This window comes from Melitaea cinxia, chromosome 1 (genome assembly GCF_905220565.1).
Source record: "Melitaea cinxia chromosome 1, ilMelCinx1.1, whole genome shotgun sequence".
Taxonomy (NCBI): domain Eukaryota; kingdom Metazoa; phylum Arthropoda; class Insecta; order Lepidoptera; family Nymphalidae; genus Melitaea; species Melitaea cinxia.
The window spans coordinates 11,567,021-11,711,199 of NC_059394.1; the positions used below are offsets into that span (position 1 = coordinate 11,567,021).

Genomic DNA, 144,179 nt, shown 5'->3' on the forward strand with positions numbered 1-144,179 from the left:
TATATATATATATATATATATATATATATATATATATATATATATATGTATATTAGTAATAAAATAATCCACTTTTGGTCAAGAACCACGTGTTCTCTTAACAAACTTGACTCACATATCAGCGAGAGCTTTAAATGATTGAACGTATTTTATACAAGACGCCCTTAGCTCGTGTGGCTTTGATTCGAAACCAAAGCGACAAGACGAGTTTCCTAAGAATTTTGTAAAACTGAGCTGAGTGGAGATCCGTTCGGATTTAGTTCATAAGTCGTTATTTCTTTCTCAAAATACTTTATTCAAAGACTAGATTAGGCATATATTAGGCACATTAAAAATTTAATATATTTACAATCTTATCTCATATATTAATTTGCACATTTCTTTTTTTTTTATTATAAAATGACAAAAGACTATTATTATAAAAAAATCTTCAATAATATTCTGTTATCATACATTCAACTCTTGATTAATCAATTTTCTAAACCGTTCATAATATTTGTAGTAAAAAGTTATCTTAATGTTCGGATTATTTTGTTTTTTTAATATAATAGTAGATATAAGTAAGTAAGTAGTAATACTATAAGTAAGTAAGTAGTAGTAGCAACGAAACACCGTATAATGGGCGCACTCAATGCCTTTTTCTTTTCAATATGTTACAAAAACACTATCAATATTTTATAGTGTTTCGCCGCTACGGTCATTTTGCATTTAAGTGCGGGCAATATATTTCGATATAATGATAGATAAAAACAGTTTTGTCGTATTAGGAAATTATCGCTTAAGGAAATTATGCAACAGTTTTTTTTTAATATATAATATGATGCTGAAAATTTAATTGTGCGTTCACAGTCACTTATTGTCAATATGTAGTAATTGCATTAAGGGACCGATTTGCCATCTCATTTGTATATGCAATTACTACATATTTAAAGTTTGAATCTGATAAGTAATGACAATTGAAGTGTTCGAATTACTAGGTCAAATAAACGATCTTAAGTACTGGCAATTTGAACAAATCATCAGAACTAGGCCACATTATTACATGATGACCGTGTCAGATGCTCTCAGTCACCTACATTTAAGATTTATAAGCCGTTAGACAAATTACATCACAACGATTATGTCAGGTAAACGGTATTCTGCGCTTTGATTGAAATAGATTGTAATTACCTTGCACTAGTTATCTATTGAATAATCATATGAAATTTACTTGTAATAGGTAATATCCTATATTATTTTTGACATATAAAATAAAAACATCATAATACAAACAGATCATTTTAAGTTTAATTTTAAATAAATGTAAATTAGTTTAGTGAGCACATACATACGTCGCACGTAAAATATTTCGTAGTAAGAAATGTCCGATCAGTGTATTATTCATTTTCATTTGACGCGTTTCATTAGCTTCTTGGAAATCTTCAGTGACTACAAAGGCCCTCGTAATGACCCAAGTATTAAGTATGTACGGCAGCAAACTTTAACAATGAACAGTTTTCCTCGCAATATAGACAGCTGTTATAAAATGCATGAGCCACCTCAAATCCATAGAGAATTCACATGCAATTCGTCGAACGCAGATTGTTCGTGTTAGCTATATGAATATTAATTAGCAATAATATGGATACTATGTCGCACATTCTAAATGCGTTGTTCTATGTCTTTTGTTTTGTGTCCTTCACAGCCTTACATGAACTCGATAACTACTTCCTGTGTTTAAATTAATAACAGTAAGACGATTATGTGTGTAACACAAAAATAGTACGACAAAAATAAAAATTCGTATGCGATACTGGTGGTTAGGGTCGCTCGGCGACTTGAATATTTAAATCAAGTGACCTATATTTTTATAGCTACACAAGTAAAAGTTTCGTTATTTCTTGCGTTTTCTTTAATAATACACGTGTAGCAATTAAAAGTTACAGTTTTTTAAGCTGATTACTAATTTCTGACTTTTCTGACTTTATAAAAAAATAGTTATAATAGTCGGCTGTTAACTATAACTTACCATAGGAACAGACGACCGTGTGTGTATGTTTTAAGACATACACACACTATATTTAGTACCTGGGTGACTGAGCTTAGCTCGGTATTTTTAGTAAATTGTGTTTTTAGGAAATCATATTTAAATACGAATTACATTTTTTTCATTGCCTCAAAACAGGGATAAAACGACATTTTCTGAAAATGAATCCTAGCTAGATTTATTTATCTCCCCCGAAATACCTGCATACTAAATCTCATGAAAATCGTTGGAGCCGTTTCCGAGATTCAGATTATACATATATACAAGAATTGCTCGTTTAATAGTATAAGATTTATTTATTCTGACTAAAGAAATAATGTAATAAGAAAATATCGTGAATCAATGTCTAATTTAGAATCTTATTAGTTCTAACTTCGTGTAATATTGTAAAGTTAATCTTTATACTTTTTACGTTCGTTTCCGATAATCGCTGAAACTACTGAAATAATTCAAATACTTTTTCATAGAACAAAGGTTATTAAAGACAAAGAGAACCTAACTCTCAGTACCACATAAGAGTCTAAGTTGAAAGCGTTGAATATACATACATTTTTAAAAGCCTGGTTAAAGATTTAAGTTTAACAAAACTTATGTACAGATTTAAAGTTTCCCGAGGATTTGGATTTAGCTTTGATTTTAACTTCAGATGAGTTGGAGGTTCTTCGCAGTCTCTTCGTCGTCTCTTCTGTTAGTATTCCTAACTTTATTCGGCACTTCTTTAAGCACTATATCAATTTCTAAAAACATCATTTTTAATTTGTAAATCTTTCAAAAAAAAAAAAACTTTTTAAAATTCACCTATCATGTACAAATTCTATAAATTATTTTATATTTGGTATATTTCTCTTTTATTGAATATATTTCATATTTCACTTACACTTATGTATTAACATGATTAAGTGCCGATCTAACTTCTGATGAGACAGCTTTAGTAGAAAAAAGTCCATCAGCACACTAGCAACGGTAATTCGTTAAGAAATAATTAACTAACAGTAAAATCAGTTACAGGAAATCTAAATGTTTTCGTTTTCAATGTTTTGTATTGTAAATCAATTTATTGAGTGTTTGCGTGTTGATAGACCATTTCATTCTAAATGACATTAAAAATCAAAGTTGTTACATTTTCACAAAAATATTCGCATAAAAAAAGGAGTTCATCAAACGCTTTACTGCATGCAGTCTGCAGGTTATTTGTCTGCGCCCTCGTAACACGCTAAAAAGACATCTAATGTAACCTTAACATGAATTTAGTCCAATAACTTACTAAAATAAAACCTTACAAAAAATAATTAATTAACAAAGTAAAGAAGTTCTAAATATTAAGGACTCGTTTATTATTAATCTAAAACATTATTAAAAAAATATATTACAGTTTTAACGAAGACGACAACGAGATTTCATAATACTATATTATTATGCCTTGTGATGTCGGCCGAGTAGAATAGCACTTCCCCCTTTCTTCCCGTGGGAGCCGTAAAAGGCGACCGAGGGATAAACCTGGCTCAAAATCATTAGAGTCCAGGAGAAGGAAAACTTTATTTGAAACCCGGAATGGGGTCTCCGTCAAGCATTCGTGGCTCTAAAATGCGAAAGACTCCTGCAGCCGAACTGGCTGCACACGTATCGACTCGTCGTTCCTGTGGGCTAAGCCAGTGAGGTCGAGAGGGTGGCGCAGAGCTTAGGCAACTCTGCGTTTTCCTGAAGAGTGTCCTAGGCAACACAGTGTCTGTCAGACACTGTCTAAATCGTCTGCAATAGACGGACTAAGGCCAATGATGATGATGATATTATTAAAAAAAAAGAATCCATACTGAAAAACTTGCGTGTATTTTTTTAATACGTTTATTTCGTATATAGCTCAGGGGGTGCAAAACTCAAAAGACACCGCCAGGTGGTTATTTATGTTTTTAAACTCATACATATTGATTTTAATTGTAGTTTAAAATTTAACCCTATCAAACGACAATAATTTTTAAACAACCTGATTATTTTTTTTTTACGAAATTATGCTTCAAAATTACGTTGTTAAACTGCGTTTTATTATTAGACAGTCTCTTTACCGATTTGAGACGGAATATTCACTAAATTATCTGTATTAATTCGCCATACAGTAATCGTTATTTACTTTTATTTCAATCTAATTTTAATATAATACCCTTAGATTAGACATAGATAGAGATATTTTAAAGTTGTATTTTATGTTGTAGTTATGTAGGTCCATAATTAATCTTTAGGTAACTGTCAGGTAACTGCCGAAAACTACTGAGTTATCTCCTAATAAATGTGTTTGCTGGCAAACGAAAAAAAAACCGACTACATCAACAAAAACAACATTTACATCGACAAGTAATACAACGTAGGTAGACGAAAAAATAGTCAAGTAAATACGCATTATCAAAGATTACTCCAAAAGTTGTAATCAGATCTCGATGAAAGCTAAATGTTAGCACATGACATCGGTTTTCGATTAAATTAAAAGTCATCAAAAGCGGTGCACCCAGTAAAAAGTTATGCGGATTTTCCATGGTTTCCCTCGATTTCTCTGGGATGCCATCATCAGATCCTGGTTTCCTTATTATGGTACGACATCTAAGATATCTCCTTTCCAACAAAAAAAGAATTATCAAAATCGATCATAACACCTCAGCCTGTAATATCCCACTACTGGGCATAGGCCTCTTTCCCCATGTAGGAGAAGGATCAGAGCTTAATCAACCACGTTGCTCCACTGCGGGTTGGCGGATATATTCCCTACTATGAGTAACGATCGCTATCAGGTGTACATGATAACAACCGGGACCGACGGCTTAACGTGCTCTCCGAGGCTTGGTGGGGGGACCCAAAAGGACTGCACAAACACCCAGACCACAGCAAACACCTGTATGGCCAATACAAATATTTGTCATGTGCGGGGATCGAACCCGCAACCGCCAGCGCAACAGGTACAATATTTGGCCATGGGGCTGTGACCGTTGCGCCAACGCGGCGTCGCTTCATAAACGACGAAGTTATCCCCGAACATACATAAAAAATATATATACGGTCCTCCTCCTTTTTTGAAGTCGGTTAAAAAACTGAATAACAACTAAGTTTAAAACTGGATGTCGTCTATAAATAACTTTTCATGTTTTTAATAAACATTTTGCTATCATAAATAAAAATATATTTATATTTGGTTTTTATTATTATGAATGAACGTACTAATATTACATTTTATACAATATTGCTGGTCAAAGCGGGAGGAAAACAAATTTATAGGACGTTCCGGTCGAACACTAGTCTTATTAGGTGCGTAAATTATAATTCGCTTCTAATAAATATATTGCACGTATGACTTGATAGAAACGAACGTTGGGTCAACTAACCTCCAAGTCATCGATATAATTATAGAGCCTCTGTGTTATTTTGGTACATATTAGTCAACATTCAATAAAATATGTGGGACATGGAGTAGGTACCTACTTCAATTAATCAAACTAAATAGTTTGATGGAACTTTAAGATATCTATATTTACTCACTATATTTACCTCTTAACCTATCGAAGATCACGGCTAAAAAATACTGTGTTGTGTGTTGATAATACTGCTACAAGTTTTGTTATGTACCTGTGATGAGTAACTTATCAGCCAGTCGGTGGTAAGATTGCCCAAAAAGTTTATAATTTTTATCAGTAATACATTAATAATATACATATAATTTGTACGCGGCTATAGCATGCCTACAAATTAGAGTGTTTAAATTTAAGATAACACATTTTTTAAACGAAACTCCGTAATATATGTTTGTAACGAATATATAATAAGTACATGTATGTAATAATGATGATATTAGCAACTATTTTCGGTTTTATGAAATACTAGCTGGCCCGACAGACGTTGTCCTGTCTTGAAACTATGAATTGTGAATTCGAATTGGTATAATTAATAAAATTAAGATTTATAAAAAAGTGTTATAACCAGTCTTCTGTCAATTCTATGTCAAACGTCATAAGGTTACATCAAAAAGTTTATAAGTACGTGGTTAAGTATTTATTATTCTTTAATTTATTTTATAATTTCATAAGAACCTTCTCCTGACAATTTATAGCAAACAGAACAAAAAAGAATTAGCGAAATCGGACCAGTCTTTCACGCGTAATGGCGTGTCCATGTGAAATAGGGATTCATTTTTAATTTTATATAGGTAGATTACTTTTGCACTTGAAACATCTCAAATTAACAAAATTTTCATCACTATATTCTTCTAGTATTTTCACAAGATAAGATAATATATATTATGATAATATATACATATGATATGATAACTTAAGGCTGTATTTTACTCTTTCAAATGACTCTCTTCGATCAGAAAAAGTTACAATTGGTCTGTCCCTTCCAACACCATTTTGAAGACGTCGTAAATTCGTAAGTTCATCGTAAAACCTTCAATATGTGATCACAAATTACGATAGAATATGTCATATTGAAGTTACGTGAATAGAATATTCTATTCATCAATTTAAGGTCAAATTATGCGGAATACATCGTAACTTATAATGTTACGTATGGGCTTAGATATAATTGATTTAATTGTACAGAGAGGTTGTTCTAAGAAGAGTCTTCTTGAGAATGAAAAAAAAAAGATGAACACAAAGCTAATAACATATAATTGATTATTGTAATGTTTAAAATATGAATACATATTGTATATTTTTGCTTAAGAAATAAAAAATGCTCGTCTCAAAGACAATCTTTTGGTGTTTTCATTTCAAAACAAAACTAAAAAGTTTAAATTTTAATTTTCAAAAAATTATTTTGTCCAATATAGTTCTGGTTGGGGTTTTGTAGGTAAAATTCAATTAATTTTTCGAAGTAAAACTTCGTTACGCACGCTCGACTTAGGCAGTAAGCTGTTGAATGCGTAACGAGAGCGTTACAAAAGTGTGATCGGGTGAGGCGAACGAAAGAGAGAGAGCTACGTTTTGCACACACGTTTTTTTATTTAATAAAAATAAAGAAGGTTATATAAATAAAACTAATTTCTTTATTTTCTTTATTTAAAAAAAATTAAAATTAACCACGTTTTATTGCTATTATTGCGATTCTATCTATATCGTTTTTTTGTGGTCGACATTTTGTCGAAAGCAACGCTTCAAATTGCGATGCCTTTTACGAACATCTATGTCAGTTGCTACTGTAAACTACTTATCAAACACGGTTAACGAGCCGTGTGACCTCATACTGGTGTGACTTTGCTAAGATATTGTTGCATTGACAAGGTAATCAGACTCTCACCTGTTAATGTACAGGTACTTTTTACCTAGGCTCATCAAAAAAGTCCAAGTACGATGTATTACGATAATACTTTTTCAATTAAAACGATACGTTTTTCCGCTCATTAGTCTCTAGTATTTTGTCAAAAGTAAAACATTCCTATCTTTATTTTTCTTATGACAATTTTGATGTGTGACGCAAAATTAGGGTGGCCTTTATCCATATAGTCCAACCAGTTCCGCCGCCCCGCATTGGAACAGTGTGGTATATTAAGCTATGACTTTCTGCTACATGGGGAAAGAGGCCTATGCCTAGCAGTGGAATATTACAGGCTGAAGCGTAATCCAGTAGTGGATTTCGATGTTCGATGACGAAAAACGAAAATATTATTCTTTATCAAACGACAAAATAAATATCAGCTAAGTAAAATAAAAGTATTTACTATTGAATACTCTCGTCTAACTAAAATTTTTATGTTAGAGAAAAACTAGTAAACGAACCATATAGTGGTAAGTTAAATTGTGTGTAATCGTTAGCATAACTTTTGTGTGGTTAAAACCTTTGCAATAATCTTGCCGCAAATAAATACAGAAGGGTTAAGTGCAGTGGGCTGTAATGTTGAACAAAGGGGTAGAAGTGAACGGGCAGGCGCCCACGCAGACAATGCACTGTGCAGCGCGGTCAAGTTCGGTAATTCAAAGGCAGCGGGCCGCGACTGCCTGTAACGACCGGTGTTTGACCTACCCGACCCGGCGATTTCAACCTCGGAGAAGCGTAATTAAAATTAACAATTCAAATAATTAACAATAAAATTTATTTTTCATTGTTATAAAAGTGCACACGATACAGATTAGCCTTGGTATTTAAATTTTCTCAAGATTCACGTTCATTGATATAATGACTGAATTTTTAGGCAACAATTTATGCTAATTTAAAATATTATTTCATATACAAATTTCTATTATAAAATATTATTAGCCTTTAATTAATATAACTAGATGCATCTTTTTGTTTTGATTGAATTGAATTTGATGTTGTGACCTGTGACCTGTGATCTGTGACTATAAACACAAGTAAAGTAAGTATGTACGTGTACGAAACCTTGTAACTAACATTGTTGAGCAATTTCAAAGATCATTACTTATGTAAAATGAATGGCAGTAATAGTTATTCAATTTAATGTTTAATAAATTATTACAATAATATCGAACTGGCGATTCACTAGCGAAAGGTTTACGATTTTATATTTATAGTTTTCATGTAAACTTTCGAGATATCATTTGAAAATATTCTATACATTGGCAATAACAAGAAATAAGCACACATCGCACTCTTCGATCGCTATAAAGTCATTTTCCAATGCGGATGGAACAAATTTTTACATTCATAAAAATAAGTGACTTATATAGCCTGGCAAACTCGTCGCTAGTTGGAACTAACGCTCGTTATTCCTGTTTAGACCATATCTAATTCACGACGTGCGACGGGAGCCAGATTTTCGCGATGTGCCAAGGAGAAAATGTGAAAAGTTCGCGAGTTACCCGATATCTGCCCGCACATCTGCTTAGAGAACGTGCCAGAGAGACTATTGTATATGTGATGAGATGACACTTAAAAGTCTGGTCTGGTCTACTCGCCCTGTTGCGACACTTGACATTGTTTTCAAATGATACGTTTTCTTATATACTAAGCTACGTATAGGCACATAACTCTTTTGTTTCTAAACAAAAAGTACAATTCACTCTATGATTAAGATTTTGTTTTATTTACGCAAATAACCTCAATGACATTTTTTTTAAATATAAATTATTTAACATATGTAGTAACAAGAAAAATATTTTTTCCAAATGATACCATAATTTTATCTGACATTATTCAGTTAAAAAGCTGAATAAATTTCTAATGATAAAGAAATATTTAGTATGAGAAATATATAGTTTAGTTTACAGATCTTTTGACACGAATTACACATACATACTGTGAAAAAAATATTGAATCGATTTTAATAAAATATTTGCTATTAAGGTACAAACGTTGGATCACAAAACCAAAATAGCTGTTATTATCGCATAATAAATAATAAATCGCCTGTGGTATTATAATGCATGATGTTCATCAAAAAGCATGGGCATATCACGAGTAGATAGATGCCCGTGGATGTTAATTTTAAATTTAAAAAATGTATATTATAGAGACTATAAAGTCTGTAAATATCATGTCATTTTGACGTGACAACGTCTAATAAATCGATGAACTCCGGCTGCATGCACGAAAAAGGATGACTAATTGTAGCGTTTCGCTCATTGTGGCGTCACTCTCATTGTCCCGTTACGCTCATTGTGCGCTTGCGCCCCATCTATTTCTCTGCCACTCGATTAGTTTATGTGTTCGAGGAGATATTTTGTTATGACGTTGTCACGTTAAACTATCGTCCGTAAACTAACTTTATAGACAACCTATTTTATTAAGTTTTACTTTCATTTCCCCCAAAAAAATAAAGCTTAAATTAATTAAGCTGTTGTGATATACTAAAAGTATTCTACAAGAAATAACTACATTTACATAAAAGTTTTCTAAAATAAAAATATTTTTAGACAAAATGTCGAAAAAATTACATTTAAAATTAAAAATGTGAATTACCAAATACACAAAATAAATGAAGGTAAGCTGGCATTTACTTCACAATAGTCTTCGCAAACAACAGAACATAATACTATTTGCTGACGCGACTAAAGGCTAACGACGCCAGTCTCATTAATTTTGTCAAATACGCTTATATACCAAAATGACATCCAAAACCTTTTGAACATTTAAAAATAGAATATAGCTGTCCTTTACTACTTTATAGCAGTCTATACAATATTAATTGACCATGGTGTTACAGCAGAACTCCTTAGGCATTTCACCAGTATAGACCATATATGTCCTGCGGCAGATTGTACAAATGTTGTGCATGTTCTATAATATTTAAAAGCTCATGCAAGGTTATCGTAAGAAAGTTTATGGGAGATTAAGCTGCGTGGCAGTAAATTCAGATATAAAAATTACCGGTACATCACAGTAGTGTGACTTTATGGACGATAGGAAATATTTTGCTCAAAATCTTCAACAGCTCGACTGGGAAAGTATCTCAACCTTATACAAGATCGAAGTCAAAAAATTCTGCTTTTAAGTTGTGTTATGGTAATGCGTCAATAAAGTCCAAAACTCCAGTAGATGCGCCGGTTGTTCTGTTATAATATCGGAGATAAGGTAGTCCATTTACTACGGTATCAGCTGACCATTTGGACCGTAAGCTTATTTGTGATCATAGTTGTATAAAATAATCTAATCGTAGCATCTTATGTATCATTTCAAGGAGAGAAGCATCCGCGAAGGCTCGTACGAGTATCATTATTAGTAGACGTTTTTATGCTTGTGATTTGGATCAGAGTTTATATTTATATTAAAGGTGAACCAACAGTGTTGTAATATTAGTAGAGAATTTTGTGAATCTCAAGACAATGTTTAATAAACTCCTATTGAGTCCTGGTCAGCTAAAAGTGTTGCACATTTATTTTCAGAACGTGTACAATTTGCTTTAGTATTTAAACGACAAATATGAGAATCGCGTTCTATTGGAATTTCACTTCGAGCTTAAAAAATATTTAATATTTAATACTCTACAGTAGTTCGAAGCCCCTTTTTTGCATGTCCAAAGCATTTAAGCTTTTTTCTTTATATAAGATCTTGTTTGACAAGCTTAAATACTCGTTAAGCAAAAACAGTCGCGTAGTTCAAATTAGTACACACACAAATTACACGTGACAAATTCCTTTACTAAATAAACGGCACCAGACTTTTATCGATTGAGCTTAGTGTAACTGAAGTTGTTTAATTGAATGATGCCTTTTAATTAAGGGTCCGTGACTTAAAGAAGCATACAGAACCGTACTACTAATATTTCATTTCTTTTTTTTTCTATCACAGATCTCTCTTTTAACTAAAAACTGTTTAGCTAAATACACTCAAACTTTCTCAAAACGTGTCAAATTATGGCTTTACCATCGATAAAAGACAAATAAGTGACCTATTTTATATAGTTTTTAGATTGATTTTAAGAAATAATAGTATGTCTTGGTATGCGAGATTTTTTGCGATACGATAGACTAAATGAGCCTGAGGCTTCAATTCTGCGATCTATGATTAATTTAATAAAACCAATCTTCGGCAATCTTCGTACTGTCATATTGTTTTTTCGTGAATATACGAGCAAATCTGTAAATTGCATTTTATATAAACCTTGTCCTGACAAAATTAACACAAAAAAAGAATTAATCAATTTAGTGCAGTAGTACGAAAGTTAGGCGCTTTCATACATTTTGACTAATCATTTTTATTTATATAGTTTTATACACGGGAAATAATGGTGAAAATTATCAAGATTATCAATGCAATAAGCATTTAACGCATAGCAATCTCGAGCGGTGTGGTAAATTATAGTTCAGTTTAATATAATTGATTGTAGGAATTAAGTGGGAATATAATTCAGAACTGAGTGAACTGGTCTCAGTTCCTGAGTCAGCTCCAATTTGTCCACCCACCGTAATATACATTTTGCAATTGAGTAGATTGTTCGCTTATGTTGGTTTCCTTTTTAGAGACAAAGAACTCGTCTAAACTAGTAGCTCTGATCGCAAGAGTACAATCTAGGACATGCATTAAACTGGAGATAATTATTATGGTGAAATCATTAGACATCACTATAGCTATAATTATAATGGTTTCACCATTTGTAAACTATGTATTCGTCTTAATATTATTAAATTGTAGATATATACTATGCTAATAAACTTGACGGGATTTGTTTTAGTCGATAAACACATTGTTAATATTGATTGTTTATATTGTTACATACCCATAATAAAATCTTATCAAATAAATTGTAAACAAATATCTCTAACAATATATTTAATTCATGGTGTCGAACTAAATTGTTATGAAACTTTTGCATTTTTCTTAGCGCCTTCTTTCGCTTATCTACAGTACTTAAACCTACCAAATTAAAATATCTGCAACTTGGTTTTATACAAGTAGTATCTTTCTATCCATACAAATAAATATATTTTTTCTTTTATACTATTCATACAAATAGAAGTTATTCGCTTTGTATTTGGTATATAATGCCATTTTTAGGGTTCCGTACCCAAAGGGTAAAAACGGAAATTTTCACAAATTACTTATTTCTGTTGCCGCGATAACAACAAATACTAAAATTAAAATTAAATAAATATTTATGGGGGCTCCTATACAAAAAACGCCATTTTTACCTTTTTTTGCTCGATATTAATAAATGATAACAGTTAGACACTTGAAATATTCACAGATTAAACGTATATTTATATTAATAATAAATAATAAAATTAAAATTAAAATATATCTAGACAAAAAATTTTTGTCTAAATATTTTACCTAGTCAATGGTACGGAACCCTTCGTGCGCGAGTCCGACTCGTACTTGGACGGTTTTTTGTTACTGATCTTAGTTTAGTTTATTTTATTTTCGTTTTATTCGTAAGATCACATTTACAACATAAATGTAAAACTTTCACAAATACAACAATTCTCTAACAATATGTGTCTAATATACATGCCATTAACAACTGTGCATAGAAAGGAAATATTAGTATTTTTATAATTAAGTAGGGATTTTTAATAGAAAATTTCGATAGGTTTCCACGGAATTCCACCATTAACTCTTATCATTAGTAATTCGTGTGCGTTTGTACGTTTTCCTATATTTATAAAGATAACAACTAGTATATTTGCAATATACATGTGCTACTGACGTGTTATTTTTTTAGTTCAAGTTTTAGAACATTTAAATGAATTTGTATATGTGGTATGTACTTTTTTGTTTATAAACTAGCTGCCCGGACAAACTTCGTTCTGTCAAAAGTTAATATATTTTTATTTTTATGGATTTTTTATTTTTTATTTTTTTAGTATTAAAACTTTCAAAAAATAAATTAGCAGAATTGGTCGAGCTATTTGGGAGTTACGCGCTTAGCAATATTAATTTTTATTTATATAGATAAAGGTTTTTAGTTACATATACTTCATGGTAATGTGTATTATAAATTCAGTGGTATAAAAGGTCGATTTTTTCTAATTTATGAATTTACTAAGCACATACTTAGATCCTGTCATTATTTTGTAAGCGCTGACTTGTACGTTGGACATTATTATACATTCAGGAAGTTTTTTCTATATAGAGAGAGAGTTCTTAGTTGATATATAGTTACATGTACTTATCTATATTGTATAAAAAATCTTCAGAATGTAGACAATTGACTAAAAGTAGACTTTGATTTTTAATTACAATCACAATTTCACAAATATAGGAACGATACACAACTTAACGTTTTTCATATTATTAAGATAAAATAATTTTGGTTGGTACAACCTGTTTTTTAATAAGCTGATAGTTAAAACATTTGAGTGAAATAACATTTTTGTATTGTTAATTAACCATAGCTTTTATCATTTTTTTTTTATTTTAACCTTAGCATTTGACCAATGCTTTAAAAGTTTAAAGTTTTTTTTCTTTTTTTAAGTTTTTTTTTCATTTCACTTCATTTTCATTCACATTCTTCTAAAAAGCGCTTCTAATTCGTAACCACTGTAACAATATAGTAGTATTACAGAAGACAGGCATGCGCAACCTATAGTTTACGTTTAAAACATCGATAAATTTTATTTTAGGTATAACATTTTTTTTCTATTCCTCAATAATATGTGATTACATTAATTTAAAAGGTAAAATGTTAGATGTTAGAAAAAAAATGTTAGAGATTTATTAGAATTAAGATACCGCTTTCATATTTTTTAAACAATGTTATATTTATTTAAAATTGATAATATTTATAGCAAATTGAAAATAACACAGAAATGGTTTTCAAGCAAATCATCCTTTAAAATACGACTTGTAGGTATGAATAAAACTCGCTCGACCTTATAAATAACTATTGGTACATTTACATTTTTATGGTGTCCAATATCCATTTGCCGTCTGAATTTGACTGTTTATAGTTATAGAAATTTGGCTTTCGTGATAAAGTAGTTAAGCAGATCTCAATACTCAACAGTCACGGGGGTCGTTTATTGAGAAATCGACGTTCGTCACGATTTACTATGTCGCAACTGTCAACTTAAGAAACGGGTTTTGCCTTCTTGTTTTTTTTTTATTTACGTTAAAATCGTAAAAAGATATGTGAATTCACAAATTGCTGCTGATTGGATCTAGACGATGATTTCTCCATAGAAGATTTTATTCGCAACACACAATGAATTAGGTTACACAATATTTAGGCCAACGCATCCAGATATTTCCAATTTTTGTACTGAACCTGGTTACTAATAAACAATTTTTCAGCTCTATTACAATAGTATTAAAACAATGTAACGTTTACCTTGACAAAACATTCGTTATTGTTATTGTTCAAGTATTAAGGTTCTTACACTGGTAACCTTTATATTACGACAAACTTAACATTATTTTTTTAGAAAGACGAAATAAATTCAAACTTTGTACGCAACCAATTATTTCTTAAATTATATCCAAGTGTACGTCTGTAACAGACTATCAGGTGGCGCAATGGTAATTTAGCGCAACCCCCGACAGCGGGAGCACATGTGCTTAGAAAACAGCTCTCGATGGCTTCAGAAATCTGCAGTTGAAAGCCCTAGTACTTTACGGCCGTGGTCAAAGCACCGTGATTTCTTTTTCGCTAACGTTTGGGGATGTTCCCGACGTACAGTTCAATTGAATTAATTTACCACCGCTACCAAAGGAGAGAGTATAAACATCTGTATTTTCGTATTTTAAAATAAAATATTTTTACATATATTTAAAAGTGCATGGTAGGTATTAACAATAATTAAGTTTGTAAAAAATATCTCAATGGGAACTATTAAAGCAAATAGGTTATAGTTCGAGTGGATCCACAAATTTATTTTTGCTTAGCCACCCGCAGTTTTCACTTTGTCTAATTCAGCATTCATAGTAGGGATAGTGCGGATAGAATCATAAAATACTCTATAAAACTGCTCGTACGTCTATTCTTAAACGACCTACTTTATGAGCTCTTTTTCAGAATTGCCGCGATAGCCTTATTTGAAATGAAGTAAGTAGTATCTTAAAATGGATACCAAACTATGAGTATATTATGTAAAATGATCAAGGGAAGTTTACAATAATTTACAAAACAACTTGTACAATTCGTTTTAAATTAAAAATTTGGCCGTGAGCGCTCTTGAAGACACCCAGATTCACGACGCGGAGCTCGAACGCTCCAGGGAGAGACGAGAGTTAACCTCGTTACTTGCGGGCATGATGCGCCGACTAGATTTTGCAAGCAAGCAATGGCTCGGTAATTCATTACCGCAACCGACGCCGGGCGACTGATCATTTGTGCGCACTGCGCCCGCCGCACCACGTGATTACGAGCACGCTCACTGGGAATAAGCAGATGGCAATCTGCGCACCACTATCTCAATGAACGTCGCTTTCCGTGCACATTACGACATTTAAATACAGTATTTAAAAATACAGATCAGATATAGATCAAATGATTGCTTTATCATTTTCTCGAATGAAATTTAAAAAAAGGTATGAATAATATTTATTATTAGGTATCTATTTATTTATAATTATTTTGCATGGATTTTTACGAATCTGTATTTTTCTTTAATTACTGTAAATTATTTTTAAATTTAAGAATAAAAGATTTTACCACAGCATGCAAATGACACTGTATCGATTTGCGGTGCAGTTTGCAATCAGTCGCATTGACACAGGCGCCTCGCACCGCGTCGCCTCCACTGTCGCGACTACATTTTTCATCCCCCTGACATCCGCTCTGTTAGCGTCAGCGCACTCGTAATTTATGCCAATGTAACTCATGCGATGGATAGAAATAGTGCTTTATGTTATTTCTGATAAAATACTTTATCACCTATAGACTACATTTTTAAAAATATAATTTATATCGGACTTAGAATTAATTTGATGATTATTATCTTTTCACTTATTTTTTGTATATAGTTGCAGTTAAAGAAAATAAAATGTAAGTAATTAAGTTTAAAACTATAAAAAACTTTGACACAGGCATACAAATGTTTAAAAAAAACTGTTGAAAACAGATGAGGTCTATTTTATTTGTAGACTTTTTTATACTTACACGTTATTTTCCTACGGTATATTATGCCCTAAGTTAAACTGCATTCCATTCCTATACCTAATAATTTTGGTACGACATACAAACATAACCCATACTTTTACAATAACAATAAATCATGTTTCAATTTTATTAGCCAATCAATATTTTATTATATAATTTTAAACAAAATACTATATACGTTCCAAAAGTCAAGGTAAGGTAACCTTGAAATCATTGTATTTTATTAAAGTACCTATTTACGTTACGCATATGTCTAATAAGCAGTACTACTCCGACCCATCACGACAATTACGTCACCCTCTTAATAAGTACCTATCTACAATATTTGGTACACGCACGTACGATCGTACCTCAGATATTGGATATTAATTTAATAACAACACAATCAAATCCCTCCAAGCGTGACAGGCATGTATGGAGGACTATTTACTGACATTACTATGGACAACGGTATGTATAACTTACATCATATGAAACTGCAGATTACACACACAAGCATGAAACTTAATTTTTTTTTCTTGTTCAAAAGTAAATCTTCCATTCTTTTTTAACATTTACTCTTAATCTTTTTAAGGATAGAAAATTTAACCTGTATTTTCTTAAGGACGAAGTTTTAGAAACTGATAATTCATTCTTCATATTTGAAGTTCTGATGCAAACAAAGCCGCAGGCAATAGCTAGTCATCATATATAATTCAATTTCAAAGTTATAATAATTTATAATAATGATGACAAAGATCTTATATGATTGTACTTGTATACTTTATGGCATGAATTTCGATGATTTGACTGTGATTAATTACTTGTACCGTTCTGACATTATACTAAGTTCAGCGAAATAAGCGGAGTCACGTTACAGGGGATGCAGAGAGAGGGTGAGTTTGATGGAGAAGGCGAATAATGGCTCGTGATAGTTTTCATAGCACTTAATACAAGTTGAGGCCAACGCTATATATACATATAAATAGAGCTAATCTGAGCAAGTAATTTGCTTATGCCGAGTTTTATCGTGTATTATTGCGCTTTATTTGGAGTATTCTAATAACACTTGATATTTTTATTTATATAAACTGTTACATATGACAAATTTCAATTATTATCACAAATACTATGAGATTTGTGTTCGTGTAGCATTAAATATAATGTAAGTAAAAATGAATTGCCGAAACCTAACCTAAACACCTCAACAACGGCATTAGATTAGATGATTCTTCTTTTTAACCGACTTCCAAAAAAGGAGGAGGTTCTCAATTCGACTGTATTTTTTTATGTGTGTTACTTCAGAACTTTTGACTAGGTGGACCGATTTCGACAAAAAAAATTTTTAATCGAAAGGTGGTGTGTGTCTTTAATTTATTTGAGATCTAACAACTACTTTTCGAGCTATATCTAATAATGACGATGCGTTAGCGCAACGGTTACAGCCATGGATTGTACCTGTTGCGCTGGCGGTTGCGGGTTCGATCCCCACACATGACAAACATTTGTATTGGCCATACAGGTGTTTGCCGTGGTCTGGGTGTTTGTGCAGTCCTTGTGGGTCTCCCTACCGTGCCTCGGAGAGCACGTTAAGCCATCGGTCCCGGTTGTTATCGTGTACACCTGATATCGATCGTTACTCATAGTAGGGAATAATCCGCCAACCCGCATTGGAGCAGTGTGGTGGATTAAGCTCTGATCCTTCTCTACATGGGGAAAGAGACCTATGCCCTGTAGTGGGATATTACAGGCTGAAGCGTAAGCGTATCTAATAATGCGTTTTTACTTGACTATTTTCTCGTCAACCTACGTTGTATTAGTACCGCATAACTTTTACTGGGTGTACCGATTTTGATGTTTTTAATTTTTGTTGTTGTTATTATTATTTTGTTATTTAAATTTCATTGAGATCTGATAACAACTTTTTGAGTAATCTTTGATAACGCGTATTTACTTGACTATTTTTTCGTTTACCTACGTTGTATTACTTGTCGATGTAATTGAAGTCGGTTTTTTGTCGTTTGCGAGCAAATACAATTATATAATGATGTTTATCATTGCTAGAACAGGTTTTTTTTATAAAATAAAAGTTAACGAAAATTTTATATAGTAACGAAAACAATTTGGGGTAAAAAAAGTTCAACAGGTTAGCTAGTTTAAATAAAAAATATATTTTTTTTGCATTTTATTTAGGTATGGTTCTTTTTTACGCAATTTCAAATATTCAATAAAGGTTAAATAAACAAATAAAAAAGGTTTAAAGCGAAATCCAAAAAGGAACAAACAATTGTAAAAAATACCTTATACTAAGTCATTGCCACCCCTCGGAGATTATCTGATTTGCTATGAAAGCTTCAATGTAGGTAGTTTTAGTAGTAGAAATGACAACCGCTAATTTCATTACAATTTTCATTTAATTTTCATTTAAATTATAAGTTTGAACACTAAGCAAAAGAGTATACATACATGCGTGTGTGTGTCAAATACATGGTAGTGTGTAATTTTTTTTTTATTGATTTAATGTATTTTTATTCATAAAAAATTTTTAGCATTCTGCACTTTTTCTCTATATAAACTATAAATGTGCGGAATTTCATACTCATCTGTCTGCGCAATTGTGAAAAAAGGGGTAAAAAGTTTTTGCTTCACGTATTTATATATAGATAGATAAGTGGTTACATACATACATAGTTCGGTTCAGTGTATATAATATTTTGTACTTTAAATGGTTTTTATTTTTTAATTCTTAGTTTAAATTACATACTTAATGTCTTTTATTTTAAACATATATAGTAGTCGTTGAAATATTGTAAACAAAAATCTGTCATCATATTCATACTTTTCCAATCGAAACTAATAATTGTCACTGGAATTGTTTATTCACTATCGCCTTTATTCTTTGATTTATTCTCTGTTTTACTGCACAATTACTTCGAATGGTCTACTTATTCTTATTATTTTTTGTAACTTTATTACCAGTTTACCATCCGTTAACTCTATTTAAACATTTCACTATTCACCGTAACGCCGGGAGTAGCGGGATCGGATATTTAGATATTTGTTACAGACTTGTGTGTACTTTCTTATTGCTCTCCCTACAGGGCTTCAAAGAACACATAAGCCGTCAGTCCTAGTTGTTATCAGACACCTAATAACGATCGCTATCATTGTAAGAAATAGGAAATTATCCGTCGATCCAATATGGAGCTGCGTGATGAATCTTCTTCTATAGGGATACAAGGCATATGGCAAGCAGTGAGATGCTTAAAGGCTGGTTAAAATTACAATTACAAACAAGGCTGGTTCAATTACAATTTTTAGGTCAGGGCTATTTGTTGTTTATCATATGGAAGCAGACACAGATACATAAGTACGAATACACAAATAGAAATATTAAAATTATTAAAAACCCTTGTTTGTTGTAGTGGGTAAAAAGCAGCGCGGAACTTACGATATTACGTACGATATTCCTTATATGTGTCGTAAAAATTTATAAAATGTTTATATATTCAACGAGTTGCAGTAGAATAGCTCCATATATCATCTCGCATGCTCTAAAGTAGGTCATTTACGACTATATTTAACTTGTCTTTATTTTGAGTGCTGTAAGAAAAGAAGATTTATTATTAAGTTGCTTCAAACTCATGTAAAAGAACTGTTCCAATTTCTTCATAAAAAGCCATATATTTGGGGATTTGAGCTTGTACAGTTATGTTGCATTTACAAGTTCTGACCGGAATCGTTATGGAGCCGGAAGGCTTAATTTGGAAAGCAGTAAAATTCAAAGTGACCACCGTTGGCTAATCGCTAGCAGGGGGGCAAATAGACGACGACCAGCCATCTAAGAAAGAAATGCCAACTAGTGGAAAATGGAATGGCTTGCGACGTGTCATTTGGATTACGCTCAGAGTGGTATTTGTGACAATTCTTTTCTTCCTTACGAAAACAAATGTAACTGTCTCGAATGCAGCGTCAAGACATTTGAGAAAAGGCCTCCATTTGCCTTTCATAATTAATGAATTAAAGTAAAAAACTTTTGTAAAAAACAAGCTTTTATTTTCGATGCACTAAAAAGAATCAGAAAACTTTTCCTTCATAACGTTTACTATCAAAATATAACGGCATCACACAATTTATATGATATAAAAGCTTTATTATTGACTCGTATTTACTTAGTTTGAAAATTTTAGAAATTAAAATCGATTAGATCAAATTATTTAATTTATTTGCTTATCTACGCTGTGTGTATGTTGCTCTGTGGTTACGGCAGTAAAGAATATTGCCACCCCCTCTCTTCCCGTGGGTGTCGTAAGAGGCGAGTAAGGGATAACACTGTAATTAAGATAATGCGCAATATAATTAAAAAAACAATATTTAAAAAAAACTACGGGGCCTATGTCCAGCTGTGAACTGTGATAGGCTGAGGTGAGTGAAGTGTTTATCTATGTAGATAAATTTCGTACTACACAATATTATTATAAACCTCTGTCGAACATTTTAGTCCGCGTGTACGATTAATTTCCTCTGATGCGTGTGCAGTGCAACGTCACACTATGTACACGATTACCAATACAAAATTGTCTATCGAGATCTAAAGATATAGCGACCTTGAACAGAAAGCCGATCGACAAAACAAATTACACAGCGGCAATATTTTCTAATTGAAATAATATCAACCATGTTAAAGCTACTTATCAAAATAATTAACCAAATAAAGGCTTTCTATATCACACGGATTGTTTACATTAAGAATTTCAACGAGATCTCCTCCGTTATCGCAAGGACTCGTTGGAAATAATTTACTCCTAATAGTTCAACGACTCTTTAACAGAATAAATTGTTCAAATTAACTCGTTTTACGTGATGGTTAGGCTACATTTGTTTAGAATTGATTTATTTCGAATTAAAATGTTTTAGAGAGAAAATAAGGAAATACATTATTTCTTTCGAGGTTTCTGTGTTAATTAAAACCACGTCTGATTAATTGATAGCTCAAATTTGCATTTATAGTCTTCCATGCATGTTAAAGCTCAAGCAAACAAAGATAGCGATTATAAAACCGTTCCTATTACAAAGCTTTGCATATTTAATTGTTCTTTTCTCATAAACTTTATTGTAGTATAAAACTAACAATTCTATTTCTATTTTTTTGAAGCAAAACCCAACAAAATTGTAAAGCAATTATTTTTAAATACTGTGGTTCTTACTCGCAAATTACGATCAATTAAATATTTTATAACTATACATTGTAAAAAAGATAATTATATGAATATTATAGTAAAATTGTAGTCTTATTTAGAAGTGATGACAGTATACATAATAATTGCCTCAGAAAAAAAATTATTTATCCAAAAGTATGTTTCATAATCCTATACCTTATATATCTCTATGTAAATTGATTGCGTCTAAACCATGAACTGCCTATAACTTGAATCTTTTACTCGAATATCGTAAAAAATATTATAGACCGAGTCAAATGTAAGGTCGTTAACTTTTTAACAAGCTTACTTAAATGGGGTTGTGGGATATGTTCGTCAATAAATTTTTATAATTCAAACACATTTTATCCTCACATGAGATCTGAGCGACCAGTATTATTTATTGTTTAAGTAATAATTATTATTGTTTAAGTTGTAATATAAATGCATCCATACGTCAAATTGTTTCTTTGTTGGATTGAATCATTTTCTAGACTTTTACATTACAACAATAAACATGACTCTGACTTACAGATTAAAAATTAAGGAATGGAAAATAACTAAAGTAACAATTTTTTTTTCAAAATTTTTAGAATATTTTTTTTTTAATACTATTTTATGTGACACTTGACTCTTCTATCCTGTCATACAGATAACGAAGCAGACTTATTAAGAACTCTTTTACAACGACAAACTAATACGAACGTACACAAACAAGTCTATGTAAATTATAAAGTTCCGTTCGAAGCGGTTAAGTTCAAGTCATAACGGTTTGTCAAAATTATGTTATGTATAATGTGTAAGAAAAGATTATTTGTATGTTGTATTAAGTTCACGAAGTTAAGGAAGTCTCGTTTTCAAGTTTTTGAAGTGAAACTTTTTAGGCGCATGAGGGAAAAAATTTTACGGATGAAACGGCAACGTTTTGATGAAACGGCGACGTTTTGATGAAACGGCAACGTTTTGATGAAACGGCAACGTTTTTGTCGATGGCGCTTAAACGAAAATCTAAAGCTTTAGATTTGTATAAATATAAACGAGACTTAAAGATTAGTTTGCCAAAGAAGTTTCACTTCTTACATGTGTACTTTGTATGATTTAATTTATTTGATATGCTAAAAATTAAAAAAATTGCTACATTCATTTTGTATTTTAACAAAACATTTATAGCGTTAATGTAACATGAGTTCGGTTTTACATAATTCACATTATACAGTTGTGTGACTGATATTACGTCACTGCCGTTATATATTTTTCTTACGGTTTTAGCCTCACATTTTTCTCAGTTCGGTCGCCCAGTCAAATGTCAAGCCTGCCGTAAGGAACTTCGTTCCAAAAATATTTTTATCTGTTTAAGTAATAGAACAAAAAACGATTGGGTAGGTAGTCATTCGAAAGTTCTGTTTACACCGACGGTCATCGAATCCCGTCCTGCTTGAAGAGGAGAAGTGTCTTTGTCTTCTTAGATTCATATTTAATTATGATTTTAATATTTGGTTTTATGGGTCTTCACAATATCCATTAAAGATCACGTAAAGCCGTCGGTGCTGGTTCTTATTACAAACACCTACTTATCACTATCAGTCACTTGATAGGAAAATTATACGCAAACTTGCAATGGATTGATATGACAAAATAAGCTTCAAACGGTTTCAGTGGTCAGTTAAATATTATATCAACATTGCAATCAATTCAATTATGTAATAAATGAGTAAATAACAAAATAGTAGTCATTTTATATCACGAACGGTTAGTAAAAAAAAATCGTAAAATCATCACCAGTTCAATAAAAAGTTTTACATGCCTAGTGTAGAATTATATAAAGCAAAACTTACTTTTTTGAATAATTGTGCATGTTAGTTTAGCTTAATTTGAAACAATATGTTAAAATTTACTGGAATAATAGCAAGTTATAACAATATTATGGAAAATCCTTTGTGGGGAAATATAATAGGCCTTGTTAATTATCACAGACCCTTGTAATGCTTGTAATTTGTACCATCGCCCTTAACTGAGTAGCTGTGGTAACACACTAGACAAATTAGCAAATGATTCCCTTAATGAAGTTGCTTTCATCTTCTGTAATCTACATAATTTATAATTTTTTACAAAAATATTTCTCGAAATATTTACGGTATTAATTCTGGAAGTACGAAAATTAACACAATAAAATTAGTAAAATACCTATTTGCAACATGTCTTTGGAAACTTTAAATAAATGAAAACTTTGTCCATTGCTTAAATAGAAACTCATACTGTAAATATACTTATTTCTATAATAAAAAACTATATTAACTTTTAAATTGGAAAAAGTATATATACAAACAACTGACTATGACGTTGGCGCAGTTTGTAGGACCCTACTTTCTGCTCCGAGGGTTGTAAGTACGATTCCCACCCCGAGTCTGAGTGTAATATATATATTTATTAATATATGTATTATTTATAATTATATTTAGCGAAAAAATGTAACTATACCAGTCGGCTGTTACCTATAACACAATCATTGAGTTGCTTACCTTAGGAATAATAGACGACCGTGTGGGTATTGTGTAGATATTTATTTATTTATTATTTCTGTATTAATATATATTACTTAGAAAAAAAAATGTTTCTTTTAATTGTAAAATATTTTCAAAATTCGAATTAGTATCTTGTATAACCATAGTCGATCTAGCTAATAGACTACATGCGATATACTTAATTGACTTTAATTTGTCTTTCTGCTTAATAATAGGTTGAATGTCGTTGTTGGCATTCTTATCGTTGCTCAGTGAAGGTTGACGCTTGTTAAACATTCAATAACGCTAACATTGACAACCTCACAGGTACTCTAAGGTAATTCAAGTTATTTACATTACAGATACTCACTCTACATTGCTCTACATTTACTGACGAGATTATTTTGTTAATTATTCTATTCAAGGATGCCTTTCCCATTATTACATTTAGCTAATATAAACTTATCTCTACTGACAGAAAATTATTGGTTGTTCCTTTTTAGTTACTGTTAAAATTAATTTATCTAGGTACTAATAATGTAAAAAAAGTTATTTCTCAGTTGTACTTTTGACTTACCAAAATATAAATGTAGATAAAATTTTAATGGACAAAGTTACTAAAAACAAGATCTTATATCAAATTCAATTATTAGGTATATCATGAGTTAGAAGTGTACAATTATATATATACAAACAGTCTCCACAAGCAAGCAACTTGTGGTTGCAGGAGCGGGCATTGAATCTAGTTTTTCTAGCATAATGGAATGCAGTTCAAAGCACCTGCTGTATTGACTAGCAAATAACGTTAAAGCAATTCATTAACCTAAGGGCATAAATTAAAATATATAAAGAATAATATTGACACAAATCATAAAAAATGAATATTGCTCTGTATTTTACTATATCTTTATAATACTTTAAAATTGTCTATTTATTCTACTTTCAACTTTGGAACTGCGGGCGTGCAAAAACTTTAGTTGAAAAATCGTCAACTTTTAATTGTTATTGTTTAAAAATTTTAACAGTATTTGCCAATTCTACAATAATTTAAAATTTTAATAATTTTGAATCGAAGTAAATTAAATCTGCCAACGCCCCACTGGTGTACCAAGGATGTGTCCTCTTCGTTTAAAAGTAAGGTTGGTAGGAGCTTTAGGTCACGGGCAATTTGTCTACAATTGTTAACACCTAATAAAGATAATACCTGATCCCTTGACTTGATCCAATGGCTTTACGTGGGTTTTTTCTGAACACGATAGAGAGACAGCCCAAATAGATAATCCAGACAGCAAAGAAACATTTGTTAAATACAAATATCTGCTAAAAACCACTCATTTTATTTATTTATTAATTTATTTTATATATTATAAAGTAAATTAATTTCCTTAAGTTAAAGACACGCTAATTCAGAATGTTAAAAAGTATAATTCTATTCTCCTATCTTTATGTGATAATATTTGCATACAGGAATTAATTTCAAATGCTAAACTATTTTAATGTCTATGCAAATATTCTAATGAATTACGCATTGGTCTGTTTTATAACGACAGTCGTTTTTTATTTAAATCATCAGCTAATACAAACGATATATGGACCTTCGTTCAGATAAACAATAGGACTTTTCTCAATGTTTTTTATATTTCGTTTGAACGACCAAGCTTTCGATAAAACAAACGTTCAACCAACAAAATATTTGACCGTTTCAAAGGATTAATGGGACAAAAATATACAACCACGACAAAACAAATTGAACAATGAATTACTGGGCAAACTTTTTTGTAATCTCTCTCTCTCTCTTTCGTTACGCTCTTGTCAGAGCGGTTGTGGTCATCACTTCCCAGTCACACGCTCAACGATCCGTCTCCATTCTTCCCTGACAGCTGCTTTTCGGGAGCACACGCGCAATGGAGCGCCTACTGCAGCCTTTACTTGGTCCGCTCATCTCATAGGCGATCTGCCGCGAGTTCTGGTTTCTTCTACCTTTCCTTGGACGACTAGGCGTTTGATGGAGACATTGTCACGTCTAATCACGTGACCAAATAAAGTGAGAATTCGAGCCTGTACGATGGAAGATAGACGCTGCTTGATGCCTAGTTCTTCCAGAATGAACTTGTTGGTCCGTAATTAATTCCAGGACACTCTCAAAATTTTTCTCCAGCACCATAACTCGAGAACGTCTATTTTCTTCTTCTCATTTTCTCGCAGGGTCCACGTCTCCGAAGCATAAAGGAATATGGAGAATACTAGCGCTCTAACTAGCCGAGTCTTAGTGGTCTTTGTGCTATTACGATTCCTCCATATTTTTTCAGCTTATCCATAGCTGATCTGGATATCGCCATGCGTCGTTTGATTTCGTCTATACAGCCTACGTTGTTCGAGATCAACGCTCCTAAATCAACATAGGATTGCACCACGTCACAGTTCGCTATTTGTGTCACTTCTGGCGAGTTGTTGTTAATTCGGTTTTTGTAATGGGTAAAAGTAATAAATATTTTTTATTAGGCAATGGATTTTTTCTATCTATAATATAAAAATGAGTCGCTGAATGTGTTGCTAAGCGCAAAACTCGAGAACGGTTGGACCGATTTCGCTAATTCTTTTTTTAAAATATTCCTTGAAGTACGAGGATGGTTCTTACGGAGAGAAAAATTCTAAAAAAAAAATTAATTTTCCTGAAAAAGTCTAAAAACAACACTTTTCTATACTCCCATACAAAAGATTTGTGATAATACTTAAAAGTCAATTTGAACTTTAATACCATTCGATAAAGTTTATGTTAGGCGATACGAAGTTCGCCGGGTCAGCTAGTTGTAATATAACTAACAAAAAATTTAATAAAGTTACATATATATCTGCATAGACTTGTTGCCTGCGTTGCTGATAATCAAAATTTCATATTCCTTGTATTTTTTATTTTTATAAAAAAAGAAAACATACGTCTATTTAATTACTTAACTAAAATTTTAAGTTGCTATATCTTTAAATTATGATTAAAATCCATATTTGACTAGCCCGTTGGCGCAGTTTGTAGTGACCCTGCTTTCTGCTCCGGGGGTTGTGGGTTGGATTCCCACCCCGAATCTCGTTGTAATATATATATACATATATATGCGTGTGTGTGTGTAAATGTAAAAATATATAGCTACAACAGTCAGCTGTTACCTAAAACACAAGCATTAAGTTGTTTACCTTAGGAACAGACGATAAAACTCTTTTCTAAGTATATAGTACTTGAAATTTAATTATTATATATCGTTTATTGCTTGATGACTCTTTTATCGTTTCTGTCCCAAACTTTTTTTTTACCAAATAGCTTTTAGTAGCAATTGTAATCAAAAACGATCAAACAGATCATTACAATCATCACTGATTGGTAAATAATTATAAAATTTGTTATGGACCTCAATCGTCATCTAAGAAAAGTATTTTTCGAATTTGAATCCATTATGTAAATTCAACAGAATATTTTATTGGTTCCCTCTCCATCGATTTTATGATAGCCATTACGATATCGATCCTCTACGTTCGCGAAAATAAAACGACCCCCGCATTCATTACATTACAAGCGCATGGTTGGTGGGTGGTACACAGACAAAAATATAAAAATAGTGAAACTTATTTAATATTTACCATGTCTTATTTATAGATCGCCTGTTATTCAGTAAAAAAGAACTTATTAGACGAAGGAATTAGAAAATTATAGCATGTAACGTCAGTAAAGAAGATTTACATATTTTAAATGTTTATTATAAGAAAAACAATACTTAGTTAAGAATAGTTTTTATAGCCAATGCATCATTATATATCTATATAATACCTTCTTTTACTTCTCATTGTTCAATATTTGTGATAATAACAAACTGTTACGAATCAAACTTATACTGCGATTATTATGCACTATAAGATTTTAAGCCTTTATTACGAAGGATGTGAATGCAGGCGCAGATAATGCAGGAAACAACCTGACAGCTTTTTAACTTGAAATGGTAAATTTTGTATATAAGTCTATACTTCTATTCCCAAAACTACTTCATGATTCCTGAGTGAAATAATCGTTAAATAAGTATACATAATATATGTTCTAGGTACTTTAACATTATAGGTACTTGATGTCTCCTAGCTATACAAATTTCATTGCAATTTATAAATTAAATAACAAAAGTAAGTCATTAGAACAGTAATGTTGTCATTACCTTGAAGTATCTTCATATTCCTAGCTATAGAAACTTTGTTTCTAAATTTTATTTGCATTAGGCATAGATACCAATAATAAAACAGTTACCTACCTTGTCACGTACTAGGGTCCTCGTTTAAAGTTGTAATCCTGTATCCAACATCACCTAGTCAATAACCACGTGCTAAGGTTTAGTATATAGATATGTTTAATAAAAAAAGCTTGATCGGATAACGTCTGTACACATAAGATTTTTTTTAATTTATTTGACTCTTTATTATATTAAGAGAAATTACACAATTCTGACTTATATGTTATTTAGGAAAGACGGTCAAATACTCGTAAATCGTACGTATATGTACTATACGTAACTCTACGTACATACGTACAACGTATAACAACTATAGAGATTAGAAGCTAGATTTAGAACTTAGATTACAACTTAGGATTACAAATTACAGAGACAAAGACGCGAAAGTGAAAATAGAAGAAGAATAAATTTTTCCTCGATAATATCGAAATAAGAAAAATTGAGCATAAAAATTAAAGACTGTCGGGAACATTCAGATATAAGGTAATGAAGAAAGAAAGAGAGAGTAGCTTACAATCTCAACAACACTGATCATTCTCCTTCGTGTCTTTTCTATCCCACGTGACATTGGCGAAATCGTCAGTGCCCCCTGACACAACTGAAAGCCATTAAACCAAAAAATAATAATTAATAAGAAAGAGAGAAAGTTACGTTTCGTAAGTTTTACTTCAGTCACGTGGTCTAAAGCACACTAGTATTTAATTTAAATTCTTTCATCTCAATTTAGCCTGATTTGACAACATTTTAATAAAATATTTCAAAAATTTACTTCAATTACCTATTTTGTGCCATCTAGTGGAATATTTTTGTATTACTAAAGCATAAAGTAAAAAAAATTCTTTGTAGTCTCTGTTTCGTAGAACATACTTTTAGACGAAGTGCGCAGTATTTTTGTTAGATGTCGCTAGTTTTAGTCTAGTACATTTTAACTGACATTATAATTTTAACTCTATTATATTTTATATAACTGACCCGGCAAACGTTGTCTTGCCGCTAAGCGCTATTAAAAATAGGGGTTGGCGGTAGAAGGACGAAAATTTAGGGTTGGTGTATTTTTAATGCCAAATCATAATAAAAAAAATATATATATAAAATTTTGTCAAAAGAATAAAAAAGAAATATTTAGTGGTAAGTCACCCTTATCATTTAGGCGTATAAAAACTAGATGTTGGCCGATTCTCAGACCTACCCGATATGCACACAATTTTTTTTTTTTGAATCGTTCAACTGTTTCGGAGAAGAATGGTAACAACTAACAATGTGAGACGAAAATTTTATATATAAGATGTGTCAGTTTTATTCAAATTTAAAAACATAACTAACTAGTGCCTTACCAATACAACTAAATGAATATAAGATTGGATAGAACTTTCTAATCATAAATTTTGTAACGTATACATACTATTTTGGTCAAAAGAGATTATCATAACCATTTTTACCTGTTTATTTTTAGGTTTTATGATGATGATGATATCAGAGGTTTTATATTTTCTGTTATAGTGTACCACAACCAACAATAACAACAAATATTCACACTATGAATGGTAGTAGCGGAATAGTGATCGTGAATGTCATCCAGTATCCTTGAACTCTACTATAATGGTCAAAACATCGTACACAATTAAATAATTCTTTAATTTTGATATATCGTGTATATTATCATACATATAAATAACACGGCGCGTGGATTGGGTCATGATCGCATGATCGCATCTAGCCATTAAGTCTTGTGCAGTTTAGCTTGGCAGCGCGGATAGATGATCTACATATAATACTAGCTGACCCGTTGCCAAGTGCACTCAACAATTTTTTTTTCTTTGAGCCCATTACAGAAATACATTTTATATATTAATATTTAAAACCTTCTTTCTTCTTTTCCTGGCTCTTTCTCATTTTATTTGGGGTCGGCCCTCCGTATCATGCACCTCCAGACAACACGGGCCTGGGTCGTCTCTTTGTTAACTTGGGCTTCTTTGAGGTTCTTATTTACTATTGACATCCATTTGATTCAGGGCCTTCCTCATCCTCGGGGCTTATTTTCGATAGAATATTTAAAATAAATGTGTAAAACGATCACTACAATCGAGTACTTACAGACATCCAAGAATAGCAAAATTATATTTTAAATTAGAGAAAAAGCAATTTTTGCATAAAATACTTCTAGTAAGGAGAATGTTATTATATAACGTATATAGTACACATATATATAAATCTAGGTTATAGTATATAATTGACTTATATGTAGCATAGGATAAAACTATGCGTTTTGCCGTGCCTCGATAACGATCGTAACTCATGGATAACGTATGGAATATATCTGCCAACTGGAACGTGCATCTGCCAACGTGGTGGATTAAGCTCTGATCCTTCTCCTACATAGCAAAAGAGTCTTATGCCCAGCAGTGGGATATTACAGGCTGAAGCGTATGCGTTTTGTGTAAGATAGTATTATATGTTTTTAAACTTTAAAGGTCACTATGAACCCTTGATTCTAAGGGACTTACCGCGGTTTTCAACACTCATGACATAGCGTATACAATGTCGCCGAAATATCGAGAATTTCAAAATGACAATAGCGGTATGTCCCATATAATCAAAAGTGTAAAATAATATTGTTTAGTAAGTACGACAGATTGGGATCGCCTAATATAACGCGTAGTACATTCTAATTACACGGTCATGACATTGAAACCCTTTACTTTTTATCTTCATTACACATAGAGGTCTCGAGAAGTTAGGTTAATTATCTTTGAGTTCATCGAATAATTATACTTTCAGTTCAGTGGCAGACCACGTTATCGTTAATGTTCATATTTTCATATCTCTTAAACTATGTCCAAATAACACACCATTTAATGCAGAGCTTTATATTCCTTATAGTGGTTTCGATAGTGAAGTAATTAACCTTTATATATTACCCATTAATCACTCTCCGGCAAAAGCTTCATATTCAGATAATTTATTCTTCGTACAGTGACGACTCAAAAATTCTTAGAAAGCCTAGTCAACTAGACCAAACAAAATAAATTTTGGTTTTAACTGATTTTTCGATCTTAAAATATTAGCGATATTATCTTGGTTGGTTCACGATAACATTGAATCGATACACAATTTATAAGAATTTGCTTGTTTAGTTACAAGAGAATGTTGTGTGGTTTACCAGGTGTAGGTACTTAACCGCAACTATGAAGGTCTTCTGTGTTAAAAAGATCAATGTTTTGGCCGTTTATGTTATTATTAAGTAAATTAAAATAATTAATAGAATATAAAAGAAACAGAATTAAGTGAAAATGTAAGTAAAGGTACGTCGTTAATATTATCAAGAGAGAGAGAACGTTTATAAGAAGTGCTTAGTATATACATTTTACTACTTAATGTATAAACTTTTTTTTTTTCTGTAATAGATTTATAACGTCAATTATTAAATTCAAATGTTTCACTAGTTGTAGTAAAGGGAATTTTCAAGAATTAATTAGAAGCCTTTCAGCCAACAATAAACATTTTATACCATATCATAAATTATTCACCGACTTCCAAAAAAGGAGGAGGTTCTCAACTCGACTGTATTTTTAACCGACTTCAAAAAAGAGGGAGGTTACTCAATTCGACAGTATATAATTTTTTTATGTGTTCGGGGATAACTTTGTCGTTTATGAACCGATTTTTGATAATTCTTCTTTTTTTGGAAAGAAAATATCTTAGGTGTAGTATCATGATAAGGAAACCACGATCTGATGATGGAATCCCAAAGAAATCGAGAGAAACCCTCGAAAATCCGCATAACTTTTTACTGGGTGAACCGATTTTGATGATTTTTCATTTAATCGAAAGCCGATGTTTATCATGTGGTTAAATTTAGATTTCATCGAGATCTGATTATAACTTTTGGAGTAATCTTTAATAATACGTATTTACTTGACTATTTTTTCGTCTACCTACGTTGTATTACTTGTCGATGTTATTGAAGTCGGTTTTTTTTTCGTTCGCCAGCAAACACAATTATTTATGCATGTTCAGAACTTTTTATCTCTTAGACCGATTTCGATGATTTTTTTTAATCGAATAATGTTGCGTGTCATGTAGTTTCATTTAAGTTTAATTGAGATTTAACAACTACTTTTACTTAGTACTTTTCGAGTCATATCTAATAATGCGCATTTGCTCGACAATTTTTTCGTCGACCTACGTTGTATTTATAATACCGCATAACTTTAAATAAAGATTCTTAGCTCCAAAGTTATTATTTTTTCCGCCATTTGCAAATAAAACGTTTTCATTGGTCAGCACAATTGCTAGAATTAAACTGTAATGAAAAAATGTGGTTTGTTTTAGATTGAAATGTTGGTAAGGGCGAAATTACAATAAAGACAACCTTTTTTAGCTTTGCGAAAGACTTGAAACAACATACTACTACAAAAGATTACTCCACAATACCGTAAAAGTATGCTACGGCGTTTATAGAATGTAGTTGAGTTAAAAGGTCGTCAAAGGCCTCCCCAAGTTCGTGTCAAAAACTGGCGTGAACTCGTGCGTTTTGCCCATAGTCATCACGCTTGGCAGGCGGGTTGGTGACCGCAGGGCTGGTTTGGTCGCACCGAAAACGATACTGCCTGTCTTCAGCATGTGTATTTCAAAGCCAGCAGTTGGATGTTTATCCCGCCATCGGTCGGGTTTCTAAGTTCAAAGGAGGTTCAAAGTTGAACTGTGTTATCCCTTAGTCGCCTCTCACGACACCCACGGAAAGACAGGAGGTGGCTTTATTCTTTACTGCCGTAACCACACAGCAGTAATGCATTGCCTATTTTATTTTATTCGATACTGTAATTTTGCACTTCTAATAAAAATACAACCAAAACTTGCACTAATAATGTGTTATGTCAAGCAAACTAAAGTTATTTGCAAATATACAGTTAAAAGAAAAATAAAACAAGTTTTTGTTTACAATTTCAAACAGAATCAGATTCCGTCAAGACATATTAACAAAGCTATTATTGATCTGGTATTGAATAAAATGCTGCTTGTAATTTTAAATAAATTAAAACAATGCTTTTTTCGAGTTCTGTCCTGCAAAATATACTTACTGTAAACAAAAAAAAATATGTGATGTCATGGGACACCAGATAGGAACGAAGTTCCTTCGGATAGTATAGAAGCAACACAATTTGAAAAAAGTGTTGAATTTTATATATATTTTCTAGTTCTTGATTATTTTTAAATTTTATTGATTGGTTTTTAATTAAGTACATAAAAGTATTAAGGAAATTTAGTATTTTAGAAAATAACAAATACCGTAAAATAAAATAAATCAGAGAAAATAATAATAATAATTCAAAATATTAAGTGAAATAAAAAAACATGTCTTTATTTATTTTTGTCGACAGTATAAAATTACATAAATAATTTAAAAAAAGTTTATTAGTAATATTTTAGTTTAACAAACGTCATATTATACAGTCGCTTGTCTGATATTACGTCACTTCCGTTATATATTTTTCTTACGGTTTTAGTATCACATTTTTTTCAGTTCGGTTGCTCAGCCAAATGTCAAGCCTGCCGTAAAGAACTTCGTTCCAATATTTTCAGGTCACACAGGTTCACATTCAGGGCCCCAAAAAGGACGGGGGCCCTAGGCATAGGTCCCGCGTGCCGTGATGGTAGAAATAGAATATGGCAATCGCTTCAGCCTGTAATATCATTATAATCCACCACGCTGCTCCAATGCGGGTTGGTGGATAATATGAGTAACGATCGCTATCAGGTGTACATGATAACAACTGGGACCGACGGCTTAACGTGTTCTCCGAGGCACGGTGGGGAGACCCACTAGGACTGCACAAACACCCAGACCACAGTAAACACCTGTATGGGCAATACAATGGTTTGTCATGTGCGGGGATCGAACCCGCAACCGCCAGCGCAACAGGTACAATCCATGGCTGTGACCGCTGTGCTAACGCGGCAATAGCGGCAGAATATGGTAAGCATAATAATAATAAGGAATACGTGTTGATTACGGTAAAATTACATATTGTTAATTTAATAAATTAATTAATATTAATGTGAGGTGAGGGACATCAGGAAATATTTGCATAAAGACATAATCTTCTCATTCAACTAAACTGACCAACTAAAACTTTACAGATTCGACCAATCTTACCGGACGAACCCAATACAGCTCAAAGATACACGTCATAAATTAACATGTCTTCTTGAGGTAGGAAGTCAATTACGTAATTGTTGTAGGTACATTTACGGTCTATTGCTCTCATCCCGACGACGTAAGTTGGCGACTAATAGTTTCTGATATTATTTAAAAAAAAAAAACAAGTTTCGCAAGCTACCAGACTGATTACCTTAAATTTTTATAGTACTAGGCAGAATTAAGATTATTATCTAATGCCTTAAAATGTCATCTCATCATTAGATAAGATTATCTTTATTAATCAATGAATTAAAATTAAAGCAATAATTATGTCGGAATTTCTAACAAAATGATGTATCCTGTCCTTATATTAAAATTCCTTCCATTTATCATCATTTAACCAATTCACTTTAATTTTACAGTAGTACAGTAGTAACTAAAAAGTATTTTACAGTAGTTATCAAAAAAAGCTTAAAAAGTCGCTGTCGGGCCATCAAAATGATATGAATGGGGTCATAAGAATCATTAAAATCGGTTCACCCAATGAAAAATTATAAATTAACACATAAAAAGTACAGTGGAATTGAGAACCTACTCCTTTATTCAAATAAATCCATAATTTGAAGTCGATTAAAAAAATTTATGTTGTTTATATTGATTGTTCCCTTAAGTTCCATTCCACAATGTATAATATCACGTAAACGTCAGTCAATCTCTTCTTCGTGTCTTCTCCATCCAACTGATCCAATGACTAGCATAATAACATATTATGTCAAATTGTCACATCTTAACTCAATATGTACCTATACCAAATAATTCAATTATTTGTGTACTTAATTTTTTTATAGTTACATATTTCACACATTCGGATAAATACATAGATTAAACTTACTATGTTATATACATATGTGGATATAGATGCTGGAATCTGTTGATTTACATTTTTCATTGATTTATATTTATAAATAGGATAATTCTATAATCAAGATAATACTAGGCTTTCGCCAGGGGCGGTCTACTGGAGATCTTCTGGTATATGTCACATACTGCTGGGGCGAAGCTATTGAGAAACGTGGTGAGGTGCTCGCTGTATCACTCGATATCTCAAAGGCCTTTGACAGGGTTTGGCACGCAAGTCTCCTTAACAAGCTTCCTGCTTATGGCATCCCTTCTGGCTTTTGTAGCTGGATCTCAGACTTTTTAAGTGAACGGTCGATTAGAATAGTCGTCGACGGCTGCTCCTCTGACCTGATGGATATAAACGCTGCTGTACCTCAAGGTTCTATTCTCTCTGCAACTCTTTTCCTGCTCCGTATTAACGAAATGCTACATCCAGGCATTGTTGGATACGCAGATAACGGAGTTCCAGACGTACGGCGGGCTTTCATCCCTACCTGATTGATATACCCTTCATACGTACAAAGCGCTTTGAATCATCTTTTTTAATGCGCACTGCCAAGGAGTGGAATTCCCTGCCGGCGTCTGTATTTCCAAGTTCATACAACCCGAACATGTGTAAAGCGACAGTGAACAAGCTTCTTCTGGGCGAGCTCGCTCCATCTTCGACTTCGTCTCTGCTCTAGAGCTAGACTGGGGTCAAGAGTAAGCTCATTATCTATAATATAAAAATGAGTCGCTGAATGTGTTGCTAAGCGCAAAACTCAAGAACGGTTGGACCGATTTCGCTAATTCTTTTTTTAAAATATTCCTTGAAGTACGAGGATGGTTCTTACGGAGAGAAAAATTCTAAAAAAAAATTAATAAAATTAAAGAATCGACTGTTAGGCGATACGAAGTTCGCCGGGTCAGCTAGTATAATAATAAAAGAATATATGTTTTTAAGTTATAAGAATAAAAAAACATATAACCAATAGTTCCGAAATCACAGATACAGAGAACCAATATATTTACAAGATAAATGTACAAAAGCGGCCTTATTGTTAAAGAAGCAATCTCTTCCAGGCACCTCAGGTAGAGAAAATTATCAAAACGGTAGTGACAAAACCTCCTATTTTTAAAGAATAAAAAAACGGTAGGGATGTTTGCAATACGCAAATATAATACACACACGTACACATCAAAATATATAATTATGAGTAAATATAAAATGTTTACTCATATATACATATACGCACAAACATATACATACACCTAAACGTATCTTGAAATAAAGCTATCGAGTAAGCTAAGATAATATTTTCAGACTCGTCGTTCCTGTAGGCCTAGCCAGTGAGGTCGAGAGGGTGGCGCAGAGCTTAGGCAACTCTGCGTTTTCCTGCAGAGTGTGCTAGGCGACATAGTGTCTGTCTGACACTGTCTAAATCGTCTGCAATAGACGGACTAAGGCCAATGATGTAAAATTACTTAGTGCAATAAAGAATATAATATATATACATATGGCACTGGCTACTGTGTTAGTATACAGTGTATACACATACACACAATTATACAGTATACAGACACAGTAGCTAGTTCCAAACATAGTTACTTAATTGGACAGTAAATAATAGATTTAAAGTGTTTGTGATATTTTTAAATAATATGTGTAAATAATAATAATAAACAGATCCATCTAAAACTTTATAAACTAATAAAAAAGACCAGTTTGAAAAAAATAAACTAGGAACGCGTGCTCAACCGATTTTTTGTGGCCTCTTGAATTTTGATAAAAATTGCCTAATTTACATGATCTTATAACTAAAGTATTTTTACATATTTACATATATAATAACAAAGATAGAAAACAAGAAATAAAATGCAAGCACATAAAACCATACAATATTCGTGTCCATATGTATTCTTATGTAAAAAGCTAGTATGAATAAAAAACGATAATGTGAAAGTCCGTAAAATTATGTTTGTTTAACTTTTAAAGATTAATGATAAAAGTAAACATTGATGACATGTTTTTAATACGGAACAACCGGTTGTTTCTGTTTTATATTAAATCTTGTAGGTATCTTCTTCTTGTATGTTTTATATCTTCTTTTCTAAAATACTATTGACTCGCCTGGATTAGCAAAATTTCGGTATTTTTTCGCAATATTACCTCTTTAAGGATTGTCGACAGATGATACACAATAATTACAAAATAATATAGACAAAATTTTCATTCACTGTGCTCACCTAATTACATATAAACAACCACAAGTTGTACGAAATGTAACTAATACTTTTATCTGACATGTATATTTCTGACACCTATAGATTTTTTGTTATTTTATTAGTTTTTTGTTATAAATCAGTTCTACTTTGTAGATCTCATGTGAAACATGTCAGGATGTTAGTGGTTAATAGTAATGCGTTAGCATAATTCGAAAAGCAATCGATAAATAGATTTTTTTTTTTTAAATACAATTATTTCGTAATTTCCACAGTTTCGTGTAAATTTTACATTGTGAATACCAGTAAAGTGTACATGAAGCTGAATCGAACGAAGCATACGTGATCAGATTTAATTATTTTTAAAATTTAAATATTATCAAATTTATTTTTAATACCTCTTTCGAATCAGGATGACCTCGATACAGCGATAGATATGTGGTAATTTTTAATTTGTAAAAAAATCCAAATTATTCCTAAATTGTGTTGTTCCTAATTGTAATTGTCCTAGTCTACAGTATAATAAGTTAATGTCCTTATATATAATAAAAAATACATACATTTTGATAAAAACCGTTTGACCTTCAAATTAGAAACATATTTTAATTGTCAACCTTATATCTTTGTTATAAGCTTTAAGTGATAGGAATTATTCACAGGACATTAGATCATTATTTCTAATTTAATGAACCTAAAAGTATAGTGAATTAAAATACTTATAGACGTATTAACGTATATAACGTATATTAACGTATTTAGATACATAGGTAATACGCGTAACTCATATAATAATACAAGCACTGGCATTGGCTTTGTTAATCAGTCTATAGAAATATTTCATGATGACGAGGACTTTTCCAACGAATGAAATGTGTTTAGTGACTTACACAATATTTTTTTTAATGAAATAATATCTACCTACATTAAATTAAACAATATCAAAAAAGAATGAAAATATGTTATTTTATAGTACCAAAAAAATTATAACTAAGCAAATAAAATTTACCGTACCTTTTTTATTAGCAGTAATGGTTTTCCTAAATACATTTCTGAGCTTAGTCAATAGATTTCAATCGCCTTTAATTTATTAAGAGACAATCTAACAAGAGATCAATTAAGGAGATTAATAGTTGCAACTGTAATACAGTCATCTTTAGTTTAAAATCATTATATTATTACATTGTATTTCAAAATTAAAATATGTTTCAAATAAACAAAAATTTCAAACGTTGAACAAATAAGCCTACTAGTAGTTTGTCACATGTTCGTAGGAATCCTTTCAAGCCACACGCGTCGGCTTACCAGTGAAGTGATATTTGATACGCCCAGTGTCCCCAATTAAAATTGAACTGAAAATGTTGAAGGTTTTGAACACATCGGTGTAAATAATTAGATTTAAGTGGTTTCGTGTAAACAAAATAGCAAACATGAACAGTACGTACGGAGCGACAGCAAATAATAGTTTTATGAAAAATGATGCTCCAGATAATATTAATCAAGAAATTGAATTAAGGTAATTTCTTCAGACATTACTTTTAAAACTCTCTTCGAATACATTTAGCAATTTAACCAATGTGTAACGCGCTCTGTCTAAGTAGGATATGAAACGACCATTAGGTCTCATTACAAAAGATCAGATCATCCTGCTCTTACAGTTTCAACAAAATAGTGATACATAAAAAACTCATAGTTTTGTGAATAGAAATCAATCCAATATAATCCAAATACATATCAACATATTTCTATTAACATCTTGTATAGTATTTTCATGTAAACTAAGGGCACGTGCTAAATGTTAAAATATTTAAATTATTCACTAAATTAAATAACTACTGTCTACACATATTTTAAAATTAATTTCCGGTTCATTACGATCTTGACAAAAACGGCTTCTACTAAAAGTCTTTTTATTCTTTTTATTTATATTAATTGTATTTTAATCTATACCAATATTAAAATCCAATATTAAAGCTGAAGTTTGTTTGTTTGTTTAAACGCGCTAATCTCAGCAACTAGTGGATAGAATGGAAAAAATATTTTATGTTGGTCCATTTACCGAGAAGGCTAAGCTATATACTATTTTAATAAGTTTTTTCCTCAAAATTAACGTGGATAAAACCGCGGGGCACAAATAGTATCTTATAAATGTTCTACTGCTAGGCCTTCGTTGTAAAGTAAACGGGTTAGAACTTTGTTCACCAAGCTACTTCAGAGCGAATTGGCGTGTTTATACCTAAATAGTAATGTATTCATTTCCACAAGGGATACATATTAAATCTTTAGTATTTCACAAATCATATTTCGAGTATTGGATTTCTTATTGAAAAAAAATACTCTCCTAATTGTGATACCAAAGAAGACTATATTATCACTTGTTGATGGAATGTCAGACACAAGTATTAAAAATTTAAAACTTTGTTTTGGTCAATGTAAAGTGTGTGGGGCGGTGCAAAGTATTGTATCGAATCCCTTATCAGAATCTGCTAGAATGATTTTTGATTTTTATAAATTAGCCCTTATTGATTTATTTAATTAGATTTCAGTAATTGAGATTTTTTTTTTGTTTAAGTTATTTTGTACGTGTTGCGATTATTTTGTTAAAGTTACAGTAGGACTGGCGTATCCGCGTAAAAGTTTCTAATTTTAATAAAATAATAAAAAATATATTTCGCGCGGTAATAAGTCGGTTAAGAAGTAACAACTTGGTATAAAAATACACATTTTTTAAATATTTTTGTTCTCTATTCTAGCATCCCTTTCAAACGAAAAAGATGGTGGCGAATAAATCAGAAACTTCTATACGGGTTAGGTCATATGTACAATGACCTATGTGCGGCGATGTGGTTTTCATATATGATGCTGTTCTTTCAAGCGGTACTAGAAATGAGGGCCGTCGTCGCCGGTGCCATGCTACTACTAGGTAGTATACATTACACATATCATTTTTCTGTTTCAAAGTTAAGCGTGACATTCTAAATTGTAAGTCTAAGGTTACCTAAAAATTTAATCCAGACGAGGTTTAGTTTCCTTATTAATTTTCGGTAATGAATCTAGTTAACAAATAGGTATAAAATTTAATAGTAGACAGATGTTTTTAAACTTCGAAACGAAAAAAATATATAGACAATTATGGCTAATTAGCCATAAGTCCGCCCATTGTACTTCACTGTCTGTAACTATCTTTATGCTTTGTTTGTTTTTATTTGTGGTGTACAATAAAGTATAAAATAAATCCGTTCTTAGCGGATGCCATTAACTGTAAACTTCATAGAAAGTAGAAAATACATAATTATATTCACTGATCATTATTTTATAACTTTTTGTTTAGGCGATGACTACTTAATATTGTTTCAAAGAACTCATAAACTACCTACTGCCGATTCTATAAAATATTAACACTTTTGAGTTACCTGTTTAACAAGCCTACTATGTTCAATTAGGTCTGTACCTGTGTGTTTAATATACTTATATATTTTTTAGAGCAAAAGTAAAAAAGTATTTGATCCTGCATTTTTTAAAGTATTTCGGCATTCTATACATGCCTACGACTAGATGAGCTCGACAATAAATACCTGATTACCCTGATTGTTTCAGCCTGTAACTTCCCACTGTTCGGCATAGGCCTGTTTCTTCATGTAGCAGAAATAAGAGTTTAATCCATTACGCTGCTCCAATGCGGGTTGTCGTTTATATTCCCTACTATAAGTAACGATTGCTATCAGGTGTCTTTGATAGTACGGCCGGTAGTTGAACCGGCAATTACTATCAAAGACAACTGTATAGCCTCACCTCAAAGTTTCCAAGACACGGAGGTGAGACCCACAAGGAGAGACACCCAGACCGGAAAAAAATATATGTAAAAATACAAATATTCCCTCCTATAAATTATCTCATATATGTGTACTCTCTTTCAATAAAAACCTTAATAGGTACTTTTGCTTACCGTACTGTACTTACATTTACTCACTTCCTGATTCAAAGATTGCCAAAATTTTTTTACACCATTTTAGTTCTTCACAAGTTCAAGTCCATATCTCTACATCTACAAAGTAAATATACTATTCATTTAAATTTTTTTAAACATTCTTTTTATAAAGTTTTTTTTTAAGTTTAGATATTATAAAAACCAACTGTCCTCATTCATTCTATTATAAAACCTATACTTATTATATAATCTATATAAGTACTTAATCTTTTGATACATTTTTTTATTCGGTAGAGTTCGGTAGAGTGAACAAATGAGCTTATCCATTTAATGTTAGTTTTGCACGTCGATGTTTATATAATTTAATTGTAGGTACCTAGTACGGTCAAATCGATGCAATCCAAATGCAGAAAATGTATTACCAGATTTCAAAAATGGAGGAGGTTCTCAATTCGATTCGATTATATGTAAATCATAACTTTTTGCTGTTGATGTTGATGATTCTTTATATAATAGATATCTAGTGCTTGTCGTGTAGTACGATTTAATTTTGATCTAGATTTAATAGTATTTTGGTATAATCCGTATTAATGTGTAGTGTATTTAATTGACTATATTTTCGACTACCTACTTTGTATTACTTAACAACGTAAATTCAAGTAGTTTTTTCATTTGTAAGCAAACACAATAATTTTAATTTAATATATGATAAAAAACGTAGAACTAAATATTCAATATCTGTACTTTTTTTTGACGCCGCGTTGGCGCAACGGTTACAGCCATGGATTGTACCTGTTGCGCTTGGCGGTTGCGGGTTCGATCTCCACATATTACAAACATTTTTATTGGCCATACCGGTGTTTGCCGTGGTCTGGGTGTTTGTGTAGTCTTTGTGGGTCTCCCCACCGTGCCTCGGAGAGCACGTTAAGCCGTCGGTCCCGGTTGTTATCATGTACACCTGATAGCGATCATTACTCATATTAGGGAATATATCCCCCAACCCGCATTGGAGCAGCGTGGTGAATTAAGCTCTGATCCTTCTCCTACATGGGGAAAGAGGCCTATGCCCAGTAGTGGGATATTACAGGCTGAAACGTACTTTTTTGTTTCAGGACAAGTAGTGGATGCGCTCGCGACTCCAATAGTCGGCGTATTAGCTGATAAATATAGTACAAAAAAGTTTTGGCATTTAATGGGTAAGATATTGAATACACACTATTCATTTTACAGACATATATATGTTGGTACTGCAACGTAGTTACTGTACTTTTAACTATAGTAAAAAAAATCACGACAACTTCGTATCTACAAATACATATGTATAGATTATATCATTTTATAAACTGCAGTTATAATTTAATTTTTTCTAATTCGTTTTTTCTCTTAGCAGTCAACAGCAAACCATAACCGTAGTATTTGGCAATGTTTTTTTCCTTTTGCAAACAAGCATGTGTATTCCTTACAAGAAACTTTTAGAACGATTTCAAATATTTTCTTGCTATTAATGACATTTTTTAAAGTACCCAAATATTATAACAAAATAATCGATAATGCAAATATTTGTATAGTACTTCTACGTTTGTTTTTGTAATAAAAACACACTACATCACTACAGTCATATGGTAGACTTTTATATAAATCTTATATTTTGAATATTCTTTGAAAACACAACATTTTTTTAATGCGTGATGCATATCAATTTATTTTACCTTTATATTTTTAAATAAATACATAAAAGCCTCATCCCCTACGGCGCCCACAAAGATTTACTTGGAGGTCCAAAAACACACAATACATCAGCACCTTACTTGTAAATCTATCATTTTTATAATTTATCTGCTAATTTGCTTGGCTGGTTTTTAAAAAAAGAAGTTTAAACATATTTCTTAATGTACTACAGTACCTACAATAAAACTTTCCGATTTTAATTTAGGTACTAATAAGTTTGTATGTGTTATAAGTTTGTATGTTGTATGTGTATATGTATATTACTAACAACACACCTAATATTACAGGATGTATTTTGGTGTCGATTACATTTCCGCTGTTATTTATAAGATGTTGGAATTGCTGGCCAAAAGAAAACTTCGAATATCTGATGTGGTGGATGCCTGTTTACTACGCTGTATTAATAACGTTTTTCCAAATAGGCTGGGCCATAGTTCAGATATCACATCTCGCAATAATACCATCAATTACCGACAACTTGGAAATACGATCAGAGTTGACATCTATTAGGTACGTCATAAATTCTTAGATAAAACTGACTAAGCTTTTGCCATAAGTTTTAAAGTTCTTTACTTTCAGATTTGACATAAAAAAAAAGTTATAAAAAAAGAAAAATAGAATATTAACATAAATGTATATTTCCTTTTAGGTATATGGCTTCAGTTATTTCAAGTCTGGCTGTCTATTTTATAACTTGGATCGTTTTAAGAGCAACAAACTACAGTACGTTCATTAGACCAACGGATGATTATAAATTTCGGGTAATGTATATTTCTCGAATATTCATTTACCAGCACAAGCTGTGTGGCTACGGCAGTAAAGAATATAGCCATCCTCTCTCTTCCCGTGGCTGTCGTAAGAGACGAATAAGGGATAACACAGTTTCACTACATCCTTGGAACTTAAAAAGCCGACCGATGGCGGGATAAACATCCAACTCTGGCTTTGAAATACACGTCGAAGACGGGCAGCAGCGTCTTCGGTGTGACAAAACCAGCTCTGCAGACACCATCTCGCCTGCCCAGCGTGGTGATTATGGGCAGCACACATGAGTTCACGCCAATTTTGGCGCGAACTTGTGGCGGCCTATGTCTAGCAGTGGACTGCGATAGGCTGAAGTGATGATATATGTACCTACAAGTTCATCAGTTTTAAAGTAGCGTGGAGGTTTTTTAATAAAAAATATCTCAAAGAGAAGTTGAATTTCCTTCCTATTTTCATTTAGTTGATTCCTAACAATATTCTATCTTATCTTTCTTATTAGATCATCTATAAAAGGTATTTATGTTACAATGTTTTTTTTTTTTTTTAGGATGTATCACTTATTATTACCAGTATTGGAATAATGTCGTTCGTAACCTTCCATATTTTCTTCAAATCGAAACCACACAAAATACCTAGAGAAAACGGACATATAGGGGAAAGCGCTGAAATTGAACCTCTTCAGTTTTCAACAAAGTCAAAAATCATTCATTTCTTACAAATGCCATTGTTATATCAAACAAGTTGTTTGTAAGTATTTAATTTTCATACGCAAAAAAAATCACTAATTTACAATTGACAACAAGTGGTCCAAGACCAGGCCCGTCAGACCTTACTTATTTTTTTTTGGACAAAATATATAACTAGTCTGGCCATAAATACTGTTACATAAAAACTTTTCTTTTTTTTCAACTTTTTATTATTTTGAAATTGGAACAGGTATATTATTTTAAAAACATAATTCGATTTTGCGCCATTTCACATATTTTTTCGTGTTCATTATCAAATTACAATATGGAATCGGGTGTTAAAGAAAATAGGATTGCAGTGATCGCCTTACACAAAGTGGGTATGGAACCGTAGATCATATTCCAGACACTTCAAAAGCTTGGTATTAGCCGTATGTTCGTATATCGTACTATCAACAGATACAACAACACTTCGTCTGTCGAAGACCAGAAAAGATCGGGGCGGCCGCGTGTTGTCAGAACTACAAAGGCTGTTAATGCTGTTAAAGCCAGAATTCGTCGAAACCCCATTAGGAAGCAAAAAATCTTATCGCGAGAATCTGTCGCGTATTATAAAACAAGACCTGAAGCTCGGAGTTTATCGGCGATATACAGGACATGCCCTAAATCAGTCTTTACAATTAAAGAGATAGATAGAGATATAGAAATATCCTCTTTACCGATGAAAAAAATTTCACGATTGATGAACACTACAATAAGCAAAATGATAAAGTGTACGCTCACAGTTCTAAAGAAGCTGCTCAAGTTGTCGGAAAGGTACAACGTGGTCATCATCCTGCGTCAGTGATGGTTTGGTTGGGCCTGTCTTATCAAAGAGTCACGAAACTACATTTTTGTAAAAAAAGAGTGAAAACTTCAGCCAAAGTGTATCAAGATACAGTCTTGGATCATGTTGTGCAACCTCTCAGCAATACACTTTTTAAAAATATACCGTGGACTTTCCAACAGGACTCTGCGCCTGGTCACAAGGCACGAACTACCCAAGCCTGGCTTGAAACCAACTTTCCGGACTTTATAAGAGTTGAAGACTGGCCCTCATCTAGCCCAGACCTCAACCCTTTAGACTTCAATTTATGGTCAATTTATGGTTTTAGAGGACATGGCCTGCTCTAAACGACACGGCGACATTGAGTCTCTTAAAAAATCTTTGGAGCAAGCAGTGTGAAATTTCCCTTGGAAACAGTGCGTAAATCCATAGATTCGTGGCCAAACAAATTAAAGGCCTGTATAAAAGCTAAAGGGGGCGATTTCAAATAGAATATTTTTTTATTTTTTGCTCAGACGTTAATAAATATGTAGGTATAAATTTTATTAATATTACATTACTTACTTCATTTAAAAAAAAAGCATTTTCATTTGTAACAGAACTTATGGCTGGACTAGGTGTAATAGAGAACCAAGTATTAGGTAGTGTGTAAATCGACAACGATTTAGGAGCTTGATATTTATAATTAAGTTAAAATAAATTCATAAACTACAGCACCTATCATACTAAAGGTTCTGTGTATTGTGTCGTGACACTGTATTTCATGCAAGATATTTCTAATGTATACAAATAAATAAAATTGGAGTATCTGTTTGTAATATTAAAATAACCGCTTTTTACTAAATGCATATGGATCTACACACGGTTCATATACCAAAATAACATTTTTTCCATATTTTATTTGTCTATCTATTTATTTCGGCTAATCTATGAAACGGCTGGTCCGATTTTGACGGTGTTTTCACTGGCAGATAGTTGATGTAGAGTATGAGTATGAGTAAGGGGTAACTTAAGCTATTTTTACTTTATAAATTTATTTATTTTATAATTCTACTAACTGAACAATAACTTTTTTTGCTAAATTCCACGCGCACGAAATCGAGGGCACAGCTAGTTTTATACTAAAAGACAGTTTATATATTATTTTTAAAAGAGTAACTGCGGAGTTTCTTGATGATTATTTTCTGCAGAATCTACATTCCGAATCGGTGATAGTTTTACTCTTAAAAATAATAATTACTTTTAACATTATAACATTTTAATTTGTAAATCAAAATCAAAAACAGCTTTATTCAAATAGGCTCCAAGAGCAATTTTGAATCGTCATTTTACAAATTAAAACTTTAAATATATATATATATATATATATATATATATATATATTACACAATTACTTGCTGACCCCGCCAAACGTTGTTTTACCATATATGTTATTAACCCCCTTAATCTCCCCTTATAAATTTGGGGTATAAAAAATAGACGTTGGCCGATTATCCGATCTATCTGATAAGCACACAAAATTTCATAAAAATCGGTCCAGCCTTTTCGGAGGAGTAGGGAGTAAGAGTTGTAACTAATATTGTGACACGAGAATTATATATACATAAGATATAACAATAATTAATAAAATAAAAAATAAATTTTCAGGTATGTATTTTCACGACTTTATTGGGCACTCAGCCTTGTGTACGTGCCCTTATTCTTGGAAGAACGTTTATCAGTTAATCCATCAGAAGGTTCAGAATTGGTAGCCAGTGTACCTCTTGTTCTTTATTTATCATCCCTTTTCTTTTCATTTTTATTGAAGAGCAATATTAAAAGAATAGGAAAACAGGTAATGTAGTTTATTTCATTAATGTTGGCTCTAAATATTATAAATGATCACTTTGATGAATCACAATCAATCATCTTTTGAAAAAACCATCTTATAATGAAAGTTTGTAGTTAAAAATAATGATTTCATTATACCAAATTCATACTATCCGGAATAGAAAGAAAAGTATTTGTTTGCGAAAATAGACTCATCCTAAGGTCTATCTTTTATCTCCACACCAAGCTGTGCAGATTATCAGCTATGCTTATTTTTTACAATATTAGAGAAAGTACCTTAGGCCTGTAATCAGAAATCGATATTTAATTTATTTTCCTTACTTTACTATGTTACTTTAACAGGTGGCGTATTTTATTGGAAGCTTCCTTAGTCTTATAAGTTGCTTGTGGATAGCACTAGCTATCAGCCCCGAAGCAGATGTGGCACAAATATATTTAGTGGCGACACTTATAGGTAAACAAGCATTGTGTTAATTACGAAAAAATGAATTTCCTATACCGGAAACAAATTATCAGATGTGACTGCAAGCAAACGCTGACTTGTGCTTTTGTGCTTACAGTCACTTTGTGCAATCTGTTTGTGCTGTACTTGCCATTGATTATTTTTAATTAAACCTACAATATTATTGATTTTATAATGCAATCAAAGAAATAATCATTAATAATGTGGTTTAAAACTAGATGTCTCAGCGAACTTCGAAACACAATATTTTTTTAATAATTAATTTATCGATTAATATATCGATTTTTCTTTCATTTTCACTTATACAAACTTTGTTCTGACATTAAAAACACAAAAAGAGATTGTCCAAATTGTGTTCAGAAGTTATGTGAGTAACGAATGTATATTTCGGCGTTTCTTATTTATATACCTACCGAAATTTAGTATTTTGTTAGACTCTGGTATTTTTTTTTTTATTGTTATATTAATTTTTTAGTAGATCGATCTATACTAAACGAACGTAAAAAGGAGATAAGTTTCTTATTATATTATATGGTTATTAATCCATTTAATGAAACGTCTGAACTTTCAAAGACGCTTTCAAGACTTGCTTTGTTCATTATTACCTAATGTTCATTAATTATTCAAGTCATTAGCCACCTCTGATAGTTTATTTAGATAACAAAAGTTTTATAATCTGTCATATACTTCACTATTGGTTCATCTACTTACATTTTATATTTACTATATACTGAACGATGTAAGTCGAGGTTTTTTTTCGTTTGAGAGCAAACATAATTTAATTTTATTAAATTTTCATCATCATCATCATCATTTCAGCTTAATGCAGTCCACAGCTGGACATAGACCTCCACAAGTTCGCGATAAAAATGGCGCGAACTCATGTGTGTTGCCCGCTGGGCAGGCGGGTTGATGACCGCAGGGCTGGCTTTGTAGGAATCTAACATCTTATATTTCATATCTCCAATTACTAATCCTGACAAATTATATTTTCTAATGAAGTCTAAATTAGTTACTTTTTTATACTTCAAAGGTAAACAAGCGCACGGTCAGCCTGATGGTAAGTTGATACCGTAGCCTATGGATGCTTGCGACACCAGGAGCACTGCAAGTCCGTTGCAGACCCTAATCCCTTACCCTCCCCCGGAGCTCTGTCTACCTTACTCACCACAGGAACACGACAATACTTGACAGCAGTATTATTTAGCTATAATCTTCTGTAATATTGAACTGCTCCAAATTATGAGCACGATATTTCCTGCTATGACCTAAAAACTTCTTACAGTTTGATTTGCTTGTTTCCGATATTATATATTGTAAAATAATATTGTTTCTTAGGTGCTGGTAGCTCGATAACCCTTGTGTCGAGTCTATGTGTTACTGCAGACTTAATAGGACCTCATTCACATCAGGGTGCTATGATATATTCCATTGTTACATTTGCTGATAAATTAGTGACTGGAATAGCCGTTGTTGCAATTGAGAACTAGTAAGTGCAATCTATCTAATCTAAGTTTATAAGTCCATTTTGCTTTTAACACATCAATCCATACAAATAAATAAAATTTGAGTGTCTGTTTGTAATATTAAAATAACCGCATTTTACTAAATGCATATGGATGTATACACGGTACATATACCAAAATAACATTTTTTACAATTTTTGTCCGTCTTTCTGTCTGTCTATTTGTTCCGGCTAATCTCTGAAATGGCTGTACCGATTTTGACGGGACTTTTACTCGCGGATAGCTGATGTAGTAACCCGAGTAGAAATTTTTTCGACTTCCTGAGAAGGACCGGACCAGGCATGCCTGATCAGGATTAGATAAGGCATGTAACGCAGATGATTGGTCTGGACCCGATCAGGAAATCTCATCTCATCCTGATCAGCCGGTTCGGTCCGGTCCTTTTAAAAAACACGAATGTATATTCTTGAAAAAATTGTTTAACAAAAAAAAAACGACGATATTATAAATGTTACTTAACATAATTATTATGATATTTATTTCCGTTTATTTTTTCCAATGTATTATTTATTTATGTTTTTACTTTAGATATTAATTATTTATATTTATTTTTATGTTATTAATTAATTATTATTAATTAAATTTTATTTCTTAACTTCTAATATTTAACTACTAATTAACTATTTCCTATTACTTACGACTGCTCCACTGTGTAGAAATGGACTCCTTGCTAGACTATCCTAATAACTGTATATATACTAAGTGCGCTTAAAAACTTTAATAGCGCGATTCAGGCTCAGTTCGCGTAATTTCTTTCAGGCTATCCTGATCTGGACCGGACCTGGTCCTGATGAAGTATGCCTTACCATACTTGGTTATATTTTACATCAGGCTATCTTTGTCTGGACCGGACCTGGTCCTGATCCAGTATGCCTTACCATACTTGATTATATTTTACATCGGGCTATCCTTGTCTGGACCGGACCTGGTCCTGATCCAGTATGCCTTACCATACTTGATTATATTTTACATCAGGCTATCTTTGTCTGGACCGGACCTGGTCCTGATAGAGCTTGCCGGATCAGGCGTACCTTATCCTATCCTGATCCGGTCCAGATACATGATCTGGTTGAGCCTGACCTTTTTTCTACTCGGGAAGGAGTAACTTAGGCTACTTTTATTTTAGAAATTTTATTTATTTTATAACTCTGAGAACTGAACAAAAACTTTTTGTTAAATTTCACGCGGACGAAGTCGCAGGCACAGCTAGTACAATATATAATTAGTTTCTGAAAAATATTTTTCAAATTTTTTGTCCTGTGATATAGTAAATGTTGATTCGTAAATAAAAAGGAAAAAAAGGAACACTAATATAACGCTCTGGTGTAATAGTGTGCGTGCCGTGTCGGCGGCGTCTAAACACCGACGGTCGCGGGTTCGATTCCCGCTCGGAGTGGATATTTGTGTTTACACATCTATTTATTTCCGCTTTCGTCGTTAGTCCTTTCGGGTTTCCTCACCGTGCTTCGGAAAGCACGTTAAGCTGTCGACCCCGGTTGTTATCATGCACACTTAATAGCGATTACTACTCACAGTAGGGAATATATTCGCCAACCCGCATTGCGATCAACGTGGTGGATTATGCTCTGATCCTTCTCCTACATGGGGAAAGAGGCCTATGCCCAACAGTAGGATATTACAGGCTGAAGAAAATATAATTAATACACATAGAAATGGCACGTCTTTTCTACTGACCGGGCTGACGGAATACATTATTTTACTTTATTTATTTATTAATTTGCGAGCATATCAATCACTACGTAGTATAAAACAAAGTCGCTTCCCGCTGTCTGTCTGTCTCTATGTATGATATCTTTAAAACTACACAACAGATTTTGATGCAGTTTTTTTTATTAAAGATAGAGTGGCTCAAGAGAATGGTTTGTATGTATAATACATGCATAATACAATAGAGAAACATTGATAGTTTTAGAGGTGTCTAATGTGAAGTCGTAAATAAACACATTCTTTTGCGCTTACATTGCAAACGCTGGCTGAACACTACGAGATAGATCAAAATAATGTACTAAAGTATTGTACACCTTAAAAAGGTCTACAAAAAAGTCTGCAATGGTATATGTCTATCTCTTAGGGATAACCCACAATAACCATTTTTTATCCTTTACTTTTTGCGCGAAATAATGGCTTACTTACGAAGTGATTTTAAGCAATACAGCATTAATCTTTATCGAGTTAAGAACTATAAATGCATTGTGCTTTTAATATTAAACAATATGGCCTTTAATAGCATAAAATTTAAATTAGTGTTTTCGAAGATATGTACGGACATAACGGTTGCGGCGGCTGTATTGGCCGGCGGGACGCCGGACAACCATTTTTTCTAAATTGTATGTTCGTACTTTAGTCAGTTTTAAGGTTAATTTTTAAACCGAATTTATAGTAAGTACACATTAAAATGGATAGGATTAGACTACAACCATAATTTATCAATTCAAGAGTAACCTCTAAAGAAAACATGTTTGTATTGTCTAATGACAAAAAAGCTGTACACATTGCATATAAAGATATTTTGTATAGTATATTAGTATCAGCATTTCACCCATGCGAAGCCGGGGCGGGTCACTAGTTTTACATATAATATTATATGGTTTTCGAACTGGGGGAGGGGGGAGCGCTATAAAGGTATTGTGCCCCGGACGCGAATAAAGCTCGCTACGCCACTGGTTGCGCTGTGTACTTTATAAGTAACGAGTTCACCATAATCTTTTTTTCTGAATATTTGAACCTTATAATATTAATAGCGAATAAGTCGTTGAAATCGGCCTTTATAAAAATAAATAAAATAAAAATAAATAAATATTCGTTTTAGGCGAGATTTTAAATCCGTAAAATTATCAATTACCTATATCGTCGTATGAATGCTAAGCGTTTAGCTTTTCTTGTAGACGGTTCACAGTTTTTCCCGATTTAAGCAAAAATTGCTTTTCTTACCCAAACAACTGGTTACTGGTGTGCATAGAGCTATATGAAGTGTTATTTTTAAGTTTGATTAAATGTTCTCAAAATTTTGATTTCCCAGGGACGTAGATACACTTTTTAACGATTCAAACGTTGGTTTCTGGAAAATTTCAATTGAAAGTGTACCTTACTGTTTTCAAATCATTTAGATTAATTTTTTCAGTTTGCTGACAACTGCCAATTTAAAATAAAAATACAGAACAATCTATTAATAAACTTGCCTGTAAATACCAGTTTAGTAGCATATTATTAGAATATATATATTACCTAGCACAGTACTGATATAGTGATAGAGATTAATCTGAACACGCTGTGCGTCTTGGAAGTAACGTGGAACGTAGAAGGGCTACTGCGCTTCGACGGTACTGAAGCTCATTGCGCTTCCTCTCTTTCGAACTTTTACGCTGTCGAGAGCAGGATATAATTTTTTTGAAAAAATTATAGGTGATTTTCACACCTTAAAAGTGCCGCCCGGAGCCATACCTCCCCCGCCCCCAACTTTACGCCTCTGTATCTCTCAATGATTATTTTCATACCTAAGTGGCTAAGTCCAAAGTTCTGATGCGCGGTCAAAAGGAGAAAATCAAATTCAAGTCGTTTATAAGTCATGATTGTTCATGAGCGAGTTCGTACTCCGACTAGCACTTCGTAGATTTTCGGTTGGCTCTGATGACCTTTTTTGAGGACTGGTAACATACAATTATACAAATAATGTTCGAATTTATTTACGCAACCAATGTTACTTTAATCATTAATTTTAATGTCACTTTTATTATTTCAGCAAATGTGATGATGCTTTAAGCTGCCCTCAATACTACAGAGGAGTTTTGACTTATGCCTGTGGAGGAAGTGCCGCCCTCGGCATATTATCTTTATCAATCACAATATTAGGTTCAAAAGGCAACATAAGTAAACCTCAAACATAATTAGTTAAATTTAATGTGTGTAACAATAATAATAGTACAATAATAAAATACATTTAATTGTTTATATTGGTTTTATTGGATTTAATTTAAATACATCAATAAAAGGGTCATATGCCAAATGTGAATTACTAAAAAGATTTACTTTTAAATGCAATTTTTGACTTTTCTGTTTTGCTTTTTTCAAAATTAACAATTTCTTTGTTCGAGTTTTATCAGACACAGATCCATAAATATATAAACAATACAATTTCTCACATTTTTGAAGTAAAGTTGATGGATCAGAAAGATCAAATGAATTAGAAGACATATCAGAAATGTTAATATTTTCTAATGTTTTACATTGGCTCAGGGATGAAAATAATGTCTTAAAATCTATTCTTTTGTCAACAATCCTTAAATTTTTAAGACTTTGGCTTAATGAAATAAATCTTGATACAAAAGTAAAACATGGGCATATTCCAGGTGCTTCTATGTTTAATGTTACAAGCCTATTACAACAACGGAACAAAATTTCAAAGAAATCATTACTGTAACGGACAGTTCCACATAAACTCAAATAAGTTAGTTTACTTAAATATACACAGCTTGCAGTGAGTGTCACGCCACTTTTAAGCTCACCATTAAATAGTAGGCTTAATTGAACTTCCTCTTTTTCTTGAAACTGTTCATTGTAATTTAATGTGATATATGGTTCAGCAATTCTCCGTCTTTTAAATAACATATCAGGTACATTAGTAATAATACCAGATTCCTGTTGAGTTGGAGTGGTGTAGAACCAGTCATATTTTAAAGAAACTGGTGAACTTCTTGATGATACAAATGAACAGGGAAAGAATGGTTTTAATTTATGCAATAAATTTACAAAAAACTTTTCATCAAATACTGTCGTACTTTTATTGCAAAGCATCACAAAAACATTTCCAAATATAGATATCGAAAAGTCTGTTATCAAATCCATGTTTATATCAAAATTCTCAATAAAAAAATTTTTAAACAGGGGTGGCATAAAGAGAAACACTCTTTAAGTTTAACCGAATTATAATAATGACTTCATAATTATGAAATTCCAACATACTAAATAAAAGCATTTCATGCATAAATCCATAATAAACACTAGAATTTTTCCCATCTAAGAAGTATATTGAAAATTGATTGAATTGCACTCTTTCCTCACAATCTTCATTTTCGTAAGTAGTCATGTCACATTCTATCACTGTGTATTGTAGCGTTTTCAATTTACTTTTACATAAAATAAATAATGGTAATTGTGAATATATTAAATTACTAAGATTTCCGACGAAATTTACAAAATCTAAATTTTTAAAAACTTCTTGACATTGTAACAAAGACTTTTTTAATAATTTGACACGACTAGTTTTGCCGAATGTGAAATTTATACTTATGTTTTTTATGCTAGGACAACTTTGGTAAAGTTCAACAAAATCAAATATGTTGATATTAGTATAAGAAACGTTTAACGTGTTTAAACTCTTCATTCTACTCAAAGCCGGCAGAAGGACAGATTTACTTAAATCAGTAACACCACACATATTTAACTCTTGCAGGTGTCTTGAAATATCTTTAAAAAAGTTCAATTTCAGTGATTGCACTGTAGCCATTGTGTTTAGCGACAAATCACATGCCTTAATAACTTTACATACACTTATTATATGGCGTATTCGAAAACACGCTGTATATAAATTGTACAAAGAAATTAAATCCAGCTGTTTAATTATGATGATAAGAATCTCTTCTGGTAAATTCACTATATTCATATTTTAATATTTAGAGGAGCTTTTTAACAATATAACTTAATTATCACAATCAGTCACTTTATTTTATTATATTTTTCTTTTTACTATTTTTGAGTTAATTTCTTCGTTCAGTTGCTATTATTATTATTATTGGATCATCTTTTGGAATTATCAAAATAATATCATATCAATATTATCAAATTGACAATTTGTCAATTGTATTTCGTCAAAAAAACTATAGTTAGGGACAAGAAAAAAGTATCGACTCTTTGTGGTATCAAGTACATTTCCATTCGTTACCGATACTTTTTACTCGATAGTTTGTACATACTCAATACTTTTACTCAATGAGTACTTTTTGACGTTTCAAATGGGTAATATTACTTTTTCGGTCGATTGAAATTCGAAAACAGTTGTTCAGTATTTGTTCGATAATTTGAAGCGACCTTTTTTTTTGATCGTCGACTGAAATTTGGAAACAGTTGTTCAGAATTTTTACGATAATTGGAAGCAACGAGCTTTTTTTTGGCAGTCGAAGTATCAATACTTGTAGGTAACGAGTTCTTTTGTGTTTGTACTCGATACCTAGAAGTATCGATACTTTTGTTTCGATGCTTTTTTTGAGTACGATACATTTTTTCGATACTACTCATGAGTACAGTATCCATACTTTGTAGCCGATACCGTCTTCCTAACTAAAGTCATCACAAAATGAGAGGCCATTTTGACATTTGACAAATAGCCTGGAACGTGTTTTATATAAGCTTCTTGCCTAAAATGTAACTTGGTACGAAACTGTAAAAAACAATAAAATAGCAGCGTTTTACCTGAAAATAAAACGCTTATTAAATACTTACCTTATTTGAAGCTTACTTGTTTGAGATAGGCCCCTCCACTGTTTTCCGTCTTATTCACCTCTCTTTCTACCCTATATGTCTGTCTCTTTCGCACACATCCCCACCTACCACCAGGCAGGGCCACGACATTTGATGTAACGGTCGGAGGCCCGCTCGCGTTATTGGATCGAAAAACACCAGGCAGAGTTAAAAATGTAAGCTTCAAATAAGGTAAGTATTTAATAAGCGTTTTATTTTCAGGTAAAACGCTGCTATTAAAAACCTGACCGTTATTTGAAGCTTACTTGTTTGAGATTTGTTTGTTATCGCCTGGTGGTAGTGGACGCCAATGTGAATGATAGCCACATAAATTAAAAGGAACACAAGAGAAAGGTTCACGAAATGGGATGTGTGATAAAAAAAATATTTATTGAAAACCAAGTATACTATATTATACCATATTAACTTTTACAAAAATAAATCTTTTAAGTTCTTCTTTTGAAAGCTAACAGTTAAATAAACTTTAAAATTGGTATTTAATTATTGTAATCGATGTATAACCAAAACAAAAAATACTCAATGTATTTAAAAAGTAATGTGATTCAGTAATTTTCATTAAAAATAATTATAATAATTAAAACAATATTATTTTAACAAAAAAATCAGTCAATTGGGTTAAATAAACTGGTAACACTACTGTTAGCTGGTTGTGGTTGGATTTCGCGCTTATAAAACCGAGCAAATGTGTTACATGTCTTCCAATTTCCTCGTGATAAAATTTCGTCTAAAGGAAGATTATCAGCCCAATTTCTAGATGCTACCGCTGATCTTACGCTACCAGCCGAGGCAGATATACCAGCTTCTTTCAGCAACGATTTAAACCAGCCGGCAATTACGGTACGTGAGGCTGCTTTAGGTTTGCCTCTGATATTAATGAAAAGATTTGTACAGTTGCAAGCTTGACGTTTCGGTTCAAGAAGTTTCATAGTTTGTTTAACCCAAAAAACTGGATCTAACTTTTTGTTTTCAGAGTTAGAAATCAACCTCCAACCTGACTGCCTATGCTCAGAGCTATCCGTCTTTGACCCAAAAATTGGCCACATCACTAAACTATTATTGTTTTCGACTAAATGCTGTGAATCTATTGAAAGTAATGTTAGATCGTGAATTCGTCTACCGGAGCATAACAACAGTAGCGCCGCCGTATGTCTGGACGTATCGAAAGTATTGTTTTCATCTATGGGCATACTCTGCATGTAATCAACTAGCACGTTGATGTCCCATATAGGAGGCTTTCGATTAGCTGGTTTCTTTAAAGCTATCGACTTGATAATGTGTTTAACTAATGTATGAGAACTTAAGTCAGTAGGCTGGTTCGCATTACAAAGTGTAGCAACTACGGATTTATGTAGTAAAATTGTGTTATAAGACAATTTCTCAATTATATGCAAGTCAGCTAAAAATCTAGCTAATATAGAACCATCCGGTTGAAAAGGATCTAATTTATGTTTCTTAGACCAGCTTAACCATCTATTCCAGGCTGCTCGATACGTTCTGCGAGTTGAAGGACGCCAGGAAGATAAGAGTAGTTGCCTTTGATTTTTACTCCACTCGATTAAATTCCTTGACCACCCCTACACTTCCAGACCTCCAAGGTCATCTCCTGGACTTTGGGAGGTGGAAGGTTGGTCGTTGTATCTATGAGGTTCTGTTCCAGTTTGTATATCGTGTACGGAGCTGCCAGCGCTCGTGACTTTAGATCGGCTCGCCAAAAAACTCGTTCCCAGCGTGGGACCACTATCAGGTACACTCCGATCGCCGAGTTCAAATGAGACAGGACTTTCGGAATTATGTATGGTGGTGGAAATATCCAAGCTAGGCTGTAGTTCCATACTTGAGAAAAAGCATCGTGATATAGGGCTATTGTATCGTTTATCTCCAGTGACACATAGTTGGCTACTACATGCGCCCGACGAGATGCGAAGAGATCCACTACTGGTGTCCCGAACTTGCGGAATATCTTTTCTACGCAATGTTCTAGGAGATGCCACTCCGGCGGTAGCCGGTGCCTCGATAAATGATCGGCATGGCTGTTGTAGAGACCGGGAATGTGATAAACCGACAGTTGAATCTGATTGAGACTGATTAGGTGAAAAACCCTGGCCGTCAGCTTCAACAGAGGAACAGATCTTGTTCCGCCTTCGTTCCGCAAGTAAGTCACAACTGTGCGATTGTCGCATTGGAGTAACGTCGTCGACTGACGCAGTAGGTAACCTTGGTTCTCTAGAACTTTCAGGACCGCAAGCATCTCCTTGATATTGCAATGTAAGGCTTTTTCTTCGTCGGTCCATGTCCCTGATATTGAATGTCCGTCGATTTGTGCTCCCCAGGCTAGATCGGAAGCATCTGTCGTTATGAAATGGGTCGGCGGTGGTAGGTGAATTGCTGAACACTGATGACAATTTTGGAGCCACCATTTTAGGTCTGTTATAGCTTTTTCTGGTAACTGTGCTGCTACTGCAGGCTTGTTCAGTAAAGAGTTGAGGAATATTAGGAGTTCTCGAAAATGCAACCTGCCGTTGGGCACAACAAAACTTGCAAAGTTTAAGTGCCCCACAACACTCTGTAATTCTCGAAGTTTTACTCGTTTGCTTTTCAGCAAAGGAAGTATCTTGCTGGTTATATTCTTCATTTTTTCTTCTGGAAGGAATTTTTTGTTCTTCCAAGGATCCCAAAGGATACCTAAAAAGACTAGACTCTTTTCGGGAACAAGAGAGCATTTTTCTAAATTTATCTGCCAGCCTAGGTAACGCAGGTGGTCTAGGAGCATTTGTACGTGAATTCGTAACGTGGATCGATCCTGATGGACTATTAAAAAGTCGTCCAGGTACACAATTATTCGTAGACCCTTCTGCCTCAGAATTTGAGCAATCCAATTGGTCAATGAAGCAAATACTTTCGGAGCCGTACTTAGGCCGAAGGGAAGGCAAGTCATTTGTAGCAGTTCTCCCTTGTAAATCAGCCGAAGAAATCGCCTGTGACTTTCTTTTATAGGTAGGTGAAAGTAAGCATGTGAAAGATCCACTTTGCACAGCCAATCGTTCTGTTGCAGGAACTCTGGTATTCGAAATACATTTATCAATCTGAATGGTTCGGTTATAACATATCGGTTCAGGGCTTTTAAATTGAATATAGGCCGGTTCGAGCCATCGCTCTTTGCTATCAGAAACATCGTGGACAAGAAACTTGGGGAGAGCTGAGCTTTTTCTAAAATTCTCTGAGATTTCATCTTTTCTATTATCTCCGTCATTGCATCTGATTCTGGAGTGCAATAAGCTACGCTTGTGATGCTGGGGAAGACTAAGGGAGGTTTTTTGCGAAAGGGTATCCGATACCCTTTTATTATCTGTAGTAAAAACTTTGGAGCTCCCATTTCTTCCCACTGGCGGTAGTAATGAAGCAGTTGCCCGGCCTTGAACGTCGAGTCAGTATTTTCGTCTTTTGTTAATGGAGTCGAAGTCGGTTCTATTTCCAGGGCGCTTATGTTCGTTTTTATTTTGACCTCTGCTGCTCGTGTTACCTCCTCGCGAACGAAAGGAACCTCTAGTCGCCTGTGCTGTGCGATTTGTTGCATTTAGCGAAGGTTGTCCCTGCGAGGGACGATTATAGTGATAGCCCTGCGAGGGCTGGTTACAGAAAATACCCTGCGAGGGTTGTTGATTACAAAAATGTTGTGAATGAGCTCGGGAGGAGCAGCATCCTTGATTTGTGGTACCCTGCGAGGGCCCATGAAAAGCAGCCGACCCCTGCGAGGGGTGGCGTATTGACCTGCTGGATCCTGCTTGCGAAACAGGGCCAGTATTGGTCTTGTTCAGTGGCATAAAGACTTTTTTGACACCGCTGTCCTTTTGCAGAAATGTAGTGAATAATTCCTCATTAAAAAGGTGCTTATTGGAAGGGGGTATTTTACGTAAGGTGTTCTTCAGCAGTGGGTCACGTACTGAATTAATCAAACCTTGCCGACGCATCTGTATGGCTTCGGCACGATGTCCACAGACTAATTGTAATAAATCCGCAGAAACTTTGGCATATTCACCTTTTGAGAATAAGTCGTTAATTTTATCATGCATATTTTCAACACTGAAATTCGTTTCATTACTAGCCCAGGAAATTAAGTCTTTAAGGCTGGCTTGCAGGGCCTCCCTTTGCTTAAGAATGCAAAAAGAAAGAGCCGCATAAGCTTTATCATTATATGACAAATTACGCAATTGATCATAAGATTTTACTTCATCGTTTGTTTCTAAATCTACAAAGCCCGGTGTGTGGTTGTATAATTTTTGTACTTCTGCATAACGCACTTCAGACCATTCACTTTTATTAAAATATTGAATATCATCAAGAATTTTTAAGAAATGTTGTGGTGTTTTAGGTATAGCAGATTCTTTTAATTTTGTTTCAAAGTCGAAGTTAAAATGAAAAGGCGATTGACTTTGCTCAGCAGGTTGTTCAAATTCGCTATACAAGATACCACTTACATTATCGTCTACAATTGGTTCTTGGTCATTGTAAGAACTTTGTTCGTTGCTAGGAGCACTAAAATTTAAATGTCGGCGCAGTTCGTCTATATCCTGCGTTAATTTATCCAGGCGGTTCTTATCATAACTATTTTTTCCTCCCTTCCTTTTTTTACCATGCTTGCGTTTACGGCGACGAGATCGTTTTGCTTTTGCATCGGAAGATGATGTAGACAAACTTGAACTACTACTACTTGAACTACTACTACTTCTTGATGACGCGCTACCCACTGACCTGGCTCTTTTAGATTTTGAAGCATCCGTGGGCTTAGTACACCGTCTATCTTCTGCTTGTTGCCGTGTCTCACGCGTTGACATTGCACTTGTCGAAGCCAATGCAGGAACGTACTCCACATTTTGCTGCTCATCGATAAAGTCGTCCATCCTATACAAATATTTTTAAATACATACTTTAAAATCACATGTATGGCTAAAAAAAATAGTAAGAGACGGGTAGTAAAATATCGCCTTGAAAAATCTTTTTATAACATTTTAATAAAAATAAAAATTTTAAGGGTAGAAAGTAACATGTACAATCAAATTAACTTTTGCAAATTAATGACTAATTAATTTGTACCGAACGATAAAATCGTTATATTATTCTAAAATCACTCAAAAACTCAAAGCTGTACTTACATTTCACCGCAATGAACCCACCTTGAAGCACAGAAGATATTTTACACTTACGTTCAACCAGAATTGAACACTTTTGTAATACGCAGATAAAGGTGATATCTGACTTCCTTTCTCGACGGAAAACAGGACGCCAATGACGCGAGCGGGCCTCCGACCGTTACATCAAATGTCGTGGCCCTGCCTGGTGGTAGGTGGGGATGTGTGCGAAAGAGACAGACATATAGGGTAGAAAGAGAGGTGAATAAGACGGAAAACAGTGGAGGGGCCTATCTCAAACAAGTAAGCTTCAAATAACGGTCAGGTTTTTAATAATTATTAATAACATAGTTTTTTTTTAAATACGTAATTTTTTTGGCACGTTAAATAATATGCTTGAATATATGGTAGTATACTTTTCGAGCTTACTTTATAGTAACATGCGAAATCTAGAACAGTTATCACGAAACGTCTCAGAAACAGTTACGTTCTAAGTCTTTTTTTTAAGCACTAGTGCTGTGATAAATTAATTGCATTTCACCAGCTTCATTCGATTTTAATCGTAGCTTCGCTCTCAAAGTCGTAAATAAATTTTTTATTTGGCTAATAAACTGCGATAAAAACCAAAAAAATTGTTTCATTATAATGATTCAAATTCGTTTAAAGATATGAAAACAATATAAAAATATAAAATAAAGAAAAATTGACTTTTGTACCATTGTATTATTTCAAATTACCTACAATATTAAAATTAAGTTAAATTTCTGATCAAAATTTTAATCAAATGCATTTCACATTACATTATCAAATGGGTCAATAATAACATCATTTATGGTATCGATATTCGATAAATAACATTATGTCTTTGGGGAGTGTGATGGACAGGGTGTGAAGTTCCTCACTCGCCATTGAAAAGGGAGGATCCTCCAACCAGACGGGTATTGTATCTGGCGGTCTAACGCCCCCCCGGTTGTTGTCGGGTTCTTTTATATATACTCAATCACTTTGAAAACTCTGATAGCGCGATGTAGCATACGTCAATTTTTCTCTAGTTACGCAGTTCGTAGTCGCTCGATAGATGTCGCCACATCACTCCCCTCGGAGACCGGAGGTCGATAGCAGGTTGAGTCGTCTATACATCTTGTGATGCCGGGCCAGTGGAATGTTCCAGTGAGTCGGAACCAGATGACGCATAGTTCACGGTGATTCGGAACTGTCTTCGGTGATTCGGTTACCACCTCGAGCTCTAATGATTTCTTGAAGTCTGTTTGGAAGTCCCTTCATGATGTCCTGAATGTTTGACTGGGGGATATTGTGCCACTCCTCTACCACAGCTGTTTTAAGCTCTTCGAGGGTCGTAGGCGCTGTTAATCTTGCTCGAACACGTCTTTTAAGATTGTCCCAAATATGTTCTATGGGATTAAGATTAGGACTACGTGCCGGCCGTGGTAAAGTGTGAATTCCGGCCTCGTCAAGATACTCAGTGATGGATCTAACGACATGGCAACGTGCATTATCATGCATCAACCTAAAATTTTCCCCTATAAATGGTGCGAAAATTATGACGTGGTCTTGAAGAACTTCTTACACGTATTTCTGAGTATTCACACTGCCTCTATCAAAGACGACGAGGTCGGTACGAGCTTCGTAAGAGATACCTCCCCAAATCATTATTGACCCTCCCTGGTAACCCACTGTTTCAGTCATAGCGTATGGGGCAAACCTCTCATTTTGCGCCTGTGGACACGCTGACGTTTATCTGGACTTCTTAAAGCCATTTTGCTCTCATCTGAGAACAGTACGTTCTTCCAGTGTTCCATAGTCCAATTATCATATTCTCGTGCAAAGGCAAGTCTAGCTCTACGGTGCTGTGGGAGAAGTTGTGGGGCACGAGCTGGACGGAAAGCCCTAAGGTTTCTTTCTGCCAGTCTCCGTCTAATTGTATGTTCACTCACACTAACATTTCTCACTTCAAAAAGACTAGAACGAGCTTCAGTTGCGGTGCAAAAACGATTTCTTAACACGTTACTAACAACAAAGCGGTCATCTCGGGTGGAAGTGCACCGATTTCGGCCTTGACCTGGCCTCCGCGTGTATGAGCCAGTCTCTCGAAATCGTCTAATGGCATTCCGTACGATTGTTCGAGATACACCGAGCGTCCGAGCGATGCGACGTTGGCTGTACCCAGCATCAGCTAAAGCTACAGCCCTAGCTACACCAGTAGCGTCTAGTGGCATTTTTTTATGGTTACAGACGATAAAAGAACACTAAGAAGTCTAATTACACAATATTCAAACAGCACTGCAAAAGAGAACAGGATATGTAAACACGGTAACGTAACGGCAACAATGTCAATTAACGACTAATGCCAAAAATGTTTTGGTGACACAAATTTAAGAAAGGAAACAAGGGTACAAGTGTTTAATTTATTGCTGAAGTACCCACTTGACAAAAAACAAAGACTGATAAGCCACCAAATTTTCTTTAAGCTTAATATTTTTTGCAAACAGGAAGAAATACAGGTGGGCGGTTAATTGTGCCTGTGAGTGTATATATGTATATATAGGTATATATATATCTCTCACGGTCAGTTTGGACTCACCATCGAATTAGAGAAAGTAAGCTTTAGTTCGCAATTTGAAGTATGCAGTGTTGAAAATAATACGCCTCAATGCTTTGAAAATTAAAATGTAGATAAAAAAAGCATGGGCACTTAAGAGCCCATGGATGTTAAAACTTATATATATATATATATATATATATATATTTAAAAAAAAAACTTATGTTAATAAAGTCTAAATCAAGTTTATACCAAGAATTATGAGCAAATATACTTGGAAAACCACATAGCTACCTACTTATTTATTTAATTTTAACAAACTAGATACGTAATTGTGTATACCAATTAAACAAGTAAAATTATTAAATAAACTAAGAAAACCACTAATAAAGGAGTAAATAATTAATATTTTTAAACTAAAAACATTTCATTTAATCAATTGAAAATTCTTCTTAAATAAAATCGATTATTATTTCAAATCCAATTGGTAACGTGTGAGGGAGTCACTAATTTCAGATTTTCTTGAACTGTCAAAAAGAAAATTAACAATTGGACGAAGTATAAATTAGTTTTTTTTTTTGGCGCGAATTGATGGTTGACACACGTATTAGAGAGATTGTTGTCGCTTAATTTATTTTTATTAGGATTTATTGTAATTTTTTTAGTTAAAATAGTGGGTAATTAGTTGTATTAGTTCTAGTAACATTTGTAAGTCCTGGTAAGTGCTTTTTTTTGTATTTTAACTAGAATAATCAAATTATTTTTTTCTAACTAATTTTTTTTTCTTCTCTTTCTTTTAATTATAATGGACCTAGACAGACCTCCGGATCCACCGGACCCTGGTGATCCTCAGAGTTCTCGAAAACGTCTAGCAGCCGATGATCTGTCCACTAATCCCTCTCCAAAAATTACTATAAGCGATCCTACAGCCGCTATTCCCTCTATACAGACCGTTTATGTTCACCCCTCTTTTTCCGAAGCTCCTAAGAGCTACGCAGAGGACGACAAAGGTCCTTTCATAGTCCATGTCTCACGAGAAGTCTCAGACCCAGCCTCAGGAACTACGATCCGAGCCATTAAATTTGGTCAGTTCTTACATACTAATAAAATTAAATCCGTTGTTAATGACGGCGTTAAGAACGTTGGACGAAATAAAATTTCTGTACAATTTACTTCTGCAGAAGCAGCCAACTCTTTTTTATCTAATCCGGTTCTCGACTTGTGTAAATATAAAACTACGGTACCGACATACAACATCACTAGAATCGGCTTGGTTAAAGGCGTACCAGTAGACTGGTCTATGCAGGAACTAGTTGAGTCCTTGGAGCTTCCCTCCGGTTGTGGACAGGTCATGAAGGCTCGACGTCTAAATAGAAAAACAATAAGCGAAGGTACTGTTACTTGGGTACCTACTCAATCTGTTGTCCTGACTTTCAGGGGGCAAATGCTCCCAGAAAAAATATATTCCTACCATACATCCCTTCCCGTAGAAATTTATAAGTTCCCGACAATCCAATGTCTCAGCTGCTGTCGTTATGGTCACATAAAAACTCAGTGTAGGTCAAAGCCTAGATGCTATAAATGTGCGCAGCCTCATACTGGTGAGTCATGTGAGGTTTCTGAAGATAATGCGACATGTTTACACTGTTCAGGCAAACATTTTACTATCAATAAGTCCTGTCCAGAGTTTTCTCGTCAGCAATCCATCAAGGTCATCATGGCACAGGAGAGCATTTCATACTTGGAAGCATCCTCCCGTATCCCCCCTTCCACTAAATCCTATGCAGAAGTAGCCAAAGAAATTTTTTCTCAAATCAAATACTCCCCCTCTATCCCCCAAAGGACCAGTTCTACTCCACCTATTGTACCTACCTCTTCACCTTACCATTCATATAGAAAAACAGATTCCCGAACTCCTCGTCCCCGACCAGCTTTGGGAAAAGGGTTCAACAAACAGGCTCATGATTCTATTATTTCTAATTGCCCCACTTCCCAACCCAACGGCTGCGCCCTTATCTTAAATAAGGATCCCTCCTCTCCTACTCTTAATCTCAATCTTTTACAAAGTCTCACCCAAATTTTCATTTCCATTGCCACTAAGTATACTGACTCGACACTACCGACCAACGTTGCCTCTCATTTATCCTATATTTTAGATTCCCTTACCAATGGCTCAAATCAACTTCCTTCAATGGAACAGCCAAAGCCTACGTCCTAAACTACATGAACTCCTTTTATTAATTAATCTTTATAAACCCATCATTATTGCCATCGCTGAAACGTGGTTGGTTCCAGGTTCCCGGTTCCGGGTTCCAGGTTTCACCTGTTTGAGGGATGACAGGAATGATGGGTATGCGGGTAGTGCCATTCTTGTCCGGCACTCCACTCCCTTCTTCCAAATCCCTCTTCCCTCCCTCAGTCCTAATTTAAATGCCGTTGCCATTAGAGCCTTCAACATTTCTTTCCTATCTCTGTATATCCCTCATCCTCGCTCTTCTCTTGGCCCGGAATTACGATCCATATTCTCTTCCCTCCCTAGTCCTATCATTATCATGGGAGATTTCAACACTCACCACACTTTGTGGGGTTGCCATTCTTGTGATGGGTTTGCCCAAGTGTTGTTGGACATTGTTGACGATGTAAACCTTTGCATACTCAATGATGGATCGCCGACGCGCAGGGTTTGCCCTAATCAGAATGCCATGTCTGCTGTTGATCTGTCCCTATCCTCTACTGCTCTTTCTTCCCGAATTTCCTGGAAGACTCTATCATCTACCTACGGCAGCGATCATTATCCTATCCTTCTCTCTCTCATTCAAAGTTCCCCACCACTTTCCACTACAGTCCCTTCCCTTAAAAAGTATAAACTCCACAATCCAGACTGGCATTCTTATGCCGCATCTGTTGATAGCATGTTAGATTGTCTTCCGGATTTTGTAGATGATAAAAATATCTTTTTTTATTACAACCATTTCTATAGTGCTCTCATTTCTTCAGCTGACAAATATTTTAACAAAATTAATTTTAATAAAAAAATTTACTACGCTTCCACTCCCTGGTGGGATGAGGAATGTAGCTTGTTGATAAGGGAAAGAACAGAAGCAGAACAAGCGTACACACTATCTATGACTGTTGAAAATTTCATCAAATATCGTCATATCGAGGCAAAGTGTAAAAAGCTCTTCCGTAAGAAGAAAAAAAGTAGCTGGATTAAGTTCTGTGAGTCCCTTTCCCCCAGATCTCCCGCACATATAGTTTGGTTGAATCTTAAGAAATTTCGTCGATCCATTAATTGCGCTAATCCCACATCCAATGATCCAGTGGCATGGCTTAACGATTTCACAGACAAACTCGCCCCTCCTTATGTTCCTTTCAAGGACAGCTTTCCAACTCCCATAATTCCGTCTGTTTCTAATACTATGGACGCACCATTTTCTTTCGCTGAATTAGAATGCGCATTGAACGGCCTTAAAGACTCTACTCCCGGGGAAGATGGTGTACCCTATTCATTCGTAATAAATTTAAATGATAAAGCTAAACAAAATTTTCTGAATATAATTAATGCTTGTTTCACGACAGGAATCGTCCCGCAACCTTGGAAGTCACAAATAATTATTCCAATTCTGAAACCAGGCAAAGACCCACTAAATTCTAATTCATATAGACCCATTGCTTTATCATCCACTTTGTGCAAAATTACTGAACATCTTATCAAAAATCGACTGGAATGGATAGTGGAAAGCAGAAAAATTCTCTCGCCCTTTCAATTTGGCTTTAGAAAGGGTTTGAGCACCATAGATAGTTTGAGTATTCTATCAACAGACATTCGAACTGCTTTTGCAAAAGGTGAGTTCCTGGTAGGTATTTTTCTTGACATCACTTCTGCATATGACAATGTACTTCTTCCGGTGCTCAGGCAGAAAATGCTACAACTGAGTATTCCTCCGAGGATAGTGCATTTCATTTACAACCTGTTGTCTTGCAGAACCATAGTGGTTAAACACCAAAACCACTCTTTTCTCCCCAGACTTGTCTGGAAAGGTCTACCCCAGGGCTCAGTCCTTAGTCCTCTGCTGTACAGCATTTACACTCACGATCTTGAACTGTCTGTTAATAGCTTTTGTAATATCCTTCAATACGCGGACAATATTGTCCTGTATCGTAGATCAAATTCCCAGGATGATACTACTTTTCGGCTAAATTCTGCTTTGCACTATCTTGACCAGTGGCTTTCAAACCATGGCTTATCCCTTTCCGTCCCTAAAAGCCACGGAGTTGTGTTCACAAAAAAGAGGAATATCCCGTCCTTTGATTTGTATATTAGGGGTCAAAGCATTCACTTCACAGATAAGGTCAAATTCTTAGGCATTGTTCTCGATTTCAGACTGAGCGGATTTTCTCATGTAGACTACATTATTAAAAAATGCGAAAGAAACATTAATACCCTTAGAGCAGTATCAGGTGTTTGGTGGGGTGCCCACCCTTACACTTTAAAATTAATTTACAATGCAATAGTACGAAGTCATCTAGATTATGGAACATTTATCTTAGACCCCTTTAACAAGAGTGACTCAGAAAAGTTAAATAGAATTCAGTATAAATGCCTAAGAATTATTGTTGGTGCAATGAAATCTACACCAACAAATGCCTTACAAGTAGAGTGCGTTGACCCTCCTTTACATCTCAGAAGGAAATATCTGTGCGATCGTTATGTCATTAAAACTCTCCAAATTTCTTCCCATCCCTTATGGTCTCGACTAAACGAGCTTTCCCTTCTTTGCTCCAATAGTATGAGAACCCTCCCATCCTGCCTATTAGACAGCTTTCTTAAATTCACCAGATTACCCCATCCTCTAGCATCATATCCCGCTAACCCTATTTTTAATACTTCCTATCAAGCTTTAGTATATCCCCCTCCCGTCATCACAGATCTTGGTCTAGTTAAAGGTGCATCCGATACAAAAACAAAGTTTCAAGAAAAGACTTATCAAAATTGGTCAGACTATCTTCACATCTATACAGATGCATCAAAGCTCTCCCCAGATAGTTGTGTTGGTGCTGCCTGCTGGATTCCCAAATATAAAATTGTCCTACAATTCAAATGTCCTCCTCATTCGTCAGTATTCACAGGAGAAGCTGTGGCACTGTTGGAGGCAATTTTATTTACACTTTCTCATAATATTCCAAAATCTGTAATTTTTAGTGACTCACTAAGTTGCCTGTTAGCGATTAAAGCTAACCCGTTTCGTAGTAAATTAAGAATTTCTATCGTTTTAAAGATAAGGGAGGCTTTACTCTCATGCTATCATAAAGGCTTAGAAGTTTTACTGGTATGGATCCCTGGCCATTCTGGTATTCCAGGTAATGAGACTGCAGACTCTTGTGCCAAGTCAGCGGTTCAACTTGGCTCATTAGAACATTTTTTTAACTCAAGTCAAGACCTGCGATCGTTGGCGAAAACTCATCTGGACAAATCCTGGACTTCATCATGGGTTGAGTCAACATCGGTTAAGGGAAAACACTACTCTGTCATTCAGCCTAATATTCCAAGGCGCCCTTGGTTTTTTCTTCATAGACATGCCGACCGCTGGGTAACATCAACAATTTGTCGCTTGCGCCTTGGTCACTCATGTACTCCAGTGCATTTAGCAAAAATTAGGGTGCGTGATCACTCACTGTGCGAATGTGGCCTCGACGAAGGTTCAGCATCCCATATCCTTTTCAACTGTCCCAAACTCCTTTACCCTTTTTACGATGTCCTTCCCCCTGAAATCCCCCGTCCTGTAAATATTGTTTGCTTATTGATGCTTGTATTTAGTCATCATTGTACATTCTTGTGTAGATATATCAAACGTAATAGAATTAAATTGTAAATAAATTAGGTGATTGTTCTATTATTTAATTGTTTATAGTGTAGATGTAAATAAATTATTAATAATATTCTTGTTTATGTATATAGTATATTTAGTGCTTGTGTTGTTTTAGGTTCATAGTTTGATATATAATACCTACTATTTTGGCAGTCTTCAAAATTCTACTGAGGTTGCTACCTCTAATTCACCGACCAATCTCCGTCGTGTCTTCTCCATCTTACGTGACATTGGCGAAATCATCTGTGCTATTCGGCACTAGTGAAAGCCATTAATTCTAAATTCATTCAAGTATAAATTAGTGAGAGGAGCCCACGATGCTAAATGAGGATTTACTCGAGCGTCATAGAGACCTATTAGGTTACAAAGCTTACATGATAAGAAGAAAAAAATGTTATATATTATACCTTTACATCGGTGGGGGAAGCGGCTATAGATTTTTAAATATGTAAAAAAATACTGTTGCATGGAAATACTCTAGCGCGTCAGATATTGATAGCATCAATGTCCTACGCATTTTTAATAATGTACGTATGTTAATCTGATCGTTTGCACGATGCGGGTGGTTGTACGTAAGGGTTAAAAATGAAGAAAAAAAAATTTAATCGAGCGCGTCAGATTTTCTAAGGGGCCGTTAAGTGCATTAAAAAAAAGCTCTCATTCAATATAATCTGACGATTTCGATCTGACGCAAACTCGTGGCCATTATTATAATGTGCAAAAAAAATCACCATTTTGAAATACTCAAGCGTCAATCGTCAGATTGAGATTTTTTTATTTTACTTTATTTTGGAAACAAACGGTATTACATAAATATACAGGAATACACAACACAATAGTATCACTTAACCAAAAATAGTTTCGAATATTAAAAAAGAACATATCGCACCTTCGGTGGAACAAGGGCGTATCTTACAAAAAATCGTAAAATGAGTTAAATATGCAGAAATGCCCAAAAAACACTCTAGTATCTAGTGGGACAAAGATTCCCATTAGATTCACTTTAAAAGTCGCTACACGGCAATAGTGTCTTTGTCATTTTGGATCGAATTGGTGGGCGTTTTGGCGCGACATCGTCTCATTGGTCAGTTGCGCCGTTGCCCCCGCGCGCAATGTTTTTATCTTGGAGCGCCAAAGCCGCGAAGGTAAATATGCCTTTTGATATTTGATATTCCTGGAGAGACAAAGTCATATTTAGCACACTTATGCCTTTTTCGTGAGCAAATGCTTGGAAAGACAAAGCCATTGCAACATTTGTGACTTTGTACTTCCAACATTTTTATTATTTTATAGTGTTATGAACAAATGTGGTGTTGTTATTCCAATACATGTTTTATAAAATAGGCATAAAAACAATTCATACTTTCTCATACCGAATTCCTTTCTAACTCTGAGTAGTTGATTACACTGTGACAAATAATTTTTTTTTTTTAATTTTAAAATGGTGTTGCTGTTTAAACTCTGAAGCTTTATTCTAAGTTATACCTATACCAATTGATAGCATCCAAGCCACCTTCGTTGAAGACCACCAGAATAAAAAAATCATCATTATCATCATCATAATACCAGCTCATGAACGCCCACTGCTGAGCATAAGCCTCCCCTAATGCTTTTGACGACGATCGCTCCTGCGTTGGTTCTTCTTCTTCTTCAGCCCGTCGTTGAGCTCGTCCACATTTACGCAGTCGGCCAGGCGACAGGCCAAAGCAATTTTGGAGTTCGAGTTGAAAGCTCTCGGGGTTTTGAATCTGAGCAGGCGCAAGTCGGAGCGCAGACCCTATCAGCCGACCCCTCTCAAACTTGACATCGATATTCAATGTGCCTCGGACAAGTCGGTGATCACTTCCTGTTTTCACAGCATTGATCACTGAGACATCACTAAATATGTGCTTGTTCGTCGACATGATAAAGTCTATCTCGTTCCTGACGGTGCCATCGGGACTCAACCAGGTCCATTTGCGCCGTTCAGGCTTCCTGAAGAAGGAGTTCATTATAAAGAGTCCCTCCTTCTCCATGAAGTCAGTCAGTAGCCAGTCCCGGGAGTTCCGTTGCTCGTATCCAAATTGCTCCACTCACAACTCATCACCGCATCGTCTGCTTAGCTTCGCATTGAAGTCCCCCATCACAGCAGTGTAGTGGCATGTAAAGCTATGTATGGCTGTAGAGATTTCCTCATACATAGCTTCCACTTCGTCATATGGATGTGTCCAGGTCGGTGCGTAAGCCTGTATAACCTTTAGCGAATACCACTTGGATATTCTGAGTATAAGGTACGCCACCCTGCTCGACACTCTCCTGACGACGTCGATGTTGTTGACGAGAACCTTGCGGACGAGGAACCCGACACCACCCTGGGACTGTTAGTCGCCCTCCCGATAGTACAGCAGGTTGCCAGACTTGAGACATCGAGTCCTCTCCCTCTCTTCGGACTTCAGATAAGCCTATAATATCCCAGCTCAACCTGCTGAGAGCTTCTTTTAACTCAATGAGCTTCACGTCGGTCCGCAGCGTCCTAGCGTTATATGTTGCCAGGGCCAAGTGTCGTCGTTGGGTGTGGTGGCCTGGCTTCTTCCGGAGATTATAGCCTCTTGCCCCGCCGTTATCGGAGCCGCCGGGGACTGGGGGACAATTTTTTGTCGTGTCTGCCATTTAGGGGATTTGGCGTAATCGCCACGCTTGCTAGGCTGTGCTTAGAAGGCGCTGCTGCCCACCCTCTAGTGGTTTTTCCTCCATCGCCTCCTTACGATACCCACGGGATGAGATGGGGTGAAATTACAGATACCTATTTAAGGGATAGATCTCGCGCTACGTGATTCATTTGTTTTCTATGAAAGCATCGTTGCTATTATTATTTTAGTTTCTTAGATACGTTTTCTTTTTATCGTTTTTTTTTTTTTTTTGTTAAATATTTACTGTAAAATGCCAAAGTGGTCTGTACCACAATAACTATGAAGATTGTTTGTAGTTTTATGTTTGTTAGTTTTGATTTGTTCAAGTGGAGTTAGTGAGTAAGTGAGTTTGATTTGTTAGAGTAAAGTAAAAACGGACTGATTACTATGGACAAAGATTTTATAACGTTAATATTGACGCTAATTTTAAAGGCAAATTCCAAAGAGTTGGCTAGAGTTTTTTAAGGTTTTTCAACAGAAGTTCCTAAAAAAGATGTTTAATTATAAAATAAAACATTTTTTGCAACAATTAAACTAATTTCTATTTTTCAAAATCTTTAAAACACGAACGATAAATATGGTCATAATTACAAAACGATTTAAATGTTGGTGGAACAAAGGCATAAATGTACACCTTATTTTGAAAAAAATATTAATAGCAATTAACAAAAAATATTTGGCACTTGCAAACTACATGGCCATATTCACAAATAAATAGGTCGTATTTCATGCAAAGAACAAACACTTTGAAGCAGTACAAAGACGAATAATACGACTCGGAATGTAAAAAAAACTTTAAAATGGCTCTCCTGTAAAATTACAAAAAGTGGAGTTGAGCCCTTGTTCCACCGAAGGTGCGATATAACAAAGTTCAGAAGAGATGCTTCACAACAATAGTTCAATATCAAAAAACTTAATAATAATACTGAAAACATTACTATAAATTGATTAACAATCATTGAGAGAAAAAAAAGTAATCAATAAAGAAATTCAAAAATCATTACGGGCATTATGAAACAAATAAATTAAAAAAAAAATAGTTTAAAAAATCACAAATCAAATAATTAAGGATCAAAGCTACAATTAAAATCATAATTAAATTAAAATCAAAAAATAAAATCAAATTAACCCTTAAACAGGCCCCGAAGAACTGCTGTAAGAAATAAAGTGTTATATATGGATTTAGGCTTTGAATAGCGGCCTGTATGATTCCTTATCAATACACTCTGAAAAAAAACACTGAAAGTCCTGAAAAAAAATGTGGGAAAACATAATCCCATTGCCTGGGTAGAGACTACCCTTTATGTGTGATAACTATATATAAATGTCGAATGTTTGTGTGTTCATAATTTTAGTGTTTGATTACTAGATCATTATTATTTTAAATTGTAATTGCTATTATTTAATTATTTATTTGAAAATTAATAAATAATTTGTTTTAAAAACAATTATATTTATTTTTTTAAATTCAGGTAGAGGCTATTTTGTGGTAAGTAAAACAAATTATTTTTATTATGAATCACTTATTTATTATTAATGTTATTTATTATGAAATAGTTTTAATCCCCAGAATGAGATCTGGGCTAAGATCTAGATTAGGTAAAACCGAATTAGAAAAACCGAATTATGGGGTTTTTGGGTGTGGAGGGTGGAGGGTGTAGGGGAATCTATACAAGGTAACACTGTCACACCTCAAAACCCCATGGTTATGGAGATATCCATGGTTAAAGTTTTGAGTCTGTCCTACCCCTAGAGTGTTTTTTTTGTGCCGCGGAGGCGCGGAGGGAGGGCAGCCCTTCCGCCCGGAGCCAAGCGTTCCTCTAACTTTCGAAATTCTTCTTCTAACCTCAAAACTTTAACCATGGATATCTCCATAACCATGGGGTTCCGAGGTGTGACAGTGGTACCAGGGGAAGCGTTCCCCACCCTCTCCCCCCCCATCCCCCCACGGTCCCGAAATTCGGTTTTACCTAATCTAAAGCTTTACCGAGATCTGCAAGCATATGAAAGCTGCAAGTTCTTCATCTTCTTCTGATGATGAGTCCCGATCTTCCAGAATATCTTCTATTTGTTTATCTCTAAGCGGTTGCAGTCGCTGTTGGAAAAATAAATAAAGGTATTCATTTCTAGATAATAATTTGAATAGATTTTGCAATAGAATCCCGAATTTAGTATAATTTGTGTATAACCTAATCATAATAAATTTGTGTGTAATCGAAATGATGCGTAGTTTTCAGTAAAAAAAATATATTTTTAAAAAAACACAAGAAACGTCGGGTGCAAAGGCTAGTATAAAAAAAATGGGTGATTAGAACAGGCAAAGGATATATAGCTCCCACAAATAAGTTCGACTCAACAGGCTTTGGTCACATGTTCCCCACATTATTATTTGCCTTGTTTTAGACAATTTGGCAAGAAATCGACTAGAAATAATGCAAATCCTGCTAGGAAAACTCAAAATCTCTAACATATCAAAAAATTGCACGACTTACCTTTCTTTGTTTCGCCATAATCTGAATAAAACTACCACAGTCACTCAAAAACACCTCTTTAACGGACCGACGAAACTCGAATGACTGTCAGTGTCACATTCGTTCGGATACACAGAGTTTGCAAATTCGAAACCATAGAGTATGTATTTACGATTAAATTTTGACAGATTGTGGGCTCTTCATTACCAAAACCTGGCTACAGCATCGAAAAATCTATGTGGGACGCATACGTCCGTGGCCTGCTTAAGGGTTAAGAAGAACATCACGAATATCGTCCATCAAAGATACATTAAATCAACGCATTCATCACATGCAATTTAAATTGATTGAGAGAGAGATAAAAAATGTTAATATTTATAAACAAATTATTGTACTGGGCACAACTTCTGTTAATAAACGCGTTTTTATAAAATTTTGTTCTTGTAGCTGGGATGTCAAATGTAATTTTATGTCTAGAATTTAAACGTGGACACTTAAAATTTAATTTTGAAACCAAATATGACGAGTCAATTACTTGGTTCACAATATTATACAACATGATCCCGCTGAACACGCCGGTCATCGGCCGACATAGGTTTTATCATAACATTCAAATTTTCCGAAGAGATTCCTGTTATAGTCTTTAGGTACCTGTCGTGTATACGGTCGATTTTATAAATATGACACCCGTACTGAGGACTCCAAACAGTAGAAGCATACTCTAGAATAGGTCTAACAAATGCATTATACAAAAGTGTGTGGGTGGAAGCATGCTTGAACTCCTTGGATATCCTGAGCACAAATCCCAACATACGATAGGCTTTGCTAGCTACATAATCGACGTGCTCATCAAAGAGTAATTTGGAGTCAATAATAACTCCAAGATCTCTTACCACATCAACCCTCGATATCACTTCGCCATTCAGTTTATAGCAATAATTTATACAAAAACGCTGATGATGAGATATATATTGTTCATTTTTATGTTTTAAAATGCTGTCTCATAATCTGACGATTATCTAGAGGGATTCGCCTAATATGACAACAATTTTTTTTTAATTTTTTATAATTATTGAACTTCATTTATTGAAAAGCTCAGGAAATAGCATGTAAATAAATAAGTGTATGTTTTTTAAGTAGAATACTTGTATTTGTAAGAAAATAATTTTAAAAAAATGCTAAAAAAAATTTAATTTTTTATAATTAATTGATTAATTAATCATCATCTTCATCAGTAGAATTATTTTCCTATTCTGGCTAGATTTCATCCTCAGATTGCGTATCTGTTACAAAAAGTAATTAAAATATTTGACTATTTTTTTATGGATAACGTGTTTTTTTAATTATTGGAGGAAAGAAATACTTGATTCTGGAGTATCTTCGAGAATATTAGGTGTTATGACTACATCTTCGTGCTGTTATACGGGTTCCCAGTGAAGAGTTAAAAAAAAAGATTTTTAGAAACTACACAATTTATTTGTGGGATCGAACAATATTTCTCTTAAATAAATAAAATAAAATACACGAGAACTGGTATAAAAAAAAATATATGTGACCGATATGAGGGATCCGAGCAGACTGTCCCGAGGTTCTGTCACTATTGCTTCGTTGGAGACAAAATGCTGATGCAGCATCTAAGGCTTGCATCACAGCGCAAAGAGGTGCATGTACTAGGTATAAGAGTACGCTTTCGACAATTGATCACCTGCAAACCAGATCATTTTGAATTTTCCGTCGACAGCTTTCTATCCATAGTCCGTTGGTAAAAGATCAATAATTTTTGCATTATGTGCATTACTCTAAAAGCATGCAATGAATCTTGTGCGTAACACTTGCTGGAGTAACTCCGACACAGGGTGGTAAGTTGCACGCATCGTAATTCCGGACACTCAAGGAAAAGGGTTGTGATTTGTCTTTTACCTGTACGTCCTGTTGAAGATGACAATCCTGGCTTGATTGACATTGTGTAACTTTTTCAACCCATACCAGTGGTAAGTAAAGGACTGTATGATGGTAAAAGAATCATGTACATTATGCTCCTTTAATCCCAAATTCAGAAATGCTTCTTGGAAAAATCCTGAATTCATCAGATATTGCAAAGGTTTCTTTTTCCCTCGTCGTTACAATGCTGGGTTGAAATCGCAACCAGTGAACGCATGCAAAGCTGAAAGCGCCTTCGAAATTTTCGGGCCTAATTTTTGTGTAGAGAGCGGATACGTCGGTGTATTCTTAATGCAGTGTATTTAGCTATACTGGTTCTTATTCAGACCCGTGTTTTTTTATTTTTTTGCAATTTCTGTGATCATTAAAACCTATTTGTGTGAAAAGTTTGTATGGGACTATATAATTTTTATGGTGTTACTCTGGAGATGAATATATTTGACACCAAGACAACCTCGCAGGGTTACTCCTAATTAATTAAAATGGTACCTGAAAAACACTGCTATTTGTAGAAAAATGTGATAGCGTCCTTACTTTAGCGTTGAATTTTTGTTATTTCGGCTTGCGAAAATCGTCAGATTATGTATTTTTCGTTATCCTTGAATTATTTCCTTCAACATAAAAAAGTTACCTACGCTCGAGAATGTCGAGATGACGTTTTTTTTTTACAACTTTGCTGCCTTCTCCTTTCTTTTCGTCACTCTCAAATTGTCAGATTAGTGGAATATACAGTTTTTAGCACGTAATTAACTCACCCTACCTTAATCTGACGCGCTCGACAATTTCTGATGATCAATTTTTTTTTTTTTTACTAATCTGATCCTTTATCCTACACGTTCGTTTTTATATATAGGGCTCATATTTGGTGGAGGTACTGAACCGGGTACAAGGTATCCCCCTGTATAATAATCTGCCGCGCTGTAGTAAATCTCGAAATCCCCGCTTGGGCTCCCCTACTATATACTGAGGAGTAACTTAGGCTACTCTTATTTCAGAAATTTATTTATTTTATAACTCTGCGAACTGAACAATAACTTTTTGTTAAATTCTACACTGACGAAGTTGCGGTCACAGCTAGTAAGAAATATAATTAAAAAAATATTGGCCTTATTAAAGTAATGACAATTTTATTTCTGTTCACTTAAAAAACTTTTTACAAATACAACTCAAAATCAATTCTATTTGAGCTATAGAATTGACTATCTTCTCCGTGTTTTCGAACCCATACACCACTTTTGAAATGACCTTCTGTGGACCATTTATTCATTTGTTCCGTAGAATGAGGTCCAGAAATTTCAGCATCATTGTCTTGAGACCATTTAAGTTCCCATTTTACTTCCTCAGATTTATCATCATCATCTGTATTGTTTTTATCATCATCTTGATTTTTATTATCTATAGTAAGTTTTTCCTTCTCATCAAAATCATCTGCATACATATCTAACTGAGCATCATCATTCTTAGCCTTGTCTTTTGCAATTATGGAATTAATTTTTTCATATGTTTCTTGGTAAATATCCATATTTCCTTCCTTTGTTAAAATTTGATTGGCAAGTTCTGTAATTCTGGTAACAGTTTTACCACTTTCATCGACAATGCCAGCTTTCTTTCTTTTCCAGCGTTCAGCACTAGAAATTTTGGAATTGGCACCTAAAATTAAGCATAATATAAATCATTACACAGTATAAAACAAAGTGGCTTCCCGCTGTCTGCATGCATTAAATCTTAAAAAGTACGCAACGGATTTTAATGTGGTTTTCTTTAGTAAATAGAGTGATTTCAGAGGAAGGTTTATATATATAAACCATGCATAGCAATAGCATGCATATGCATAGAGGAACACTGATCGTTTTTGCAATCGTACGAAGCCAGGGCGGGTTGCTAGTTTCATATAAAATATTAATTTACTCTAATTATTGTAACTTACCTAGTCTTTGTAAGCATTTTGCAATACTCTCTCTGGGTTTCATATGTTGCAATATTTCTTTGTAATTTGCAATTTTATCATAATTTTCCTCATTTTCATCTACATCTGAATCGGAATCATCAAAATTGCTCTTTTCACCGTCATCTTTAAAAATTTTGTATTTATCTTCTGGTCTACCTTTCACTTTAACCCAATCAATGTTGTCTAGCCAACCATCTCGTATTTCTTTTTCTTTCTTCCAGTGATAGTGACCTTGTTGATCAAAATGACCTTCTTCAAGTTCTTCTTTCATATTAAACGGAGTGATTGTTACCTAAAATATATTAAATAATTTAAAAATAATTAAGATGCACCTATACCTAAAGGAGCCGACCGATGGCGGGATAACCATCCAACTGCTGGCTTTCAAATACTCAGGCCTTAGGCGGATAGTAGCGTCTTCGATGCGACAAAGTCAGCCCTGCGGTCACAAACCCGGCTGCCCTGGCTGGCGGGTGGTGACTATGGGTAACACACATGAGATCATGCCATTTTTGGGTGAACTTGTGGAGGCCTATGTCCAGCAGTAGACTACGATAGGCTGAAGTGATAATAGGATGCACATTTAATATTCAAATAAAGACACAAGTTCTAAAATGATTTGAACTTTTTTATATATGAATTTACTGGCTGACGCGGCGAACTTCGTACCGCTTTATTTATTATTATTTTTTTTCTTAAATATAATCTTTACAAATTAATTACAAAAAAAGTCTGTTTGTAATATTAAAATAACCACTTTTTACTGAATGCATATGGATGTATACACAGTACATATACCAAAATAACGTTTTTTTAGAATTTTTGTCTGTCTTTTCCGGCTAATCTATGAAGCGGCTGGACCGATTTTGACGAGACTTTTACTGGTAGATAGCTGATTTAATAAGGAGTAACTTAGAATACTTTTATTTTAGACATTTAATTTAATAACTCTGTGAACTGAACAAAAACTTTTTTGTTAAATTCCATGCGGACGAAGTCGCGGGCACTGCTGGTAGTTATATCAAAATAATATATAGCCTACCTTTCAAATTGGATCAAACTGCATACGGTGTGCAAATTTGATTAAAATCGGTTATGTATTCCATTGCGGACAAACTACGTTATGCGTAATTTATATATTAAAAGGAAAGGATGTCGGCTTTTTCTCCATACAAACGTTTCTTCCCTGAATAATGACACTAGATCAAATGTTTTTGTAACATAAAACCTTTAACTTCCATCACTATATCTTGCCCCTATGTCTTGGTCTTTTTTTTTCATATTCTTATTATCATACGAGAGTAGGAGTCTTCAAAAACTAGAAATATTGCCTAATTTTTTACACATTTTCACTCATAAAAAAACATCACGCATATTTACAAAAAACCGAGAACATAGGGGCACATCTGAAGGTTTTTTTTTAGTAACATAAAATAAAGTAAAAAAAAATGACATGTTTTGGGGAGGAAATAGTCGACTACGAAATGCTGTTTTGGTCAATAATGATCTATAAAAAACGGTCCGAGCTGCAGTCGTCCCTTTCTTGGCTCAGGGCGCGGCAGCAGCATACAGCGAGACAGGAACATTTTATTCAAATACCTATTTTTCAAGTCTCTCAGGTACCCTTTCCTCTTAAGATTTACATAGTTCGATGTGTATTGAACAACAAACCTCATAATTACAAAATTTTTAATGAAAACCTCAAAACGGTAAACCAAGTACTGTGAGCTATTAATCTTTTTTAGCCTACTTCCAAAAAAGGAGGAGGTTCTCATTCAATTTTTTTTATGTATGTTACTTCAGAACTTCTGGCTGGTTGGACTGATTTCGATGTTTTTTTAAAATCGAAAGGTGTTGTAACTTAAATTTAATTGCGATCTGACAAGTACTTCTCGAGTTGTCTAATAATTCATATTTACTTGACTATTTTTTCATCAAACTACATTGAATCATTCTGCATAACTTTTTACTGAGTGTACCGATTTTGTTGTTTCCTATTTTAATCTAAAGCTAACGCTTGTTTTGTAGTCCTATTTAAATTTGATTGAGATCTGGTGATCTTTGATTACACGCATTTATTTTATTAATTTTTCGTTTGTAAGCAAAAACAATTATCTTCTGTGAAATCATACAATTTTATGAGATACTAGCGAGCCGCCCGGCTTCGCACGGGTGAAATGCTGATACTATATATACTACAGAATGTCTTTATTTATGGTGTGAAGCTAACTTATAGTATGGTTATTAACATAATAACAACAACATTCAAAATATGCGTCGTTAGATTACACGTTGTTACAGAATGCGTTGAAGAAATAAAGGTTCACTGCTCGTTCCCCGTAGGTGATAGCATGATAATTTGTAGCCTATATGTTGACCCGACTTCTTAATAATATTCGTGCCAAATTTAAGTAAATCCATGCAGTACTTTTGAGTATAACCCGGACATACATACAGACAAACAGACAAAAATTCTAAAAACTATATTTTTGGCTTCGGTATCGATTGTACATCACAGCCCAAGTATTCTTTTTAAAAAATATTCAATGTACAGTTTTGACTTTCCTACCATTTTATTATATGTATAGATTACAGAAACAACCCTAACCCTGGGAGATAACCCTTTGAATGGGACCACATAACATACACTACCTTTCAATTAAAAAAAAAATCATCAAAATCGGTTCACCCAGTAAAAAGTTCTGAGGTAAAATACATATAAAAAAAAAAAAAACAAACAAATTGAGAACCTTTCTTTTTTGGAAGTTGGTTCAAAATGAATGTAAACAGTATTTTTTTATTGTTTTATAAACTCATCAAGGTACTCATCAAATACCTTTGAAGGCTAAGATTAGTTTTACCAGTTGTTGATAAGCTTTATCTCACACATATAGTACTACACAGTATACACTTATTAGTAGACTTTAGGTACAGGAGATTAAATAGGACATCTTTATATCATATCTCACAGAAAAAGTAGAGTTCAGAGGTAAAAAAAAAAAATATTGGTTAATATATAGTCAACAGTTCAAATAGGCCTTACAGCTTGGAATTATTTTCTAATCATTTTACAGTAGAGTACTTAATCGAAGTTTACACTGTGACAGTCAGTCAGTTAGTTAAATCAGCCTATTGCAGTCCACTTCTGGACATATACCTCTCCAAGTTAGCACCAGACATCTAGGTATTCCACAATCCTCATCCAACCTAAACCGGCAATTTAATGTGGATCTTTGGTCCAGTAGCCCAGAGATGGAGGATTTCCCATACTGTGTTTACCTTGACAAAGTCTCCACTCGAGGACATGTCTGCTCAACGGCCATCAGCCCTGCGACACACGTGATCAGCCCCCTACCACTTCAACTTGCTAATTCTGTGGGCTATGTCGGTTTCTTTGAGACTAACATAGCCGCTTCCATTGCATGTTTAGCAACTTTAATTTTTTATCAGTGTCCAGTCAACTTTGTATCAAAATGTTGTTATTTCTTAATAATAATGTTTTATGTTATATAGAACTGTCTAATTTTCTAACATGAAATTATTTTTTATCATTTCTCAAGCAAACAAAAAAATGTTAATAGTGATGAAAAAATAATTTCTTCAGGATATAGAAGAGTATGATATACAAATTTGGGTTATTGCAAATACTTATTTGTTATTATGTTTCTGTTCAATGTGAAACCAAAACTCCCAGGCGAGAAATTTATGGAGTTGGAGGGGAGAGGGGTGAAGGGGAGGGGGATGGTGGTTTTTTTACTCCCCCGGACAACTATTATTGTGTAAACCCCATGGTTACGGAGATATCGTGGTTAAAGTTTTGAGGTGAAATTTTTAAATCGGAAAAAATTAACCTACCACTTTTGAGGTTAGAAAAACGCTTGACTCCGGCGCTGCAGGAAGTGCAGCCTTTCCGTCCTTGCGTGCTAAAGCACGCTCACTCATGCTCTGTTCCGCAGCGGAGGCTCAGCCGCTCCTCTACGCATTCGTTCGCGCGCTTTCGCACGGCGGGCGAGGGCTGCCCTCCCTCCGCGCCTCCGGCATAAAAAAAAACTCTCGGGGTAGGGCAGACCATGACCACGTGGACAGTGGGGTGCTCCGATTTGGTTTTGGGTATTTTTCGTATTTCTATACCTATATTCTAGCACTACTAATTTTATTAGAATATTATGTCTGACGCGTTATTTTGTTTAAGTGTCTATTTGTCAGTCGTTAAAGGTCAATTCGTATCGTATATATCTTATATATAATCTTGCAGTAGAGATCGTTTTTACGAAAATTTGTTCGAAAATAACGTGTGAAAGTCGCAGAACGGAGCAGGAGTGCACTTCCCGCAGCACCGGAACTAAGGTAGAGTCGGAAATAACAAAAATTTAACCTCCCATAAATTAATCTACCTGTGATGTACATCATAGCCATAAATGATTACTCACTTCACCTTCCATACCTCCAACACCATCTTCTTCACCCTCTATATCATCAGCGTTTAAAATATTTTGCTTTTCCTCCTCTGCTCCACTGTCTTCTTCATCCGAGTCAAGAGAATGTTTTTTACCTTCTTTTGTAGGCTTTCTTTCTTGTCCTTCAAAAGCGAATGATGCTCCTCTTTTGGACATTTTTATGTCTGTTTTTTAGTTAATTTATATTACTTTTCTCTATGTGTTTATTGTAATATGTATTGTTATTCCAATACTAAATAACGAACATGTGGATAATTGTTTAGGCTTAAATGAACAATAATGTTTGTGTTATATATTTTACGAGTTATTTAACTACTTATATATGCTTCGTATTTACAAGTAAAATTTAATTTCAGAGTAAGAATTTATTTTTATACGAAATAAATATAAATGCGTCACTTATTCACTTTGCCTTATCTATTTTCATAGATTATACACCAGTGTTGCAAAAGTGTAAAATAAAAAATCGGTATAATTGGCTCCGAAAAATGGGTAGAAATCGGTAGATTTTGACTCGGAGTAAAACAAAAATATTTTAAGTCATAATAAAAATAATATAGACAATAAGTAGTAATAAATTAAATCAAATTCTTTATTTGTATGAATATAGTTAATGCCATAGATTAATGCACACACTTCAGCCTATCGCAGTCCACTGCTGGACATAGGCCTCCCCAAGTTCGCGCCACACATCCCGGTCTTCCGCAATCCTCATCCAGCCTACACCGGCAATCTTACATAGATCGTCGGTCCAACGGGCCGGAGGACGTCCCACACTGCGTTTGCCAAGACGCGGTCTCCACTCTAGGACCCGTCTACTCCAACGGCCATCGGTCCTGCGACACAGATGACCAGCCCACTGCCACTTCAACTTGCTAATTCTGTGGGCTATGTCGGTTATCTTCGTTCTCTCGCGGATAGTCTCATTTCTAATCCTGTCTTTGAGAGAGACCCCAAGCATAACCCGTTCCATTGCACGTTGAGCGACTTTAAACTTGTGGACCAGTCCCTTGGTCAGTGTCCACGTCTCGGCTCCGTATGTTAACACAGGCAGGACGCATTGCTCGAAAACTTTTGTCTTCAAGCATTGCGGAATCTTCGAAGTGAAGACTCGACGGAGTCTGCCAAACGCCACCCAGCCCAACCGAATCCTCCTAATCCTCCTATCGGCCTCCTTCTCGAAGTTGTTGCGGCCTAGTTGGATAGTATGGCCTAGGTAAATATAATCCTGAACAACTTCGAGAAGGGTACCATCGACCGATACCGGTATCGGTATGACTTGGTTGTTAAACATAACTTTCGTCTTATCCAAGTTCATACAGAGACCAACACGTCGGGAGGACTCATTTAGGCCGGCCAGCATTTGGCCTAACTCATCCAGCGTCTCCGCAAAGATGACAATATCGTCGGCGAAACGAAGGTGAGAGAGAAGGATAGATTAATGCACGATGTGTTATTTGTTGTAATGTCTCATATAATCTACCTTAAACGGCGTGCAAATTTTTGTTGCATTTATAATTATAATTAATTTACATTACAGAAAAAGAAAGTACTCAAAAGCAATACGTTTTATCACTAAGAAACATCAATTATAGAAGTAGTCCATACAATTGAGACAAAAAGAAGTAATTTATTTATTTTATTTATTTATTTTGTTTACAAAACCAACAGCCATATTTACTAAACATATCACTCCTCTCGCTCACACACTCACTCTACAATCTTATAGTAACCCAATAACAGGTTTTCCTTAATTATCTGAGCATGTAATATTAACATGCCTGGTGATTCTGTTTTGCAATTTTAAACCTTATAACGTAGTCTCAATTAACTTTAACTACGATTAAACAGTTGCCAATATACATTTATGAAGGAAAGACGTGTTTCTCTTACTGATCCGCCGGTACAAGCTAAACTGAACCTTACGACCTCACCATATGGTCCTTCGAGCCGGATGGAAGTTCAACATTGCATTGAGAACTGGTTACCGGGAGAACAAAAGAACTGCATTCCTGAGCGATACGCGAGCGTCGAGTTGAAGCTTAGTGCAATTATAAAGAAAAATAAATATATTCACGTCTACGCATCAATATTTACAAGTTTTAGTGTGAGGATTTCGACTGTTACGTGTAAAGTATGGCCACGGAAACCGAACAAGCAATCAGCATACTGGAAAATACAGCCCTACTATTGAAGAAAACACAGCTCAATTTATCAAAATGCCCCAAACAACGACTGGCTAAAGTGGGCTACTTACAAACCAGAATTAAAACAATTGAAGAATACTGGATGATTTTCAAAGAAGCCCATAAAAAATTATTGACCTGTACCACTCGTGAGGAGCGTGGATTGCTGCCATATTTCGAGAATGAGGAATTTTTTATACAAGAAGATTTGTACTTGTATATGTTGGGAGACTTGAAAGACATGTTGGCGGCAGTCGAGTCTGCCAAAAGTAAACAATCGCCACCAGAAGACCTGCAAAATAAGAAAGTTCCCCTCCCAGTTATACATTTACCTCTGTTTTCGGGCGAGTACGAACTCTGGCCTAGTTTTAAAGATTTATTTTCATCACTCGTCCACAACTGCTCGGCACTAAGTGACGTTGAAAAACTCCATTACCTAAAAACCAGTGTGGCAGGTGAAGCAGCGACTTTATTGAAGCACATTACAGTAACAAGCGCTAACTACATTCAAGCATGGGGAACGCTGAACCATCGATATAGGAACAAGCGTCTAATAGTGAACGCATTGTTGAAGCGACTTTTTGCCCAGAAGAAATGTACTAGCCAAGCCGCAACCCAACTGAAATCTCTACTCGACACCACCAACGAAGTATTACAGAGTTTAGAAAATCTGGAGGTGTCGACGGATTCTTGGGATCCCAGGACTTGTCGACTTGGAGGGATCTGCGCAAGTTTTTGGAGGCAAAATTCAGAACATTGGAATTAGTCAACCCCCCCCACTACTGCGAAGCTTGCCAAGGAACGAGTCCTTCACGTTACAGCCACGGAAAGACCAAAGCAAAGAAGTTGTGCTTTATGTACAGATGCGCACACGTTATGCCACTGTAACGTATTCACCAAGATGTCACCAAACGAACGTAGAGAACATGTCAAAACAAACAAGCTCTGTTTCAATTGCCTCGGAGTTGGATATTCGGTGTTTAGGTGCCGTTTGCCAACATCATGCCGTGTATGTAAGAGACGCCACCACACTCTTCTACATCTACCTAACTACAGAGGGAGGGAGGCATCGGCTTCTCATGTTGTAGCTAATCAACCGATGTCATCCAATCAAGCAAATGTAGAAGAAGGGGAAGTTAAAGCAATGGTTGCGTCACACTATCACGCAGGGCGGAAACAGACAATTTAACTATTAGCCACTGCAATAGTAATTTTAAAGAATGAACGTGGACACACTACTGCATTGAAGGCGCTAATAGACTCAGGATCTCAAGCATGTTTTATAAGTGAAAAGGCAACTCAGATCCTGAAACTACACAAGACAGCAGTAGATCTTATCGTGTCTGGCCTTGAGTCCATGAAGGTTAGAGTCAGGCATGAAGTAAATGTAAATGTATTATCACGATGGAAAAATTTCATTTTACCTATTAAAGCCTACGTGATGAAGAAGCCCTTGACCTCTAACATACATTCAGGCACAATAATAAAAAGAGATTGGCCGCACCTTGCTGGCATTCAACTGGGAGACGAAACATTTTCCGCCTCCTGTAACATCGATCTGCTGTTGGGTGTCAATGAGTATGTAAATATTACGAAGAAGGGATTGATCAAAGGTCCACCAGGTACACCATGCGCACAAGATACATACCTGGGATGGATCCTTATGGGTGGAATTGACATCAATGTCAGGAAGCATGAGCAATCATAATAGAAGATTTACTGAAAACAATATGGGAAGTTGATGAAGATACGAAAAGAAATTTAACACAAAGGGAACAGTTATGTGAAGATATATACACTAAGACACAGAAGCGAGATGAATGTGGAAGATATGTTGTCAAATTACCATTCAACACTGAAGAACCTAAATCAAAAGAAGGAAATACGAGAGATATAGCAATGAAAAGACTAATGCAATTAGAAAGAAGGTTCAATCAAAATAAAGAATTAAAGCACGAATACAAGAAGGTAATTGAAGATTACATAGACCTAAACCATATCGAAGAAATACCTACAGAAGAAATAAATAATAGATCAGTCTACTTACCTCACCACGCCGTGATCCGTAATGATAAAGAAACCACGAAGACTCGTGTCGTATTTGACGCTTCGTGCAAGGGCTCTAACGGTGTCTCTCTCAATGACGAACTGTTGACGGGTCCTGTACTGCAAGACGATCTGAGAAACCTGATAATGAGGTGGAGAACTCACGCCGTTTGTTTTGTTGCTGATATCCAGAAAATGTACCGTATGATATGGGTTGACCGAGAAGACGCAGATTATCAAAGAATTTTGTGGAGAAATGACCAATCTGAAGAAGTCAAAGACTACAGATTGTTGACTGTTACGTTTGGAACAGCTTTTGCTCCCTATCTCGCCGTAAGAACCCTTATGAAGTTAGCAGAAGATGAAGGCGACCGGTATCCCGAAGCTGCTAAGATATTGCGTGAAGATTTTTACGTAGATGACGCGATGTCTGGAAGTGACAGTCTGCAACAAGCAATAAAGAATAGTAAAGATCTGAGAGCGCTTCTTCATTTGGGTGGATTCGAACTAAATAAATGGTCATCCAACAGCCGAGAATTCTTGGAAACAGTTGATCCTGGCGAAAGATCGTCTAATGCTAATCTGGAATTGAAGATTGATGGAATAATAAAGGCACTTGGCGTACAATGGAATTTAGGAAAAGACAGATTCGAGTACAAGTTAAACTTACCTTCAATCAGTGAAGTGATCACGAAGCGAAGCATTCTGTCTGACATCCAAAAGTTGTTTGACCCACTCGGCTGGATTGCGCCTAGCATCGCTCTGACAAAGATATTAATGCAAGAACTATGGCTTGAAAGGATAAACTGGGATGATGCATTGAATTCTAAAATAGCCAGCAGGTGGATCACATTGCGATCTGATCTGGAACATGTGAATGGAATCTACATAGAAAGATGGGTAGGTACGACGTGCGCCAACAGAGGCTATAGAACTCCACGGATTTAGCGATGCATCCATCATAGCATATAGCGCTGTAGTATATTGCAGAGTGACTTACCCAGACGGTACGAACAAAACGACGCTTATCGCAGCAAGAACAAGAGTGGCTCCATTGAAAACAATATCCTTACCTCGTTTGGAGCTCTGCGGCGCGTTGATACTCTCAAGATTGCTTAAGCAAGTTGGTCAAGCAATGAGAATACCTGCAACTCAAATTTATGCTTGGACAGATTCGTCCATTGTCCTGTCGTGGTTATTTGGAGATCCAAACAACTGGAAGGTGTTTGTAGCAAACAGAGTTGTTGAGGTTACAACAAATGTATCCTGCAGTCAGTGGCATCACGTCCAAACTCAAGATAATCCAGCTGATGTTGGTTCCAGGGGGATGTTAGTAGAAAATCTGAAAAAGTGTGAATTATGGTGGCATGGGCCAGACTGGTTACAACAATCGAAGATACAGTTCACTAAACCAAACATAATGCAAACAGAGATTGAAAGGAAAAATAATAAAATACAAAATTTAAAAATAACTTACAACAGAAATGAACAAGAGAAGAGACTACTTACACAATTTGAAGAATTTGATACACTATTAGAGCTACTTAGAACAATCACATACTGCCGAAGATTCCTGAAACAAAAAACATTAAAGGACAGAATAGATAGCAAAATCACAACTGAAGAACTACACGTATCGATGCAGACCTGTATAAAAAGAGCACAAGAAGAAGAATTTACAGAAGATATAAAATCGTTAAAAACAAAAAAGAGAGTTAAGAAAACAAGCAAACTAAAAGCACTAGATTCTTACCTTGACGAAGATGGAATCCTGAAGGTGGGCGGTCGGCTCAGGAACTCTGAACTGGCTAATGAAGTGAAGCACCCAATCATTTTGGGTCATGCAAGTAGACTTACCTATTTAGTGGTCGCAGAAGCACATTTGAAGACGCTGCATGGAGGAGTGCAATTGATGCTCACTTACCTGCAATCGAAATACTGGATACTCCGCGCGAAGTCCCTAGTAAAGCAGTGTATCCATCGATGGAGAGCATGAGCATGCATGAACATCGAGCATGATATGTGCTAAACAAGGGGCTAGGGTAAAAACACAATTGATGGGAGACTTACCAAGTTTTCGGGTAAAACCAGCTCGGCCATTCCTTAACTCCGGTGTCGACTTTGCGGGACCAATTCAAATTTTACTAAAAAAGGGCAGAGGAGCTCAAACTGGCAAGGCGTACATAGCTATTTTTGTATGTATGTCCACGAAGGCGATCCACTTAGAGTTAGTTGGTGATCTGACTTCAGCTGCATTCATTGGTGCCTTTAAACGATTTTGCGCACGAAGAGGCAGATGCACCAACTTGTGGAGTGATCAGGGAAGAAATTTCGTTGGTGCTAACAAGGAGCTGGTTGAAGCCTGGAGGGAAGCTCGCCTACAATTTGATGGAGAAATTAGTGAATTACTTGCTAATGATGGAACACAATGGCACTTCATCCCGGCCTACTCCCCAAATTTTGGAAATTTATGGGAGATGGGTGTGAAGTCTATTAAGCACCATCTACGAAGAATCCTTAACACTAACCTTACCTATGAAGAGCTTACAACGGTTCTCTGTGGAATTGAAGCGTGCTTGAACTCGAGACCGCTGTGCCCGCAGGAGGACAACACGTTAGAACCATTAACTCCGGGTCATTTTTTGATAACTGAAGCCCCTGTAACCGTGCCTGATGTGAACCTGAAAGACGCTAAAATAAGCAACCTGACACGTTGGCAATACACGCAAAAACTGCTGAATGACTTCTGGTCAAGATGGCAAAAAGAATACTTGACGCCGCTGCAGCAAAGACCGAAATGGTTAAAACGCGAAGACGAATTCAAGATAGGAGACATTGTCCTCATAAAACAGGACAATTTGCCACCAGGAAAGTGGCTTATGGGACGAATAACCGACAAGCATCCTGGCCCTGACGGTCTTACCAGAGTCTATAGTGTAAAGAGTGGTGATAATATAACAAAGCGATGCGTAACCAAACTATGTGCGTTGCCCATCGAAATAGATTAGTGCTATATAGTTGTTAACATTTATTATTTTACTATTGTTCTTTGCATAAATTCTTTCTGACCGCACCACCGATACCTTAATGATTGTTGTAGAAGCAAACTCAAAACATGTGATTACCTATAAATTTTGTTAATTTTACTTATTTTGAAAGGACTTCAGTAGTCCTTTGGTGGGCGGCTTATGGTGATTCTGTTTTGCAATTTTAAACCTTATAACGTAGTCTCAATTAACTTTAACTACGATTAAACAGTTGCCAATATACATTTATGAAGGAAAGACGTGTTTCTCTTACTGGTCCGCCGGCACAAGCCAAACTGAACCTTACGACCTCACCAATGCCCTTTGATATATGCGAGCAGAACTCTATTATATGACGTGTTAGTAAAATTTGTTTTAACACACCGCGGATTTGAACGGTCATATTCGACGTGGTGGGAAGAATTTCGGGAAGTCCCCGTGCATTGATTTTGTGTTACCGTTTTCTTTTAGTGTTACCGTATTAAGAATATTATTTTACCTATTTTTTTTAGAAAATTATTTTACATTAGTTGAAAATTAAAAAATTCGGTAGATAGCACTGCTAAATCGGTATATCGGTAGACAAGGGCCAAAATCGGTAGATCTACCGATAAATCGGTAGCTTTTGCAACGCTGTTATACACTTATATACTGGTAATCTATTTTGATCTATTTATTGTCTCTTTTTTTTTTTGATTTATTGAGAGCTGGATTCGAGTCCTTCACTCTAAACTGTACTATTGTTTCCTTTAATCAGTGTGACCAGATTTTATTTATCGAATCTACTGCTTGAAGTTGTTAAATCAAGAAGGTTATACAAAATTGTATAAGCTTCTTGAGTTAAATCATTGTATAACCTTCTTGGGTTAAATACTACTAAATTCTACCAAAAGAGAATAACAAAATACAAAAAATCTATGACATTTTGTCGCTGTTATGTCTCAACAAAGAAGCATAATATTGTTCTCTTGATTATAGCGATAAAAAAATAAGATGAACAAAGAAAACATCACTCAAAGATAAATCAATGTTTATTACGTAAAATTTAAATCTACAGAAATATAGGGATTTTTAAATTGTGATCAAGTTTTGGTTCTTTTTCTTTATTTGGGTAACATTGTCATAAAGCTATTTTGAGTGCATTAGTTTTATTTGAATGCCCTATTTCTTAGCATCTTTAACCTATTATTTTTATTGAAATTTTGTGTTTCATTCGGAATTGGTAACTTTAGGAAGCCTCTACATTCCAAAGACAATAATATTCACTACTTAGTACCTATGAAATACAGGTTAGATTGGCTTGTTTAACACGTTGCTGGACACTACGGTTATAGCCGTGGATAAGATACTTCGTAATATGAGATACCGGGTATAGCCGTAAAATTTCAAAAAGTAATAATTTAACCTACGGCCTTAGCAGTTGGCTATTTACAGAATGACCATAAAATACATTTAAACTGTCATATTACAATGACTTTTATAGGCCCTACTGTCATTCTACATCACTGTTTTTTTCGTATTCAGTTGTTTACGTGGGGCATCATACTTCGATAATGGCATATCGACACTACGGCTATGACCGTTGATGCCTCCGATAAAATCCGTTGGAGTTTGAACTAGTGACGCGCCGACCGCGAACATAAATAATAAATAAATAAATATCTTATACATACACGGTCGTCTGTTCCTATGGTAAGCAACTTAATGCTTGTTACAGGTAACAGCGGACTGTTATAACCATAATTTTTTTTTATAAATATACATAGAAATAATACCTATATAAATATATAAATACAAATATTACACCCAGACTCAGGTGGGAATCGAACCCGCAACCCACGACATAGAAAGCAGGGCCACTACAAACTGCACCAACGAGCTAGTCAAACAGCGAAAAACCATTAGCCAGAAATAATGTTATGTTTATTTTTCGAAATTATGTTATGTCTATTTTTTGAATAGTAAAAGCCGATAGTTTATTTTTGAAATAAATATTGTTGATTTTTTATAAATTAATGTTTTATTTATTTTATACTACAAGGGCCTTAGCCGTACAGTCACAATACAAAATATTTACCATATATTATACGACGCTACGGATATAACTATAATATGACTAGAGCCATATTGAGATATTACAGCCAAAGTCTTGCCATGACACAGCTGCTACAGCCGTAAGAAACTAATGTATCTAAAAATATACGGTCAACTAGACTAAAAATAATAACAAAGTACTGTCCAGCAAAGTGTTAATAAGAGGCAAATATAAAATGCCTCCGGTAATTACCATTTATGTACTGAATGTCAGTGGACGAAGAGCGATCGGCAGACCAAAAAAGCAATGGACGTATTGTGTGAGTGAGGATATGAGAAAGAAGTAAGCGCTGAAGTGACGAATAATAAAGAGGAATGGAAGAGCTAAACATGTTGTCATCATCATCATCATCATCATCATCATCATTCCAGCCTATTGCAGTCCACTGCTGGACATAGGCCTCCACAAGTTCGCGCCAAAAATGCGTGAACTCATGTGTGTTTCCCATAGTCACCACGCTGTGCAGGCGGGTTGGTGACCGCAGGGCTGGCTTTGTCGCACCTAAGACGCTGCTGCCCGTCTTCGGCCTGTGTGTTTCAAATCCAGTGGTTAGATGGTTATCTCGCCATCAATCGGCTTCTTAAATTCCAAGGTGGTAGTGGAACCTTGTTATCCCTTAGTTGCCTCTTACGATACCCATAAACATGTTGTGCTGACCCTAAATAATTGGGATAAGGGTAGGAAGATGATGTACAGTTAAATTTAGGTACAAACAGTGCTAGAAACCTCAAAATTTGTCTAATTTAAGTTTCATGTACTAAAATGGAGTAAAATCGGAGATTATAACATACCAAAAAAGTAGAAATTTACTAAATCTGGTCACGCTGCCTTTAATCTCTAATATAAATTAGTTGGTCTATGATCTCTAATTAGGGACACGAAAAAAGTATCGATCCTTTGTGTTATCAAGTACATTTCTTTTCTACTCGATATATTGCATTCGATACTTTTACTCAATGATTACTTTTTGGCAGGTATCGAATCGAAAGTTTTAAATGAGTACTATTACCTTTTTTTGACTGCAATTTGTACAATAAATTGAAGCGACGACCTTCTTTTTTTTTGGAATTTGAAGATCAATGATACTACTCATAAGTACTACAGTAGCGATACTTTGTATTCGATATCGTGTCCGTATCTCTAATACATTAGTTAATAGTTAATACACAATCTAGAAACCACGGTCTTATATACAGGTCATGCAACCCAATGACCAATTTCCATGGAATTACTATAGTAGGTACATAGTAATTCCATGCCAATTTCATTGATGAGCGATTAGTACGACACTAACCGCGTTCCACTAAGATTCCACAACGCCCGCGGCGCCCATTCTATCCTTCTACCTAAGGCCCGTGGTCATTGCGAGCGATCGCCGACGTCATATATGTCGTCACTGTTCAAAGTTGGCTTTCATCAAAACGTGGTGGGAATTTAAAAAAAACAACTATCTATGTCAAAATGTGAATGCTATCTCTCATTCGATTCTGCAAAAAACGCAACAATAAATTCCAGGGAAATGTTGAATTAAGTTTTACTATCTATCTATCTAATATTTATCTACCTATCTATCTATCTATCTATATATCTATATCTATATAAATATTATGTTTAGACCATACCATCATATTGCGAGCACACAGCTGATACTTATAATCTACTTATAAAATTAGCCCACAACGCCCGCGGCGTTTTTTACGTTAGTGGAACGGCAATTTCAGCGGTCGTGGTCGATTGGGTTCTGGGCCTTAGGTGGAACGCGCCCAGTGTCATAACTTTTCGTGTGCGTCAACGCCGCTGTACGTCGCTGTGTCGATGAGTGCGATCACGTGGAGTGGTGCGCAGTGCACACTGCGCACGCCGGTTGAGTGACGGTTCATTGTAATTGGATATATTGAGTGAGCTGTTAGAAACTACGGACTTATACACAGGTAGTGCAACAATAGTAATGGGGGGTACGTCGGCTTAATGGTTGCGCTTTTCTTTTCAATTTATATCGCACTACTTGACTGCACCTAACACACCGACCGCAGCGACGTAGAGCGGCGTTGACATGAACGAAAAGTTATAATATTATCGTAATAATCTCTCACCATTGAAATTTGATTGAAATTGGGTTTAGTTTCCTGACCTGTAATTATATACGATAACTAGCTGACTCGCCAAACGTTGTCTTGCCGCTAAACGCTATTTAAAAATAGGGGTTTGTGGTAGAAGGCTGCAAATTTAGGGTTAAATGTATTTTTCAACGCCAAATCATTTTAATATATATAAATCTCGTGTCACAATGTTTGTCCTCAATGAACTCCTAAACTACTTAACCGATTTTAGTCAAATTTGCACACCGTGTGCAGTTTGATCCAACTTAAAAGATAGGCTATATTTTATTTTAATATATAATGTTATTATTATATTTCAGAAAAAAATAAGGTGATACGAAGTTCGCCAGGTCAGCTAGTAATAAAATAAATAATAAATAATTTATTTAAAAATTAAAAAAAAATTGGGGTGGACTACCCTTAACATTTAGGGGGATGAAAAGTTGTTCGATTCTCAGACCTACCGGATATGTACACAAAATTTCATGATAATCGGTCAAGCCGATTCGGAGGAGTTTAACTACAAATACCGCGACACGAGAATTTTATATATTAGATATATATAAGACCGTGCTAAAAACTAATAGACGTTTTACATTTAACATAACTAATAAGGGTGAAAGACGTGCGAGTAAGCTCGCGAACTTGTGGTTCGACGACCTTTTTCGCTGGTGTGTCACTTTGTACGCGTACTTTAAAACTGCCGAGTAGCTTCGTTGGGGATCCGACTAGTTTGAAATTTTGCTCGTAACCCACCTTCGCTCGTACGTGTCGCAGCACTACGAGCCGCAAGCCGCCATTTTTAATCGACTTCCAAAAAGGGAGAAGATTCTCAATTCGATTGTACTTTTTATAAACGTCACTCAGTATAACCAATTACAATGAAGAACGCCACTCAATATAACCAATTACAATGAAGATCGCCACCGCACCACGTGACTGCACTGAGCAATAGTAGTGACGTACAGCAACGTACAGCGGCGTTGAAGCGAACGAAAAGTTATGACATTTTTGTACTAATCTCTCACCATTGAAATTGGGTTTAGTGTTCTTACCTCTGTACATAGAGCAACACGGAGGATAGCTACACGGAGTGTTGCTCTATGCTTATGTATAAGACCGTGTCTTAATCCTTTACCGCATACGAAACCATATATGATTCCTCAAGTTCAGTATTGACGTGACAACGTCTAATAAATTGATGAATGCTGGCAGCATACACGAAAAAGGATGACTCAATGCATTACGCTCAATGCCCCGTTACACTCAGTGATAGTATATACACGCCGCATCTATCTATATTTCATATACTATCACTCGATTGGCATATACGTCCGTGGAGATGTTTTGTTACCTAAGTCGTTGTCACGTTAAACTATCGTCCGTAAACCAACTTGACAAATAACCATTTTTTTTTAAGTGAAACTTCTTTGCTCACGCTTAAGGTTAAATTAGACCGTTTATCGGCAAAATTACGTTTTGTGACATCTCCAGTCAATTAATTTTTTTTTTAATTTGTGAGGAATCTAATTGACATTGACTTATGCCTCAAAATGTTCACAGAACGGAATCAGCTTACCCCGACTCATTGTAGTCTTGTTTGCCCTACCTCTAGAGTGTTCTTCAGAAGCCAGCGGCGCAGATACCAGCCAGCTGGAGCATAGGCGAGCGTGGGTGTCTGCGTTTTGTTACGCAAGGGCGAAGGGGCTGTACCTCCCGATGCGCGAGAGACATCACGAAACGATATTTCAATACACAAAAGATTTTTCAAAAATAAATTATTTTATTGTCTCCTCTCAATAGTTTTTGCGTAATATTAGTGGCCATAATTTACTATTTGATGGCAATGTTAGCTAAATTTTGACTATCAATTTATATGGGATGAGTTACATTTTAAACGTACTGAGTTAAAAAATTAGGAGCTAAGAGAATATGTTATTTGATGTCATATATTGATATTATAGAAATTTATTGCTTGAATGCATGTTACAAATTCAGATGCTAAAAAATAACCACGTAAATGCTGAGTTGTATGTAAAGTGGAAAGAAGATAACTAGTGGCTAAGATAGTATGATTTAGACGCAATTTGTGGCTGACTTATTTATTTAGAAGTTAGTGTAGATTTTTAGAAGCAAGTTATGCTATTAAAAATAAGTCCGTTTAATTAGTGATACCATTGAAAAGTAAGGAAATAAATTTTAAATGGAAAATCATTATAACTGTTTAAAATTTGTAAACTTTTAGAAAATTATGGAAATACGAACATTTATCATATAGTACGAAGCATTCTATTTATGGTCAGAAGAAACTTTAAAAAAAGGCAAATTTCTCTTTTAACAATAAATTGGATCAATTTGCTGTTCGCCTCAAACATTCCGGTTCTCCGCAATCCTCATCCAACTTCCACCAGCGATCGGCCGAGTCGGTAAGTCTTCACTCTTAGACACGCATGCATCAGCGGCCAGTGGTCCTGGTGACACATGATCACCATGATCAACCATCTGTCACTTAAATTTGCTTATTGTACGGAGTTGTTTTTTTTTTAAATTTTGATACCTAAAATGTCCAACGACGAGTTCATTCATTATATTTCTGTTTTACATATTAAAATTTAAACATATTAAAAACATAGCGTAAATTAATATCTTACATCGACTAAATTTAATATAAGCGGAAATTGCGTTGCTACAGACTATAACTATATATATTATAGTGACTGTAGGCTGGTAACATTATTTTAAAAAAATTCTAAAATTTCGTGTCAGGGATCTAGCTGTGGCAATATGGCTGTAGCTTTCGAGTTTTGCTGGTAGTGCGCGGTGCTTCAATCATTTTCAATATTGAACGGAGTATTTCCGACGGATCTCAAGTTATGTTATAAATTTTTAGTGATTGCTGTATCTGTATACCTAGTATTTTTATTAATTCTTGTTGAAATTTTCTGAATTTTTTAATTAGTCGTCACCAGCATTCACGCGACGACAAAATGGCGTCGCTTGACAAGATTTTGCAGCAAAATATATTTTTCAATTTTGTTATTTTGTCATAAAATAATATAAAAAAATGTCACAACAAGTGTTTCAATGTATTTTAATTAAATGATTTGATCACTTTTTACGTGTATTAGTCCGTAATAATTTAAGATACCGTGCATTCAGAGAATTTTCATCAAAATGAACTTGGTAAGTGTTTTAAAAGCTTTTTTGCACATATTTTGTTATATATTAATGTATTATAAGTATTTTCGGGTTTTCTTGTGTACGAGAATGTTCTAGAAGCAGTGGGTGTGGCCTTAAAAAACCAAGAATATTTGAGACGTAATAGTTAATAAATCGCTTATTACCATTGTTTACAATAGTTTTTGGTGTTTTTATGTATTAAAATTTGTTTGTTCGCCTAAATAATTCAAATTGATGTTTTCTTTGTTACGTAATCTATCTTAAGAGACCAAGAACAATGATTTTGGAAATGTACCCATTTTTGCAATTTGCCTTTGAAAATTGGTCTAACCTAGTGTTGATTTAGTAGTCAGAGGTAATATAGGTTATGTTTTAATATAAATATATTTCTTATTGTTATTAGATAATATGGTGGTGAAATATTTAAAGTCTTCTTCGAGTTTTGAATTGCAATAATTTGGTGTAAAATTTCTCTAAAAAAACTTGTTAAAGTTGGTTATAAATATTGTTTTTTGGTGTTATGTTATGGTACATTCAATAGAAAAATGTTTTTGGGTTTTTTTTTGTTGTTTTTTCAATTTTGTAGTCTTAAATATTCAAATTTTTTAACATTTGTTGTAAACATTTAGTAGTTATCCCTTTGTTTTTTTTTTAACAATATATATTATGAAGTTCTTATATTTACTATCTTAGTTTGTGTAGTTTTCAGATATCATTATACTCTTTTATATGTAGTGATTTAAATATATGAAAAAATTATAAACATTACTCAGTGAGAAAGAGCAGGCATAAAAAAAAATGTGTTTTAATTTTACTTTAATCATTTGAAATACAAAGCTGAAATTGTGCATTAGAATATTTCTATTTAATTTTATTAAGTTAACAGGTGTTTTCCTTTCAGTAATTTGTTAAACTACATTCAATTTTGTTCCAGAAGGGCTCTATTAATGAATCTGGGAGTGAGTCTATGAGTGAGAAAGAAGAGAAAAGTGATTCTAGTGGATCAGGCTCGGGAAGTGAAAGGTAGATTTTTCATATTTTATTGCAATAATTGTTATTTCTTTCAAGTATTAATAGTTTAATTTCTTCTCAGTGATAGTGGATCGAGCTCTTCTGGATCAGGGTCAGCTGGGAGGTCGGGATCTGAGAAATCTTCTAATGCAGATAGGTCACATCTTAGCGATGGCACGAAATCTTCACCAAAACACAGTAATGCCAATTCTTCTAAATCTGATCATCACACCGATAAAGATTCTTCTGATGACTCTATATCTAAACGAAAATCAAGAAATAATTATGGAAAGGTCAAATCAGACCTCTGGGAAGATAATCCAGACATATATGGGATTAGAAGATCGGCAAGGTCGAGAAAAGAACCAGATCGATTAAAACTCGCTGATAGTGACTCAAGTGATAGAGGACGTAGTCACAACAGACGAAATAAAAAAAAGAGGTAAGATATGTGTTCCATTTCAGATTTGGTAGGTAATGCATTTTAAATTTATTAGTCAGTCATTAGTGCTATTTATTAACATTTAATCAGATGAATATAAATCACTTTATTTTTATAGTGGTTCCTGGAACTCTGAGACTTCTGATAGTGATAGTGATATGAAAGCTTCCCCACCTCCCCCCTCAAAGCGACCAGGCCAAAGAAGCGTCCCTCTTAGAAAAAAGAAACCATCTAGAAGAAGATTTACTAGTGATGAAGATGAAAGTTCAGAAGCTTCTGATGAAGAAACTAGGAGGTAATGTAGAGGTTTGAAATCACATTGTTATTATTTTAAAACTATTTTTGGTATGAAAGAATATAAATTTGTCACCAACAGTGTTGATTTCAAATTTTAAACTGTTCAGTATTTTCTATTGACTTCATTTTTTATATTTTTTCATTTTATACTTACCTTATTTATTTTTGACTTTTCATGAAACTGGTAACTTTAGGTATAATTATTGTTAGGAATACTTTTTTTAATGTGAAAACATTAGATAATCTCTTATCTCTTGAATTTAGGACATGGTAGCCACCATTGCGTGGGAATTTTCATGCTCCATTAGAAAGACTTATATCTTTTTAGATATGTATTTTTATGTTTCTATGACAAAATAATGCACTATTGTCAGGTTTTACAAAAAAAAAAAAAAAAAAAATTGTTTCACCCTAGTCTTGGTGTCAATCAAAAGTGTAATATTTTTTTATTCCAGTTAATATATACTTTTAAAACCATAGATATAAATTGAAATTGAATTGGTAATTTCAAAAACCTCTTTAAGTCAATTTTTTTTTGTGACATGCCTTTTTTGCGGAATATTGTTCCTTAAAGGTAAATGCGTATTCTGGGTAAAAACCACTTAGGTTGATACCTTCCTTCCTCTTCCTATAATACCGCGTGAAAGACATTCATTGCATAAAAACACTAGTCAGAGACTTAAGAGGTTGTTTAAATCAGATTTTGACATTTTACATGTGTCACGAATGTATTGCTAACAAAGGAGCCAATGATCTTTGTTTAATGTTGATGCATTATATAAAAAATTATATTGGGCCACACAGGTATTACATATTTTCAATAATCTATAATATATGTATATATATAAATGTCGTTTCATGATGTATGTTTTAGATAAACTCTGAAACGATTGAACCAATTTTTTTATCAAATTTTGTAATTATCTGTAATTTGGTCCAACTTGGGAGATAGGGTAGTTTTTTTTTATCTCAATTGGACCCGTTAGGTGTCGCTCCTCCCGGTATGTAAGTAATCAAATTTGGTAGCTGTTTTCCAGACTGGACAACGTCTGCCGGGTCCGTTAGTCTTCTATATAACTAAAAATAAATGTTGCTAAGTGCATAACTCGAGGACGGCTCGAGTAATTCGGCAATTTTTTTTTGCATGTTTCTTAAGGCCCACGGAACGTTTTAATACTAAAAAAAAAAAAAAAATATCTAGATAAATAAAAACTTTTGACAGAACAATGTCTGTCCGGGCAGCTAGTAATCAATAAAAAATTTGATTACTATGATTGTTTTGGTTAAATTATATACCACCACCAACCCTATTTCTTGCTAAAACAATAAGTCAAGAATTGTTTTTTAGGTTTTTTTCATTATTTTTATTAATAAACTATAAAGGTTATTTGCCGCGTTGGCGCAACGGTTACAGCCATGGATTGTACCTGTTGCTATGGCGGTTGCGGGTTCGATCCCCGCACACGACAAATATTTGTATTGGCCATACAGGTGTTTGCTGTGGTCTGGGTGTTTGTGCAGTCCTTGTGGGTCTCCCCACTGTGCCTCGGGGAGCACGTTAAGCCGTCGATCTCGGTTGTTATCATGTACAACTGATACCAATTGTTACTCATAGTAGGGAATATATCCGTCAACCCGCATTGGAGCAGCGTGGTGGATTAAGCTCTGATCCTTCTCCTACATGGGGAAAAAGGTCTATGCCCAGTAGTGGGATATTACAGGCTGAAGCGTAAGTGTAAAGGTTATTCGCTATTTTAATTTCTTACCACTCAAGTACTAAATTAAACCATTCATAACGATATCATCAAGTAAACCATGGCTAAGCGCGACCGGGCTAAAACGGCGAATGAAAAATTTGCAAGCCCTGAAACTAACCAAGTATAAAACTCTGAAGCTTGTAAAAGCTCAGAGGATCTTAATATTTTAAATTCTCACGTCACTACTCAACCTCTTACCTTAGACACCCATGTTAAAACATCCACTCTTTCTATTTTAAATAATCAGGCTCCATCCGACCTACCTCAGTTCTTCTTCAAATTATTCAATGCAGAAACGTGAAGAAGTGTGTCCGCTCTATCTCCACCAAGGCTATTGGTAGTGACAATCTCAGTCTTGCATCTGTGATCACAGATATCGTTAACTTCTCTCTGTCATGCAATGTTTTTCCATCGCTCTGGAAGAAAGCAATCGTCATACCATTACCCAAAACTTCAAATCTCTCATCTCCTGCTTAAAATCGTCCTATATCTATCCTTCCCATTTTATCCAAAGTCTTGAAATCTATAGTTCACCAACACCTCTATTCTTACCTTATTTCCAACTCTCTGTTATGCCCCCATCAATTTCGTTTCTGTCCCTCCCACAGAACTGTTCGAGCGCTATTGAATGTAACGGAGGACATTCGGTGGGCTATGGATAACACCAGGCTCACTGCAATGATTCTGCTGGACTTCAGTAGTGCTTTCAACTCTGTAGACTATGACATATTTCTTGGCACTCTTCCTGCAGTTAACATCTCACCTACTCGCAATGACTGGTTTCACTCATAACTTTCTGGACCTCAACAGTCAGTAGTGACTGATAACAACTCATCGAATTGGTTGTCTTACTGCTGGTGTCCCACAAGGTAGCGTACTTTCTCTGCTATTTTTTTCTCTTTTTACGAACAACATTTCAAATGCTATTTCTTCTCCCTTCCACCTGTATGCAGACAATTTACAAGTGTCCTGACATTTTGGGCTGACTGAGTTACATGAGAGTATCGACCACCTTAACAAAGACCTTGCTGCAATTTTTCTATGGGCCAAATCGTTTGGACTTATTATAAATCCCATAAAATCTCAGCCAATAATTATCGGTAGCAGCCGTCTGAGAAATCGTATCGACTGGGAATCAGTACCTCCTATCTTGTACTGTGGCACACCAATAATACCCTATTGCGACAAAATTAAAAACTGAGGCTTGAATTTGGATAAAAACTTCTTTTGGGTAGCTCATGTCAGCAACGTCAGCAAAAGGATGCACTACACTTTCCACTCTCTTAAGAGTCTTCAATACTTTCTTCCACTTAAAACCAAAATTCTGTTTGCGCAATTCCTTCTTTTACCTATCCTCGATAATGCAGATGTGTGCTATTTAGATGTGACACAAAAGCTACTTAATAATAATATGTACGATTTTATTTTTGTGTTACCCACACATTAGGAATTCTAAACATTTTTGAATATCATATCAAAAATTGACCGCTCCAGCGGGGTTCGAACTCGCGTCTCCGACTGACCGTGTCGGCGCTCTAGCCGCTAGAGCGAAATTTTTGATATGATTTTTATTTTCGGTTTAAGCGAACCGTGGCGACTTAATAAATTAGAGCGTCTACAAAATCTTGCGATACGCTTTATCTTTGGTTTACGAAAATATGATCACGTCTCCCAATTTCGTATTCAACTTAAGTGGCTCCCAATCTACCTTCGCCGTGATATGCACATCCCTTTTTTCTCTATAACATACTCCATGATCAAAATTCTCCCTCCTACCTTTGGTCCCGTTTCCATCTTCTTCCTACCCCAACACGTTCTAGGAGGTCTTGCATCACATCGATTTTTGAAATCCCCAGACATAACACCAACTTCTTACTCAATTCCTTCACTATACGTGCTACAACACTTTGGGATCGTTTACCAAAAGTGATCTGAGAAAGCACTTCAATTTATGCTTTTAAGGACAGGCTAAGAAATCATCTTTTCTCTGAATTCAGGAACCTCTCATAATGGATATACTCTCAATGTATGTATTTATTTATGTATGTATGTACATGTTCATGTGTGTATGTAGTCAAGTATACATGTATTTTATATTATTATTTCTGAATAAGTTTATAGATTTATAATCATTAATACTAATCACTCACTGTGCTGTGTGGCTACGGCACTAAAGAATTTAGCCACCCCCTCTCTTCCCGTGGGTGTCGTAAGAGGCGACTAAGGGATAGCAAGGTTCCACAACCATCTTGGAACTTAAGAAGCCGACCGATGGCGGGATAGCCATCCAACTGCTGGCTTTGAAATACACAGGCCGAAAACGGGCAGCAGCGTTTTTGGTGCGACAAAGCCAGTACTGCGGTCACCAACCCGCCTGCCCAGCGTGGTGACTATGGGCAAAACACATGAGTTCACGTTATTTTTGGCGTAAACTTGTGGAGGCCTATGTCCAGCAGTGGACTGTATAGGCTGTAATGATGAATACTAATCACTCTTGCACTTCTGTGTCCCTCGATAACAGAAATTCTTATCACCATGGGTAGCCTGGTAGAGATCTCTTCTAGAGGTAAGTTAGCCCTTGCCAACTTTCTTTGTAAATATGATTTTAACTTGTTTCTTTTTTTTTTAAGTGCAATAAAGAACATAATAAAAACTCACAATGAATGATATCCTTCCAATTTCAGCCTAACCATATTGCGTGTTAATCTGGATCTCGCTGGACCTTGTCGAGTTTGATTACAACCATTTGACCAGGAACTTTTACACACAATCGTTTTCATTGGTGATCCACTGAAATTGAAATGATTGAAAGATTCATCACCAGTGATGAATCTTTCAATAAATGGTTGTTTTTTTTTTTCAAATAAGTAGACTGTTCATAAAGTTTCTTTCAGTGAGCTTATGTGCCACCGATATTGAGTTTTTGTATAGCTAGACTTTTTCAACTTTTTCAATGGGTCACCGTTCCATGGTTCACCTTATTCAACAACAGAAACACAACACTCCTAGAAAACAGTATTATTTTAGCTGTGATTTTCTGTAAGGTCGAGATACTACCCCAGTCGGATACTCCATATTTTGAGCAGGAAATTTCTTGCTGTGCTTTATTCTCTGCAAGCCTCAGTAAACTTCTTTTCATAATATTTAGTTTTAGGAATTTTAGTATCTTTCTTATTTTTAGTATTCTATTCTTAAATTATTCATATCATTATGGCATCATTACATCTACATCCCAGAATTAATAAATCACTAAAAATATACAAATAAACTAAAATAATTACCAATGCTATTGATAAACTGTTCTAATTGTAAATAGTAGCATTTTTGGTAAATGCTTTTACAACTATCTAAGGACCGAAAATGTGTTCCTTTTGGCCAATCATTAATAGATCCTATAAAAATAATACAAAAATAATCCACACAATGTAATCTTTTTGATCTTGAACCCCGAGATCTTCATTTCTTTCGGTCTCTTCAAAATTTTTCGGTAGTGTTAGGTTAGGTTAGGTTAACATCCAGAAAAGGCTATCTAAACTACTTGTTTCATATTTTTTTTTAATCAAAAATCACAATGTTTCTACAGGAACGTGATTAGGTACGTCACTACCTAAATAATGATATTATTATCATCTGCTGCTGTCCAATAATATAGAACATTATATTATACTAAACTGTAAAACAAATTGAATTTTTACATAAAATACGAAAAACCTTTACCACGATTTAATATTACTTAAAACTACGTATTTAGTGTCAAGTACATTACAGAGCCGCCATCTTGTCTTCTTAGTAGTTCAAGATGGCGTCGGATTGACTCAGCAAAAATAAACGATTCACTTACCTTTTTTTTTTAAGAAATACACTTAAATCTATTTAATTTTTTGTAAGCCTTTGCACTTGCTATGGTTACCAGCTAATGTACTGCTATTATTAAGTTTACAGTCCTAATTTTTATGCGTTTTCACATGAAACTAATAAGTAGTTTACTTTTAAAAATTATTGCTATTGGCTTATTTTCTTGCATACATTAATTAATATAAACTTAGGTTTGCACAACTGAAAGCCATTAAACCAATCAAACTTAGGTTTTCTGTAGAATGTAGAAATGATTATTCTATTAAGGATAGTTAGTATTTTTAATTTAAACATTAAATATTTACTCACATTCTAACAAAAAGATATGCAGTTATAACATCCATAAATCTGAGTTCTACTATTGAAAAAAAAAGGTTAAAGTTTATATCATTACAGCCTATACAGTCCACTGCTGGACATAGGCCTCCACAAGTTTACGCCAAAAATAACGTGAACTCATGTGTTTTGCCCATAGTCACCACGCTGGGCAGGCGGGTTGGTGACCGCAGCACTGGCTTTGTCGCACCGAAGACGCTGCTGCCCGTCTTCGGCCTGTGTATTTCAAAGCCAGCAGTTGGATGGTTATCCCGCCATCGGTCGGCTTCTTAAGTTCCAAGGTGGTTGTGGAACCTTGTTATCCCTTAGTCGCCTCTTACGACACCCACGGGAAGAGAGGGGGTGGCTAAATTCTTTAGTGCCGTAGCCACACAGCAAAGTTTATATAAAAATGAGATATTATAAGTATAGTATCCTTCATTTATTTTTATTTTTTTCTCTTACTTTATATTTTTTTTTCACGTTATCTGCCTCGACGCGGGCATATAAACTCGGGTTTATTGCATCAGCCGTATGCCAGAACTAACCTAAAAAAATTCTCTGCCATATCCCGTATATCGAAGATATATAATAGTATATGTGAGAAAGTGGATGTTTTTAATGATAAATTACCTGCCTTCAAAAAAGTTGTCTTGGGATTGCTGAGGGATTAATTAATTATAAGTGATTTTTGTGTTTGCTGTTTATGTTTTTTTTTTTTTTTTTTTTAACTTACTAAATCTATTTTTAATTATACTCATCTGTATTTCAATTTGAAGATATAATATTTTAATAATACTAGTGTTACATTTTTCAGTGCATGTTGTGACAACTTAAAATGTTGCGCATTTAATCTTAATTGTAGTACCTATAGTTTTTATGTGAAAATTATAATGTAGCAACTACTGTTTGTCCAAATGAAATAAATAAATAAATATTTTTTATGTTTTTTAATGATTGCTTTTGTGTGGAAATGTCTACCACTCAATGTAAGAACTTGTGCCAAAATTAAATATTGTATCAAGGGAAGTTGACTGATCATCCATAATTAACACTGATTTTACTAATAATCTATATAGGATTTACAGTCTGTATTAAAAAAAAAAATAAAAAAAAAATAATCAACCCTACTTATATACATTTTATAATTAATGGGTACCACTTGTTAAAAATGTTTATTGAGATACAGCCTTAATATTATTATAATTACATTGCAACTTCTTAATGATAAATCATTACGAAAGTCGTAAGAAGTACTTACTAGATATCATGTTTAGTTCGAGTTATCAATTGAATTTATTAATTATTGCAATAGTGTTTATTTTAGTTCGAAAATGTTTGTGGAATTGATGGATTTATTCAGCTTAGCGTTGTGTGTCAGTAAAATATAATTATTTATTTGTTTTGACAAAACAAATGTAGCTTAAGATTATGTGATTATGATTGATGCGTAATGGTGCGCGTTCTATATACTTAGTCTAAAAACCGGCGATACGTGAGTTCGATTTCCGCCCGGTGTGGATATTTGTATCAATAAAATATTTCTTTCTGGTTTATTTTTAACTTTAACAATTGAAGGTTGAAATTTTTCAACTATAAATTTAAACGAACTTTTGATTTAAACATTTATTTTTAAGACTTTTAATTAAGTAAATTTAATTTTTAATTATAGCCGCACGGCTACACGACGGACTGGCGCAGCTGTTAGTTATAAAGAAGCGAGTGATGAACAAACTGACTCTTCTGATTTATTAGAAGTTGAAGGAGAAGGTGAAGTTGAACCTGAACCTGAAGACCACAGTGAGACAATTGAAAGGGTACTAGGCCACAGGCGAGGCAAAAAAGGAGGTAATTTTTTTTGATTACAATTACTTTTTAATTATATATCATAAATAATTGACTTAAATAAAAAATAAAAAAAAAATAGACCAATAAATTCTTTACATACACTAATCTTTTATAATTTAAATACAACATTATTACTAATACATCTACAGCATTGTTGTGCATTGTAGTGTTAAATTTTAGCTAATGTCTTCTTATCATTGTCCAGTCACTGGAAATGTGACTACAGTTTACTATGTAGAAGAGAATGGGGATCCAAATGAAGGTTGCAATCCTGATGATGAAGAGGCAACTGAATCGCAGTACCTGATCAAATGGAAAGGCTGGTCTCATATACACAATACATGGGAGTCCGAAAAAAGTCTTAATGAACAAAAAGTAAAGGGACTAAAAAAGTTAGAAAATTATATAAAAAAAGAAGCAGAATTAAGTTGGTGGAGACAACAGGCGGGGCCTGAAGACATTGATTATTTTGAGTGTCAGTCTGAGTTACAACAGGAATTAGTTAAGACCTACAATTTTGTAGAAAGGATATTTGGTAAATATATAAATATCTATATATATTTTTTTAAAATTATTATAAGTAATGATGAACAGTTTATTGAAATTTTAATTCCTTAAGTTCTTATTCTGAGTTTTATCACAAATATTTAGCTGAACAGACACGTGAACTAGAAGGCGGTGGTACTGCACATGAGTACTTTTGTAAATGGGAGTCATTACCTTATGCGGACGCAACTTGGGAAGATTCTGCTCTAATAGAAAAAAGGTGGCCAGAAGAAGTTGCTACTTTTAAAAGTAGAGAAGCTGCTAAAACCACTCCATCCAGGCATTGCCCTGTTTTAAAACGACGGCCAAAATTTCATCAACTTAAAGAACAACCTGAATATATGGGCAAAGACCAGGTAGTTATAAGATATAACTTACTTTCCGCAACTAATTTTCATATTTTTCTATATTTCACTCTAAATTTAACCCGCCACCAATACGGTAGAATATTGTACCACTAATAGTCGGGGTTGGGTCTCGCTGCTGCCCATCTTCGGCCTGTGTATTTCAAAGCCAGCAGTTGGATGGTTATCCCGCCATCGGTCGGCTTCTTAAGTTCCAAGGTGGTTGTGGAACCTTGTTATCCCTTAGTCGCCTCTTACGACACCCACGGGAAGAGAGGGGGTGGCTAAATTCTTTAGTGCCGTAGCCACACAGCACATTTTTTTAGTCATATATATAAACAATATGACTATAATCAATACGATATCAAATTCGTTATTTGCGTTAAGTTTTGCAGTGTAGTATTGGGTGCTTACATACTACAAGCGTACTTTTTACAGTCCATATATATATTATTAGTTTTACTGTTGTTTTTGGCAGGATAATATAGATAAAATCAGAGGTACATCGTCACTATTATCAGATGTATCCCGATCGGTGTCACTTTTATAACTGCAAAGACTTGTCTTCTTCCTCCTCTTTCCTTTAAATAAAGTATTTTTGTATTATGAATCTGATCCCTGCAAAATGAATAAAATCTAATGTCGTTCGCGTTCTTATCAGTCTACAGTTGTGAACTGTACGTAGTTCTGAACGTAGAAAATATCAAATTAATTGATTAAAAATATTTTTCAAGCATGGCGCGAAATTACGAGACCAACTGTTTGGTTGGATCATAGTTATCTTTCTTGTGTTTAGCTACGTCTATCCACTGCTGCCGGAGCAGTAGAACTGAACTTAAATATGTAGCGAGGAGCTTGGTCCATTATTTCCAGCTACTGAGAAGTATGGCAACATCACATAGCAAGTTTACGAATTACGCACACTTAAAAACGTCGCTGGTCTTATTGACTTAACTACGCTTGCCAGCTTAAATGATCATGCCAATATATTTTTTTCAGTCCTATGAGTTGAGAGATTATCAAATGGATGGCTTAAACTGGTTAATACATTCCTGGTGTAAAGATAATTCCGTCATACTAGCTGATGAAATGGGCTTAGGAAAAACCATACAGGTACTAAACAAACAAAAATATGTATATTTAGTCTAAATTATTTAATGTGTTACGTGTATGATGTATTTTAATGAATCTACTTTTTTCAGACAATATGTTTTTTATATTATCTATTTAAATCTCAACAACTTTATGGACCATTCCTTTGCGTGGTACCATTAAGTACAATGACAGCATGGCAAAGAGAATTTACACAGTGGGCACCTGATATTAATGTCGTAACTTACATTGGTGATGTCACTAGCAGAAATATCGTAAGTATCTATAATCTATAAATATTTGATAGATTATAATTACAAAGAAGAATTAAATTTATGAGATTACATTATCTTAATTTGTAATAATTGTATCTTGGTAATTGTCTCATTATTATTTTGTATCATTTACAGATCAGGCAATTTGAATGGAGTTTTGCTAGTTCAAAAAGATTAAAATTTAATGCTATCCTAACTACATATGAAATATTATTAAAGGATAGACAATTTCTAAGGTCTTTTAGTTGGGCCTGTCTTTTAGTAGATGAAGCACACAGGTTAAAAAATGATGATTCCCTTTTATACAAAGCATTAAAGGAATTTGATACTAATCATAGGTTATTAGTTACTGGAACTCCATTACAAAACTCCTTAAAAGAATTATGGGCTTTGCTACATTTTATAATGCCATACAAGTAAGTGAACTTTAAATTGTTAAAGCTATTTCCAGTATTGTATATCTGTTTTATACTTCTACTATCTGACTCGGCAAACGTTGTCTTGCCGCTAAACGCTATTTAAAAATAGGGGTTGGTGGTAGAAGGGTGAAAATTTAGGGTTGTATGTATTTTTCAACGCCAAATCATAATAAAATAAAAAATAAATAATTTATCTAAAAATTAAAAAAAAATTAGGGGTGGACTACGCTTAACGTTTAGGGGGATGAAAAATAGATGTTGTTCAATTCTCAGACCTACCTAATATGCACACAAGATTTCATGGAAATCGGTCAAGCCGTTTCGGAGGAGTTTAACTACAAACACTGCAACACGAGAATTTTATATATTAGATAATAAGATATGAATGTGTAAAATTCCTCTAGATTTAGTACTTGTGTAAATGTTTCTTTGAAAAATCTCATTAGCAATGACCTACTAAACAGCTAATAAATAAATAAATACTTTTTGGGTAATATAATGAAACAATAATAATTAATATGCAAATTTCTAACATATGTTAAATGTTATGCAATAATTGACCATGTATCAACATTGTAATTGGGACAGGTGTCAGAACAATTAAAACCAAGTGGTGGATTTTTTGTATCATTATATGAAAGTTAAATTGATGTGGTTTTAGATTTGAATCTTGGGAAGAATTTGAAAAAGATCATGAAGATGCAGCAACTAGAGGCTACGAAAAATTGCATAAGCAACTGGAACCTTTTATATTACGAAGGCAAAAGAAAGATGTTGAAAAGTCTTTGCCTGCAAAGGTAGAACAAATATTAAGGGTAGAAATGACTTCCATACAGAAGCAATATTATAAATGGATACTTACAAAAAATTACAGTGCTTTACGAAAAGGTGTTAAAGGCTCAATGAACACATTTATTAATATTGTGATCGAACTTAAAAAGTGTTGTAACCATGCACTCTTGACAAAACCTGAAGACTTTGAATCAAGAGCATCTCTTGCAACTACAGATGCTGTTGAGGTAGATAAAAATATTATATGTGTTCTATATAATTGTATTCATTATAAGTTAAAATTATCTTTTTATATTTTTAATTTTTTGTTTTGTTTTAGAAACTACTAAGAGGTTCCGGGAAACTGCTATTGTTAGATAAATTATTGTGTAGGTTGAAAGAAACTGGTCACAGAGTTCTTATATTTTCTCAAATGGTTAGAATGTTGGACATCCTTGCCGAATATTTGCAAAGGCGACATTTTCCGTTTCAACGACTAGATGGAAGCATAAAAGGTGAAATAAGAAAACAAGCCCTTGATCATTTTAATGCAGAAGGGTCCCAAGATTTCTGTTTTTTACTGTCGACACGTGCCGGTGGACTTGGTATTAACTTGGCCACAGCCGACACTGTTATTATATTTGACTCTGATTGGAATCCACAAAATGACTTACAAGCACAAGCTCGCGCTCATCGTATAGGACAAAAAAATCAGGTACGTACTTACACATTAGATTCTTATTTTTTTAGATTTGTCACAGTTATTAAGTTAATCAGTAAATTCTTTTTACTAGGTCAATATTTATCGATTAGTAACTGCTAGATCTGTTGAAGAAGATATAGTAGAAAGAGCTAAAAGGAAAATGGTTCTTGATCATCTAGTCATTCAAAGAATGGATACAACAGGTAGAACAGTCCTTAACAAACGAGATGCGTCAGGTACAAATGCAAACAATCCTTTCAATAAAGAAGATTTAAATGCAATTCTTAAATTTGGTGCAGAGGAGTTGTTTAAAGATGATGATGAAAATGATGAGGACCCAGTTGTAAGTATTAAAATAAAATCATTAGTGTGACTATGTCCTATTTGTATAATATTCTTAAAACTAATGAATAAATTTTCAGTGTGACATTGACGAAATCTTGCAAAGAGCAGAAACCAGAGATGAGGGACCAACCATGGCAGGAGATGAACTACTTTCTGCATTTAAAGTTGCTAGCTTTGCATTTGATGAAGAAAAAGCTGTGATGGAAGTGAAAAAAGAGAGTACTGAAGAAGAAGGCAAAGATTGGGTACATAAATAGCAATTTGTTGCATATTTTTGCAATTTTATTATTATTAAAACACAAATAATTACATATGAAAAATTTGTGCTGTTTCTAGGACGACATTATTCCAGAAAATGTGAGAAAAACTATTGCAGAGCAAGAAAAAACTAAAGAAATGGAAGATTTATATTTACCACCTAGGCGAAAAAATAATCAACAAAGTAATGTTGATAGCAGTAAGTATTATAAAAATGCGAATTTGAGTTCTTTATTGTTAAAAACAAATCGTAAAGCATTATAGTATTAATATGTGTTATTATTATTATTATTATGTTATTATTATTATTATGTTGGTTCAATAACAATATTTCATTAGAAGGTGGTCGTAAGCGACGAGGTCGTAGCGGTGTGGATGGCGTTGAAGGCGGTGACGGAGCGGATGGCGAGGGTGACGTAGAGAGTGACATTTCGGACGCCGATGTGAGCGCCGACGACGACCGGCCGAGGAAGAGAGGCCGTCCACCAGCGTCGCACAGAGAAAAGATAAAAGGATTCACTGATCAAGAAGTAAGTTCATTTTTTAAAAAACAACGCATCTCGCAGATGCAACACGGTATACAATCTATAGTATAAATTGATATAATAAGAGTAATTAAAGATTGCATGTAAAATCTAGAAGTCAAAAAATCTGTCAGTGATAAGTGCCAGTAAAAGATTAGTTCTTTGAAACAACATTTACATTTTTGCCTTCACGCTATTCTTCAAAGAGTGGTTACTCAATTAGTGTCTTTTTTTTTAGATTCGTAGGTTCGTCAAAAGCTTTAAGAAGTTCTCGGCACCCCTAAAACATCTCGACAGCATAGCTTGTGATGCAGAGCTTCAGGAGAAGCCATTGGCGGATCTGAAGAAGTTAGGAGAAATTCTCCAAGAGAGATGTAAAGCTGTGTTAAATGACACAAAAGAGAGTATTAGTAAGTTCTGCAATATTATGTATTTAATATAGGTGTAATAAAGTAAAAATGGCCAAATGGAAGGTGTGATGTTCTAGTAAATTGCCTTGTCTAAAAGTTTTCGTATTCTTAAAAAAAAAAAAAAAAAATACGAAACTTATTTAAAATGGAGAAAAGGAGAACAATGTCATACAGTAAAGTAAAATACAACAAATATTTCATAATTGAAGAAGACGACAAAATTCACATCACATCTGTTCACGTGTTTCAGATGAAAACAATGATGGCCGCAAAAACGCAAGAAAGACATTTAAGCTTGGGGGTGTTCCTGTTAATGCTAAGACTATGGCAGCCTGTCAGGATGAACTTGCACCTTTGGATGAATTTTTGCCACAAACTAAAGAAGAACGGTTAAAATGGCAACTGGATTTCAGGTACTATTTCAACAGTTTTTGAAATCCTTACTTTATTAGGTTAACACGTTGAACGCCAGACCAAAAACTATGTTTAGTCCAGTGGGCCGCGACGGACACCATGTGACTGACATTATATTGGGTCCAAGAGGCTGCGTCAGACACCATGTGTCCGCATGCCCTCGATCACTTCAGAAGCCTCTAGGGAGCCGACGGACAGTGTTTCGACTGTTTTTACTAAGGCAAGTGACCCGCGCGGCCTCACAGTGCAATAAGGCCACATAGCACAAAAAAAAAAAATCGAAAACACTTTGAATTTATAGGCTTTTTAACAAGTTGTTTCCAAAAATGTTATAGCTGGTGTCTGCCACTTGAGATCTTGGAAAATAATGGGTAAATAACTGTTTCCGTCAGTCGCCCATTATTTTTGAGGTTTTCGCTGACAATATTTGCAGAAAAACACCTTAACAATTTTTTGACGATTCTCGATTTATTGGTGTGGCCCCAGGCGAAAGTATGCTGTCGGACATATGGTGTCCGTCATGGCATCCAACGTGTTAATGTCATGAACATTAAGTTTAATTGTGATGTATTATAATTTTTTTGTTCTTTTGTGGTTTAGGACAAGGCCTGCAAACTTTGATGTGGAGTGGGGAGTTGAAGATGATTCTAAACTATTGGCTGGTATATATCAGTATGGCATGGGATCATGGGAGGCCATTAAAATGGACTCATCATTCGTTATTGGTGACAAAATTCTTACCAATGAAGACAAGAAACCGCAGGCCAAACATTTACAATCAAGAGCAGAGTATTTACTGAAACTTATTAAAAAGTTGCTTGATCAGAAACATGGTAAGCAGAAACAAAGAAAGCCTCGAATGAAGAAAGGAGCTAAGGAGCCCGTGACTAAAGATACAATTGATGATGATATGAGTTCTGGGAACGAAAATAAAAAAATAAATAAAAGTGTAAAAAACGATAAAGGAGAAAAGGTTTGTATAGCTAATTACATTGCTAATTTTAAGTTTGATTTCGTTTTCTGTAAGTTCTCTAAAGCGCACATTTAAATTTTGAAACTCATGTAAACAAATATAATAATTTTAGGGTAAGTCAAAACTTGAGGATACACTAACGCACGACGAAACATCAAATGACAGAAAAGAAAAGGATAAGAAACGTACAAGGAAAGAAGGAAAAGATCGAACCAAAAATGATAAGGTTAGGGGTCGTAAAAAACCGGCTGGTCCTATGCATTTTACAGCTAACAATGAGCCCAGGGCTTTAGAGGTTTTAGGCGATTTAGATCCGTCAGTGTTTGAAGAAGTAAGTGTCATTTATGTACAATAAAATTTTAAGATTAATTCCAAAGTATTTTAATGAATTTTTTCATTGTAGTGTAAAGAAAAAATGAGACCTGTCAAAAAAGCTCTTCGAGCTCTTGACAACCCTGATCAAACTTTGTCAGAAACTGAACAAGTATCCAGAACGAGAGCTTGCCTAACACAAATAGGAAATCAAATAGATATATGTTTATCTGAATATCCAGACCCCGAGAAAAAAGTTGAATGGAGGAGTAATCTCTGGTATTTTGTTTCAAAATTTACTAATTTTGATGCTAAACAACTATATAGGCTATATAAATACGGTCTTAAGAAAAATGTAGAATCGAAGAAAGATGGTAAACATAAGGAAAACAAGGTATCATATTTTAGTAGTTATTATTTGTATGAAATTTATGTGTGTATGTATTTCTTATAAGTTTTAAAAACTTATTCTGTTTTAGTTAAATGCTAAAAATAACATAAGCAGTACTAATAATCATGTTAAATCTTATAAGAAGGAAGTGAAACACGATGATAACAATAGAAAAGAAAAGAGACCGAAATTCGACAAGGATAAAACAGATAAAAACAATGAAAAGGTACCTCACGCTTCTGGATTAAAAAGAAAACTTGAGGAAGGTGAATGTGATCCAGATTCAAATGAAAACAAAAGGCATGAAAGGTAAGAAGTTATGTGATCATCCCTCTTAAATATATATGTTACATTTAGTGTAGGATGGCCGATTCCGCGCTTTTCTCATCCTAATTTATAGCCATTTTCTTTTCATATCTTTTTTTCATTGCTAACTTTTCCGTTCATCGCCATTGCTTCTTCCACACCTGCAGACATAAACTCAAACACAAGGAACGCAGAGATAGGGAAGGGAGTTTGAAGCGAGACGATTTGATGTACAGAGAACGAAGCCGGACGGATCGCGAGAGGGAACGAGATCGAGACCGAGACCGCGAGCGTGATCGAGATCGAGAGCGCGACCGCGATCGAGAACGCGACCGGGATCGGGATCGCGACCGTGATCGTGAGCGGTCTCGGACGCGGAGGGACAGTGGGGGCGTGGGGCCGCCGCGGGTGCGTCCACCCTACGCGCCGCACGCGCACGCCGATCACGCCGCGCACCCAGCGCACCCTGCGCACCCCGCCTGGACGCCACCCGCCTATCCCGGCCCGCGACAATACCGTGGTGGTGACCGTAACGCGAGGCTGCACGATAAGAGACGGTAAATATCGATATATTTTATAACAATGGTTATTATTTTTTATTTAGGTATGTCTTAATAATATTTATCACGATTAGGTTTGGAGGATATGCGGCCATGGGTGGTCCTTACAGTGGATATTATGATGGCGCAGCGATGCCGGGGGGTATGGGTTTTCCACCCGTGCGACCTTACCCGGACGATTGGCGTGGCTACACGGCGCAATCGGATTATACCTACGACGAGCGAGATTATGAGCGCGAAGTCTACCGAAGAGATTACGATCGGCGGGCACCACCGACTTAGCGAGCTCATCGATTGAACTGTGAATGTTTTATGTAAATATAGTAATAAAGATAAAGATATGTAAATAGTCATAGAAGTAGATTTCTTCGTGGACGCTATATAGACGTAAAGTGTAAGTGACAAATAGTGCTGTGGTTTTTATCTATGTGATAAGCGAAAAGCGACGTCAATAATGACTCGAGACCTTTAACAATGTTGTAATTGTGTTTGTAAGTGAGACTGTATAGTGAATTTATTTATTTCTGAGTTTGGCGATAATTTGTTTCGTGTACAGATTTTAGACAAATAATAATATTATTTTTTACATTGTTTCAATTTGTTGCTAATTTTTACTGGTTTTTAAATAGTAATCTTATTCGACTATCTCTTGATTTTCTATTAATTTAATGCCAATATTAGGTATTTATTCGTCAGAGACAGGTGATATCCATGTATGATATATGATATATAGGTTATAATGTACAAAATTCCGCAACTAATAAGGCGATTTGCATATAAGCAAAATCATGTGCAGTTTGGGACATGTGTATAGTAACAAATAACACTTACTCTTTGTCATTGCATTTTAGCAGTGTATCGGAAAGAGTTGCAATGTTATTTCCTTTCTCAATAAATATGCATTTCTGAGTCCAACCAGGATTCATACAGTCCTATTTTTATACATATGTAAAATCTTATTCTCTGTTACATGTAATTGAATGTAATAAGAGTGAATGCGTCTTGGTTTAAACCATGATAATAAACATATTATAAAAGTTGATTTACGTTTATTACTTATTGCACCTTATCATCCTTTTTTATGTTGAACCTTTTGAACGCCAGTCAACTTGACAAGCACTGCGAGCCCTGTGCGCCAACGACGTCTACATGCGACAAAAAACCCGGCCCACAAACATTCTCAAAATAGAATGTCCCAGCAACATTTGAGTCCGGAGTCGTCTATAGTTGACCGCTAGGGGAATATGACGCAAGAGGCTCTCATTTTTTTCAAGCTATTCCAAATTCTACTCAAACGTGTTATATTTTTTGTGAATAATTTAATATTTGGATAAAACAAAGTAAAAAACATAAAACTCATCAGCTAACTACATAAATAGAAAATGAATGGAAAATCAAATCTATTAAAATCAATCATATGGCCATTATAAATCAGATATCTCTAATCTGGCGCATCCCTAGCGCGTCACCAATAAATCCGTTCACTACAGAGTACACGCCGTTGTCAAGGATAGACGACACCCTGGTGACGTCATAAGCGGATAGCGAGAAAAGTAGTGCAGTGCAATATGAGCGATAAATTAGAACATCGTCGCATTTTGAAAGGCGTCGATGATTTTAATAATATACAATTACAAAGAAAAATGATTTTTTTTCCTTTTTTTTAATGTTAAGAGCAAAGATAACGATTTTCTTTCTCATTCTCAAAATCATCTGGCAGCATCAACATCATCTCTAACCCCCACTCTCATAAGCTTTTCTTCTGTGCTTAAGTTAGCCAACGCTTGTATGCGCCAGACCTGCAGCTTTGGTGTCGTGAAATCAAATGACGTGCTCTATTACTCAGTACTGTTTTAGTACCATTTGGTACCTAAGCGAAAAAAAAGTAGGTACTTCAGTAGTTGATCCGATGAAGCTAATTAATATAATCGGCGCGGTCGAGTTTAAAAGAAATATTTACATGCTTTAAATATCACCAACCTCTAAATAAATAGTAGGCATATTTATCTAAGTGCTTTAGATTTTTAAAGTAGGCATATTTAGGTAAGTACTGTAGTTTTTTAAAAATATTAAACTTATTACTCCGTTTTTAGTTATTAATTATTTAATAAGAAAAATTACAAATTTGATGTCGGTTATTTTTTTTTAAATATCTTCATATATCGATTCGAAATCGATATACAGCGTGCGGCACAGCACGTCTCTACTCTAAGGAAGTTTCAATACCGAAGGTCAGCTGCACCGTAGTCGTCCTGCGTGACAGTGACGTCATGATGATAGAGAATAGTGTTGTGCTTAACTACGATTTTTTTTTGTAATGTTTGTTTTTATTTATGTTATTGTAAGTATATAATAATATAAAGAGTGCAAGATAAAACAAGAAAAATATTGAAAGAATAAACCTTCCTAGATTATAAAGTAGTCATATATTGCATAAAAAAACAACAAAAACAAGTCACTGTGTGGTACTTCGATAACGACTCTTGGCAACACTATTTTCTTCGTAGGTATTTTAATTTATGCCTTGGCGTACAGGGCACGGGAATATGTTTGAGGCGTGGCGCTCAAACGGTTAAAAGTTAATTTTCTTTAATATGTTAACATTGAGGTACTTTTATAGTAATTTTGAACTATTAACACAGTAGATCCTCGAGAGCTCTTGAGTTCTGGCGATGTTACTCGCGAGCTGAGATTGAGGTACTGCCCCAGTTCAGGCTGCTCCAGTTTTATTAAATTTCCTTGGTGTGACTGACTTCATAAAAAGTATGCTAATTTTGATTTTGCCATCGTAATATTGGGAAAATAGCATTGAGCTAACGCTATAGTACTTTATATGTAGTGTATAATGGGAGAACGAAAAGCTACCGTAAACATTAAAGTGGTTATAAATGTTATAATCTAATAACCCAAGAGCCCGTGAGGGCTTCGTCATTTTATAAAAGCTGAAAGTTTCTCAGTGGATGCTCCCAACACAGGTTGAAGCAATGGCCAAATATGAAGTTAACCCATGGTTGGTTACTTTGGCAGATACCAGGTATCAAAGTAATATTCGGTACAAAATAAAATTAGATATTACGTTAACCAGAGCCATAGACTTTTGTATAATAGTATAAAACTAAACTTTATACGTGTTACTTGGGTACCTATTAGAAGATTTTTCTTCAGTCCAACGACACGTCTGGGTCTTAGAGGCGTTGAACTTGACCAGGTTTGCGTCACCTCAATCAAAGACAGCTTTAAGGGACGAGTTCAGACGCTGAATCATGGCTTCCCTCAGCGACTGGACCTCCGACCCACTCGCTCGAGCGTCGGACACGTAACGCTCGACAACAGTGCTGTCGTCTGCATACCCAAAGGTCCCGGGTTTAACCGGTTTTGACCGGGCAGGTCATTGATGTGCAGCAAGAATAGCGTTGCCGAGAGCACAGAACCTTGAAGGACCCTGGCATTGATGGCCAATCGATCGGACTCGCAGCCGTCTATGACCACGCGGCTCGACCGATCCCTCAGGAACTCAGATATCCAGACACAAAGCAAAGTGGGTAAGCCGTATGAGGAAAGCTTGCTAATAAGGCCATCATGCCAAACCCTGTCAAATGCCTTCGAGATATCGAGTGAGACCGCCATGGGTTCCCCGTGTCTCTCGATAGCCTCACTTATGTAAGGCATACGCTAAAAGGTCACGCGTGGATCGATTGAGGCGAAAACCGTATTGTCGGTCGCTGAGAAGGTCGTTCTCCTCAAAATATGTTTAATTGACAGGGTCAGTTCGACTGCCCTTTTTGGGCACAGGCTGCACGTTAGCTAGCTTCCAGGCTTTCGGCACATATCCTGTCGCCAGAGAAAGACGAAACAGGCGTGTCAGGATTGGAGACAACTCCGGTGCACAAGTTTTGAGTACTATGGCTGGTATTCCGTCAGGCCCCTAGCTTTATTCACGTCTAGATTGCGCAAGGTTTAAAGGACTTCTTTTTGTCGAATTCGGATTTCAGACATAGACGTCTCGCATCTAATTGAAGAGGTCGGAGGTGTGGCGTGCCTGAATCTAAGTGTAAGGATTCTGCAAAGAGACGTGCAAACAGGTTTGCCTTCTTCTCAGTGGCGTAGGCTAGTGAACCATCGTATTTTAGCGGTGAAGGTAGTGCGGGGCGACAGAACTTCGATTCGACCAACTTAGCTAGGGACCAAAAGGCTTTACTGGCAAGTTGTTATGATGCAAGTCTAGTCCCAATCCTGCCTATGTGGTCAAACCGAGCCTTCCGTAAAGCTTTCTTGCAGGACTTGGCGGCTCTGTTATAGGCTTTCTTCCTCTGACCCACGTCTGTTGCCTTGTTACGAGCGCGGGAACAGTCAGCATTAAACCAGGGTCGGGCTGCTACTGATGCTGATGCGTCAGTGAATGGAATGTAATACTCCATTCCCTGACGTAGTACATCAGCCACAGCATTCGCACAAGACGAGGGATCATCAGAGCAGAAGCAAATCTGCCGCCACGGGTACGATGCAAAAAAAGAACGCATCTCATTCCAGTCTACTGACTTGTATCGCTATATTCGCCGGTTTCCTTTGGGGCAAAGAACAGGCGGTGAATGGACGGATACAGTCTTCACCAAACAATGGTCGGAGCTGCCTAAAGGCGATGAGACCGATACCGAATAGCGGTCAGGATCAGTTGTCAGGACAAGGTCAAAACAATTGGCATTATGCGAGTCAACATAGGGTACCCTAGTTGCTTCCCGGACCAGTTGAGTGAGATTAAACGCTAAAGCGAGTTTGTGAATCTCTCTCTACCAGCGTGGTCAGTGTGCTGGTATGAGAATATCCACTCTTGGTGGTGGGCGTTAAAGTGCCCCAGCATTACCAGTTCAGCAGTAGGATACCGATCTTGAGCCGCAACAGCCGCCTCACTAAGATGTTGCATAAGCCTGGTTGTCTCCAGATCTCCGTTGTGTGAACGGTAGACACAGACATATAGAATTTTATCCATTCCTGTATCCACCTAAACCCATAAGTCACCTATTAAGTTAGCATATTTCGGTCGGTGGACTCACGTCTGCATTAGGGATACTAAGATAGAATAATGAGTTTTCTTAATATAAGCTGCAGTAGTGTACCAAGTAAACGATCACTAACAAAAATAAAAATCGGAATGCCAAAAGCATGGGCATTATAAGCCTGTGGACATAACTTTATAAAAAAAACCCATAAGTTGCAGAAGCTGGGGTCTTCAAGATTGCGGAGACGTTGGCAGCGTATGTCGTCGCGGGTATATAAGCAAACACCTGCGCGTGGCTTAAAATTATGCTCCAGGGTGTATGTCATCGGTATCACGGGTAACATAAGTATGCTGTGCCAGATGGACTGCCGATCTACGTCTCCGAGAGGAACAATAGGGCCGGTTTCTCAGTCTCGAGATTGTGGTTGACTGCAACGAGATTGGAGTGCAAACCTCGGATGTTTGAGAGGTGCACTGAGAGCGAGAGGGAGTGCAACCGCTGTGCTGCCTTGTTTTTGTTCCTCTTTTTCATATAAGTTGGCGGGTGAAGGAAGGCGAGAAGAAGGCAGTCAAACGAGGCTCCACGCTAGTAACCCCTGGACTCTCAATGACTTGTCGCGTTGGAGAGGTGTTTGATCTGGAGACTGCGGGGACGTCCGAGCCCCCTAGAAGATGTTTACCGGGCCCTTCCATCCGGTCACGAACCGGCATGAGGGCGCATCCCGGGATCTTTCGACAGTTGGGGGGCAGCCTTTCGTGTATGCCTAGCACATTAATTGGGCCCCCTGCGGTCCTGCGGTCGGCCAGCGGTGCACCGTGCCTCGAATCCCGCTACCCTCCAGAACCAATTACCACAGCGCAGTGGCGCAAGTGCAAGTCAGACCGGTCGATTCGCGCGGAGCAACTTTTTCGACCGAACCTCTCAGTCGGCTACACCAATCAATATACCGAAACACGATAGCCGCTTGACGGTATGACTTTGTTCGGTGGGTGGTCGCAAGCCGTCGGCTAGAGCCATATGTCACCTGATCTAGACCAGTAAGTCACCTGATTAGCACTACCCACGGACCACTGGTAGGATACACCTTTTTTTTTTTTTTTTTTTTTTTTTTTTTTAACGCTGGAAAATGCATTTACGCACCCCCGTCACCCGAAGGCGACGGAAGTCTGAGACTCCCGGCGGGGAGTGCAATGCCGGACTACTCAGTAAAAACCAGCGGTGCCCTCGTCGTCCTGGTGGGGCGCCACGGGACCACTAAAAGTATTCGCCATGACGCCCCGGACGGTGGGCCTGCCTGCGGGTGCAGGGCAGGCCGCCTCCGGTTGTAGAGCGCTCCCGGGCACCGAGAGCGCTCCCTCATCGCCGCAGGGAGAAGAGGGGCACGCGGAGCGCCCCCGCGCCGAGCCCGATGCAGAGGATGGAGGAGCGCGCCGCCACGCCTCCCCCCCCCCCCCCCCGCACCACACCCACCGCGGAAGCACCCCGCGCGCCCCCCTCCCACCCGCGACTTGCGGGAAGGAGAGATGTAGGAGAGGGTGGATGGTAGGATACACCTACCTACGAGGGTGACTCAGTCTTCAAAAAGTTGTAGTTGTTGTAGTTGAGAGGAAATCTTTGAATAAATTTTTTTTTTCATGTTCAAGCGGCCAGCTGACATAATCCACCATGTTATGGTCAGCTGACATTATTTTTCCTTCAAGATATTAGGTAAACTAACACTGGCTCCAGGACCATTGTTTTGCCATATATGTTATTAACCCCCTAATTTAACTCCGCTTCCTTATAGCTTAGGCGTATGAAAAACAGATGTTGGTCGATTCTCAGACCTACCCGATATGCACACAAAATTTCATAAAAATCGGTCCAGCCGTTTCGAAGGAGTATGGTAACTAACATTTGTGGTACGAGAATTTTATATATAAGATTATGAAGCTGAAGAGTTCAGATTGAGCGCGCTAAACTCGGTAACTGTTGGTTTGAATTGAAAAATTCTTTTTATATTGGATAGTTCTCAACAATTGTGTTGTTCTTCAAATTGACAAGGGTGATAGTGAAACTGCGGACAAAAAAAAAAAATAACAATGGAACGCAATCATTCCATTAGTATGAATACGGAATGATTATTTCAGTTAACATATGGACTCTTTGATATTTAAACTACAAAATGCACATTAATCTTTAAATTAATACTGTTTAAAAATTCTCCATTCAAAATCGTCGAGTCTATTTATAGATTAAATGATTCTCAATGAACAACGCAGGTATCTTTGCGCATGTCCTTAATTCAGCCACCCAAAGGCTTCGGTTGAGTGTTTTCATGCCAGAATCACTTAAAATGTAGACTGCATGAATCAAATTACAAATCAGATAAGCACTTTGAAAATTATTTTTACGATTAGTCAATATAAATAATTTAGTTTTATTCTTCATTTTTATTTTAGTTTCAATTAGTGCATTGTAATTAAATTAATCTGTTCGCGGTGTTTGTAGTTTATTGATTTCAGTTGGTTCTTAAAGTAACTAATGTGAAAGAACTAGGTAAGTTAATATAAAATATTTTAACTAGGTAATATTTTGGTTAAGTTTTCATTTTGTAAGTATGTTTTTGGTATTAAGTCTTTTAATTTTATTATAGAAAGACGTTTTATAAAATTAACTTAATACAGTAAAAAATAATTAAGTCTTATGTGATTTACTTTTTACCTGTACGACTGCACTTCAAAAGTTAACTGACTTATTTTTAATTCTTTTTAGATTCGTTTGAATGGTCATATTAATTGAGCGCTGTGTTGTGCTGTGTTCGAAGGAGCTAAATCAACGCTACTATGATGACTATTGCGACTACTCTACCATTATTGGTTACGACTGCCTTTGCTTGTTACCTATTTCCTAGTGGTAAGTGCTTGAAAAATATATCGAATGTGTCCTTTCTTTGTATTTGTTACAGTATTAATTTTAGTTCACTTCCTGAAGCATGAGATATTAATTATTCTTGGTATCAAATAGCGCTATTAATTATATGTTACGTAAGTAAAATATAATGCACGGCGTTCATTGTTTAAAATCTATACATATAATAAAATGGTAGGAAAGTCAAAATTGTACATTGAATATTTTTTTAAAAGAATACTTGGTGTGTGATTTACAATCGATACCGAAGCCAAAAATATAGTTTTTAGAATTTTTGTCTCTTTGTCTGTTTGTCTGTATGTATGTCCGGGATAAAATCAAAAAGTACCGCATGGATTTACTTCAAATTTGGCACGAATATTATTAAGAAGTCGGGTCAACATATAGGCTACATATTATCACGCTATCACCTACCGGGAACGAGCAGTGAACCTTTATTTCCTCAACGCATTCTGTAACAACGTGTAATCTAACGACGCATATTTGAATGTTGTTGTTATGTTAATAACCATGCTATATAAGCTAGCTAGCACACTATAAAAATCACGCAATATAAGTAACTAAACCCATAAACATAATTAAATGAATATAAGTAGACAAGGCAATTTTAAAGCAGCGCCATCTATGAGATTTTTCTGTAGATATGAAATATAAAGAAGAAACGGGTAAATGAATGTTATTTTAAAAGGTATATAATCGTAGGTATTTTTGGTGCTGTATAGCGTTCACGCAGACGATGTCGCGGGCAGCAGCTAGTATATAATAAATGTTGAAGCAAAACTCATATGCTATAAGAATAAGATACAAAAAGTTCAAAATATTTTTTTATAGTAGATTAAAGATTTCGTTGTTGCAGTTAATTGATGTACATATTGTGTCAGACGTGCCGGATCCGTGTAAAGGAGTGACGTGCGGACCTGGGGAGCAGTGTAGACCCACGGCAGACGCAAAAAGTTACAATTGCGAATGCCCAACCTCCTGTCCCAGTTATGGAGACCACGAAGGCTCTCTACCACTTTGCGCAAGCGACGCGAGAGACTACCCAGGAATATGTGAGATGCGCCGAGCTGCCTGTGAGACGCACACGAATATAACTTTCAAGTATTATGGAAAATGTGGTAAATAGTTTTTTACCATTACAAGCATATATTTACTTGAAAACTTTCTAATTAATTTAATATTCTGCATCACCAGATCCCTGTGCAGGTGTCACCTGCCCAGATCCAGAAGTTTGTCAACTAGACGATAATCGCCAGCCTCTGTGCCGCTGTGCAGAGTCGTGCCCTCTTGAGTTCTCTCCTATTTGCGCTTCCGATGGGAAAACTTACTCTAATGAATGTCAGATGCACAGGGAGTCGTGTCGTGCAAGAAAACAATTAAAACTTATTTTCAAAGGACAGTGTAGTTCTGGTAAGCCTCAAAAGTAATGGCCTCATATAATTTACAATCAGTAATGTAATAATATAGCTATATATATTGACGATTTGACGCCCACCCTTAACCTCAATTCTTTGAGATATTCTCTTTGAGAACTTATATGAATAATTTTTGTTTTTAATTAAGTTAAATCTCTTTAAAGTCAGTGCAAACATAGGTTGTAGGTTTATATTCAAGCAGGTACCATAGTACTCGTGAATATTACAATGCTGATTTTTTTTTTAATTTAAAACTCATGCCATGCTCAGCAGTAAAGGTAAAACATCGTACAAAAATCTGCATGGTTTGAGAACAATAAGTACTCGCCTATCCGCAGTGGTGTTCTGTGTTGTATACGCTCTTCAAACTTGTCTTCTTTAGGGGAAAAGGGCTCTTTGCTTAGCAGAGGGTTACTTATTGGTTATACGGTATGTCAAATAATGCTAGTTTGTAATTTCTTTTCAGGAGTAAATCCGTGCGCGGAAGTAGAGTGTCGTTACGGCGCGGAGTGTCGCGTTGAAGGCAGCGGTGCGGTGTGCGCGTGTCCGCCACCTTGCGAGCCCGTACTTCGACCGGTATGCGGCTCTGACGCGCGTACACACGACAGTGAGTGCGAGCTCGGGCGAGTAGCGTGTCTTTTGGGGAGAGAGCTCAGGGTTGTGCACGCTGGTGCTTGTGGTAAGTTTACGGTAACGCATCTATTTTTGTAATCTGTATGTAATTACTAGTAGCTATGTATCAAAATGTGTACTGTGTAATGTGTACTGTGTGGCTACGGTACTAAAGAATATAGCCACCCCCTCTCTTCCCGTGGGTGTCGTAAGAGGCGAATAAGGGATAACACAGTTCCGCTACCACCTTGGAACTTAAAAAGCCGACCGATGGCGGGATAACCATCCAACTGCTGGCTTTGAAATACACAGGCCGAAGACGGGCAGCAGCGTCTTCGGTGCGACAAAGCCAGTACTGCGTTCACCAACCCGCCTACCCAGCGTGGTGACTATGGGCAAGACACATGAGTTCACGTTATTTTTGGCGTAAACTTGTGGAGGTCTATGTCCAGCAGTGGACTGTATAGGCTGTAATGATGATGATGTATCAAAACGTGGAAACTTGTTTATAGTTGATTCATTATAATAGTACTGAATCGGTTTGGATAAATGTTTTGAAGCTAAAAGATATCATATTACTCAGAAGTAACACAGACAAAACATTTCGCTATATCACAAAGTAATGTACGTTATTACTGCTGACAGTATATAGTGCACCAAATTTTTCATGTAGGTATGTTTCAGAATGGTCCATCAAAAGGAATAGTTTTCAATCTATGAGTATATATTTGTATTATAATCAATCCCCATGTATAGTAATCACTTAAATATTTTCGTTATCGTATCAGTTATCAGGGAACTGTTGAATGTAAACATCACTACTCGTATATATTTAGAATCACCAAAATATATAAGTGCTAAGTAATTTTATCAAACCCTCAGGATCAAACGGAGTGTGTGCGGGTCGCGTGTGCCCACACGGGGGCGAGTGCGTGTCCACGGGCGGGCGAGGCTTGTGTCGCTGTCCGCGCTGTTCGAACGAGTTCGCGCCCGTTTGCGGCTCAGACGGTATCTCCTATGGGAACCGATGCAAGCTGCAGCTCGAGGCTTGTCGACACAGAAGGCACGTGCAAGTGCTTTACGACGGACCCTGCAGTGAGTACTGAATGTTCGGTATTATAGCTACATAAGTATAACTTTATTACAATTGGTTAGTTATTGGTGAATACATTTGAAAAGAAGATTAACTTTTATCGAGTGATAGCGTATTGTGAGTAATGTACAAAATACGTTGTATGATTTGATAACTGAACATTATGTCTTATACGAAATAAATTTCAGTAATGATTGATTCGGGAGTTAATGGGCAATTTGCTTCACTTATCATATTTTCTTAACAAATATACATGTATGCTTTCCGAAATGTCAATAAAAATTTAAGACCATGTTTTCAACGTAAATTGTTTTATTAAATTGATACATGTAATATTTCAGATGGATGCGAAAATAAGAAATGTGAGTTTTATGCGGTTTGTGAGAGTGACGGGGTTACAGAAGCAAGTTGCGTTTGTCCAAAACACTGTGAAGATGGAACTGTAAGCAAAGAAAACAGTTAATTATATTCATAATATTGTTGTTTGTTACATATCCAATTATTATTTTTATTAAAATCGTTTGAGAATTAAGTATGATTTTCATCAATGTTTAAATGTTTGATGTTATTGGTAATTATTTAAATAAATTTCAGGAAACAGAAGAAGTTTGTGGAAACGATAATCAAACTTACAGTAGTGTCTGTGCTCTACGTGACGTAGCTTGCCGGGAGAAAAAACGACTTCACGTAAAACATATGGGTTCTTGTGGTGAGTTCAAAAATGTGCCAATGAACAAAGAATTTTATATGATTCATTTACACAAATGCAAACTTTGTCATTATAAGTCCGTGATTGTCATTTTGAAACTTCTGATATTCAATTACGACTATGGCGTTGCAGACGCATGGTCAAGGAACTGTGGGTTGGATGTATTTTTAACCGACTTCCAAAAAAGGAGGAGGTTCTCAATTCGACTGTATTTTTTTTTTATGTATGTTACATCAGAACTTTTGACCGATTTCGACAAATTTTGTTTTAATCGAAAGGTGGTGTGTGTCAGTTTGTCCCATTTAAATTTATTTGAGATTTAACAACTACTTTTCGAGTTATATCTAATAATGCGTTTTTACTTGAGGCTTTTTTCGTCGACCTACGTTGTATTATACCGCATAACTTTCTATTAGATGTACCGATTTTGATAATTCTTTTTTTGTTGGAAAGAGGATATCTCTTGTTTGGTACCACGATAAGGAAACCAGGATCTGATGATGGGATCCCAGATAAATCGAGGGAAACTCTCGAAAATCCGCAATAACTTTTTACTGGGTGTACCGATTTTGATAATTTTTGATTTAGTCGAAAGCTGATGTTTATCATGTGGTCACATATAAATTTTATCGAGATCTGATAACCACTTTTTGAGTAATCTTTGATAACGCGTAGTTACTTGACTATTTTTTCGTCGATCTACGTTGTATTACTCATCGATGTATTTGAAGTCGGTTTTTTTTCGTTTGCGAGCAAACACAATTATATTAATTAATGTCTGTTACTTTGTCGAACTGAAACAGAGTCGTGTGGTGGCGTCCAATGTCCCAACGGAATGTGGTGTTCGCGCGGTAAGTGCTCGTGCGCGGCGACGTGCACGGACGCGCCGCGCGAGCCCGTCTGCGCGGACACGCACCGCACCTTCCCCGACGAGTGTTCGCTCCAACGGGCCGCGTGCGAGGCGCGCATGCGCGGCGAAACCGCTCCGCAAGTCGCTTACTATGGGGAATGCACGGATTCGCATGATGGAAACTTCACTGAAGGCGAGTATTTAGGTTTATATAATACTCACATTACTGATGGGACAGTAAATCACTCATTGTCAGTTAAAACATCTGAATATTAAATTGGTAGAGGATATTTTTGTATTAAAATATGAAGGAATAGTTACACTATCTAAATTAGATCGAAATTCTGTATATTGTCTAATTGGAACGAAGTTCCTTACGGCAGTCTTGACATTTGGCTGGGCGACCGAATTGAAAAAAAAGTGATACTAAAACCGTAAGAAAAATATATAACGGAAGTGACGTGATATCACTCACACGACTGTATAATATGACGTTTGTAAAACTAAAATATTACTGGTAAACTTTTTTAAAATTATTTATGTCATTTTATACTGTCGACAAAAATAAATAAAGACATGTTTTTTTATTTCACTTAATAGTTTGAATTATTATTATTATTATTTTTTTTGATTTATTTCATTTTACGGTATTTGTTATTTTCTAAAATACTAAATTCCCTAAATACTTTTATATACTTAATTAAAAACCGATCAAGAAAAAAAAAAAAAAAAATCAAGAACTAGAAAATATATATAAAATTAAACATTTTTTTTCATATTGTGTTGCTTCTTTACTATCCGAAGGAACTTCGTTCCTACCTGGTGTCCCATGACACCACATATTTTTTTTATATACTTTTTTGAATTCTGATAGGATATTTATTATACAATAGTCATAATTATTCAAGAATTTAGTATAAAATATGCATAAAACTAGAAAAAAACTAAATATCGACTAATTTAAAGACATTTTATCCAAGCAATACATCGCAATTTTATGTTATATATGTTTTACTAGCTGTAAGTTTTTCAAAGTGTAAAATAAATAAATAAATCAGTAAATGTAGGTACGAGTAACTCGGGCAAGGTGCTGGAGACGGGCAACGAGATCCGCGCGTCCGACGAGACGGCTCGCTCGAGCGGCGCCGGCGGCGCGGCGGCGTGCGCGCGCGTCACGTGCGCGCACGAGGCCACGTGCGCGGTGGACGCGGCCGGCGCGCCGCGCTGCGCCTGCCTGTTCGACTGCGGCGCCGCGCCGCCCGCGCCCGTGTGCGCCTCCGACCTGCGCCTCTACCCCGCCCTGTGCCACATGAAGCTGGAGGCGTGTCGCCGGCAGGAGGACCTGCGTCTGCGCCCGCTCGCACTCTGCAGAGGACTAGAGGTACGCTTACTACGTCCAGAATATATTAACACGTCCATGATAGCATTTTTGTAGACTTGTGTATATAGCACCCGCGCCCGTCTGTGTGTCCGACTTGCGCCTCTACGCCAGGCCTACTGCCGGCGCCAGGTACCTGGAGACATGCCGTCTTTAGAAATATCTGTTTCTGCACCCGCTCGGGCTCTGCAGTGCAATGGAGATACTACTTCCTGAAGAATACCATCAATTCTGAGATGGCAGTTTTGGAGACATATGTGATTCACACTCACTTCGGCCTATCTCAGTCCACTGCTGGACATAGACCTTCAGGTAGTGGAACTGTGTTATCCCTTAGTCGCCTCTTACGACACCCACGGGAAGAGAGGGAGTGGCTACATTCTTTACTGCCGTAACCACACAGTTGTATATTACATATATTTTGTATTTCTTTTAGTCTTGATTGTGACGTAATCGCAGTAAGTCTCTTTTGGATTCCCAAAGCGTTTATAGTGACCGTAGAAAGTTGAAAATCTTATGTAAATTTTTATATAGGTAAGTATAGTAAATAAGTGTTTAGAAAATTGGGACCTTCTAAACTGGATTAAAGCAAATCATTCTTTGATTGTGACCTGTTTTAGACACCAGTCATCACATTTTTTTTTTATAAAACAGGAACCTTTAAAAATACAACTACATTGTAGTAATTAAAGCTTGAAACCTTATTTGTTTTTCAAATAAGAGTTTTCTTAGTTTCGACCTTGCGGAGACGACGAGCCTCTTACGGATGCCGAAGGTCGTATAATGGACTGTGGTGGCGGTCCGCATCGAAAAGACTGCCCAGTTGGGAGCTACTGCCATCACACCGCTAAGGCTGCACGTTGTTGTAGAAAAGGTAGTTATGATATAAATTAAAACCGTACGTTAGTGCCTCTGATTTTCCTCTGAAAAAAATAAAAGTTTATTTATATTATAGATAAATCAGTCGAAGAGAAGAAAGATTGTCAGGAATCCTGGTACGGTTGTTGCGGGGACGGTGTCACCCCGGCTCGGGGTCCGGGTGGGGCCGGCTGCCCTTCACAGTGTGGCTGCCACCGGCTCGGATCCGTTTCGGAACAGTGCGACGAGACCGGCCAGTGTCGGTGCCGGCCCGGTGTGGGCGGACATAAGTGTGACCGCTGCGAGCCAGGCTACTGGGGCCTGCCCCGGATAGGAACGGGACATACGGGTTGTATACGTGAGTTAAAAATATACTAACACAAATCCAGGTAAAATTCAAAAAAAATAAACAAAGAAAAATAAAGAAAAGGATGCGATATCTGTACAATATATATATCCCTCCCCCCTCTCTTTCCGTGGGTGTCGTAAGAGGCGATTGAGGGATAACACAGTTTCACTACCACCTTCGAACTTAAAAAGCCGACCAATGGCGGGATAGCCATCCAATTGCTGGCTTTGAAATACACAGGCCGAAGATGAGCATCAGTATCATCGGTGCGACAAAGCCAGCCCTGCATTCACCAACCGGTCTGCCCAGCGTGGTAACTATGGGCAAAACATATGAGTTTACGCCATTTTTGACGCGAACTTGTGGAGGCCTATGTCCAGCAGTGGACTGCGATAGGCTGAAGTTAATATATATATATATATATATATATATATATATATATATATATATATATATATATATATTTATTTATTTAAATAGCATGCGGCTGCTCGGCATTCGGGTCAGTTCGTGAAGATTGCGAACAAATGACGGGTCGCTGTGTGTGCAAGCCTGGCATACAAGGACAGAAGTGTACCGTGTGTTCTAATCACGAACACACCCTTGGGCCCACCGGTTGTTTTGATCGTGAGTATAACACGTTTCAAATTTTGTGAGTCTTAAAAAAAGTTTAAATAGTAATGAATTATAATTAATTAACAGCGGAATCGACCCAGCTTCCAGCTACCGATTGTGAGCACATGACATGCTATTTTGGGGCCTACTGTGTGATCCGAAGCGGGCTCGCGACTTGCGAGTGTGGTGCTGTGGAATGCGCGGCGTCTGAGGAGCCTGCAGTATGCGGGAGCGATGGCCGCACCTACCTGTCTAACTGTCACCTCCGGGCACATGCTTGCAGGACACAGGCAGACGTCGTTGTTCAAGCGTTCGGTCCCTGTGGCGACGAAGCCCCCACTGTCCGGAGAGGTAGCCGTTCAGCGGATATGCGCTCGAGCCCTTCACGAGTGAACCCTGTAGCTAAATCTGACCGCACTTATCGAACCAACTCCATACACTTTACGGACGCCTCGGTAGACACGAGCGATAGTGGCAAACCGGACAGTCCTGATCCCGAAATGTCTTGCATTGACATTTTACCGCCTCTCGAATACCGCTAGTTTGACGACGGCTAGAAAAATGTAGTTGCACAAATTAGTAGTTACCGTAACCACTGTTCCTGTTTTTAAATTGTTTATATATCTAAACAAAACTCTCTCTCTTAAAAAGTAAATTATCCGCAGAGAAAGTACATATTGCAAACGTTACCTCGAGGGAAAGTGAAGATAACGTCGGTTGTAATAAAAACCTATCTAAAAATGTTCACATCGAAAGCGAGTCTGAGGAGCAATATATTACAAATGAGGTTGAGGAAAATTATCCAATTTATGAAGAATACATGGAGGGCCCTGAAAACGAAATTTATACGGCGCCATTATTTGACGGGTTGGCTCGTATGACGGCTAGGACACGTTTGCCCGCTAAACGATTCGACATATGGGCAGAAGTGTCAGCCGTGTGTGGAAGGGGCGCCTTAATAAGTGCCTCAGGTGTGAGAGATTATTTATGGCTTGGGCTCGTGGACAACAGAGCTGTTCTGCGTTGGGACGCAGGGAGCGGCCCCTTAGAGTTACATTCTGGAAAAGTAAAACTCGATGTGAAGTCTAAAATATCTGCTAGAAGGTATAAAAAAGATGCGATGCTTAAATTGGGATCGTCGACTGCCCGGGGTTCGATGCACGGACGTATGAACTCACTCGATGTGGATCCGTATATTCACGTCGGCAAGCCGCCTGCCAATGTTACGAAGTAAGTTATTTGGCTGTCTTTAACGACATTTATATTTTACACGAACGCTTTTAGATTCTTGAGAATGTTGTTATAGGTAAAATATATCTTTTTATGAAAAGGTTATCAGGTACGCACTCACTGCATGGGTTTGTCGGTTGCGTGCATCGCTTACGGGTGAGCGGTCGTGACGTTATCCCCCCCTCGAGAGGTCTCTCCGTCATCGCTGAAGGCCTTCGACCTTGCACTCCGTACAATCTCGCTCAAATCGAATGTCCTTGAAATTATTGTACACATTTAAAAAACATTTTAAAGAGCACGTGAGAATTCTGACATTTTTAAAAATAGTTCAATATATTTCATTCTTATATTGTATTTTGTGATTAATCTTACTGTGATCAAGAAAAAGTAACCATTTTCTAAATTACACAACTATGGTTCCTTGACGTCCTTAAGAAATTTCTTAAATTCATTGATTATACAAATATTTCTAAGTTCGTAGTTATTTTTAAAGTGCGAATAAATACGTTAAGTAGATACGTACTGATATTTTTTTTGTTTTGTTTTTCCTTATGTGTTCATTACATATGATACAAAAGAGCATAAAAGGAAAAAAGTTAGCATATCAAAAATATTACAACCAATAGATGTTCATAAAGTTTTTACATATTCTAAGTTGAAACAGAACAAGACCAAGGAAAGGAAGTAGTTGAAAAAGTTTACTCAATAATTTTATTTTTCAATACATTTACATAAATACATGTTACATTTATCTATATTTCATTAAGATATATGTACAAAGTAATTCATATCTTTAATATATATATATATATGAAATTAAACAAACTAAATTGTGATATAATAAAAATTTTCAACATAACGCATATCTTTCATAATATTAGATATATGGTGCGTCGTTTAATTTTAAATGTACTTCTTCAACTTCGTTGACTGTTTTGTCAGTTTTGTAAATATTCATATTTATGTATTAATTTAGAGCCCATTGAGGCAATTTTTGAAGTTACTGTGTTTCGAGCTCGACATTTTCACTCTCACGACCACATAATACATACGTATGAATAATATAAATCGTGAAAGATTAACAATTTTGTGAATACATTATTCAATGAAATGAAATAAATATTATTGAAATATGCTTGTTATTTTTTTCTCTCAATTCTCAATTTTTTAAATACGAAAAACTTTATGAGTGTGCTCATAGCCTATAGCTAGCCTCATAGGTAAGTATATGTCATAATAAATTTAAAAGTCGCTTTCATAATTTACTACCTATTAAACTAATCAACCAATAAAATCAATAATTTACTAAATATTTTTGCGTGATGGTCTATGAATATACATACGATTACTGTTTTTTTTTAATCAACACGTAAAATAATGACAAAGAAGCGTAGAATTTAAAAGCAAGTAATTATGTGAATACAAACGGTACCGAATAAAATTTCTAATCATGATATGAAATTCTGGATTTCTGCATTCCCTCGACGTCAAGAATTCTAGTGGTCCTGATGGTATTTCGGCCCTCGTACTTAAGACGTGTGCTCCTGAATTGACTTCGGTTCTAACGCGTTTATTCTCACTTTCTTACACCACTGATATAGTACCGTCTTCGTGGAAAGTAGCAGTAGTAGTATTGTGCACCCTATCCCCAAAAAGGGTGACCGTACAGATCCATCCAACTACCGGCCAGTTGCGATTACCACCTTGCTGTCTAAGGTGATGGAGCGGGTTATTAACAATCAGCTCCTTGGTTACCTGGAAGGTTGCCAGCTAATAAGCGATCGACAATACGTTTTTCGTCGTGGTCGCAGCGCTGGTGACCTTCTAGTGTACCTAACACACCGCTGGGCAACCGCCATTGAGAGCAAGGGGGAAGCTATGGCAGTCAGCCTGGGTATCGCGAAAGCCTTTGATCGGGTCTGGCATAAAGCTCTTTTAGCGAAGTTACCATCATACTGTCTCCCCGAGGGATTATGCAATTGGATAACCAGTTTTCTTAATGGGCGTAGAATCATGGTCACTGTTGACGGAGTATGCTCGGAAACCATGCCCATTAATGCTGGAGTTCCTCAAGGCTCAGTGCTCTCATCCACGCTGTTTACTCTGCATATTAACGATATGTTGCAAACCAGCAATACCGTTGCTATGCAGATGACAGTACGTGTGATGCATTCTACACTGGCCGAGCTAATATCCCTCGGGCGGAAGTGGAAGAGAGAAGATTACAACTTGTGTCTGAAATCGAGACTTCCTTGGAGCAAGTCTCCAAATGGGGTAGACGCAACCTCGTACAATTTAACCCCTGGAAGACACAAGTTTGTGCGTTCACCGCTAAGAAGACTCCCTTTTCTGTAGCACCTTGTTTTCAGAACACATCGCTAAATATCACTAAAAGTATTGGGATCCTTGGGGTTGACATTACGAACGAGGTCCAATTATGGGGTTATTTGGAGAGCAAAGCTAAACTGGCTGCAAAAAAGCTCGAGGTTCTGAACAAGGCGGGCCGGTACTTCACATCGGGACATCGACTTCTGCTCTATAAGGCTCAGGTCCGTCCCCATGTGGAGTATTGCTCGCACCTTTGGGCAGGTGCCCCTCAATACCCACTCCACCCATTTGACTCCATCCAACGCCGGACAATTCGCATTGTCGACGATCCCAAACTCATGGACGATTTAGAATCTTTAACCATAAGGAGAGACGTTGGCTCTCTATGTGTTTTTTACCGTCTGTACAACGGTGAGTGTTCTGACGAACTATTTGATATGTTGCTGCCGTCACGATTTTACCATCGTACCCTTCGCCGAAGGACTAAGTTCCATCCACACCATTTGGATGCATGGTTTGCGACCAATGTGCGAGCTTCACGCGCATTCTTTCCGCGTACATGCAAACTGTGGAATGACCTTCCTCCTGAGGTTTTCCCCGAGCGCTATAATTTGGGAGTTTTCAAGCGTCGAGTGTATAGGCATCTTTTTCCTAAAGGCCGACAACGCACCTGCAACTCTTATGTTGCAGATGTCCATGGGCGACAGTAGCCGTTTAACATCAGATGGCTTCGTCTGCTCGTTTGCCCTCATTCTTATTATAAAAAAAACATTTACATTTAAAAATTACTAACATAGCATTTAACCGCGTGTAACATTCAGGGCACTATTAGGTACCTACACAAGACATCATTCTATACAAAAATTGGTTGATGTAAGTTCAAAATTTACATACATTCATATAATTAACTCATTATAATTATAACATTATGTTAATACTATAGTACGAAAAAAACTCCAACACAAAAAAAAATTAAAGTTCACAAAGGTCTTAATTAAGTAGTTTCAGTTTTAGTTTCACAGGTCACATTAATTTCGTCATTTCAGTCAACGGATGACAGATAAAAAACCAGTCGTTACTATAGTTACAGTTTTGATAGTTTAAGCGTAGTATCTATAGTAATAAAAAAATTACGAATTAACTAACATAATTATTGATATTTGATAGTTACAAGTGTTTATCAAATTACTTACGACGATGTTTCTCTCTTTTTTAAAAGCAAATAAAGACAGGAACAAATTTCAGTAACGTATAAACTTCAATAGTCATTTTCCTTACTTTTCAACGGCAGCCCACATTATTCCTTATCTACATTTCGTCCCCACTTCTCTTTATAATCCTTCTTATCGCTCTTTACTTCATAAAAGGCCGGGCTTCAAATTTAAGCCATTATTCCCGTTGGAAAACTAAAAGCGGGTCGTAAAAGTTTTTTACGAGTATCTTTTCTTAATAATTTCATTTTATTTAATCGCGAAATATTTTACTTTAATATAACTTTGTTAATTTGCCGTAAAAGTTTGTTAAATTAATTTTTAATTATTTGGTTTAATGTTTTGAGGGATGGTCCTAACTTTGTCTGCTTGGAAAATCGTATGATGTAGAATTTTTTTTCATTTTTTCCCTAAATATTTTAAAGCACAAAAAAAGAAACAAAGTATCACTTTACTATTTAATTTCTATGACATCTATCCATGCACAGATAATTTGACAAACAATAAATAATTAAATTATTATAGCCGGTCAAGTGCGAGTCGGACGCCAAAGAAGTGTAACACAGTAAAGTTTATCAATATAGTATTTGCCTAGACTGATTGAGTTAATAATTGTTTTCTCGCAAATGAAAAAAATAAACCGACTTCAATTACATCTACAAGTAATACAACGTAGATAGTCCGACAAAAGAATAGTCAAGTAAATACGGTGTGTTATCAGACATTACTCAAGAAGTAGTCATCAGGTTTCGTTCAAAAGATCTCTTTAAATGGGACTACAAGGAAAACATCAGATTTCGATTAAAATAAGAATCATCAAAATCGGTACAGCCTGTGAAAAGTTCTGAGGTATAATATACATAAAAAAATACATTCGAATTAAGAACCTCCTTGACCTTTTGAAAGTCGGTTAAAAATGTCAAATAATGCTTTTCTAAGATTGATTAAGAGTAAAATTTAATTTAACAAAAAAAGGATGTTAGATTTTAGCATAATATGCCATTACAACATAGGTATAGACTATTAGGGTCCCAAATAAATTAGCCTTTTCAGATAGACTGACGGACAGAATAATAAAGATGACTGCGCGGGACGCAGTTTAATAACCTAAAGAATTAAATTAATCATAACTCGTTTTGTCTGGCTTATTCATGCTCTAGAGTATCTCATAAAGTTAAAGCGTTTGCATCGGAAAGCTGAGTGAATAAGTTGTACATGAAAGTGCTTTGTTGTCGTATTATGTAACATCTTTTGTTTGTCGCTTAAGTATAATAAGTTAATGCTATAATAAATATCACTCTACTAGAGTAGTTACTGTGTAATTTTGCTTGAAAATAATAGTTCTAGAAGAAAATAACACACACACACACACATATATATTAAATCTAGACTCGGGGTGGGAATCGTACCTATGAGTTCATCTGTACCAACTGGTTAGTCAATCGACTAACCACCTCAACAATACGACGATATGAGTTTCATATTTTAAAAGGTTTCGTATTTTAAATTCATTTAAGTAAATTTTTTTTTGCTAAATTTGTATGAGATTTCATCTTAAAACGTTAAAAAGATATAGCCATAATTTGACTTTTAAATTCTAAATATATATTGAATAAAAACCGGCGCAACAGGCTGTAAAGTAGCAAGTAATCGTCCATGTCACCACTACCGAAAAGATCTCATAGATTTCTCTGCTAGTGCAGAATTAGCGCGAAAACCTCGACAATTATTCACGAGATTTTCACGAAAAATTACAAATCCCTGTACTACCGTCGCCGTTTATTAATTCTCGAGTTATTACGCTCAAACGAAGAAAGATAATTTGAAAACAAAGGTAGGAGTCCTCATATATCACGCGGTCTCACATCGGTGTCAGTCGCAAAAGTAATCAGAGAACTAATATCGAAAATTATTTGCCATTTACTATTAGAGCGTTGTTTGCTCATTTACAATGCACACATAGAATGAATAACAGTTCGGATATATTTCATATCTGTTATGAAATATTATTCTATTCGAAAATTTGTCACCGTATGAATTAATTAAGCCAGTGTTACAGTGATTGTGATTATTCAAAATTTGTTAGGACTACAAGAAAATTGACAGGATGGGGTAGTCGTTAAGATAAATAATGTGCTAGTTGTGACTATTGCTTGTCAGCAGTAATAATAAACGCGAGCCATTACGATATTGGAAATATGTCGTTTTATGAAACGTGAATGATCAACTGTCAAGTAGCGACTATTAAATTTGGATAACGCAGCTTACGTTTATATTTCGCACGTAATCCCCTCGTCGTGTAAAATACGGGCCGTCAGTAAATATTAAAGTCCGGTATAATTTCGCCTCTATCAGTGTCATAAAATATTGTACAGAGATTTTCATATTAATTGCAACTCTACTAGGCGCCTTTGTAGGCATGAATTTTAATTTAATGACCCTTACGTGCGTATTGACCCATGTTCATGTCGAAATATATATTTTTGGCGGGTTTAAGTATTTCAACATATTATGAACATTCTGAGGTAGGTATATAAGTGTTCAGTTTAATCTAAAGCTATAAATAATAATATTATATAAAAAGTCCTTCAGAAAAAATGTCGGCAAGTGCCCTGAAAGGCAACTACAAATTGATTTTTAATGCGTCCTTTTACATTGCCATTATTTTGCCGCTATCAACCTTCTCACTTAACGACAATAACTTATTATTTATTGAATAAGTGAACATTAATAAAATGTGTAAGTTTGTAGTATTATTAAATATTTGTAAACAAATTTGTAATCCATCAGACATTACGTCTATTTATTATGTACAAGTATATCAGGTGCTAGTTATAGGTCCTAACAGTGTGTTAATATGTGGGGTAGGTGAACGATCTGGTATGAGTGGGTGCGAGTCAGCGCGGCGCAACAGCCTCCGGCGCGGCCTGCGCCCGTGCGCACGCACCTAACTTCTACACTTCTTCTATTCGTGGTAATTATCTTAGATACAAGTGACGTGCATGATTGTGAATTGCGCATGCACGTGATTCCCTCTGACATTTCCATTACTAAGTTTTATATTACGACTCGTTATTTGTATTAATCCGTCATGCGAAATACGGTAATATTAATATTGTTGGCGCTCTCGTTGGACGTCGTCAACATGGACGTGCGATTATCGGACTGTGCCGTACCTCACAGACGTCAACGTCACATATATACTTGTAACGTGAACGTCATTTATGACAAGGTTTTGTTAAAACGGGTGACCTTGAGTTCTAAATACATTTTTACCGGTAGAGTGTTCGATGTATATTCTGATAATGAAACACGAATATACCGAGTGTTTATTCGTAGAGTGTTGAAAGGCGATTTTAATGATACCAGTGTCGACGTAAAACTAAAAAAGTCGGAATCGATACCATTCAGTAAAGCTACAATTTTAGTACAAACTTCAAAAGCTTTTAAGTGTCGACCATTACGTGTTCGAACGTATGCTATATTTTTGATAGAAAAAAAGAGTAGTGACACTCCGCTACGATTAAAATTGATCATAGAACCAGTTTTACTAACTCTTCATAATATTGACATTATTGAAGCAGTGATTAAGGGTAAGTCCACTTAAAATACATATTTTTTTTATAGTACCTGTTAGAGCAAATATAAGTCTTTTCTTGAATAATTGACTTAAAAATACGTTTTAAAACAACCTTCCTGTTTTTCATTTTGACGAGCTCCTTGGCACAGTTTGTAGTGGCCCTGCGTTCTACTCAGCGGTTTGCGGGCTCGATTCTCGCATGAGTCTGGGTGTAATATTTGTATTTATACATGTCTGTAATATTTCTATGTATATTGATCAAAAGAAGTATTTAGCTATATCAGTCGACTGTTACCTATAACACAGGCATTAAGTTGCTTACCACAGGAACACACGACCGTGTGTGTATGTTATAATATATTTATTATTTATTTATTATGCAAAGATTATTAAATAAATTTAACCTTAATCTAAGAACATTTACGTTAAATGCAAACAGATGCAGTTAAATTCGCTACAGGCTGTAAGGTATTACGTAAACAAGTAGGCGGCAATTAGTCGGGGCGGAGAGTCAGTCAGCGGTACTATGACGGATACTGATTGCGCTCGAGAAAGCGAACATTGAATATTGCTGTTTTAAATGATTTGTAGCATTGTTTTCCAATAGGTGAAAATAATCGATAAACGATCTTGATATTTTAAAAACTAATGTACTTATAATTATCTATTATATTTATTATATCCATTCGTAGAAGTTTCAGATATTAATAACAAGCGGATATAGTACGTTGGTATAATAATTATGATGTTGAAGTAATTCTTATAATAAAGTTAATAGCTAAAATTAAGAAGATTATTGTGCTTATTCAGTAACGCTACTTTACTGCTACTTGGATATGCCAGTTTTAGAGATTCTACCGAAGTATATTTGCCATTTCACATAAGTACTGCACATATTTACATAATACAATAATTTATAATAGAACTTGTTCTAATATATTTTGTTACAGATTACGAAGACTAGTTTAACGTGTGATAAAGCCGGCCTTACGGCCCGCCTGCCCAGCGTGGTGACTATGGGTAACACACATGAGTTTACGCCATGTTTGGTGCGAAATTGTGGTGGCCTATGTCCAGCAGTGGACTGCGATAGGCTGAAGTGATGATGATGATATTCATTTAAATTAAGACGTAATTGTCATATAAAAATACTGTACAACCTGGCGACATTGAAACATCTTGATCATCGAACTTCCACTATATATTAAAAAAGTGCCACTAGTGAAAATTGTGGTACTAACTAATGGTAGAGTAGTTAAAATAAAAGAGTAGGTTAATAAAGTTTCCGTGTTCTTAAACGTTGTTAAGCCACACGTCTGTTTGTGTTAACGTTATAACCTAAATACATACGAGTAGGTACATAGTACACATTCGCAGCGATATTAAATTTTCTACTTTCATGTCTCCAGAACTTCGTTCATGTTTAGAAGTTTCGTGTACCTGTGAGTCGCGCACGGGGATATTAATGTCACGAAAATTCGAAGTGAACGTTTTTATTTTCTAAATTTGTATAATATTACGTCAAATAAACAAATCAAAAAGAAAAAGTATACAGGGAGAGAAAGAGAGAGAGTATAATAAGTAAAGAGTGTGTGTACTTTTGTCTTTGTGTGTGTGTTGTTGATATTAAGGATAGAATAGAGAAGGAAGGATTAAAGGTTGTAAAATATCGCGTTATGTCGCATAGAAAGTAATAAAAATAACAGGTGAAGGCGCACGGGTTTTTTAGTCTAAATTAAAAAAAAAATGAAAAAATGAAATAACCACTTTTATTTTTTAATCACATAACAAGGTTTTACATACCAGTTTTATGTCCAAGTTATTTATTTAAACATAAACTCAAAAAAGAATTTTCTGTATATTTAATTTTATTTTCATAATATCTAACATGATTTTATCGTAAGGAGCAAGAATTTGTATTTATATTTAGTCGACCTAAGTCCAGTTAGTTTGAGCCAAAGTTACCTAGTAAAAAAAAAGTTGTATACAACTAGGTCGGCTAACAAGCGGACGGCTCACCTGATGATAAGCGATTACCAAAACTTATAGACGCCTGCAACACCAGAAGCATTACAAGCGCGTTGCTGACCTTACCCCAAATTCCCTTCAAGAGCTCTGGTTACCCCTAATCCAACCCCCCTCTTATAACCTAGGGTATGAAAAATAGATGTTGGCCGAATCTCAGACCTACCCGATATGCACACAAAATTTCATAAAAATCGGTCCAGCTGTTGCGGAGGAGTATTTTAACTAAAATTGTGACACGGAATTTTATATAAAAGACATGTAAATGGCTCCAGTCATACTATACTTTAATTACCTCTAAACTTACCATAAGCAGTATATATTAAATTTTTTTATAGTAAATTAATTGATAATTTAATTTTTATAGCATTCTTGTCAGTTTTAAATCTAGGTACTAATAAACTTTAATGGATAGTCTTTAAAATATCACCAATTTTATTTTTACATTTTATCATCTTGTACTAATCTTATAGATTTTGGAATAAAAATAACTTTTTTATTATTTTGGTACGTATATTTATTGTTGAACAATGAATGGAAACATTGGAGACTCAGTATGCGGATGACATTGTCGTTGATGTTCTTTACTCGCTAAAGTGTCTGAGAAAGTAATGGAAAACACTCATAAAATTTTGTTTAGGTTGTAAGAAATTAACCAATAAAAATTTATTTCAAATGTAATATCATAATTAAAACTTTTTTTTTGCAAAATACGATCAAGTTTACCTAATCTACCTGATAAAGGTGAAGCAGTAAATGAAGCTAAAATATGACCTATTAAGAATTTTTAGAAGTATACTTATTCCTTGAATGTTTAATGAGATGATGATAATTAAAATAAAAATAAATAAAAATTCACATGGATGTCTAGGAAATGTTTGTATTTGATATTGCTGGCCACCAGTATTAATTCTTATAAGAAAATAGATTGTGAGTGTAATTCACTACTCATGCCAACAACACGAATCGGCGGATGAGTATGTTTTCAAAAACTTCATTTTGGTTCAATTTATGTTTTTTTATTGATTGGGTTTTTACACTTATTTGTACACTTCCTAACCGCTTTTCTATGCCCTGTCCTATACCCAAAGGTTGTCTGGAAGAAATCGCTCTTTTAGCGATAGGACCGCCTTTGTACATCTTCCTCTAATTGTACTACTTTTGTTTGTATCTTTTAATGGTGTGCAATAAAGAATATTATTATTATTATTTACTATTAAATTAATATTTAATTCCAGTACGTATTAAAAAATATTAGAGAGCAAAATATTTCTATTTCAATAAATGTTTCCAAGAGTACTGTTAACGTTTATGGCGCGATCATCGTGAAGTATAAACTGGAGTTCTGACAATGACTTATTTGCCGAGTTATAAAAACGCGACTCGAGAGTATTTTATGTTTATTTCGTTCTTATATTTCACACGTCGTTGTCAAGATTATAAGAAAACATAAAATTAGACGAGTCCATGTTTTATATGTTGACGGAATTATGTCGTCTAACTTGATTGCCATACTCGAAGTAAGTTTCTTCAGAGTGTTTATGTTTAATAGTTAGCTTTACAAAATTAAATTTACACTACTTATTGGCGTATCGGGTATTTTTAAATGACTTAAAAATGCGGAAAATATGGTTATTAAAATTCAATTTGTCTCTTTTATGAAAAGATAATCAAAATATTTATAGATAGTAAAGAGCTCGATGTCAAAACTTCACAGATCGTTAAAGTTGATGATCGAGTTCACTTCACTTAGTAGAGTAACGACCGAGTTTAGATCCTTTAGGGAAACAATACTAGCAAAAACTTTCTCCTACTCCTCCCAAGTGTACGAGGTGCACCGCTTGAGGGACTAATACTTTGGTTTCTAATTTTTTTTAAGTATGATATAAATTAATCAGCTTTACGACTCGCCGGAGGGGCTATTAAATGGAATAATAAAATATTACTCGATTAAGTATTAATAATTGACTTGTCTCGGTTTTAAATGTTTGGAAACTATTGATGAACGCAATGGCAATCGAGTGAATTATTCGGCTATATATCAGTCTCTCATAATTATTCATATAGGATTAATTGTTCGATTCGAGTTGAATTGCCTTCGGCTAGCTGCATGTTGCGACTCGGCTTTCGTACCTCCATCACTAGTTCGCAGTTCGATTCAATTAAAGCACCAAATGACAGCAGCCT

The 144,179-nt window shown here is 35.3% G+C and overlaps 8 protein-coding genes across 8 annotated transcripts; 5 read left to right on the top strand and 3 right to left on the bottom strand.

The window, feature by feature from the left end:
• Positions 1 to 39,123: 39,123 nt before the first annotated feature.
• LOC123669643 (major facilitator superfamily domain-containing protein 12-like) lies at positions 39,124 to 53,402 on the top strand. The gene is made up of 10 exons (XM_045603242.1): positions 39,124 to 39,199; positions 40,437 to 40,606; positions 42,724 to 42,807; positions 43,627 to 43,849; positions 43,989 to 44,100; positions 44,652 to 44,851; positions 47,264 to 47,450; positions 47,789 to 47,900; positions 49,248 to 49,398; positions 53,196 to 53,402. Exons 1-10 carry the CDS (start codon positions 39,153 to 39,155, stop codon positions 53,338 to 53,340), a joined length of 1,431 nt encoding a protein of 476 aa, XP_045459198.1. The 5' UTR covers positions 39,124 to 39,152; the 3' UTR covers positions 53,341 to 53,402.
• LOC123669654 lies at positions 53,398 to 54,330 on the bottom strand. The gene has a single exon (XM_045603252.1). It carries the CDS (start codon positions 54,296 to 54,298, stop codon positions 53,402 to 53,404), a length of 897 nt encoding a protein of 298 aa, XP_045459208.1. The 5' UTR covers positions 54,299 to 54,330; the 3' UTR covers positions 53,398 to 53,401.
• On the bottom strand, positions 54,210 to 55,115 carry LOC123669665. Its single transcript, XM_045603259.1, has one exon. It carries the CDS (start codon positions 55,113 to 55,115, stop codon positions 54,330 to 54,332), a length of 786 nt encoding a protein of 261 aa, XP_045459215.1. The 3' UTR covers positions 54,210 to 54,329.
• Positions 55,116 to 77,728: 22,613 nt separating this feature from the next.
• LOC123669673 (CD2 antigen cytoplasmic tail-binding protein 2 homolog) lies at positions 77,729 to 83,486 on the bottom strand. The gene is made up of 3 exons (XM_045603266.1): positions 83,006 to 83,486; positions 78,555 to 78,867; positions 77,729 to 78,277 (listed from the first exon to the last, which is right to left on the bottom strand). Exons 1-3 carry the CDS (start codon positions 83,186 to 83,188, stop codon positions 77,781 to 77,783), a joined length of 993 nt encoding a protein of 330 aa, XP_045459222.1. The 5' UTR covers positions 83,189 to 83,486; the 3' UTR covers positions 77,729 to 77,780.
• Positions 83,487 to 85,168: 1,682 nt separating this feature from the next.
• On the top strand, positions 85,169 to 89,260 carry LOC123653728. Its single transcript, XM_045589718.1, has 4 exons — positions 85,169 to 85,945; positions 86,438 to 86,840; positions 86,930 to 88,168; positions 88,269 to 89,260. The coding sequence occupies exons 1-4, from the start codon at positions 85,169 to 85,171 to the stop codon at positions 89,258 to 89,260; spliced, it is 3,411 nt and encodes a 1,136-aa protein (XP_045445674.1).
• A 19-nt stretch (positions 89,261 to 89,279) lies between these two features.
• On the top strand, positions 89,280 to 90,272 carry LOC123653737. The gene has a single exon (XM_045589726.1). The coding sequence runs from the start codon at positions 89,280 to 89,282 to the stop codon at positions 90,270 to 90,272; it is 993 nt and encodes a 330-aa protein (XP_045445682.1).
• A 6,927-nt stretch (positions 90,273 to 97,199) lies between these two features.
• Positions 97,200 to 116,874, top strand: LOC123656942 (chromodomain-helicase-DNA-binding protein 1). Its single transcript, XM_045592553.1, has 24 exons — positions 97,200 to 97,667; positions 98,599 to 98,687; positions 98,758 to 99,117; positions 99,236 to 99,412; positions 107,014 to 107,189; positions 107,395 to 107,724; positions 107,841 to 108,091; positions 109,079 to 109,192; positions 109,282 to 109,446; positions 109,582 to 109,862; positions 110,527 to 110,884; positions 110,977 to 111,351; positions 111,431 to 111,682; positions 111,762 to 111,929; positions 112,021 to 112,141; positions 112,282 to 112,472; positions 112,705 to 112,876; positions 113,127 to 113,289; positions 113,891 to 114,263; positions 114,376 to 114,594; positions 114,667 to 114,969; positions 115,055 to 115,275; positions 115,440 to 115,829; positions 115,907 to 116,874. Exons 1-24 carry the CDS (start codon positions 97,659 to 97,661, stop codon positions 116,112 to 116,114), a joined length of 5,466 nt encoding a protein of 1,821 aa, XP_045448509.1. The 5' UTR covers positions 97,200 to 97,658; the 3' UTR covers positions 116,115 to 116,874.
• Positions 116,875 to 123,657: 6,783 nt separating this feature from the next.
• LOC123653748 (agrin-like) lies at positions 123,658 to 133,376 on the top strand. Its single transcript, XM_045589737.1, has 15 exons — positions 123,658 to 123,724; positions 124,621 to 124,857; positions 124,934 to 125,149; positions 125,621 to 125,833; positions 126,649 to 126,861; positions 127,201 to 127,301; positions 127,454 to 127,568; positions 128,372 to 128,615; positions 129,493 to 129,799; positions 130,529 to 130,670; positions 130,752 to 131,012; positions 131,484 to 131,630; positions 131,706 to 131,969; positions 132,284 to 132,848; positions 132,950 to 133,376. Exons 1-15 carry the CDS (start codon positions 123,658 to 123,660, stop codon positions 133,107 to 133,109), a joined length of 3,252 nt encoding a protein of 1,083 aa, XP_045445693.1. The 3' UTR covers positions 133,110 to 133,376.
• The last annotated feature ends 10,803 nt before the right edge of the window (positions 133,377 to 144,179 follow it).

Bases quoted from the DNA above. Each gene is read 5' to 3' on its own strand.
- LOC123669643 (XM_045603242.1), top strand. From the start codon at position 39,153: ATGAAAAATGATGCTCCAGATAATATTAATCAAGAAATTGAATTAAG. The intron at 40,607-42,723 runs GTAGTATACATT...TTTTTGTTTCAG, and splicing joins CGGTGCCATGCTACTACTAG to GACAAGTAGTGGATGCGCTC. The intron at 49,399-53,195 runs GTAAGTGCAATC...TTATTATTTCAG, and splicing joins GTTGTTGCAATTGAGAACTA to CAAATGTGATGATGCTTTAA.
- LOC123669665 (XM_045603259.1), bottom strand. From the start codon at position 55,115: ATGAATATAGTGAATTTACCAGAAGAGATTCTTATCATCATAATTAAA.
- LOC123656942 (XM_045592553.1), top strand. The intron at 99,118-99,235 runs GTAAGATATGTG...TTATTTTTATAG, and splicing joins AGACGAAATAAAAAAAAGAG to TGGTTCCTGGAACTCTGAGA. The intron at 108,092-109,078 runs GTAGTTATAAGA...TATTTTTTTCAG, and splicing joins AATATATGGGCAAAGACCAG to TCCTATGAGTTGAGAGATTA.
- LOC123653748 (XM_045589737.1), top strand. From the start codon at position 123,658: ATGACTATTGCGACTACTCTACCATTATTGGTTACGACTGCCTTTGCT. The intron at 124,858-124,933 runs GTAAATAGTTTT...CTGCATCACCAG, and splicing joins CAAGTATTATGGAAAATGTG to ATCCCTGTGCAGGTGTCACC. The intron at 126,862-127,200 runs GTGAGTACTGAA...GTAATATTTCAG, and splicing joins GCTTTACGACGGACCCTGCA to ATGGATGCGAAAATAAGAAA.
- LOC123669654 (XM_045603252.1), bottom strand. From the start codon at position 54,298: ATGGATTTGATAACAGACTTTTCGATATCTATATTTGGAAATGTTTTT.
- LOC123669673 (XM_045603266.1), bottom strand. From the start codon at position 83,188: ATGTCCAAAAGAGGAGCATCATTCGCTTTTGAAGGACAAGAAAGAAAG. The intron at 78,868-83,005 runs GTGAGTAATCAT...AATATATTTTAG, and splicing joins TTGGAGGTATGGAAGGTGAA to GTAACAATCACTCCGTTTAA. The intron at 78,278-78,554 runs GTAAGTTACAAT...GCTTAATTTTAG, and splicing joins AAAATGCTTACAAAGACTAG to GTGCCAATTCCAAAATTTCT.
- LOC123653737 (XM_045589726.1), top strand. From the start codon at position 89,280: ATGATATGTGCTAAACAAGGGGCTAGGGTAAAAACACAATTGATGGGA.
- LOC123653728 (XM_045589718.1), top strand. From the start codon at position 85,169: ATGGCCACGGAAACCGAACAAGCAATCAGCATACTGGAAAATACAGCC. The intron at 85,946-86,437 runs GCAAGTTTTTGG...GTAATTTTAAAG, and splicing joins GTCGACTTGGAGGGATCTGC to AATGAACGTGGACACACTAC. The intron at 86,841-86,929 runs GTACACCATGCG...CAATCATAATAG, and splicing joins ATTGATCAAAGGTCCACCAG to AAGATTTACTGAAAACAATA.